This window comes from Humulus lupulus, chromosome 2 (assembly GCF_963169125.1).
Source record: "Humulus lupulus chromosome 2, drHumLupu1.1, whole genome shotgun sequence".
NCBI classification, from domain to species: domain Eukaryota; kingdom Viridiplantae; phylum Streptophyta; class Magnoliopsida; order Rosales; family Cannabaceae; genus Humulus; species Humulus lupulus.
Genome location: NC_084794.1, coordinates 11,676,940 through 11,821,118, shown reverse-complemented (window position 1 = coordinate 11,821,118; position 144,179 = coordinate 11,676,940). Strand labels below are relative to the sequence as shown.

The 144,179-nt window shown below is 38.3% G+C and overlaps 2 protein-coding genes across 2 annotated transcripts; both read right to left on the bottom strand.

Moving 5' to 3' along the window:
* Positions 1-55,309: 55,309 nt before the first annotated feature.
* On the bottom strand, positions 55,310-131,518 carry LOC133817285 (callose synthase 7-like). The gene is made up of 42 exons (XM_062249757.1): positions 131,082-131,518; positions 130,870-130,970; positions 129,195-129,310; positions 128,129-128,216; positions 106,741-106,854; positions 106,452-106,613; positions 90,903-90,992; positions 89,849-89,943; positions 89,504-89,627; positions 88,673-88,807; positions 88,448-88,524; positions 88,239-88,326; positions 87,788-87,901; positions 86,933-87,056; positions 86,403-86,668; positions 86,254-86,306; positions 86,114-86,174; positions 85,784-85,865; positions 85,627-85,676; positions 85,440-85,526; positions 85,014-85,124; positions 84,786-84,880; positions 84,582-84,669; positions 84,331-84,494; positions 84,093-84,216; positions 83,913-84,016; positions 83,720-83,825; positions 83,493-83,644; positions 82,944-83,053; positions 82,736-82,843; positions 82,579-82,647; positions 81,950-82,124; positions 81,762-81,873; positions 79,200-79,322; positions 64,397-64,515; positions 64,062-64,145; positions 57,691-57,803; positions 57,388-57,617; positions 56,484-57,287; positions 56,345-56,395; positions 56,004-56,237; positions 55,310-55,859 (listed from the first exon to the last, which is right to left on the bottom strand). Exons 2-42 carry the CDS (start codon positions 130,936-130,938, stop codon positions 55,629-55,631), a joined length of 5,502 nt encoding a protein of 1,833 aa, XP_062105741.1. The 5' UTR covers positions 130,939-130,970; positions 131,082-131,518; the 3' UTR covers positions 55,310-55,628.
* Positions 131,519-138,328: 6,810 nt separating this feature from the next.
* Positions 138,329-140,371, bottom strand: LOC133813914 (uncharacterized). Its single transcript, XM_062246944.1, has 3 exons — positions 139,361-140,371; positions 138,773-139,129; positions 138,329-138,721 (listed from the first exon to the last, which is right to left on the bottom strand). Exons 1-3 carry the CDS (start codon positions 140,369-140,371, stop codon positions 138,329-138,331), a joined length of 1,761 nt encoding a protein of 586 aa, XP_062102928.1.
* Positions 140,372-144,179: the final 3,808 nt, after the last annotated feature.

Here is a 144,179-nt window from a genome sequence, read left to right as displayed (position 1 = left end):
TTAGCTTATGGTAGTCTATGTACATTCGCATGCTTCCATCCTTCTTCTTCACAAATAGAACCGGTGCTCCCCATGGAGAATGGCTTGGCCTAATAAAACTCAAGTCTAGGAGTTCTTGTAGCTGCATCTTTAACTCCTTGAGTTCCGTAGGTGCCATTCGGTATGGTGCCTTGAAGATAGGCTCGGTGCATGGTACTAATTATATTGTGAAGTCAATTTCCTGAGTCGGTGGCAACCCTGGAAAGTCATTGGGAAATACTTCTGGGAATTCTCGTACAATGCGGACGTCTCCAACCTTAAGCGGTACTTCCTTTACTACATCTGTGATGCTGGCTAAGAATGCTTGACACCCTTTTTCTATCATTCTTTGGGCTTTGAGAGATGATATTAGCGGGGTACGTAGTCTGGAAACTTGTCCTATGAAGCATAATTTCTGGCCGTCAAGAGTCTCGAACATCTCCTTCTTGCGTTTGCAGACGATGGTTGCGCAATGCCGTGCTAGCCAGTCCATACCTAGTATCACGTCGAAGTCCTTGATCTCTAGTTCTATCAGGTCTCCTTCTAGTTCTACGTCCTCAATCTTGATCGGTACGCCTCGTACTATCCGTGATGATAGAACTACTTTACCCGAAGGCAACTCGGTTACAAACCTAGTTTTAAATCTTTCACAAGGTTTGTCTAATTTTTCTATCATTCCGAACGAGATATACCAATGAGTGGCTCCCGAATCAAATAATACAGAACATATATTATTGAGGATAGAAACCTGACCTGTGACCACCTTATTGCTAGCATCAGCCTCTCCTTGGGTCAGGGCAAAAGCCCTAGCAGGAACCATCTTATCTTCCTTTTTCCCTTCTGTCTTGAGCTGAGGACATTCTTTCTTTTGGTGTCCCTCTTGACCACAGTTGTAACATCCTTTGGTGTTTGCCCGACATTCCCCAGGATGTTTCCTTTGGCACTTAGCAGATGGCGGGTATTCTACATAACCCGACCTACTACCTCCATTATTTGTTCGTGCCCTTTCATCGCTGTCGGACTGCTTATTGTCAGGATGCCTTCTTTTCTGACCGTTGTTGTTGTTGTTGCTGGACTGATTGTTGTTGTTGTGGTTGTTCCGACTAGTCTGAGATGGACCCTGCTGACTAGGCTCAGGCTTACTGGCTTCTTCTTTACTAACGTTAGCCTGCAGCTTTTCTACTTCTATTGCTGTCTCTAGAACGTCGTCATAAGTAGTATTTCTTGGGTTTGCTAACTTAACCCCTAGCTTGATCTTCAGTAAAATTCCTCTAACGAACTTAGACACCCTCAAATAGTCAGTTGGAACCATTTCTGGTGCGATCTTAGCCAAACGGTCGAACTGCCGAGCATGCTCTGCCACTGATAAACTTCCTTGCTTCAGGCTAGCGAACTCCTCAACTCTTGAAGTGAGTAAAACCGAATTATAGTAATTTTTATGGAACAACTCCACAAATCGAGTCCAGGTCATGGTGGCAACATCATGCGTCTGCTGGACTAAGTCCCACCATATCCTGGAATCTTTCTTGAGCAAGGATGAAACGTAGGATATGTGGTCCTCGTTGCTGAGGTTCATGTGCGTCAGGATTGGCTCCACGTTTATTATCCACTCTTCTGCCTCGAAGGGGTCTGTAGTCCCTTCAAAGTTCAGAGTGTGTTGCTTATGGAATCACTCATAAACTAGCTCCACGTGCTGTATTGGATACGGCGCATAATTCGCCACTGGCCATCCCCCATATGGACCAACTTGTTGGGGTGGTGAGGTCATTTGCTGTGGCTGCGGCTGTGGCTGCGGCGGAGGCGGAGGCTGAGTCTTGGGCTGAGCCTGTTGTCGCTGTTGCTGCAATAGTTCCTCAACTTGCTGTCGTAGTCTGGCAATCTCCGTAGTGTTGTCAGCTGGTGGCGGCGGCGCGTTGCGGCTGGCAGTAGCATGCACTCCCCTTCTGCGAACTGGAGGGGATTCATTGGTCACCAGAGCAGCGTTGGCGGCATTTTCATTGGTGCGAGCAAATCTTCGGAGCGACATCGCAATAGAGTTCTAACAGTTGAGAGAAGCATGTCAGAAATTTTAACCTAATAGGCTCTAAGGCAAAATCTTAATCTAAACAAACATAACTTGGACCTATTGATTATGACTTCTTATGAAAATTATATAAGTCTTCTAAATCTGTTTCTAATCATCCTATATGACTTAATTCTCAGGCTCGAAACTCATCTTTGTTCCAAAGTTAACCATATTGAGGGAGGGCTGGGATCAGTAAAATCGTTCCCACTACTATGGCCCCCTAACTCTCAATATAGAAACTTGGTTCATTGATTTGTATCCACCCTCACCAAACTTAGTCATTATTTATTATGATTGCAAAAAGAAAATCAAACTCATACATGATAACAAAATAACCATGATATTAATTTGGAAAAGAAAGTTTTCACTATTTACAACCATAAAAGAAAACAAATAATAAATTAAAACAAACAATGAAACTAATTATTCTAAAAATTGGGATCTTCTATATCTGATCCTTCATCTAGCATATCATCATTTAACTCATCATAGTCCTCATTATCATGTGCCTCAAAATGCCCTCGAGGAAGGTTCGTAAAAGTTCTATGCTTTTGCTCATTTGTAAACTGAAATTCTATTTTTGAAGTGAACTTAATTAAGAGAAAATAACATTGCTACCGGCAATTCATCTTCATCATCCATTGTTTCCCATATTTCCTCTAAGGCTGCAATTACAGTATGATAATCTCTAAATAGTCTAATTACTAAAACGTATTGCTCCGTTGCTCTCATCATGATCTGCTTAGATTCTTGGAGGTGACCTATTTCTCTGTGGAACAATAGTAGCCTCCGAGTGATTCTCTCTAGCACTCCTATAGTGTTTCTCGGTTCTCTAATTCTTTTTAAAACCTTAACAGCTCGGATATCTTCATAAGTTAATGCTCCGTTCATTCTTAACTGAAAACATAAAGACTAAAATCGTTAGCTATACATATAAACATAATAACTATAACTTAAATACTTACTTGGCGGTCAGATTTAGAGCTTTGAGTGTGTGTATCGAGGAGAACTTCATGCAAATGAACCGTTGCTCTGATACTAACTATAACGACCCTACTATTCTAGACCTTGGACCATTAAAAACTACTACTATACACATACACTAATTTGAAGAAAACGTACATATGAAATAACCATAACTTTATTTAAATACTGTAAAGTAAAGGTTAAATACATGAAAATTCATTTAGGATATGTGATCCCATTGTTTTGAAAATATTAAAATAGAACATAACTTAAATCTTCAATAAAATGGTTACAATATTAAGTGCGGAAAAACATAGAAATCATAATTAAAAGACTTAAACAACTTCATCCTCGAATCGTTCGCGCAGTCTGCCGATTCCATTCTCCCTCAATACACATTCCCAAGCTGCCAAGAACCTTCCCGCCACCATAACAATTTTCCTGCACATATTAAACATAAAGGAATGAGCCTAATGCCCAGCAAGGAAAATCTACTACAAGCATGAAACATAATCATACACATAAACTATGAACATATATCATATACTATAACACATATATCATAATTCTAACCCATGTACATGGTAACTATTGGGGTTTGCTAACTAAGCAACTATAAGCCTCAAACTACAATGAGGTTTGCTAGTTAAGCAACTATAAGCCCCAAAAACATAAAAACGTTGGGGTTTGCTATATAACAACTAGAAGCCCAAAACATGAAAGTGTTAGGGTTTGCTATATAACAACTATAAGCCCCAAAACATGCATATATCATAACACATAAAATCATACTATAACACTTTTATAAAATATAACATATATCACATAAGAACTATCCTATTTTCCTTACCAAAATACCGGGATGATGAGAACAAGGTCGGGATTTTGGAACACTCCTAAAAACCATTAATAGAGAGGTGAGTATTCTAAAAGAAAAGGGATGAAAAGAATAAACTAAACCATCGAGAAAATACTTACCAACGAGAACCTCAAGTTCAAAGAACTTAGATGCCTAACCAGAAATAAAGAATACTGAGTTAGGAATTGAGTAGAGAAAAACTATAAGAACTTAATGAAACAATACAGAAAGGAACTAAGAATAGGGATACCTTTGAAATCGCTTTACCCGAACTACACCTCGAAACCAAAATACACTATAAACCTTACTTCCCAAGTGTTTGATAAGCTTAAGAAGATAAAGCTTATAACCCCAACCCAAGTGTTTAACACTCTAAAGTAATCCTAACAACTTGTAGGCTCTGAACTCAGCTTGATGAATGAAGAAATAGCTGGGTACTAGGTCCTATTTATAGAGTTCAAGAATGAAAAGATCTTCATTTAGCTTGAATAAAATAATGGCTTTTTAATTGAAAAACATTTGAATAATCGTTCAACAGAGGCTGAAGACTCGGTCAAAAAGATTCTGGACTTATTAAGAGGTTAAAGATTAAAATTAGCTCGGTTTCAAAATTATTTAAAAATCATGCACTGCAGCCGATATATTGCCTGGACTGATATTCCTGAGGCTCGTCGAAGTTGTCGTGCGAAGTTACGTGTTTTTTGTATCCTCGTGTGGCGATATATCGCCGCCTAGAGCTGCGATATATCGGCATACGCTGAAATATTATACACATAATTACACATTTTCAGCCTAATTTGAATTGAGTAAACAGCCTTGACTAAGTCCTTTAACGATTTCAAAGCTGCTGGCAGACTCTAGGATTTTCAAATATTACTCTTAATAAACTATTCCTAAAAAATACTTAATTCTCATTAAACATACATATGACAAGTGTTATTATTTTATTGGGTCTATCTAAACCTTATAGTATAATAAATATAATTTCCATAATCAGTCATATTAATCAATCCTTAGGTTATAATTAATATTCTTAAACTATAGGTTAAACTTATAAAATCTACAAGTGTTACTACGAGTGTCCAACTAAGTCCCGACTTGAACCAAAATCCACAGTAACAAACATACTAAAACTACTACTAGCTATTACTATTACTACTACTATCTAACTAGCTAAGTAAAGTGCTTGGACTCTACATTTGATTGGTGTAATGCTTAGGTTTTGATGGTTATATGGTGGATAAGTTGTGGTAATAATTGGTGGCATTGCTTAGTGATATTGGGAGTTTTTTTTATAAGGTTTTGAAATATGTTTGAAGGGGAAAAATAGAGGTTTTTGGCTGAGTTTTGGGTGGGGCCGCGGCTCTGTTCTAGAGCGCTGCAACCCAAGCTTTTTGAAGAAGAAGGTGGTGCTGAAGGGGCCTAAGGGCCTCGACGCTTGGGGAAAGGCAGCGGCGCTTGAGGTAGGTGCTTGAGGCAGGTTGCCTCTGTTTTTTGGCTAAGGGCCGCGACGCTTGAGGGCCATTTTGGCCAAAAGTATGTTTTTGACTTAGGGATTCAAACCTTAGGCCTCGGGATCGATCCTACTACCCGGTTTAGTGGGATTCGATGTCCCGGAGGCTAGGTCTTGGTCCGGGAACATTTTATTATTCATTTTATTGATGGAATCCCATATTTGGTTATGACCAAGTGACCGTCAAGGAATTAAAAGGTTGTTCGTTCTCAAGGGCCGTTCTTTTATTATTTCTCTCTCGAACCTGAGGTAAGAAAATTTCACCCTATATGTGACATGCGTGGTTATTGTTGAGGCATGTTGATTGTTATATGTGGACATTGATAGCATATTAAATGTTAGGAAAAAATAGATTGCCTCAATGGAAATAGGTAAGAATATTAAACCTCTAGGCAATATATTACAAATAAATATAGATTGATTAAATATGGTTACAACTCAATGACTGAAAATACAAATAAATATAGAGAAAGAAGACGAAGAGGATTGAAATAGAAAATACAACTTTTGACAAAATGATACAAATAAACTTGAGGTAGTAGAAAGAAAGATGTAGATGAGATTACAACTCTTAAACAAAGATACAAGTAAATAGAACAAGAATGATAAGAAGAAAAAAAATAGAAGAAAATAAGAACAAGAACAAAATAGTAAGATACTCTCACTCACACAACCAAAGTGAAGAGTGTTGGGGATCACCAACTTGAACAAGGTTTGAAACCTTTGTCCAAAAGATTATTTCCCCTAACTCAAGAACTAAGGGATCTCTCTCAGATTTTGAAAATGCTTTATGGAATTATCAAGCCTCAAGGTGTTTCTAGCCAAGTGCTCTAATGGATAGAAATGTTGTGTCTTTCAAGTGAGCTATAGGCTCCTATTTGTAGAGTTTAGAGACACCATTTGAATTTCAAATTCTACCAACCCCCATGGCTGTTACCAATGTTTAATTGGATTAATATGGAATTAAAAATGAGATTTGGGAGTTATTTGGGTTTTTGAGCCGTTCAACAAAGATTGAAAAAACTTAAAAAAATGGTCAGTTTTGGTCTGTGGTCGCAGCTAGAGACATTAGTGGCTGCGGCCACTACTCTCTGTCCCATTGGCCGTGGCCACCAACATTCAGTGGCCGCGGCCACTGACCATTTTCAGCACTTAAAAATGTGCTATTTTTCCAAACGGTTCCAAACCCTCCCAAATGATTTTGTAACTCCCAAAACACATTACTGGGGTTAAAATCATATCTCTAATAGCCATTTCACATATGGCTTTATGAAATTCATCTCAATATTGTGTAACACCAAATTTACACAATAAAGGGTAATATTTGGATATATCTCATATATCTAAATATTGTAACTCTCTATTATATGTTACAATATGTGACACTCTTTGTCACATTTATTTAATCTAAAACATTATATTATAATATAATATTACATTATATTATAAAATAATATAACATTAAATGTTTAGCAAATCTTGCTTACTTGTGTATGGCACTAACTATTCAGAATCGGCACTGGTCGCATAATACTGACCTAAGAGTCAGGAACGGCATAAGCGTCATGAACGTAAAGCTGATACAAGATTAGATCTAATCGATATCAGCATTGAATGACTCATATGGGGTATTAATGCTGGACCGACCCTAAGGTCGAAGAAAACTAAAGCGCTTGACTAGTTACTCAGAGCCAGGGCCAAAGGCCTAGGTGACTGTTTGTCACATGGCTAAGGGAACGGAATCCCACCGCTGTGACTCTATGGTCACTCGATAGGGTTGTGTTGGTGACTATTTCATCAGATACCTGTATTGTTTAAGCTAGTGAAATAATCACTTATCTGAAAAGGGAACGTAACCCACCTTAGTGACTTTACAACTGTCACTCCTTTATTTTTGGACTGAAAGTCCTGAATGATTATTATGATCATTGTTGATATTATATTCATGCAGTTTTGTGTTTTCTTGCTGGGATTTGGCTCATGGGTGCTATGTGGTGCAGGTAAAGGGAAAGAAAAGCTCACCCAACCTTGAGTGGAGAGCTTAGGTGGTGGTGATGTCTACATATGTGGCCGCTTGACCACCACGGCCAAGGAGTTCTTAGAGGAACTAGGGGGTTTACCCTATTTTTGCCGCTTAGGTCGGCAGGTTATAAATTTAAACTGTAATGACCATTTTGAGTTGTAAATAACTTGTAAACATTTTTATGGGCCCATGAACAGTTTTATGTTTTAAATAAAATATATCATTTCCTTTTGATTGGTTTTCCACCTTAACTTGTTAATAACACCTAGAAGCACATTTTTAACCAAAGAACTCGGGTAGCAAGTTAAATTCACGGTTCAACATTCACCGTAACGGTCTTGGGGTTACCAGGGCATTACAACTTAGTATCAGAGCGTGCCAAGGTTTAGAGTTCCTTTAGACTGGCTGGGCATGTACACTCACCACTGAAGGCAAGCTCGACTCATGGTTTGGTAACTATTTATGTAGTTATATGTTTAACTGCTTAAATATATTATAAATGCTTTACCTGTATACATGAGACACCATGTTAAACCTGTGCCCTGAATATTGCATCTTCAGCAACCGTGTGCTAAATAGTACTGAAATTGCTGGAACATACTTATTAGTAATATTGATTGTGAATTATTATGTGATACATATTAAGTGCTAAATGCTATAATCATGTATCTAATTGCATATTTGTATGGCTGTGGAATATGATAATTGTCTACGTGTTCTTGGACCGTAAGGCGGCAAGAGGTTTAGTTATCACTACCTGACTAGCCGTATTGACTATTGTTTCAGCAAGGTATAAGCTAATAAGAATGAATCTAGGGCAGACAGATACATCAGCTGGCCAGAGTGATCAAGGCCAGAATAATAATAATAATCAGGGTAAAGAGAATGACCAGGGACAGATTTCACAGCCAACTCATGGAAACTGGCAGCAGTTATTCAATGATTTGTAGGCCACAGTGTTGAGGCAGGGAGAAGAACTCCGCCTCCTGAGACAACAACAAGCTCCTGCAGTGGCCAGTTTATTGGAGGCACCTCCTGTATCGGTGCCAGCAGCTGAGTAGCTGCCTGAGGTTGGTAATAAATGGGAGCCTCTCTATGAAAGGTTCAGGAAGTAGCAACCTCTAGTTTTTGAAGGCAGTCCAGATCATGCTAAAGCTAAGCAGTGGATGAGCATGATTACCACCATCCTGGACTTCATGAGGGTGACTGGTAATGAGAGGGTGGCCTGTTCCACTTATATGTTTTGGGAAGATGCCCGAATTTGGTGGGAAGTTATAACCCAGACCAAAAATGTCAATGCCCTGAGTTGGGAAGAGTTTCAGACTCTATTCAACGAGAAATACTATAACAATGCCCTCAGGGCAGCAAAAGTTGAGGAGTTCATTAGGTTACTTTAGGGAGGTTTTTCAATGACTGAGTATGCCCTGAAGTTTGATCATTTGGCAAAGTTTGCCATGAAGTTGGTGCCCACTGATAGGACCAGAAGGGAGAGATTCCTCCAAGTGCTATAACCAAGATTAGCCGGTGATGTTTGTATTACCACTGTGGCTGGGGTTACTACCTATGCACAGGTGGTTGAGAAGGCACTCAAAGCTGAGAGTGTAAAGAACAAGATTTGGCGAGATAGTGCAACCAAAAAGGAGGTCAGGAGGATAGGTCCTTCATTTGTGGGTTCAAGTAGGGGTGGAGGCCCCAGTGATCAGAAGAGGAAGGTTTCTGATACCTTCCCAATTCCAGGTCCTGATAGGCGGCCCCGTGGTGTCTTAATGGGTTGTCCAGGTGGTAATGAAGCTTGGAAGTCTTATCCTGAATGCCCTAGGTGTAAGAGGCATCATTTGGGAGAGTGTAGGGCAAGGTCCTGCTTCTCATGTGGAGTAGTGGGTCATCTTAAGAAAGGCTACCCTAAGACCAAAAAAGAAGAACCCAAGAAAGCGGACAGCTCGGCCCTAGCTCGAGTGTTCGCGTTGACACAAGCAAAAGCTGAGGCTTCTCCCTCAGTAGTTATAGGTCAACTTCTTAGTGCTGGAACCCCTTATAATGTATTGATTGATTCTGGCACTACACATTCTTTTGTTGTTAGTAGAATTATTGATAGACTGTGTAGACCCTGTGATTTTTATGCTATGGGGTTTGGAACTTTATTGCCCACTGGAGAGTTAGTGGTATCCAGGAGATGGGTTAGATCTTTGCCAGTGACAGTGGAGGGCAGAGAGTTATCAGTGGATTTGATAGAGTTGGTTATGACTGACTTCGACATGATATTAGGTATGGACTGGTTGGTGAAGTATGGGGAGACCATTAATTGCAGAAGGAAGATGGTCACCTTTGAGCCTGAAGGTGAGGATCCTTTTGTGTTTGTTGGTACTGTGCATGGACCTCGCATAACTATGATTTCTGTATTAAGGACTAGAGATCTTATGCAAGGAGGTTGCATTGGGTTTTTAGCTAGTGTGGTTAACACCACTCAGGTCGTGCCAGTGAGACCAGAAGATACCATATTAGTTTGTGAATTCCTGGATGTGTTTCCAGAAGATTTTCCAGGGTTGCCACCACACAAAGAGATTGAGTTCGTGATAGAACTGGCACCAGGGTTGGAGCCAGTGTCTAGAGCACCTTACAGAATGGCCCCAGCTGAGTTGAAAGAATTAAAGGTACAGTTGCAAGAGCTGTTAGATTTGAATTTTATCAGACCTAGTTTCTCACCTTGGGGAGTGCCAGTGTTGTTTGTGAAAAAGAAAGATGGTTCTCTCAGGATGTGCATTGATTACAGAGAACTGAATAAGCTAACAATCAAGAATAAGTATCCTTTGCCAAGGATAGATGATCTGTTTGATCAGTTGCAAGGTAAAAAGGTATTCTCAAAGATCGACCTTCATTCTGGTTATCATCAGTTGATGGTCAAGGAGGGAGACATACCAAAGACTTATTTTTGCACCAGGTATGGGAATTATGAGTTCTTAGTCATGTCTTTTGGATTGAGTAATGCCCCTGCTGCTTTTATGGAACTGATGAACAGAGTGTTCAAGGATTATCTGGATCAATTTGTGATTGTCTTCATCGATGACATCCTAGTTTATTCTCAGTCTGAGTCAGAGCATGAGTAGCATTTGAGGTTGGTTCTACAGAGACTGAGGGAGCACAAATTGTTTGCAAAGTTCAAGAAATGTGAGTTCTGGTTATCTCAGCTATCCTTTCTTGAGCACATTGTCAGTAAGGAGGGGAAGTAGATCCACCGAAGATTGAGGCAGTCAAAGACTGGCCAAGGCCAAAGAATGCTTCTGAGGTTAGAAGTTTCCTTGGATTGGCAGGTTATTATAGACGTTTCGTGGAAGGGTTCTCAAAGATTGCTACTTCGTTGACTGAGCTGACACGCAAGAGCTAGAAATTTGTGGGGTCAGATAAGTGTGAGAACAGCTTCCAGGAACTGAAGCAGAGATTGATTACAGCTCCGGTTCTGAGTCTTCCAACAGATCAGGAGAAGTTTGTGATTTACTGTGATGCTTCTCATCAGGGTTTGGGCTGTGTTTTGATGTAGTTAGAGAAAGTAATTGCTTATGCTTCACGTTAGTTGACGGAGTATGAAAAGAGATATCCCACTCATGATTTAGAGTTGGCAGCTGTGGTTTTTTCTTTAAAGATATGGAGGCATTATCTTTATGGGGAGAAGTGTGAGATCTATACAAACCACAAGAGCCTGAAATACTTCTTCATGCAGGAGGACTTGAATATGAGACAAAGGCGATGGCTGAAGTTAGTGAAAGATTATGACTGTGAGATTTTGTATCATCCAGGAAAGGCCAACGTGGTAGCTGATGCTTTAAGCCAGAAGGGTCCGAGGAAGATTTTTAGTGCGAGGCTGAAAGCCAGAGAGTTAGCTGATGATATGAGCAGAGCTGGTATAGAGTTGCTGGTGGGCCAGTTGGCCAATATTACGCAACAATCTACACTATTGGAAAGAATAAAAGAGGGTCAGTTGGCTGATCCACCGCTGATCAAGATCAGAGAGGATGTTTTAGCTGGAGTGTTTAGAGATTATACAGTGTCTGATTTGGGCCTGTTGAGATACAAGGAGCATATATGTGTTCCGTTAGACACTGCTATGAGGCGAGAGATTCTCAATGAATCTCATACTACACCTTACTCTTTGCATCCAGGCACCACGAAGATGTATCAGGATGTGAGATCATTGTATTGGTGGCCGGGGATGAAGATGGATGTAGTGGAATATGTGGCTAAGTGCTTGACATGTCAATAGGTCAAGGCTGAGAATAAGAGGCTGGCATGATTATTGCAGCCTCTGGATATCCCAGAGTGGAAATGGGAGGACATCACAATGGATTTCATGGTGGGGTTAACCAGGACTGTTGGTCAACATGATTCCATTTGGGTGATAGTGGATCGCTACACCAACTCAGCTCCTTGCCAGTGAGGACTACTTATACAATTGACTAGTATGCAGATCTCTATGTGAGAGAGATCGCGTGTCTCCATGGAGCACCGAGGTCGATCGTGTCAGATCGTGACCCCACTTTCACTTCCAAGTTTTGGGGAAGCTTACAGAAGGCCATGGGAACACAGTTGAAATTCAGTACTGCTTATCATCCTCAGACAGATGGGCAATCTAAGAGGACGATCCAGATATTAGAAGACATGCTGCAAGCATGTGTGCTGGACTTTGGTGGATCTTGGAGTAAGTATCTACCTTTGATAGAGTTTTCCTACAACAACAGTTATCAGTCTACCATTAGGGTTGCACCTTATGAGTTGCTGTATGGTAAGAAGTGCAGATCTCCCATTCATTGGGATATGACAAGTGAAAGGAGATACTTGGGTCCTGAGGCAGTTCAGAGGACCAGTGAGGCCATTGAGAAGATTAGAACTCGGATGCTCGCTTCTCAGAGTAGAGAAAAGAGCTATACATATCCCAAGTGTAGGAACGTGGAGTTCTAAGTGGGAGACTACGTCTTCCTTATAGTCTCACCATGGAAAGGGGTGAGAAGGTTTGGGAACAAGGCCAAGCTGAGCCCTAGGTTTTTAGGTCCATTTGAGATCCTGGAGAGGATTGGTCAAGTGGCTTACAGGTTGGCCTTGCCTCCGGCGTTGTCAGTCATGCATAACGTGTTTCACATTTTAGCTCTTTGGAGGTATGTATCTGATGTGACTCATGTTGTGAGCTATGAAGATCTGGAGCTTGAGGCAGATCTCTCCTTTGAAGAGCAGCCAGTCCAAATACTTGTCTGAAAGGACAAGGTCCTCAGGAATAAGACAATACCTTTGGTTAAGGTATTGTGGAGGAACATCAAGGTCGAAGAAGCGACCTGGGAGCTGGAGTCAGATATGCAGAGTCAGTATCCTAAGCTGTTCATGTAAATTTCGAGGACGAAATTTATGTAAGGAGGGGATAGTTGTAATGCCTGAAATCCCTAATGTGGTTTAATGGTTGGATTAGTAGGCTGGGAGGGCCATAATTGTTTTATTATGCCATTAAATGATTATATGCATGTTTATGTGAATTATATTATAATATGACGTTAAACGCATGCATGTGGGTCCTCATTTCATCACAGGGATATTTTGGTAGTTTGGCCCGTTGAGGGAATATTTGTATATTTTTGTGCATGCTTGTGATTAATTGTTGAGGCCACATCATAATGTGGATTTTTTCGTGCCATTCGACATGAGACGATCTTTGAGTAACAAGTTAGCGGTTTGGTCATAACAGGTTTAAGTTCGGGGCCCTGGGTGAGTCTCGGGGTGATTTGATGACTAAAGCATTACCGGGAATAAAATGGTAATGGGATATGGTTTTATTGGTATTTGAGGATATCGGGAAATGGAGGGTGTTAATTATGATTAACGAGATACGTGGATATGGGCGGTTTTGCCCATGGGAGTCTTTAGAAACTTTTATTTGACCTAGGGGCATTTTAGTCTTTTCACCCCTAGGATTGATATAAGCCATTGAAGGTTGTGGAACTTGCAAGAAACAAAGCCTAGAAAACCTTCTCCCGTGCATCCTTTCTCCTTCATTCTTCTTTGGAGTTTTTTATCCCAATTTGAAGAACTAAGCTAAGGAATGAAAGTTTGGAGCTTAGGACTTTAGTTCAACCATTGAAGATGACTTAAATTCAAGCTTAAGGTATGATTCTAGTTCCATTTTATAGTGTTTTGCCCTATTTTTGTGCTGGTTTTAAAGTTTGGAGTTTTGATAATTGAATGGGGAATTTGAGGAAGTTTTGATTGGTGTAAAGCTTGGGTTTTGATGGTTATATGGTGGATAAATTGTGGTAATAATTGGTGGCATTGCTTAGTGATATTGGGAGAGTTTTTACAAGGTTTTGAAATATGTTCGAAGGGGAAAAACATAGGTTTTTGACTGAGTTTTGGGTGGGGCCGCGACTCTGTTCTAGAGTGCCATGACCCAAGCTTGTTGAAGAAGAAGGTGGTACTGAAGGGGCCTAAGGGCCGCGGCGCTTGAGGCAGGTTGCCTCTGTTTTTTGGCTGAGGGTCGCAGCGCTTGGGGAAGGGTCGCGGCGCTTGAGGGCCATTTTGGCCAAAAGTGTGTTTTTGACATAGGGATTCAAACCTTAGGCCTCAGGATCGATCCTACTACCCGGTTTAGTGGGATTCGATGTCCCAGAGGCTAGGACTTAGTCCAGGAACATTTTATTGATGGAATCCCATATTTGGTTATGACCAGGTGACTGTCAAGGAGTTAAAAGGTTGATCATTCTCAATGTTCGTTCTTTTATTATTTCTCGCTGGAACCCCAGGTAAGAAAACTGCACCCTATATGTGACATGCGGGGTTATTGTTGAGGCATGTTGATTGTTAATTGTGGACATTTATTGCATATTAAATGCTTAGCAAATCTTGCTTACTTGTGTATGGCACTAACTATTCAGAATCGGCACTAGTCGCGTATTACTGACCTAAGAGTCAGGAACGACATAAGCGTCATGAACACAGAGCCGATAAAAGATTAGATCTAATCGATATCAGTTGAATGACTCATATGCAGTATTAATGCTGGATCGACCCTAAGGTCGAAGAAAACTAAAGCGCTTGACTAGTTACTCAGAGCCAGGGCCAAAGGCCTAGGTGACTGTTTGTCACATGGCTAAGGGAACAGAATCCCACCGTTGTGACTCTATGGTCACTCGATAGGGTTATGTTGGTGACTATTTCATCAGTACCTATCTTGTTTAGGCTAGTGAAAGGGTCATTTATCTGAAAAGGGAACGGAACCCACCTTAGTGACTTTACAACTGTCACTCCTTTATTTTTGGACTGAAAGTCCTGAATGATTATTATGATCATTGTTGATATTATATTCATGCAATTTTGTGTTTTCTTGCTGGGCTTTGGCTCATGGGTGCTATGTGGTGCAGGTAAAGGGAAAGAAAAGCTCACCCAGCCTTGAGTGGAGAGCTTAGGTGGTGATGTGTACATATGCGGCCGCTTGACCACCACAGCGAAGGAGTTCTTAAAGGAACTAGAGGGTTTACCCTATTTTTGCCGCTTAGGTCGGCGGGTTATAAATTTAAACTGTAATGACCATTTTGAGTTGTAAATAACTTGTAAACGTTTTTATTTGCCCATGAATAGTTTTATGTTTTAAATAAAATATATGCTTTCCTTTTGATTGGTTTTCCACCTTAACTTGTTAATAACACCTAGAATCACGTTTTTAACCAAAGAACTCGGGTAACGAGTTAAATTCACTTTTCAACGTTCACTATAACGGTCTTGGGGTAACTAGGGCATTACAGCTGTGGAGCTCGTGATGAAATTTGATTGGGACTTTGATGAAATCACTAATCTGCAGCTCTTAATGAAAGCACCAAACTGTTGACGCAGTTTTTTGCCAACAGTGAATTATGAAATTAGCTAGGATGAATTAGTGCTTAATGATAAACCACAATAAGAAAATGATACTCAAGAGCACCAGAAAAGAACTCTCAAGAACACTCGTCTTTTTTACGTGGTTCGGGGGTTAAAATCCACCAAGTCCACGAGTCTATATTATTACTGTTTTTCTCTCTAAATTTTGACAAAGTTTTTACATTACAGAAAAAATAATCCTTTTTCCTATCCAAGACCTTAGTATTTATAGAGAAAATCCTTGGATAGGCCCTGGGGTCATCACGTGACTTAACCCCCAGTGTTACCTGTACCACACTAATTGTAAATATTACAATTTATCCTAAGGTATGGTCTGATCATTAGGTAAAACTAATATTGGATCCTCAGGGATAATCAGACATGCCATGCCTAACCATGCACAATTATATTACGTGTCCGGGTTTTCAAGGATCCGCGGACATGCCATGTTTGATCATGAACGTCTATATAACGTATCCGGGTTTCAAAGGATCTAAGGATACGTCAGGTCTTTAGCGTACCCCGAGCTGAATGCATCGTGAACTCGTGTCACAGATGTTATGCCTAATAAACATTACAAGCTCGTGCTTATTGCTGCCAATTCTACAGTTTACCACCTTTCATTCGAAAATTTTCTTCATTTTCTATCTTTTGTGTTTTCAAATCTCCTCCCTTCTCAGAGAAACGAAAAACCTCAAAGCCCTTTGTTCCAAAATCTTTTGGAGACCTAGCCGTTCAGCTGCTCAGGTGTAACGACCTAAATTTGCTAATAAGGCTTAAGGGCCTTGATTAGTGTGCTGGGAGGGCATAACTGGATTATATGTGATTTAATGATCAAAAGCATGTTATATGATTATTTGAATATCTGAGATGCATGACTATGTGTAGTAGTATGCATGTAGGCCCTAATTGGGTTAGAAGGGCATAATCGTAATTTTGGCCCGTTGATGGCATAACTGTATATATATGTGATAAATTGATAAGACCACATTATTATGTGGATATATTTGTAATCTGTGATTCGAGGCGATCCTGTGAGCGATTTAGCGAAAAAGTCACGACGGGGATTTATACCCGGCTCGGGGCGAGCCTAGGGGTGTTTATGGGAATTTAGAGAATATATTGGAGTTTATTTTGATATTGAGGAATATAACTGGTGATTAGTTAGGTGTCGGAAAGTAAGCGGTAGATATTTGAGACACTCGAGGAATTAGAGGGAATCGGGTGAAATGACCAAAATGCCCCTAGGTGGATTAAAAGGCTTAGAAATAAAGGGAGGGCAAATTGGTCATTTGGCTTATAAGGGATAAGAGTTAAATTGCTTTATGCCTCAGTGGAAAGTCTAGAGTCTGAAGGAAGTTAAAAGAAAAGAAGAAGAAAAAGAAATAAGGAAAGTAGAGGCCATATCTTCACCCATTCAGTTTAGGTTTCTACCTCAATTCCTAAAGGAATTTGAAGCTGAAACTCAAGGAGATTCCGGGCAGGAGCTTGGGGCTAGAGTCTTTGGTCTGGCTAGAGGAATTAGCAAGAGCAATCCATCCATTTGAGGTAATAGTTTGAGGTTAAATATTCAGTTTCTGGTAATGGTGTTGAGCTGGTTTTCTTTAAACAAAGTTCTGTGGGAATCCTAGGGAGTTGAGGCTGAGGATTTAAGGAGAAGAAGGCTAAGCAAGAGTGGGAGACAACCTAGGCTAAGCTCATCCAGCAAAGGTAAGGAATTATAGTTCAAGTTCTGTGGTTTCTGTTGTTGTTTTTATTGAGTTTCTGAGCTTTAGGTCCAGCCATGGTGATTTCTTTGATTTTGGGTGCATGTGATTGAGTTGTGTGTGGTTGGGATGTTTGGGATGAGTGGAGGATGTTGATAGGCTTGTTTTTATGTTTGGTTGAATTTTGGAAGAGTTTTGGTAAGGTTTGTCTCGGGGAAAATCGAAGGAGGAAAATGCAGGGTTTACTATGCTGTGACTAGCGCAGTAGTGCTAGTCACTGGGCGCTGTAGCGCTAGGCCATGTGTTCTGGGACCTTTTAGGCTATGTTTATAGCTCTGTAGCACTCTCCTTAGAGCGTTGTAGCGCTACCCTGTTTCCAGAAAGGGAAATTTGGGTTATTTTCAAGGGTTTTTGCCCAGGGGTTCGGGGTTTGATTCCACCACCCCGTTTGGTGGAATTAGGGCTTCCCGAGGGCTCGGGATTGGTCCCGAGGCTAGGTTTTGGACTTGAGTTTTGGTGATGAATTTGATATATGGCTGTGACTAGGTGTACGCTAGGGCTCGGACGGGATCGTGCTTGAGGATCAAATTGAACAAAGCTAGCGAATCTAAAGGTAAGAAAACTGCAACCGGTTATGTGTTTGTGATGGGACTAAGAGATCCCTATATCTGTATGATGTCATAGGTGGTATTATGACATGGGACATGTGATAAACAACCTAAGGGCGCGGCTCGGCCACTGGTACCCGAGGACAGCTTAATATTCACTGAGCTCGGTTTAAGCAGGCCGGAGTCAGTGGGATAAATAGAGGGGGCGGCCTAAGGGCGTTAATCCTAGTTATCATATGTGGATTGATTATTGACATGAAGTGATATACTTGGTATGCTGAACACTTGATTAACACGAATGCTTAGACTGTTGAGTACATGCTTATGCGATATGAGTTATCTAATTGTCTGTTGAATGATTGTGCTCTGTTATTGTGTTTTCTTGCTGGGCCTTGGCTCACGGGTGCTACGTGGTGTAGGTAAAGGCAAAGGCAAGTTGGACCAACCTTGAGGTGGAGAGCTGCGGGGCTGAATGTACATGGTCAGTTGATCGGCCACCACGGCCGAGGAATGGAATAGGACGAGAAATGCTTATCTAGCTGTTTTGCCTTAGAGTGGCTAATCACTATATTTAAATCTTGAATCTTTTGTAAACAGTCTTTAATTATTGCTTTTCAGATCCCATGTAAAAAGAAAATGTTCATTTAAAAGAAATGCAGCTTTTAAGACCAAAATATTTTAACCCTAGTTCAACTATAGTTTCAGTAACACGTTTCCAACTAAATGACTTGATTAGCAAGTCTTGCACCTTTATAAACACACAGTGTAACGATCTTGGCTATCCAGGGCTTTACATCTGGAGTGAGTCTTCCAGTCCTTACGAAATACACCTCCTCTATTGACTATCATAATGCAAGTCTTATCATTTCTCATGGGCTATTTCTTTATAGATTTATGCATTTTATTTTATCAGCTCCGTTTTTCTCTCGTCGGCAAGATTTTTCCCAATCTTAACGAATCTTGAAGCATCCTCGGGATCTATATTTACCTCCTCGAGCTCTTCCATAGCTTGGAGCTCGGACGTATCCTCGCCCATTCGTGGGTTAATATCATCACTTGGGGTGATGCCTCTATCCTTGGTTTCCTGAGGTTCTTCCGTTCCAAAAGAAACTTCTACTTCCTGGGACTCCTCGCCTCCATCATGTATGGCCATTGTTTGTTGCCCGAGTTCACAGTTTAGTGCTTTCAAATGTGCATCCTAAAATTCAGCACGAGTCTTTTATTCAGCTCGTGTACAGCTGGCGCGTAAAGGACAGTAATAGATGATCCATAGGTTCGTATTTTCTCCACAAAGGCAGCACAACTCCCCAGGTCAATAACACGAGTTGGGGAATGCAAAGCAATAAGAACGAGCTTGTAATGTTTATAAGGCATAGCATCCATGACATGAGCTCACGATGCATTTAGCTTGGGGTACGCTAGAGACCTGACGTATCCTTGGATCCTTAGAAACCCGGATACATTATATAGACGTGCATGGTTAGACATGGCATGTCCGCGGATCCCTGAAAACCCGGACACGTAATATGATCGTGCATTGTCAGGCATGGCATGTTCGATTATGCCTGAGGATCCAAGATCAGTTTTACCTAATGATCAGACCATACCTTAGGATAAATTGTAATATTTATAATTAATGTGGTGTAGGTAACACTGGGGGTTAAGTCACGTGATGACCCCAGGGCCTATGCAAGGATTTTCTCTATAAATACTAAGGCCTTGGATAGGAAAAAGGATGATTTTTTATGTAATGCAAAAACTTTGTCAAAATTTAGAGAGAAAAACAGTAATAATATAGACTCGTGGACCAGGTGGATTTTAACCCCCGAACCACGTAAAAAAGACGAGAGTTATTTAGAGTTCTTTTCTGGTGCTCTTGAGTATCATTTTCCTATTGCGGTTTATCATTAAGCACTAATTCATCCCAACTAATTTCATAATTCACTGTTGGCGAAAAACCGCGTCAACAGGCGGTTTTACCCTTGCTAGCCTTAAGAGGGGATTTAATGACCTAGGGGTATTTTTGTCTTTTGACCTAAGGTTATATGTATCAAGTAGAAGGCTGTGGATTAAACTTAACCAAAACAGAGCATCTTCTTCTTCTTCTTCTTCTTCTCCCGATCATCTTTTCCTTCTATTTTCTCTTTGAATTTTGAACTCCATTTGAAGAATCAAGCTAGGGAACCAAGCCTTGAGGGTCTAGGGTTGTGTTCTACCATTGAAGAGGGTGTAATTATGAGCTTGAGGTATGATTCTAACTATAGAAACTCTGGTTTTTACTCTATTTTCATTTGATTTTCAATTGGAATCTTGGAGTTGATAGTTGATAATTCAGGGGAGTTTTTGGCAAAGATTGATTGGGTTATGATTCCTAGGACTTGTATAATGGGTATTTGGGTTCATTTTTGAGTTTGAATGAGGTTTGGAATCAGGTTTTGAAGGTTGGAAAGTGGAGAAGCCGAAGGAGGAAAAACCAGGGCTGAATCACCCTGGTTCTAGCGCTACTGCGCCCAAGTATGGGCGCTATAGTGTCAAGGGCAATGCATCCCTGCTTGTAGCGCCTAGGCGCTAGGGGGGGGGGGGCAGCGCTACCCTATTTTTTTAGGGTTCTATTTTAGGAACTTTTGAGGGTTTTTGGCTCGGGGTTTTAATTCCTAAGGCTCGGGATTGAATCTATTAACCGTTTTGGTACGATTTGATGTCCCGGGGTGAGGTTTAGATCAAGAACATTTTATTGTTGATTTTCATTGATGGAAGTTATATTTGGTTATGACTAGGTGACCGCTAAGGAATCAAAGGATCGATCGTTCTCAAGGGTCGTTCTTTTATTATTTCACGCTCGAACCAGATGTAAAAAAACTACACCCAGTATGTGACATGCATGGTTATTAATGAAGGATGTTGAGTGCTCTATATGTGGACATTAATTGCACATTAAATGCTTAGCAATATTGCTTATCTGTGAATGGTACTGACTTATGATTTAGAATCGACAATGGTATCAATATTGACTGTGAAGCTATGACTTATTAGTCAATTTCAGCAGTAGTACTGAGCACTGGTCTATGGTATTGGCTTATGAGTCATGAACGATATTAATGTGTTTAACGCAAGCCGAAAAAGATTAGATCTAATCAACATATGCATTATCGTCATAAGCATGAAATGCTTGACCGACCTTATGTTTGATTAAAACAAAAGTGCTTGTCTAGTCTAATGGCTAGTTACTTAGAGTCAGGGCCAAAAGGCCCAGGTGACTGCATCGTCATATGGCTAAGGGTGCGGAGCCCAAGTTCGTGACTCACTCATTAGTCACTTATCTAATTCAAGTTTGTGACTCCACAGTCACTCATCTAGTTTAGGTTCGTGACTTACTCATCGGTCACTTATCTGATTAGAGTTCAGAGCCCTAGAGATAGACTTATTAGTCATCTATTCAGAGTATGACTTAATAGTCAATTATTTGATTGGGCTGTAAGCCCCATCATGATTATTAGAATCTCGATACCTTCTTGTTGACCCTCGTTTTGGTCAACTGACACAGAGTCAAATGCTTGATGTGATGGAAGGTGTTGAAATAAATCTAATGGAAAGAACAGTAAACGACACAACAAATTATAGTGGTTCGGCCCCACGAATTGGTAATGACCTACGTCCACTTAAGCTATTATTGATATTAATCCTCAGAGGAGTGATCAAAGAACTAGAGTTCTCTGAGTTTAACAAGCCTTAGAAGGATGAATAATACAATCGTAAGATAATAACTCTAATTATCTTGTAAAGCATAAACTTAAATCGGCCAAAAGTCCCTTCCTTGAGCTATTTTCCTCTATTTATTGGCTCAAAGAGGATTACATCAATTTACAGATATTCTTTCCTAAATAATCGGATCATCAGGGATCATGGGAGATAATCTAGGATATGATTACAATTGTACAAAATTATCTCAAAAAATACGGAGTATACGACCAAGCTGGTTGTATATAAAATCCAAATATTATGTCAGGGGATTCTCACTGGTCGATGGTCGAACAGAACTTCTGCCAGGTGTCAGCCACGTGTTAAAAATGTCTACCACGTCATCAACTGCTTTTTGGATAACATTTGCCCCCCAAGTTTATTTATTACGACCAGTAATAAGTAAACTTTTTAGGAAAATGACTCTTCGATTACCCCACCAAATCTGTCAGAGTAGTTCATGCCCCCTCGAAAAAAGTGACCTACTCACGTCTAATCATGCCCTTTCAGTTCCCAAGCAATCCTATGACGGCTATCACTCTTCCCAACGCCTTGAAAAAATGGAACTTATGATTACCTCTTTTTCCATATCTCAGACAAAATATATAGCTTCCAAAACTTTCTTTTTACTTTACGCAAGCTATTCTCTTGTCAAGAACTCCCAAGTCAGAACCCAGAATCTCCCTGAAGAACATTCTTCTATGTTCCAGAAATCGGCCGTTCGCACACCTACGCTCGGAAGCACTTCATAATCTCCGTATAGGTAAGCTTCAGAACTTTTGTGCCCTTCATTTTGACGTGCATGCCGATTTAGGCTAGTTTTTTAGGTTCTGATATTGCTCTGTGTTCTTAGATAAAGATGCATGAAAATAAGGTATTTGTCGAGTGAGGCTAGATATGGTGGCGTATATTAGCTATTTAGAAGTTATGAATTAGTTTGATAGTCGAGATCATAAATTTAGGACGTAAAATCGAAGTAAAATTTTGATTTTTATGCTAGTTGAAAAACTGAGTTTTTCCCGCCCTTACTGAAGTTGAAAAAGCTTTTTCAGAAAAAACTTTTTGCTTTCACTTTTTGATCTGTTTTTCAAATTGTTGGCATGAAAAATTTAGTTTTTTGTTAGAATGCTGCTGCATAAAAGTTGGACTTTTATACACGAGCAGCGTTATTCTAACTGACTTTTTAAGGCTCTTCTTCCTCACCTCCCCATTTTTCTGTCCACATATTTTAATGCTAGATTTGTGGGGAGGTGAGAGGTCGATCGACGACGACCTTCTTGTGCAGCTGCTCGAGGGCGAAGAATAGCCAGCTCAGTGCGTCCACGAGATTCCTTTCTCTAGAATTTCTCCTACCAGAACCCCACCAACTCCAATCAGAATGGGTCGTGTCAAGTCCACTGCCCAAAAGAAGACAAAACTTGAACACCCTTCAAACCCTCCAACCCGTCCTGATTCGCAGGCTGAGGTTCCCTCGACCAGTGGTCAAGAAAACATTGTTCCAGACCCCTACATACAAATTAGGGCCCGCCCTCAGCATTCAGTTCTTTCTGATGTTGAGTGGTATCTTTCCCCACTTAGCCAAGTAACCCCCAGGATGCTGGCCAACTACTTCAGAAAGTATGGCCTAACTGGGGAAACTCTCAAAATCCCTACTGCGGATCAGAGAGCAAATTTACCTGGAGGCGTTTACAGCACCTGGTCGAGGTACCACATAGAGGCTGGGGCTACCCTTCCTCTTCATCCATTCTTCCAGGGGGTGGCGAACTATTTTGGTGTCGCCCCTTTCCAAATTACACCCAACGGATATAGAATGCTTGCTGCACTCTATATCCTCTATAATCATAAAAAATGGCCAGAGCCTACCCCCCACGAGGTCAATTATCTCTTTGACCTTAAATCCAACCCCCAACAGTCTAGTACGGGGTTCTTTCATTTTTGTCACCAGGAAACCACCCGAACCTTCCCGAGTGACACCACCCACATCTCCAACGTGGGGAAATACAGTCGGGAGTATTTCCTCATGCCTGACATGGTCACGGATAACTTGGCCTTCGCTCGTGGAGGTAAATGCCTTTTTCCACTGATCGCTGTTTTTACTTAGCAAATTTCCTTGCACTTTTTTGAAACATCTTGTGTTTTTCAGGCCCATGGTTACAACCAGACCCAACACCAGACATGGTGTTGAGGTTTGCCATGTTGGCCAGCATGACAGACATTGAGAAGAGTGCCAAGTCTCTGGTCACCGAGGCCAACTTGAGGTTAGCTGGCCTCTTGGCCCCTCACCAGGATGTGAGGGAACCAGCGGCAGTAAGTGCCACTGCTGAGGAAAATCATCCCGAGCAGCAACCACCAGAATCTCCTCCTCGACGGAGACTGACTGGGTTACAATCAGGGAACCTACTGGCACTTCCCTAGCAGAAGGGTCGTCTGCCCCTCAAGGAAAGGGAAAACAAAAGGCAGTTGAGACTGTCGTAGATTTAGACGAATCCTCTGACGAAAATGGTATTGTTATTTCACTCTTAGATAACTTGCCAATTCCCTACCATTTATTCGATGGGGACGACAATTTTACATATGCTCCAAACCTAGGGCCAGACTTCTTCATGCCAGAGAGTGAGTGTATGACTAGTAGAGTCAATAGTGTAGCGACTAGTAGTAATAGCTCGGGTATTTGACTCTATAATTTTCTATATTTCTTTTCTGATGTAACATGACTTGTCATCTAATTTTGGCTTACTGTCTGCATGTTCTATCTCTTTTGTAGAAATGGCCTTTACAAACATTTTTGACTTATACAGCACTCAGGAGGAGGAAGAGGTTCCCTTGGTCCGAAGGAGGAAATCGGCTAGGAAACATGACGGTGAGTCCAGCCAGGCGCCTTTGGCCAAGAAGAATCGAGGTACTGATACCTCGAAGGATGGGCCCTCTGGCCAAGCTACTGCCCAGCCTCCTGCTCTTGCAGAGAAGGAAATTCCGCCTCCTCCTGCTCTTGCTGCCCCGACTCCTTCTCCTCCGGCCCCTACCAACCAGACCTAACAAACTGAGGGGGTTCCCCCAGGGGCCAAACTATCGGGTCGTGCCCTAAGGTTTTCCAAGGATCGCCTTGCTCACATCCTTAAGCATGATCGCTGCAAGGAGGCGATGGCGGGCCCCTGATTTTCCCTTTTGAAGTCAGTCTAACTCTTATCCTTTGATTGCAGGCAATGCTGACCATGACGGCTGCTCGTGCCCGCGTGGGTGCAAGCATCGAGCAGACCCGTGCCAGGGAGGTGAAGCTAACAGAGGAGCTTCAAGTCACGGAGGCCAGGCACGCGGGGGAGCTGGAGGTGGTAACCCAGCAGAAGGATTCCTTGGTTGTGGAGCTGGCGGAGAAGCAAGCCTCTCTAGAAAATGTCAGAAAATAGAGAGATGAATACCAAGAGGCCAACCGAACCCACTGGCGCGAAGTCAAGAGGCTTCAGGAGGAGAATCTCGTGAAGGACAGGAGAATCACTGTCCTCAAGAGCCAAGTGGAGCAGCTCAGGCTTACAAATGCCAAAGACCTGGAAAGGTACAAGAACGCGACACTTCAGTGTTTCTACGACTTCTGGAAACATAATTAAAGTGCCAACTTCGGCTACCTTCCAGAGGATGCCAGGACAGCTAAGTTGGCTCGCTGTGCTACTCGGCTGGCAGCTGAAGAAAGGGCAAGAGTTCCTGCCTCCCCAGAGATTTCGCTGTCCACGGGGATGGAAGGAGGGGAAGCTGCAGAAGACGCAGTCGACCAGAATGCTCCCTAGGATCCTCCTGCTGCTTCTTAATTTGTTATTATGTTATTTCTTTTTCTTTTCCTTACTTGACCCACAGGTCATGATATTAAGACAATTTTTACTTTTATATTGCTGCATGGGCAGCTTTACCTTTTAATTTAACATTTACATCCGAGCAATATTGCTCGCGGTGTAAAAGGATTCCTTTGACATTATAATATTTATGTTTTATTATAATATCTGTTCGCATGACCGAACGTAGCATAGTACTTTGACTTGATTTAACAAAACATAAATTTTGAAAAATACTATAAGTACCGTAGCATGCTTTCACTTATTTTGTTCATGTGTTTACATACCTCTTGGTATGCTTTGCTTTCTATGTGCCTTATATGCCCCCCAAGTGAGTGAGGAGATTTAGGTCCTTGGTCACTTTCCTTGACCACAACCTGTACGAACATTACTGCTTGGTATAAAATGCAAAACTTATAATACAGCAAAAAAACACACGTAATGAACAAATACTTGTAAAAAATTACAAAGTTTGGCAAGAATGACTGGCTGCGCACAACCCCTTGTAAATCTCGTATTTAAATGGACTAAACATGTCTTTATGAGTGATCTTTGAAAGATCTTACACTTATAAGCGATTAGCCGTATAACATGACTAACCCTTTTTCAAAACTTGTAAAAAGTAAAAATTAATACAAGCCAGTCCTTTAAGAAGGACTGTTTACTGATAATACTTGCGCAAGTGTTCTCCATTCCAATTACGCGGAATGAGATCTCCATTTAAGCGTTCAAGTTTGTATGTGCCTGGATGAAGGACTTCTTCAATCTGGTAAGGTCCTTCCTAGTTTGGTCCGAGTACTCCAGCAGCCGGGTCGCGGGTGTTTAAGAAAACTCTTTGAAGTATTGAATCTCCGACGTTGAAATTTCTCTTTTTTACTTTGGAGTTAAAATATCGAGCGACTTTTTACTGGTACGCAGCTACTCGGATTTGGGCTTTCTCTCATTTCTCCTCAATCAAGTCTAGGGACTCCATCAGCAATTGGCTATTCTGGTCTTGGTCGTATGTGATTCTTCTATGTGAGGGCGGATCTAACTCGACTGGCAACATAGCTTCATACCCGTATGCTAAGGAAAATGGGGTATGACCTGTTGCTGTTCGATGAGAAGTTCTATATGACCAGAGTACTTCAGGCAGCTGCTCTGGCCATGCTCCTTTAGCTTCCTCGAGCCTTTTCTTCAAGGTATCCTTCAATGTCTTATTTACTGCTTCGACTTGCCCATTTGCTCATGGATGAGCAACTGAAGAAAAGCTCTTGATGATCCCATGCCTCTCGCAGAAGTCTGTGAATAGGTCACTATCAAACTAGGTGCCATTGTCTGAGACAATCTTTCTGGGCAATCCATATCGACAAGCAATGTTCTTGATGACAAAGTCAAGCACTTTATTTGTCGTTATGGTAGCGAGTGGTTCAGCTTCAGCCCATTTGGTGAAGTAGTCGGCCGCCACCACTGCGTATTTCACTCCGCCTTTTCCTGTCGGCAATGACCCGATTAAATCTATACCCCATACTGCGAAGGGCCATGGACTTTGCATCTGCTTTAACTCATTAGGAGTTGCCCGTGGGATCTTGGAAAACCTTTGACACTTATCACATTCTCGCACAAACTCCATCGAGTCTTCGTTCATGGTCAGCAAGAAATAACTCTGCCTTAGAATCTTCTTTGATAAGCTCTGCCCCCCAGCGTGATCTCCACAGAAGCCTTCATGCACCTCCTTCATCAGCTCTTTAGCCTTTTCTGGTGTGACACACCTGAGCAGTGGCGTGGAGTATCCTCTTCGGTATAGAACACCATCGACCAGTATATACCTAGCAGCCTGTCTCTGAAGAGTCCTGGCTTTGTTTCTATCTGTTGGTAGTACACCACTCGTGAGATACTCCAAGTATGGTGCCATCCACGTATCTGCTAACTGGACCTCCATATTGGTTTCATCTGCTCGTATGCTCGTCTTGCGTAGCCGTTTAACTCGCACTATATTTAAAGTGTCAGCATCCTTCACACTCGCGAGTTTGGCTAAGGCATCTGCGTTTGAATTCTGATCTCGAGGTATTTGCTGGAGGGTATATTTCTCAAATTGTGCCAACATATCTTTGGTTTTGTTCAGATAGGCCGCCATTTTTAGCCCTCGTGCTTGATACTCCCCTATGACTTGATTCACTACAAGCTGTGAATCACTGTAAATATCCAGCACTTTTATGCTCATGTGTTTGGCCAACCTTAACCCAGCGAGTAGAGCTTCGTACTTGGCTTCGTTGTTTGAAGTGATGAAATCAAACCTAATTGCGCAGTGAAATTGATGCCCTTCTGGCGTTATCAACATAACCCCTGCTCCTGCGTGAGATTCATTGGACGATCCGTCAGTGAATAGCTTCCACGAAGGAGCTTTAACTTGAGTCTCAGGCGCACTAGGATTCTCACTCTGTTCACTGTCTGGGAGTTCAGTAAACTCGACAATGAAATCAGCCAAGACTTGTCCTTTTATTGCTGCTCGCGGTGAGTATGTTATATCGAACTGCCCGAGTTCGACTGCCCATTTCAACAAACGACCAGCAGCTTCCGGCTTTTGTAGAACTTGTCGAAGGGCCTGATCAGTCAGGATTGTGATTTGATGGGCTTGGAAAGGACGTAACTTCCGCGAGGCCAAATTAGGCAATAGGCTAATCTTTCAATGGGAGGATACCTTAATTCGGCCCTGATTAACCTCTTGCTCACATAATACACTGCCTTTTGTACACCTTCTTCTTCTCTTACTAGCACCACACTAGCAGCATATTCGATGATCGCCAGGTAAATGAACAAAGTTTCCCCATCTACAGGCTTTGATAAAACAGGAGGCTGCGCCATGTGGGCTTTTAAGGCTTGGAAAGCTTGTTCGCAGTCTTCAGTCCACTCGAACTTTTAGTTGCCCCTAAGTAGATTAAAGAAAGGGACGCATTTATCCATCGATTTTGAAATGAATCTATTGAGTGTGGCAATCCTTCCAGTCAAACTTTGCACATCTTTGATCTTTACTTGCGATTTCATATCGATCAGGGCTTTGATCTTCTCGGGATTAGCTTCGATTCCCCTCGAACTGACAATGAACCCCAAGAATTTCCCTGATCCTACTCCGAAGGAACACTTGAGAGGATTTAGCTTCATTTGATATTTATTCAAAACATTGAAACACTCTTGTAAATCCTTCACATGTCCTTCCACCTTTTTTTACTTTACCAGCATGTCATCAACGTATACCTCCATGTTTACTCTGATCAACTCCTTAAACATGTGGTTAACTAGTCGCTGGTAAGTTGCACCAGCGTTTTTCAATCCAAAGGGCATTACTTTGTAACAGTATATCCCTGTATCGTTCTGAAAGCTAGTGTGATCCTCGTCAGGGGGATGCATGCTGATCTGATTGTATCCTGAGTATGCATCCATGAAAGATAGGATCTCTTGTCCTGCAGTTGCATCGACCAGCTGTTCGATCCTTGGGAGTGGGAAGAAATCCTTGGGGCAGGCTTTATTAAGGTTTGTGAAATCCACACAGGTTCGCCATTTTCCATTAGGCTTGGGAACCAGTACGGGATTAGAGACCCATGATGGATAAAACGCCACCCTGATGAACCCATTCTCCTTTAGTTTTTCAACTTCTTCTTTTAAGGCTTTCGATCTGTCTTTATCGAGCAGCCTTCTTTTCTGCTGCACGGGTGGAAAGCTTTTGTCGATGTTCAGGGCATGGCTGATGACTGCAGGATCTATCCCAGCTATGTCTTTATGTGACCAAGCGAAAACTTCCTGGTTCTTCCTAAAAAATTCCACCAGTGCGTGCTTGGTTATTGCTTCCAAATTTTTGCCGACCTTTACGACTCTGGTCGGAAACTCTTCATCAAGCTAGACCTCCTCAAGGTCCTCGACAGGTCCAACATCTTCCTCAAAATCCCCAAAGCGAGGATCTAAGTCTCTATCCTCACTTTAGGCAACACCCTATTTGGTGACTTCATCACCTGATTGGACTTGTATATCAATGGCCATCTGCAACCTCTCTGGGGGAGCGCTCCTCGACATTCTCTTCTTGGCCTTAGTAATTGAGGCATTATAGCACTCTCTTGCTTCTCTCTGGTTTCCCAACACTCGTCCTACCCCTATGTCTGTTGGGAATTTCATGGCCAGGTGCCATATTGAGGTGACGACCCGAAGGTCAACCAGTATGGGTCTTCCAATTACAGCATTGTAAGCTGAAGGACAATCGACCACTATGAAAGTAGTGAGTAATGTCCTGGTAGCGAGCACTGTACTTGCTGTTACCGGAAGCTTGATTGACCCTGTTGGAGCAAGTCCCTCACCAGAGAAACAGTAAATTGTTTGATTGCAGGGCTCCAAGTCCTTGACGGACAACTTCATTCGTTTCAGCGAAGATTTATACAGGATGTTAACTAAAATTCCTGTATCGACTAGCACTCTCTTCACCATCATGTTGGCAATTTGAACATCCACGACCAGCGGATCAGAATGTGGGAACCGGACATGCTGGGCGTCACAATCAGAGAATGTTATTTCACCGTCCTCTGACCGAGCCTTCACTGATGCCCGGTCCTCCATAGTCATCATCTCGATGTCCTGGTCGTGGCGTAAGGGTCTGAGCATATCGTTCCCTTGCCTTTCCGTTGTTTCCTGCAAGGTGCGGGCCTCCGTAGATGGTGAGTAAAGTACCAACCACGGGGTCAGGCTGTAAAGGTGGCGAGCGTTGGCGTGCAGGTGCCTGCTTGTTGCCACCTGGAGCCTCTCGTTGGGAAGCCCCCGAGGCCCGTACGTATCTCCTCAAGTGTCCTTGTCTAATAAGGAACTCAATTTCATCTTTCAGCTGGTTGCACTCGTTCGTTTCGTGTCCATAGTCCTTATGAAAATGACAGAACTTGGTGGTATCCCTTTTCGAAATATCCTTTCAAATGGCAGCGGGTCTTTTGTAAGGCACACTGGAACTTGTGGCCTGATACACTTCTGCTTGAGACTCGACAAGGGCAGTGTAGTTAGTGAACCGTGGCTCATAATGGTTGCCCTTAGCCTGCTTATTCTCGAAGGTAGAAGGTTCGTTGTGGGGTCTCTTCCCCCCATTTTTGTCGTTGCCATTCCTGTTGCCTTTACCGTTGTCGTTGGGTTTTGACCTATTGGCGGCTTTGGCGGGGTCTTCAGTGCCCTTATCTTTGTTTGGGGTCTTTCCCTCGCTGGCAATGGCATCCTCGAGCTTGATGTATCGATTAGCTCAATCCAAGAATTCTTGGGTAGTTTTAACCCCAAGCTTCCTGAGGCTACTCTAAAGAGGCGTACGACGCCTAACTCCTGCAGTTACAGCCATCATCTTGCCTTCGTCTCCCACTGTTTTGGCTCCAGCAGCTGCTCGCATAAAACGCTGGACGTAGTCTTTCAGTGGTTCTCCTTCTTGCTAGCGTATCTCAACCAGCTGGTTTGCCTCAGTTGGGTGCACACGACCCGCATAGAATTGTCCGTAAAACTCCTTTACGAACATCTCCCAAGACACAACACTTGCAGGAGGGAATTTAAAAAACCACTCCTGTGTAGCATCTGAAAGTGTTGCAGGGAAGATCCTGCACCGAGCATCTTCGGACACCTTCTGAATGTCCATCTGTATCTCAAACTTGTTGACATGAGATACCGAGTCACCATACCCGTCAAAGTTTGGAAGTGTGGGCATTTTAAACTTGCTTGGAGTTTCTGCCACAGCAATCCTTTGGATGAAAGAAGTGCCCTTTCTCCTGTCGTACTCGATGTGAGACGTTCTTCCCCTGACCAGCTGTTGCACTACTTGGTTCAGGGCATCTATCTGGGCCTGCACGGCCTCAGGAATCACCGGGGCCTCTGGTGCCGGGGGAATGTGCTCATCGTGCCGTTCCCGGCGGTCATTGACTATATCCCTTAAGTCTTCGTCTCTTCGCCGTTGCTCGCTTGCTTAGAGCCGGTTAAAGACGTTGTTTTGTATGGGCTGCCCCCCAGTATTGCGTCTCGCTTGTTAGTCTTCTCTAGGTGGTGGGCTTCTGCCTCCACCTCTCTCTTCATTCCTCCGATCGGCATTCCCTCTGCCTGAGTCAGCCTCATTGTAGCCATGGCCATCTCTGAACCTCGATTGGATATGGTGGGACCGACTATCCCCTCGGTTGCCTCCTCAGGCTAGAACTTCTCGAGCGTTAGAGGGAGGCCTGCGCTGGTCGGTAGGTCCCCATGCATTATCATGCCGTGGGTGGCCCCTGACCGTAGAGCTTATCTCTAAGTTCCTTCTGTTGCCAGAAGGACGCTGTCCCCTACTTGGTGGGTGCGGCTATTCACCCCCTTAGAGTCTAGGACTGCGGGGCTGCTACTCGGCCCTATTCTGCCTTGGCCGTGGGGGATTACCTCGACCAGCCTAGGATGGGGGTTGCATCTCAGGATCCCTAGGTGGGACATCATTCTGAGGCATTGGTGGATGCTTCGACCTTTGAGGGCTCGTTGGCTAAATCGGAGGGCTAGGATTAGGACCCCTTTGAGGTGGCCCATTCGAGGGTTGATTAGGCTGCGAGGCAGGTGCAGCCTGATTCCTAGCCAATTGCAAGGCTACTTCGAGGGCTGCCATGGCCTCCCTCTGATGACGGTCCATCTCCGCCTGTCTTTCACTCAGCTCTTGGCGCTGACGCTCTATTTCTTGCTGCTGTCGCGCTATAGTCTCCGCATCACTTTCTTGACTGGCCCTCAGATTGGCCAATTCGTCCTACAATACTCCCAGGGTATTTCTCAGCATTTCAGAGTCCAGTTCTTCCTCATCAAATTCCAAGTGCGGCTCATTTTCAGCCATGTTCGGAGGAGGAGGTTGAGATGGTGCAGCGCCAGCCGTCTGCCCAGTCTTCTTTGTTGTTTTCGCCATTAGTGCTTCAACAACCTCGTCTCAAGCTCTCAATGAAAGCACCAGAATGTTGACCCTCGTTTTGGTCAACTGACATGGAGTCAAATGCTTGATGTGATGGAAGGTGTTGAAATAAATCTAATGGAAAGAACAGTAAACGACACAACAAATTATAGTGGTTCGGCCCCACGAATTGGTAATGACCTACGTCCACTTAAGCAATTATTGATATTAATCCTCAAAGGAGTGATCAAAGAACTAGGGTTCTCTGAGTTCCACAAACCTTAGAAGGATGAATAATACAATCGTAAGATAATAGCTCTAATTATCTTGTAAAGCATAAACTTAAATCAGCCAAAAGTCCCTTCCTTGAGTTATTTTCCTCTATTTATAGGCTCAAGGAGGATTACATCAATTAGTTACAGATATTATTTCCTAAATAATCGGATCATCACGGATCATGGGAGATAATCTCAGATATGATTACAATTGTACAAAATTATCTCAAAAAATACGGAGTATACGACCAAGCTGGTTGTATATAAAATCCAAATATCATGCCAGGGGATTCTCACTGGTCGATGGTCGAACAAAACTTCTGCCAGGTGTCAGCCACGTGTTAAAAATGTCTGCCACGTCATCAGCGTCTGCTTTTTGGATAACACATCTGATTAGGGCTACATGCCCCAACATGATTATTAGAATCTCAATATTATCTGATTAGGGTTATAAGCCCAGTATGATTATCATAATCATCAACTGATATTGTATACATGCAGTAATGAGTTTTCTTGCTGAGCCTTAGCTCATGGGTGCTATGTGGTGCAGGTAAAGGGAAAGAAAAGCTCACACAGCCTTGGCTGGAGAGCTTAGGTGGCGATGTGTACATATGCGGTCGCTTGACCACCACGGCCAATGTGTTTCTCAGAGGAACTAGGGGTTAACCCTATTTTTGCCGCTTAGGTCGGCAAGTTGTAATTTTTACATTGTAATGACCATTTTGAATTGTAAATAACTTGTAAACGCTTTTATGGGCCTATGTACAGTTTTATGTTTTAAACAAAATATATCCTTTCCTTTTGATCGATATTTTCACCTTAGCCTATTAATGACACCTAGATGTATGTTTATAACCAAATGACTCGTTTAGCGAGTTAAACATGATTTAACGTTCACAGTAACGGTCTTGGAGTAACCAGGGCGTTACACCTTTTAGAACACTATCAAAGTGATACTTTTACCTAAATGTACTAAATATAACAATGCACCACATTTTTCGCACTATATTGAAGATGCTCTAAAGTTTTGCCGAGAATTTATTGAACCTATATTGAATTCTAGTTCACCGCAATGGTTTATCAAGTCATGTCAAGAGCATAACTAATCATAGGGGTGTGTGTGTTTAGAAGCTTTTCAATAATCTTGAAATGATTAATCTAGATATTAAGAAAATGTAAATATGTAGTGTCAATAATGTAGATTTATTTTAATTTTTTTTTAAATTGATTTCTTTTATTTTTTATGTATATAATTGACAATGAGCGTCCAAAAACATGCCCCTCCCTACTTCCCATAATTAGGAAAAACCATAAAATCAGAGAAACAATACATCCCTTTTCCCATAACTAGGAGAAACAATGCATCGTGCACATTCTCCTTAAGCTTCAGCTAAAAAACGGGGTCGACCCAAACTAGTAGGTTAACTAGTAGAAGGTTAAAATTTAGGAAAATTTACACAAATATCTTAAAAATGTAAATTTATTTCAAAAATATCTTAAAACAACTTATTTACACATATATCATACCACATCAACATACCAGATTTTGAAAAAAATTGGAAAATCTTACTTCCCATTTTTTTGTTTTTTCTAGAATGTAAAAATTTACCTTTGGGTTGCTTATGATACAAATTTGTTGCCCTTTATTTTTAGATCATATTATTTTAGATACCTATTGGTTATCTCAAAAACTTATTTTTAGACATCATAATATACCACTTAGTTATTTTTAGGTTATATTATGGTATATTATTATTTAAGATACATTTTAGTAACATTTAAGTTTATTTCAAAAACTAATAAGTTGTTATATAGTATAACAAGTTACCATACATGTTATTAATAAAAATTAATTTAGTAGACTACACAATAACTTTTAAATGAAAACTTTTAATAGACTTTTTTAGTCACTCATGTAATTTACATGTCTTATTATTTAAGATATTTTTACATTACCTTTAAGTCTAATTTAGAAAATAATTAGTTATCATATAGTATAAAAAATTATTCTTATAATTCTAAGTTACCTAAATAACTTATTAGAAAAGAATACTATTTAGTGTACTGCATAATTACTTTTAAAAGTTACATTTTCGTTGCTTTCAAAATCATTTAAGATACCAATCGGTTACATTTTGATATATGACTAAATTTTTGATATGACAAAAATTTAAAGCAACTAACAAACTTATTTAGTTACCAGAACGAATTTTCTTATGTTCTATTTAAAAGTTATCAAACAATATCTTAAATAATCTATTTTAAAAAAATTATTTTAAATGTTTCTAAAATAATTTTTAAGTTGTTTAGAATATCATATAATATATTTTAAATGTAAAATAAGAATACACTTTTTGATATATTAAATTTTATTTAGGCTGAAAATTTAGTTACTTTATGGTTAACAAAATATAGAAAAGAAACTAATTAAAGATTTTTTATTTTATTTTGGTCATCTTTTATGGCGACAACGAAAAAATATATGCTTTTCACATATCAAAATGACCACCTTGAAGAGTAGGTCGTGATGGTACCACTCTTGAGTCCAACCAACCAGCGGTGTGGCCGATAAATATTTTCGAAGTTAGGGAAAAGAGAGAGAAAAAATATCAGCAAAAACATGAAAATGCATTACACAAAAAATGATAGTATTGTAAATTAAATGGGCCACAATATTTTTATAAAAAGTAATGATATGTGCACACAAAATATACACTCAAACATTATACATGTGACAGTTTAGTATAGTCAATCACATTTATTAAAACATGGACCCACTGTTTTAAAAAGCACTGACACGTCACTGTGTGTAATGTTTGGATGCATATTTTAAGTGCACATATCATTACTCTTTTATAAATAAGATGCAAAATATAGTGTTACATGTAAATTTTCCTATTATTTATGACATTTTGCCACAAATAAATGTCAACGGATAAAACTGCTCTTTATTCATTTATGTTTGATTCATGATAATGATTCTTTCCAAAATCACTAATTTGAACGATAAATCTATTTTCTGTCACTTTTGAACAAAAATTTCTTCAATTTGACTCATATAAGAGATTGATCCAGAAATAGTTTGTGAAAAAAAAAACCATTAAAAAAAAACGAATTTCACACTTGAACTGTTATAATAAAACCAAAAAAAAGACACAATCGTAAATAAGGTAAGTTTGATATCAATGACTAAATTAAATTCACAACAGTATAAAATATACAAATCAAGCAACAAAAACTCTTTTTTTAATTAAGAATTTGAAACTCAAGTTACTACCTATTAATATTAAAGTATATTAAGTGGAAGTTTTGAGAATACCCTCTAATGTTGGGTGTATTATCACATCTAATAATCTTGATGATTTTGACACTGACTACTATCCTCTGGACCATAATTTTCTATAAGTTAGAGTTGGAGAGCTAAATGTCTTAACCGAGAGGATTGGCCTAAAACTTTAGAGAATGCATATGAAAAACTTATAGTTCCATACAATTCTACATATATAAATAGATAATGGGTACCGCTATAGTAGTGATTATCTAATCATTACCTATAGGTATTTTTAGTATTTTTAGTATTTTTTATTCATTGTTTACCGAGTTTTTTGGAAATTAGAATTATGAGAAATAACAAAGCTTAAAAGAAAGGATTGAAGATAAACAAACAAAGTTTTTACGTGGTTGGGGCGTTAATGAGTCATAGTCCACTAGTCTATTGTATTAGAGCTTAGAAAGCTTTTACAATGGATTTTTCTGCAAGTCTGAGCAGAGTAATTGCTTACAAGAGAAAATTCGGGGATCCCTCCTACAGTGCACAATTGGTCCTATTTATAGGCAGTTGGATGCAATGGGCTTGGGTCGGACTAATCCGGGCCCAATAAGGATATAATCACGGTTTGCTCGCTAATGGAGGCTTAATACAAAGGACTTTGCTAAATAATACACATTAATCAGGGCCCATTGAGCTGACTTGGGCATAACAAGATTTACAGCTGACAGCGGTACGTAGCCTCAGACTGGTCCGCACGGGTTTCTAAGGAGATCCTGGGGACAGGATCCGCCAGAGTACTGGCAGTAATGTTCCCCAATAACAGCGTACATTCTGTATGTAACCTCTTCTGCAGGTTAGTTGAGGAGACCAAACTCCGTGTTTCTCGGGAATGTGTCAGCGTCAGGGAAGTTCAATCCGGCCCACCCGGATGTCAGGTCCGGGTTCATTTACTAAGGTCCCAGTCCGTTTACCAGGACCCTAGTTCGTTTACTAGAGCTTGGGTTTATTTACTAACGTCCCAGTCAATTCTCATACTATTGAGCCTGCCACCCTTACTCGCATCTCGGATAATGCCATTAGGTTGGAACCGGGAAGCTGAGTTGGGTCCGCATCTTGGTCTCGATTCCCTTGTTATTGTGGCACCCATCGTACAATGTTGGGCTTACTGACGATTGGACCATTAAGACTTTCTTCTTCCCTATCCATTATGCTTAGGCTGGGCCTTTGATCTCTTCGAGAGAGCCCACATACCCATTATGTTGTGCCACACGTCCGAGGGAAAAACGGGGATAACATTTACCGCCCAAGTCTTCGTCTGTGTTTGCACAGTGGAGACTTGCTTCATTCTCCCGGATCACATCCTGACATCCTGATTTGTTTCCCAGAAGACGGGTTCATTTTCATGGGGACCACTCGGTTAACCTTTCATGGAAGAGGCTTGCATCAGTGTCACTGATCAAATCCCAATAGCTTGGTTTGTTTCATCACCTTCTCTGACGACTTCTTCATCTTCGTTCTTGCTTATTTATGACCCAAAATTTTTCTGCGCAACCATCAGATGATCCAGTTCCGGTCCAACCAGTAGATGACCTTCTGCATCACCTTCGTCGATTCAAGGCTGGAATCTTGCCGGTCCTGTCCCTAGAGACTCTACGACTTTCAGACCTAGTACCTCATAGTAAGTTCTCTGGTCTTTTGCCTTTGTTTATTTCCCTTTTTTTGAGTATTGCTTATGCAACCATAGGACTGTCAGAGTCGGGACCACCATGTAGGGTGGTTCCAAATAGAACGATGTAGGTCTGTAGTATAGACTGTCTAGGTAATATCTCTCGTAGAGTCGTCTTGGATCACTTCGGACTTCCTGAGATTGATTCAGGAACATTAGAGAAAAACCTTTCACTCCTAGGCTCTTGGGATCTCCATTGATCCCGGATCTAGGTCCGGAGGGGATTTCTCCAAGCAATTTTAAGAGAAAACCCCCGTACCTTAACCAATTTTCTTGGGTTTTGGTGCTGACTGCTTGGTTTTTTGTTTCCTTTGTTGTCTCCAGATCCCTGATCATGAGCCGTGGCATCACTCTTCACTCGGAAGACTTCGTGCAATTGGGCCCCATCGTCCTAGAAGGGCGCCAGCCTCCCACGGGCAACACATGGGAGATGGATGGGGAGAAAAACGAGTTCTAGAACTACCGGATGCTGGCTACCTTGGAGAAGCATTTGGGTGTAGAATCGACTCCCGGACTCTTCTACAACTGGCTAGCCAGGAAGGAAGAGAAGTTCCACACCGACGTGGCCGAGTTTGGGGCCTGGAGTGTAGGGCACATAAGTGCAGGAGCCATACTCCCGCTTCATAACTAATTCGTGCGATTCCTAAAATTCATGGGAATCGTATTGTTCCAACTCCTGCCCCAGGCCTACAAGTTGCTCGCGGGGTGGCGCATCTTCTGTGCGTCTAAGGAGATCTCGACGCCCACCCCCGTGAAGGTATTGCATTTTTACAAGCTGGAGCCGCAACTTAATGTCAAAGATAAGACCCAGGATGAATTCTACAGATTGAAGTCGCGAGATAACTATTCGGCTCTCTACAACACCTGGAAGCACCCCGCGGATGTCAGACACTATTGGCTCATGACATTCGAGTTCCTCCTGGAGAAGAACCCCACGTTGGTGTTGGACCTTCATGTGGGTAAGTTGTCTTCGCCCTTGATTCTTTTGGTTTTCCTTTTGTTTTGTCTGTCTCCCACTCACATTCCTGGGAAACAGGACCTTACGCACATACTCTCCTCACCAAATCGATCCTGAACCGGAAGAAGTTCTACGCCACCCTTAGCGTCGAGGAGCTGGATGTGGGAGGCTTTGTGACCATGAACAATCTCCGGTTGGTTGGGATGCTTGCCGCCAACCAGCCTCCGGGGGTTGCAATGTGAGAGGGATCCCATCCTGAGGGAGGAGTTGGCCCTCGTGCATATCGAGGTTGTGGAGGCCGCGGCCAAGGTAGACGTGGAGAAGAGGAAGGAAGAGCTGGCCTGCCAAGCGGAGAGGGACGCGTCTGAAGAGCTGGACGCCCTTATCGAGAGGCTAATCCTAATAATGGGGCTCCCAGAGCCAGTATCTCGGAGCAAGGTAATTCGCCTCTGATTTTAACTTATGCTCCTCACTTTGAGGACTTAGTTAGGGATAGGAAAATGTACCGAAACTACCTGATCAGGGCCGTCAGAGAAGTGGGGCTTCAATGCCCCATTGTCTTGGATATGCTAACCCTTATGTACTCGTCCGGGTTCTTACAGTACGGTAATTTTCTGGACCTAGACGACATGGGGGATCACATTCATTCCTTCGCCCTATAGGAGTTGAGCCATGCCCATTCTTTAGACAAGGGTTCGTCCCGGAGGACTTTAGACCTTGCTATTTGCTTTATTTTTTACTCCCGTCCCCCTTCATATGGAAATGTCTGATTAATTTCTCCTTTTATTTCAGGTGATCCAGAAATGTCTAACCTTTTGGCAAAGATGAAAGAGATGATCGAGGCCAGGGCTGTCGCGGCCAAGGCATCAGTGAAGAAAACCGCCAAGGGCTCGACTGCGAAAAAGGTCATTGAGCTGGTGCTCGAGGGTTCTAGGCCATTCCCTAATGTTTCTGAGAGGGTTCCAACTGCGAGTTCATCCCCAGTAGCACCCGCTGAAACGATCCCACCCCAAGTTGGTCATCGCCAAGTTATTAACTTGGATCATGAGCCATCTGAGGGTGGAAGGGCAGAGAAAAGGGAAGTGGGCTCCTCCGCCGAAGGATCCTCAAAGCAGGCCAAGGATCTTGCATTGGCTGAGGAGCACTCCTCAGGGGAGAGCTTGATCATCACACAACAAATCCCAAATGCGCCCAAGCTCCCTGTCAACCCAACTCTCCCTTAGGAAGGGGATCTGGTCCTCCAGGAGGAGAGGACGAAGATGGTGTCCCGGGCTTGGGATGAAGGCCGGGAAAAACGAGATGAGGTGTACCGAGCTCTGACCATTTGGTGGAAGGTGGACTTTTCCAATCGTCCAGAGGCTTTCAATGCTCCCCAACCTATTGTGGACAGACTGGTAGCCAAGACTGGGTTTCGGCCTAAGCTGGGTCAGGACATGACTTTGTTGGCTACAGATTTGCTGGCCCAGGTGAGAAATACCATGTCTACCCTCTAGTTGAAGTGGTACACTACCTTAGCCAGCCAAGATGTCCTGTTTGTCTCCCAGACCATTCATCACCAGGCCACCACGGTAATTCACAGGCCCGCGTGAGCTTTTACTTTACCATACTTATTACTTATATATTTTCTAACATTGGTTTGTTCCAGGACGTCGTGTTGGCTCATAGGAACGCAGATCTAGTGGCCGAGATGGCGATGAAGCTGCAGGGGGCCGTGAACCAACGAGATGCCACTACGGAGGTCCTGGCCAAGGAAGTTGCTCGGATCAAGGATGACCGCGAGGAGGCTGTTCGGATTCAAACTCAGTGTAAGGAAGCTTTGTCTAGGAAGGACGCTGACCATAAGAACTTGGTGGATAGCCTGGAGGTGGAGCTTGTTCGTGTTCGAGGCTTAGAGACATCAACCAAGGCCATCCTGGAAGCAGCTGATGCCCAATCTTACCAGGACCGGGAGAAGGTTGCAACCCTCGAGTCCCGGGTTCAGGCCCTAGACAACCTTCTTCAGCTGGAGGTAAAGTGAAACGAGGAGGTTCACCAAGAGAAGGAGTAGGGCAATGCTTTGCTGGAGGCCACTTTCGACGAGGCCATTTACATGGCCTGGCTCCAGGACAAGGACATGAACCTCCGCGTTTATCCCGATCCAGCCACGAAGAGAGCTGAATTTGAGGATAAGGAGAAAGATGATGCAGAGCTTTTGGTTGGGGACAAGCAAGATGAGATGGTCCTAGATGTTCCAAATCAGGGCGAAGCCTAGGCTTGGGCCTTTAAGTAGTAATCATGGCTTTTTTTTGTTTATATTTGTATCACTTTTGTGGACGCAGATGCGTCCAAGACAATTTTTCTTGTTTGTTTTTTTTTTTATATATTGATTTTATTTCTTGCACAATGATTTCCCTTTTTTATTTGATCATTTTTCCTCTAAAATTCACTAAGTGTTTTACCACTTTTCATGAACATGAGTCAAATGTTTGGTCTCGGTTCCAACGGCCAGGACCACTAGGGAAAGGTTGTAGAAGGCATTTAGCCTGTCTGGGGACTCGTGTTCGGATCTTGATGGCCTGGACCGTTTCAGACTTATCAATATGACTTTAGATTTTTATCCCAATCTTGTAATTCGGGCTCCAACGACCTGGACCATTAGAGATTTCTTTTGGATACAACTTAATTAGTTAACTCGCTTTAATCCTGACGTTCAGGTTCCAATGGCTTGGACTGCTAGGGAGTTATTAATTATCGTCAGATTTATTTGTCCTAATTCTGATGTTTAGGTTCCAACGGTCTGGACCATCAGAGATTAGTTGATTAGCTTATTAAGAACCTAAGGGTCAGGTTCCAACGGCATGGGCCATTTATAAGTCTAATTTTAAACAACTTAGACCTAAGACTCACGTTCCAATTGTTCTGGGCCATTATAGAGGAGACATGAACAGGAATTTGGTTACTTGAGACCATGCTGGGTCAACTGTTTCTTAGGTATTTTGTACTCCCGGACTGTGTATGTCAGTGTGGTTGACACCACTCAGGTCGTGCCAGTGAGACCAGATTAGTCTGTGAATTCCTGGATGTATTTCCAGAAGATTTGTCAGGGTTGCCACCACACATAGAGATAGAGTTCATGATAGAACTGGCACCAGGGATGGAGCTAGTGCCTAGAGCACCTTATAGAATGGCCTTAGCTGAATTAAAAGAATTGAAAGTATAGTTGCAAGAGCTGTTAGATTTGGGTTTTATCAGACCTAGTTTCTCATCTTGGGGAGCGCCAGTTCTGTTTGTAAAGAAGAAAGATGGTTCTCTGAGGATGTACATTGATTACGGAGATCTGAATAAGTTAACAATTAAGAACAAGTATCCTTTGCCAAGGATAGATGATCTGTTTGATCAGTTGCAAGGTAAACAGGTATTCTCAAAGATCGACCTTCGTTTTGGTTATAATCAGTTGAGGGTCAAGGAGGGAGACATACCGAAGACTGATTTTCGCACCAGATATGGGGATTATGAGTTCTTAGTCATGTCTTTTGGATTGACTAATGACCCAGCTGTTTTTATGGATCTGATGAGTAGAGTGTTCAAGGATTATCTGGACCAGTTTGTGATCGTCTTCATCGATGATATCCTAGTTTATTCTCAGTCAGAGTCAGAGCATGAGCAACATCTGAGGTTGGTTCTACAAAGACTGAGGGAACACAGACTGTTTGCAAAGTTCAAGAATATGAATTCTGGTTATCTTAGGTATCTTTTCTTGGGCATATTGTCAGTAAGGAGGGGATTAAAGTAGATCCAGCAAAGATTGAGACAGTCAGAGACTAGCCAAGGCCAAAGAATGCTTATATGGTTAGAAGTTTCCTTGGATTGGCAGGTTATTATAGGCATTTCATGGAAGGGTTCTCAAAGATTTCTACTTCATTGACTGAGCTAACGCGCAAGAATCATAAATTTGTGTGGTCAGATAAGTGTGAGAACAACTTCAAGGAACTGAAGCATAGATTGATTACAGCTCTAGTTATGAGTCTTCCAACAGATCAGGAGAAGTTTGTGATTTATTGTGATGCTTCACATTAGGGTTTGGGATGTGTTTTGATGCAGTCAGGGAAGGTAATCACTTATGCCCCATGTTAGTTGAAAGAGTATGAAAAGAGATATCCCACTCATGATTTGGAGTTGGTGGCTGTGGTCTTTGATTTAAAGGTATGAAGGCGTTACCTTTATGGGGAGAAGTGTGAGATCTATATAGACCACAAGAGCCTGAAATAATTCTTCACGCAGAAAGCTTTGAATATGAGACAAAGGCGTTGGCTGGAGTTAGTAAAAGATTATGAGTGTGAGATTTTGTATCATCCAAGAAAAGCCAACGTGGTAGCTAATGCTTTAAGTCGGAAGGGTCCGGGACAGATTTATAGTGCGAGGCTGATAGCCAGAGAGTTAGCAGATGATATGACCAGAGCTGGTGTAGAGTTGCTGGTAGACCAGTTGGCCAATATTATGCTATAGTCTACACTGTTGGAGAGAATCAAGGAGGGTCAGTTAAGTGATCCACAGCTGATCAAGATTAGAGAGGATGTTTTGGCTGGAGCATCCAAAGATTATACAGTGTCTGATTTAGGCTTGCTGAGATACAAGGGTCGGATATTTGTTCAGTTAGACGCTGCTATGAGGCAAAAGATTCTGGATGAATCTCATACTACACCTTACTTTTTGCATCCAGGCACCTCAAAGATGTACCAGGATGTGAGATCGTTATGTTGGTGGCCGGGGATGAAGAGGGATGTAGTAGAATATGTGGCTAAGTGCTTGACATGTCAATAGGTCAATGCTGAGCATCAGAGGCTGGCAGGGTTATTGCAGCCTTTGGATATCCCATAATGGAAATGGGAGGACATCACGATGGATTTCGTGGTGGGGTTACCCAAGACTGTTGGTTAGCATGATTCTATCTGGGTTATAGTGGATCGCTATACCAAGTCAGTTCACTTCTTGCCGGTGAGGACTACTTATACAATTGACCAGTATGCAGATCTCTATGTGAGAGAGATCGTGCGCCTCCATGGAGCGCCGAGGTCGATCGTAACCCTACTTTTACTTCCAAGTTCTGGGGGAGTTTACAGAAGGCCATGGGAACACAGTTGAAGTTCAATATTGCTTATCGTCCTCAGATAGATGGGCAATCTGAGAGGACGATCCAGATATTGGAAGACATGCTGCGAGCATTTGTGCTGGACTTTGGTGGATCTTGGAGTAAGTATCTACCTTTGATAGAGTTTTCCTACAACAACAGTAATTAGTCTACCATTGGAGTTGCACTTTATGAGATGTTGTATGGTAGGAAATGCATATCTCCCGTTCATTGGGATGAGACAGGAGAAAGGAGATACTTGGGTCCTAAGGCAGTTCAGAGGACCAGTGAGGCCATTGAGAAGATTAGAGCTCGGATGCTTGCTTCTCAAAGTAGACATAAGAGCTATGCAGATCCCAAGCGTAGGAACGTGGAATTCCAAGTGGGAGACTACGTCTTCCTTAGAGTCTCGCCATGGAAAGGGGTGAGAAGGTTTGGGAAGAAGGGCAAGCTGAGCCATAGATATGTAGGTCCATTTGAGATCCTGGAGAGGATTGGTGAGGTGGCTTATAGATTGGCCTTGCCTCCAGCGCTGTCAGCAGTGCATAATGTGTTTCATGTTTCAGCTCTTCGGAAGTATGCATCTGATGTGACTCATGTTTTGTATTATGAGGATCTGCAGCTCGAGGAAGATCTCTCCTATGAGGAACAGTCAGTCCAGATACTTGACAGAAAGGACAAGGCCCTCAAGAATAAGACAATACCTTTGGTTAAGGTATTGTGGAGGAACAACAAGGTCGAGAAAGCGACCTGGGAGCTGGAGTCAGATATGCAGAATCAGTATCCCGAGATGTTCAGGTAAATTTTGAGGACAAAATTTCTGTGAGGAGGGGATAGTTGTAATGCCTCAAAATCCCTAATGTGGTTTAATGGTTGGATTAGTAGGCCGGGAGGGCCATAACTGTTTTATTGTGCCATTAAACTATTATATACATGTTTATGTGAATTATATTATAATATGATGTTAAATGCATGCATGTGGGTCCACATTTCATTACAGGGGTATTTTGGTAATTTGGCCCATTGAGGGCATGATTGTGTATTTTGGTGCATGTTCGTGATTAATTGTTAGGGCCACATCATAATGTGGATTTGTCGAGTCATTCGACATGAGATGATCTTGAGTGCAAATTAGCAGTTTAGTCATACGGGATTAAGTTCGGGGCTCGGGGTGATTTTAATGATTAGAACGTTGCTGGGAATTAGCGGGATATGAATTATTGGTGTTTGAGAATAACGGGAATTGGAGAGCGTTAATTATGATTAACGAAATAGGTGGAAATGTCGATTTTACCCATGGGAGTCTTTAGAAACCTTTATTCGACCTAGGGGTATTTTAGTCTTTTCACCCCTAGGATTGATTTAAGCTAGGGCTGTAAATGTGGCCCGGCCCACATTTTTGTGCCTCCGAATAATTCGGGCCGGGCCGGGCCCGTATTCTATTCGTACCGGTCTGGGCCGACCCATTTTTGAAAGAGTAGGCCCAGCACGACCCATGTCGTGCCGTGTCGAGCCCAAGTCGGGCCGGCCCACTTTACTTATTCAGGTCGGCCCACTTTCTATATTTGGACCCACTTTTAGGCCCATTTTATTATTGCAAAAAAATGTGAGGATGGGGAATTGAACCCACCACCTCCTCTTTAACAATCAATGGACTTACCACCAATCCAAATACATTTCTTTGTTTAAATTATAGTTTTAGATATTTTTATATACTTTTTAACAATACTTTACACAAAATTATATCAAAGATAATTATTAGAATTTGAATACCCACTAATAAATGTTAAAAAATTTAACTCAAAAATCTTAAAATAAAATAATATAATTATAAAAATATAAACATTGAGAAAAATAAGACTTCTATTATCATTTAATTTATAGATAATTGACAAATAAAAATTTATTATCATTATTAATGTCAAAATATTGGGTTTTTTATCGTGTCGTGCTTTCGGGCTTGTCATGCCGTGCCGTGCTCAGGCCCATGTCGTGTCGTGTTGTGCTCGTGCCTCCCGGGCTCGTGCTAGTTTCGTGCCATGCCAGAAAGCCCAGCTTGTATTTACAGCTCTAATTTAAGCCATTGAAGGTTGTGGAAGCTTGAAGAAAACAGAGCATAGAAAATACCTTTCCCGTACACCATTTCTCTTCATTTTCTCTTTGGATTTTTGAGCTTAACTTGAGGATTCAAGCTTGGGAAGTAAGTCTCGAGGGCTTGGGAGTGTGTTCCACCATTGAAGAGCATCCTAATCTGAACTTGAGGTAAGATTATAGCCATTAAATCTCTGGTTTGCTCTGTTTTTGCTTTGAATTTCAGCTGGGATTTCTAGGTTAGTTGAATGGAATTGTTGGGATTTTTTGGCTAGGGTTCTTGGGGTTGTGATGCCTAGGACATGTGGGGATGGTTTTTAGGTTCATTTGGGATTTAAAATGAGGTTTGGAAGCATTTGAATCAAGTTGGAAATGGAGCATTGGAAGGAGAAAGGTTCAAGGGCATTTCAAGCTGGGTGTAGCGCTATAGCGCCCATAAGGGGACGAGAGGTTTTGGGCGGTTTTGGGTCTGAGTAGAGCGCTGGGGCACTAGTGGGATAGCGCTGGGGTGGTACCCTATTCCATCAGATTCTCATTTTAGGCATTTTTAAGGGTTTTTGGCTCGGGGTTTCAATCCTTAAGGCTTGGGATCGAATCTACTCACCGTTTGGGCACAATTCGGGGTCCCGGGAGTGAGGTTTAGGTCAAGACCCTATTATTGTTGATTTTCATTAATGAAGGTTATAATTGGTTATGGCTAGGTAACCGCTAAGGAATCAAAAGGTCGATCGTTCTCAAGGGTCGTTCTGTTATTATCCCTCGCTCGATCCAGAGGTAAGAAAACTGCACCCCATATGTGACATGCATGGTTGTTCTTGAGGCATGTTGAATGTTTAAATGTGGACATTGATTTCATATCAAATACTTAGCAATTCTTGCTCACTTGTGCATGGCACTGACTAAATAGTCAGAATTGGCAATGATGTCAGTATCAACTGTGAAGCTGTGACTTACTAGTCAAGTTCGGCAGTAGTACTGAGCACTGGTCACATGGTATTGCCTCATAAGTCAAGAACGGTCTTAGCGTGTTTAACGCAAGTCGATAAAGATTAGATCTAATCGACATCTGCATTGAATGACTCAAATGAGCATTAATGCCAGACCACCCTCAAGTTCGATGAATATTAAAAGCGCTTGTCTAGCCTAAGGCAAGTCACTTAGAGCCAGGGCCAGAGATCCCTAGTAACGATTTAGTCACATGGCTATGGGTTCTGAGCCCTGTAGTGACTTACTCATCAGTCACTCATCTATTTAAGCTAGTGACTTACTCATCAGTCACTCATCTGTTTAAGCTAGTGACTTACTCATCAGTCACTCATCTGTTTAAGCTAGTGACTACCCATCAGTCACTCATATGGTTTACGTTAGTGACTTCCTTATCAGTCACCCATTTGATTAGGGCTATAAACCCCATTATGGTTAAACAGAACCTCAAAGTGATATTCACTCATCTGTTCAGGGCCATAAGCTCTGTATGATTACCATGATCATCATTTGATATTACTTACATGCAATAATGAGTTTTCTTGCTAGGCTTTGGCTCATGGGTGCTATGTGGTGCAGGTAAAAGGGAAAGAAAAGCTCACCCAACCTTGAGTGGAAAGCTTAGGTGGCGATGTGTACATATGCGGCCGCTTAACCACCACGACCAATGAGTTTCTCAGAGGAACTAGGGAGTTTGCCCTATTTTTGTCGCTTAGGTCGGCGGGTTGTAAATTTCAACTGTAATGACCATTTTGGATTGTAAATAACTTGTGAACGCTTTTATGGGCCCATGAACAATTTTATGTTTTAAATAAAATACATCATTTCCATTGGTTTTCACCTTAACCTATTAATAACACCTAGATGCACGTTTATAACCAAAGAACTTGATTAGCGAGTTAAGCACGGTTCAGAGTTCACAGTAACAGTCTTGGAGTAACCAGGGCATTACACCTGGTGACTGCGGAGAAGATTTTGATGATGCCATGTCTTTCATAGAAGTTAGGGAAGTGGACACTGTCAAATTGCTTCCCGTTGTCGGACACGATTTTGTGAGGGAGGCCTTATCAGCACACAATGTTATTGATGATGAAGTCCAGGGCCTTTTTGGAGGTGATGGTGTTCATTGGTTCTACCTCGACCCACTTGGTGTAATAGTCAACAGCCACGATGGCATACTTTACACCACCTTTCCCGGTCGGGAGTGATTCTACCAAATCGATTCCCCATACTGCAAAGGGCCAGAGATAGGTCATCAGGGTTATTTCCTTTGGAGGGGCTTGTGGGATCTTCGTGTACCTTTGGCATTGTTCGCACTTGCAGACGTAATCAACACAATTCTTCTTCATCGTTGGCCAAAAATATTCTTCTCTTAGGATTTTCTTGGACAAACTGAGTCTGGCTGTGTGATCTCCACAAGAACCTTCGTCCACTTCATGCATGATTGCACGCATTCTGTCCCGGACACGCATTAGAGATATGGTATGGATAACCCCCTATGATAGAGTTTTCCATCCATTATGATGTATCTGGGAGCCTGGTACTGAAGTTTCCTGGCGGCCGCCCTGTCCACGGGAAACCCCCCCCCCCCCCCCCCGTGGTTAAGTAGTGGATGAGAGGGCCCATCCAAGACGTTGAGTATTCTATGGAGTTGATTGCGAGGGCCTGATTACTAGGTGCGGGAAGATGGTTGATCAGGACAAGCTCTGAGAGTTTTCCTTCAACATCCGTGGCCAACTTTGCAAATGTGTCTGCAAACACATTTTGTTCCCTGGGGATTTGGCGGATGAGATATTTCTTGAAGGATTGGAGTAATTCCCGAGCTTGTGTCACGTAGGCGGCCATCCTTTCCCCCCTTTGTTTGGTATTCCCCCGAAATCTGCCTAACCACCAATTGGGAGTTGCTGTAGACTTCTATACTTACTGCCCCTACCTCCTGGGCCAGACGTAATCCGGCTAACATGGCTTCGTGCTCGGCCTCGTTGTTCGAAGGTTCAAATTGGAAGCGTAGGGCGCTCTGCAACTGATGTCCTTGGGGAGATATTAAGATGATCCCAACCCCATATTCATTTGAGGCTCTATCCACGAAGACCTTCCATAGAGGCATGATGGGGTCGACGAGTTCTTCATCTTCAGTGATCCCGGTACACTCCACGATGAAGTCGGCCAGGGTTTACCCCTTGATTGAAATCCTGGGGACATATGCAATGTCGAACTGACTAAGCTCCACACCCAATTTCAGGAGTCTTCATGATAATTCGAGTTTCTGTAATACTTGCCGCAGGGGATGGTTCATCAATACCTTTATGGCGTGGGCCTGAAAGTAAGGTCTCATCCTTCGGGACGGAATCAGTAAGCAAAATGTTAATTTCTCAATTAACGGGTATTTGGACTCCGCACCCAACAACCTTTTGCTCACGTAATAGACTGGGAGCTAAACCTTTCACTCTTATCGAACTAGTGTGGCGCTGATGGCTTGCTCGGACACGACCAGATATAGGAATAACGACTCCTCATCCACTAACTTCGACAAGATTGGCGCATGGGCCAGATGTTCCTTCAACTTCTATAAAGCCTCTTCACATTCGGACGTCCATTCGAACCTTTGGCTTCCGCGAAGGATATTGAAGAACAGGATGCACTTGTCAGTGGACTTCGAGACAAAATGGCTTAGGGCCGCTATTCTTCCCGTCAAGCTCTGAGCGCCTTTGTGCTTCCGTGGTAAGGGCATTTTGATCAGTACTTTGATCTTGTCCAGGTTGGCTTCTATTCCTCGTGAGCTTACTATGAAGCCCAGGAACTTGTTGGATGCCACACAAAATGTTCACTTCTTGGGGTTCAGCTTCATCCCATACTTCTGAATGATGGCGAACGCCTCTGCCAAATCATCAGCGTGTCCCTCAGAGCCCTTGGACTTGACCAGCATGTCATCTATGTAAACCTCCATGTTCCTTCCTAATTGGGTTCGGAACATCCTGTTGACTAACCTCTGATAAGTGGCTCCAATGTTTTTGTATCTGAAGGGCATGATGATGTAGCAATACACACCTTTGTCTGTCTGGAAGCTGGTGTGTTCCTGGCATGCTATGTGCATTGAGATTTGGTTATAGTCGGAGTAGGCATCCATGAAACTCAACACTTCATACCCGTATGTTACATCTACCATTTGATCGATCTAGGGCAGAGGGAAACAATCTTTGGGACAAGCCTTGTTAAGGTCAGTGAAGTCGATGCAAGTTTTCCACGTTCCGTTTGGATTTGGTACCAACACCGGATTGGCCCACCAAACGGGATACAAGGCCTCCCAAATGAAGTTTATTGAGGACAACTTCTCAACTTCCAATTTTAGGGCCTTGGCCCTCTCTGCCCCTAGAGGTCTCCACTTCTGCCGGACTAGAGTTGCATTTGTGTCATTGTTCAGGGCGTGACATATGACGTTGCGGTCGATTCTGGTCATGTCCAAGTGGGACCAGGCCAACACATCCTGGTTCTCTTTGACTTGGGTGACAATAGCAGCCCTGACTTCTGAGTTCAGGTTTCTCCTAACTCAGATTACTTTGATCGGGTCGCTGTTATTGACACATACCTCTTTTAACTCCTCCATGGGTTTGAGTGCCCTGTCTGCTCCTATTCGCAGATCCAATTCATCTTCCTCCCAGACCATCCTCCGCACCGGTTGTGAGGGCAGGATTGGATCAACATTCTTTTCCTTAAGAGGCTCTTCGCGGACTATGTAAATTAGTCAGGCAGAGATGTGATAACATTTTTGAGTGCTCTTCTAATCTCCCCGGACCGTTCCCACCTCTCCATTGTCGCAAGGAAATTTCATGCAGAGGTGGCTGGAGGTGATGGCGTCGAAATCGACCAGTGTGGGACGACCAAAAATAACGCTGTATGCAGTGGGGAAGTCCACCACCACCACGAACGTGCAAAACTTGAAAGAGCCCCGAATCTCGTTCCCCAACGTTACAGGCAGTTGGATATTCCCCATGAGGAGTAGTGAATCCCCATTGAAGTCGTAGATCTGCGTTGGAGATGAGGCCAGATCTGCTTCGGTCAAGCCAATTGCAATGAAGGCTGGCTTGAACAACACAATGACGGATATTCCGTCATCTACCAACACTTTGGACACCATTTTATTGGCGATTTGGGCATCGATGACAAAAGGATCATGATGTGGGAAGTGGACGTTCCAGGCGTCCTCTTTCGTGAACGTGATGGGTATGTTCATCAACTTAGGGCGCTGCGCCAGAGTTTGAACCAAGGCACATACCTCGTGGTCATGGTCGAGTTCACTAAGGTAGCGTTTCTGATCATTCTGAGACAGTCCCCCCAGATGCGGCCCTCCCGATATGGTGGCCACGTGACCATCTATCCATGGGGGCGCAGTTCTGGAAGAATATGGAATTCCAGGCTCGAGTGCTTGCACAATGAGCTGCCTCTGAGGGGCTTGTGCTTCCGAACTTGTGCCGTACCCTCCCTGGAGAGGTCGGTACGATCTAGGTACACCCGGGGCCGTAGGTTGTCCGGGAGCGGCTGGCCATTCCGGAGCTCTCATTGGCAGTCTGACCCTTTGGTGGAGATGCCCTAACTTGATCAGATTTTCAATTTCATCCTTCAGTTGACAACATTCCTCGGTCGTATGACCCACGTCCTTGTGATAGGCACACCTCTTGTTGGTGTCCCTTGAGTTCTTTTCACCTTTGAACATGGGGGTAGGTTTCCAGTAATGGATCGTACTCCCCGTCGCTAGGTATATGTTCTCCATGGTGTCCACCAGGTTGGTATATTTTGTATATTGGGGTTCGTAACCCCTTTTTCCCTTTTTGGAGGTCTCAGATCAATTCTGTCCTTTGCCCGATCTTTTCCCCCAGGAAGGGTTCACACTCGTTTCCGTTCTCCCAACTTGAGACTGTTGGGCTCTGCCGGAGACGACGCTGTATCCGATCGGTTCCATTCCATACCCGAAGAATGGGGCAGATTGTGCTGGTGCATCCCTGATGAAGTGAGACCATAGACCGTCGGGGTCATGAAGGTCATTCCATGAGTGTCAGTTGATCCTGGCGCCGCCGGGGGTGTCGGATAATGGTTTGTGGGATACTGCATCCCATAATTGGGAAAGGTTTGGGCACTTGATTAGGAGGTCGGCTGCCACCCGAAAGCTTTGATTCGAGCCTCCTCCCAGTTGATAAAGCCTTGTGCCCTCCTAATGAATTCCTCGAGGGTGGCTGCCTTGCTATGCTGCATATCGTCCCAGAATGGGGATCCGACCCTGATCTCGGCCTGGAGAGCGACCAGGCACTGCCCATCGTCCACTTTGATTTTTGACGCTTCTTTCGTGAAGCGCTAGATATAGGCCTTGAGGGTTTCTATGGGATGTTGCTTGACATTCACAAGGGCGCTGATCTGCTTATCCATCCTCATGGCGACCACAAATTGTTTGCGGAAAGCCGATTGCAATTCATACCAGGACTGAATTGATCCTAGTTTATGTCTTTTCCACCAATCCTCTGCGGGTTCGACTAGAGTGATCGAAAAGCACAAGCATTTGCCGTTGTTGCAGACGTGGGCTACAGTCATCAGGCGGTTGTAGCGGGACAAGTGATCCCTGGGGTCTGCATTCCCGGTGTAGGCAGGTAGTTTTGACATTTTGAACCCTTTTGGTAGCACCACAGCCATGATGTGTTTGGTGCATGACTCTTTTCCTCCTCTTTGGAATCAGAGCCTCCTCCCTCTTGTTTCTGAACCAAGCGGTCCGTGACCTTCTTTAATGCGGCCAACTATTCCATGAACTTTTTGGCCATTCCATCATCCAGGGGGGCTTTTTTGTTCCTCTTGTCGTTGAGGTTATTCCTCAGATCGCCCCCTCGGGGGAAAATATTCTCCTTGCGGGCCCATTCCTTTCGGGCATTTAGGCCATCGCACAAGTCTATCCGGGAAGTATCGTCTCCCGAACTGATGGCTTTTGGATCTTTCGCGCGCTGGTGTCCTTTGTGATCCTTGTTCATTGAGGCCCTAGGATGAAAACGTTGTTCTTGTCCCATCTGTCTAGGAATAGTCTGGGGTTTGGCACCCTTGCAGATCGATTGGATGATCCCGTCCTGAGACAGGACGCATCCGTTCTTTCCTAGGGAGCTGCCTTGGGTTCGCCCCAGTTTTTGGAACAGGATGAGTTTTCCTCTGTGGGTTTGCTTTTCCCGCAAGATCAGTCATCTTGGATTTTCCTTTTTCTTGAGCCGGATTCGACGGGCTGTCTCCAAGATGTGGTCCCAGAGGAGGGTTTGGGCTTGTGTTCTTAGGCGCACCGGTCCTAATCGGTGGACCCTATGGTTGTGTTCTTGGAATCAGAATGGTCTGAGAATTAGCTGCAAATCCTTGGGAATCAATGATGGCCTGAAGAGCCAGGAGGGACTCTTGAATCTGATGGGTGGCCTCTTTCTGTTCACCTATCCTGGTCTCTTGATCCAGGATTGTTGTCTTAGACGGACCACTTCTGAGTCCTCCTGTTCGGGATTCATCTTTTCTTCAGGGTAAGCAGAATCTTCGGCTTCGTGATCCTGATATTCCCCTTCATTTTCCTCATCTCCCTCATAGTAACCCTCCTTGTAGTCAGACCCGTCCTCAAAATTCTGGGAATCGTCGGGCAGGGGCGCTTGATAGGGTGTTCCCTCAGGTTGGTCCTGAGGGAATGGTTGGTTGGGAAATGGTTCTCCATTGCCTTGTTGTTGTTGGTGAGCAGGATCGAATACGACATTCCTGGTGTTCACCATTTTTGCAGACGTTCAAGATATTTTCAAGCTTTCTTCGGCTTTTAATGAACGCACCAAAATGTTTATCGACTTTTTTGGAAACTAGAATTATGAGAAATAAGAGAGCTAAAAAGAAAGGATTGAAGATAAAAAAAAAACCGAGTTTTTATGTGGTTGGGGCGTTAATGAGCCTTTGTCCATGAGTCTATTGTATTAGAGCTTAGAAAGCTTTTACAATGGTGTTTTCTGCAAAACTGAGCAGAGTAATTGCTTACAAGAGAAAATTCAGGGATCCTTCCTACAGTGCACAACTGGTCCTATTTAGAGGCAGTTGGATGCAATGGGCTTGGTCCGGACTAATCCGGGCCCAATAGGGATATAATCACAGTGTGCTCGCTAACGGAGGCTTAATACAAAGGACTTTGCTAAATAATACACATTAATCAGGGCCCATTGGGCCAGCTTGGGCATAACAAGCTTTACAACTGACAAAGGTACGTTGCCTCAGATTGGTCCGCGTAGGCTTTTAAGGAGATCTGGGGACAGGATCCGCCAGAGTAGTGGCAGTACTATTCCCTAATAACGGCGTACATTCCGTATGTAACCTCTTCTGCAGGTTAGTTGAGGAGACCAAACTCTGTCTTTCTCGAGAATGTATTAGCGACAGGGAAGTTCAATCCTGCCCACTCGGATGCCAGGTCCGGATTCATTTACTAAGGTCCCGGTCCGTTTACCAGCACCCTGGTTCGTTTACCAAAGTTTGGGTTTATTTACTAACGTCCCAGTCCATTCTCAGATTGTTGAGCCCGCCACCTTTACTCGCATCCCGGATGATGCCATTAGGTTAGAACCGGGAAGCTGAGTTGGGTTCGCATCTTGGTCCCGATTCCCTCGTTATGGTGGCGCCCATCGTACAATGTTGGGCTTACTGACGATTGGACCTCTAGGACTTTCTTCTTCCCTATTTATTGGGCTTAGCTGGGCCTTTGATCTCTTTGAGAGAGCCCACATACCAATTATGTCGTGCCACACGTCCGGGGGCAAAACGGGGATAGCGTTCCTAAATAAGCTGCAATTTTTTTTTTTTTTTACATGACGTTGTATAATGTAGTTATAGTGGACCTCCAATAAATTTTCAGAAAATTTTGAATAATTTAGGATGCCAAAATCAAGATTCAAACAACTTGTTGCATGCGTGCTTGTTTCAATATTTATACAAGCGTGCAATAGACTATTTAACTCTCGATTTCAGCATCCTAAATTATCCAGAATTTCCTGAAAATTGGTAAGAGGTCTCTTGTAACTACATTATACACCGTCATGTAAAAAAAAAAATAAAGTAACAACTTATTCATATACCGAAAATACTAAAAATACCTATCGGTAGTGAATAAAAACAATCACTACCCAAAACTTTTCCATACATAATTATTCGTATTTATATTATTAACTATGACAATAAAATAAATAGTTTTTCAGCTGTAATCCCCATTCTTTACACTTTGTAACACTTAAGTCCCAAAAATTGATTTTGTATTAGTTAGATCCCCAACCTTTTCAAATCATATTATTTAGGTCCTTAAATGTTATTTTTATTTTAAAATACATACAAAATTACAAAATAAATGGCGAATCAATCTTAAAAATTTGGACACTATATGACAATAGTAAACATGACATTGAAAAAAATATATATTTTCATGACATTTTTAAATATTTAATATTTTTATAAATTAAATTAATGTTTCATTAAACAAATATTCTTACATACGTTGTTGTTTTTTAACTAATACTAATAATTATATCATCTTGATTATCTCGATAATATTAACTTATTTTATATATATATATTTTTGTAAATAATACAACTTATAAGTGAATAGTTTATATAAAGTTATTTATGTATATATATATATATGATTATTTATAAGTTGTATTATAAAAAAATTACAAAATAAAAATAATTATGTGTATGATAAATATGGATAATCTCAAGGTAGTTCAGTTATTAATATTAAAAAGATGTGGGTAAAAGTGTAGGTATAGTATTCTCATTGGCCGTATTAATAAATTGTTTGATTATCTTTTCAATTCTTTAGTAGATTTTGTCTTTGCTAGTTCCCCTGGTTGCTAATCTCTAGCATCCACCAATCCGCTTGGCAAAAGTTTCCAGGTTTAACAGTAGCCAATAGAATCTATCCACATGTCTTTAGGACATGACAATGTCATCTCTTCAACTTGTGAGAATGTAGGATAAGGAAAGAGATATATCTCTCTAATATGATCATATCATAGAATACAACTAAAACAATCTAATAATAATTAATTTCTATATTTAAGGCAAGGATTAGCAGGGAAATCGTATTTATGGTCACATAATGTCAAATCATATTTAAGCTGATAGATTTCTTCCTGAGAGAATCATCGAAATTCGCAAGCCTCTACTGAAAGCTTGGCTGAAGAGCAAGCGTTTATGGAGCTCTGATACGTATGGCAACCATGAAAAAATGGCAATAGGCAGGAAGATTATTAGTCCCATTATGTAATCAGATACTCTTGCTAGCTCCTTTATAACATTCCAAGGTCCAATGGCCATAAACAATCCCCTCCAGGCTTGCGCAATCTATAGAACAAGAAAATGTCATAAATTCAGTGAGTAGAATTAATATAGTCACACAAAACCTTTTCCTTTGTTAAGGTTTATCATTAATTTAGTTTGTAATAAATAAAGGAAAAAGGCATATATGCCCATATATATGAAACTTACAAGAACAATGGCCCACCCTGTGGGAAATAAGGCAAGGATTGAAGCAAATAAATCTGATATAGTGAGGCCATATACTGCAAATAAGACAATCATGACTGACATAAAACCAAGAAACAAAAAGGCTTTGAGAATTCTGAACAAGAGCTGGGAACCCGTTCCAAATCTTTGTCGACCCGTTCCAATTAATATTTGTCGACCCGTTCCAATTAATCTTTGTCGACCCATGGATACTATCTGATAAAAAATGGTCATATATTAGCAGAAGTAGACCAAATAAACATGCATATAAATCATGTTACCTTTGTAAGGTTAAGATTAGTATGAACTACTCTTAATCTCACCTTTAAAACAAGAAGAGCAGCTAGCATGACGAGCCAAGAAAGTCCATAAACCTAGAACAAAAAATAAATATATACAGAAGCATGTAAGATATGGCCTTAAACATGAAATAGAAATTGATAGAGAAATTTTTTTTACTACCTTCAAACTCTTGCTCCTGTGGCGCCGAGTTATGTCAAGGTGATACACGATTCCATATTGGTAGAAAAAGAAGCGAAATGCAAGCAAAGTTTCCAACACTCTTCCTCGAATATCAGTGTGTCTGAGGTGTTGTTGTTCTTCATTCCACCATGATTCCCAACTTTGGTAAGATGAGATCCCAATACCACCACGATTTTCCAACCACCTCTCCCAATCAATCCAATCGTCCACTGTTTTTTGCCAGTCAAAACAACAAGGATTGAACACGAAAGGAGCAAACAACCAGGAAGCAACAAGAAACCACATGGAGAAATTGATGAACAGGTAGAGATTTGAGCTAGGGCAAGATTCTCCATAGACTTGGTATACTAATAGTAAGATAAAAAGCTCCAACCCTTTGACAAAGTGACTGCGTGAGTAGAGTCTATAATTTTCAGTAAACTTGGCATGAAAAACAACTGGGCCACGGCCAGTAGCTCGGAATCTAGAATCTGCATGCAAGATTGTTCTCCCATAGTGATGTGCTTTCGTTCCCAGTTGGAATGTGAAGAATACAGAGGCTAGCTGGACCTGCATGGCGATGAAATCACCTAATGCTGTCCGAAACCCTTTCTCCAAGCCAATTTCCATGACTATTGGCAACACTAGTATCAATCCTAATTGGAAGACAGATTGGATAGCCAAAACCTCTTCCAGGGCCTTGCTTTGATGTACGGTTGGAATCTGTTGCAACTCCTTTTTAACTCCACTCATAACCATGTACATTTCTCCGTATAAGAACAAGTACATAGCTATAATTATTACCTGAACCAATTCAAAAACAATGTACTAATTTAACTGACACATATAAATGCAAAAGAAGTAATATAAACACATATTAGATAATTTCAGTCAACATATATACCATACTACTGAAGTAAAAACCAACAGTTGTGAAGTAAAATGAGAGCATTCTGTAAAAGTCAAATCTCCGACCAAGACGATAAACATCGCGACTGAGTGTTTCTTCTCCATTTCCATTAGCAACCTTGGCCTCAAAGTTTGAAATCTGATTCATACCCACATCACGCCCTTTGCCCACTTGGATATACTCGTGATGTGTTATTAATCCCCCACGCAAAGTTGAATTGTAACCTGCAAATTTATAAAATAATCAATTTGGACCTTAATTATCTATTACGTACAGCTTTCTTATCACAAATATTACCTGCAAATATCTCTTCACTCATATTTATTCTTCTTGAAGCTTTGCTTATCCCACCTCTTGTTATGTGGAAGATTCTATCAAAAATACCAGAATGGCCATAATGAAAGCGTACCCTGTAAAGATAAACAATAATGTTATTAACTAAACTGTATAATAATAATATAAAATAAATTGTAACCAGAAAAAAAAGAAAGATTTTTTTTTATAATTAAATGCTATCCTTTCTAAAAATTGCAAGCATGGGTGATCGCACAGAGCCCTCAAAGATAAAGTTATACATTTTTCTAAAAGTTCTCAACATTTGTCTGAGAATTTCTACTCTCATGCGTTGTGTTGAGATAAAAAAAACTGAGAATTGTGTACAATATTTTTCTATTAGAAGTTGCTATACATTTTTTTGAATACTTTAGAATATGCTAGACATTTGTTAAATACTTTATTCTAAAATTTTCTAGATATTTGTAGAATAAGATTATTCTAGAATTTCTTATATGCATTTCTAGAAAACTTAAGTATAGAATTTTCTAGTTATGCTTGAAAAACAAGTAAATTTGTGTAGATTAATCTAGAAGTTGTATTTGTAAATCAAATACACTAGAAAAATCTAGAACAAATAATTCTAGCCACAAATGTAAAGTGGGCTAGCCACTATAAATATCCATCATGGGTAGCAAATGGTGTAACTAAAAACAACAAACCATCAATAAAACTCTACTACTTTCTAAAACATAAACCTTACTCCTCCAAACCTAAATTTCTTCACTTGTCCACTCATCACCATCAACTATAATATCATAACCCATCATTACTCTAGCCACTACTACTACTCATCAAATATTCTAAACTACAACAAATCATCACTATTTTATCTATCCCATATTCACAAACCATCAGTGGAATCAGAGCCAGGCCAATTCAAACACTATGCGTAATACTTTCCGCACATCATGACAACCGATTCCAACCGGTCTTCTCTACCTCTTCCAATTTTCCATGGAGAAAACTATGATTTTTGGTCCATCAAAATGATGACCTATTTTCGATCACAAAATCTATGGAAAATTGTTGAGGTCGGATTTGCTATTCTGGAAGACACTTCGTCTCTTTCGGAAAATCAAAAGAAGGCCATAGAGGATAATCAACAAAAAGATTCTCAAGCATTATTATGCTTGCAGCAAGCTATAGCAGATGATATATTTCCACGGATTATGGGCGCATCAACTGCGAAAGAAGCATGGGACACGTTACAGGAGGAATTCCAAGGAATAGTCAAAGTACGCACTGTTAAACTACATAAGCTCATAAGAGATTTTGAAAATATTAAAATGAAGGATAATGAGACTGGAAAAGATTACTATTCTATAATAAAAGGAATAGTAAATAAAATGGGAGCCTATGGAGATATAATTTATGATAAGAAAATAGTAAAAAAAATACCAATTTCTTGTATAGAAAAATATGATGCAATAATCTCTGTGATAGAAGAAACAAAAGATTTATGACATTAATTCAGTTGGTGATAGAGTATCTAAATCTTTTGTTTCTTCTATCATAGAGATTGTTGCATCATATTTTTCTATACAAGAAATTAGTATTTTTTCTACTATTTTCTTGTCAGAAATTATTTCTCCATAGGCTCCCATTTTATTTACTATTCCTTTTATTATAGAATAGTAAACTTTTGCAGTCTCATTATCCTTCATTTTAATATTTTCAAAATCTCTTGTGAGCTTCTGTAGTTTAACAGTACGTACCTTGACTGTTCCTTGGAATTCCTCCTGCAACGTGTCCTGTAACGCCCCAAATTCCCTAATGTGGCTTATAGCCTGTATTAGGGGGGCGGGAGGGCCATAATTGATTTATTATGAAATTAAATGATTATATGCATGTTTAAGTGAATTATATTATTATATGATGATAAATGCATGCATGTGGGTCCAATTTTCATTATAAGGGTATTTTAGTAATTTGACCTGTTGGGGGCATATTTGTATATTTTCATGCATGTTGGTGAATTATGGATGAGGCCACATTATTATGTGGATATGTTCGAGCTATTCGGCATGAGACGATATTTGAATGCAAGTTAGCGGTTTGGTCATAACGAGGTTAATTTCGGGGCTCAGGGTGAATCTCGAGGTAATTTGATGATTAGTACATTACTGGGAATTAAAAGGTAATGAGATATGATTTATTTATTATTTGAGAATATTGAGAATAACGGGAATTGGAGGACGTTAATTATGATTAACGGGACTAGAGGAGAAATGACACTTTTGCCCTTGGTGGCTGTTAAGGAAATAATTAGGCATGGGGGGCATTTTGGTCATTTGACCTTAGGTTATATTTAAACTTAAAGGAAGGTTGTAGAAGAATAAAGCAAAAACAGAATACTTCCTTCTTCCTCTTCCCCGATCGTTTTTTCCTTCCTTTTCCGTTGAATTTTGAAGCTAAGATTGGGGGTTCAAGCTAGGAGATTAAGGCTGGAGGTTCTAGGCTTTTGTTCAGCCATTGATGGGGATGCAAACCTGAGTTTAAGGTGAGAATTCAGCCATGATTTTCTGGTTTTGCTATGCTTTGAAGTTAGTTTTTGAGCTAGAACTTTTGATTATAGAAGTGGTTATTTGAGGTGATTTTAATTGGTTTAAAGCTTGGATTTTATGGTTAAACTAGTGGATATGATGTGTTGATGGTTGGTTTTTTATTTTGGGTTGGTTTAATGGAGGTTTGATTGAGGTTCTTGGCTGGTTTTAATGGAGAAAATGGCAAGGGGGCTATGTTCGTGGGGGCAGGTCACGACTTGGCCAGGCAAGTCGCGACCCGCCCTAGTGCCCAGGCTGAGCATACTCTCTGACTTGGGGCACGCCACGACTTACCCCTTCCTTTTGTGCCAGGGAGGAACTTTCAAGGGCTTAAGCTTAGGGGTTCAATTCCTAAGGCTCGGGATCGAATATACTAACCATTTTAGTACGGTTCGAGGTCCTGGAAGCGAGGTTTTAGAGCATGAACCTTGTATTGAGTTATTTTATTAATGGAATTCCATATTTGGTTATGACTAGGTGACCGCTAAGGGACTAAAGGATCGATCGTTCTTTTATTATTTCACGCTCGAACCAGAGGTAAGAAAACTGCACCCAGTATGTGACATGCATGGTTATTGATGAGGGATGTTGAGTGCTTTATCTATATATATGGAATGCATATTAAATGCTTAGAAGTTTGCTTATCTGTGTATGACACTAACCTATGAGTCAGGAAACGACAATGGTGTCAGTATTGATTGTGAAGCTGTGACTTATTAGTCAAGTTCGACAGTAGTATTGAGCACTGGTCGTCTGGAATTGACTTATGAGTTAAGAATGGTATTAGCGTGTTTAACGCAAGCCGAAAAGATTAGATCTAATCAACATAAACAATATCATCATAAGCATGAAATGCTTGACCGACCTTAAGTTCGATGAAAACAAAAGCGCTTGTCTAGTCTAAGGGCTAGTTAATATGAGCTAGAGCCAAAAGGGCTAAGGTGACCGATACGTCACATGGCTTGGGAGCGGGTCCCCAGAGATGAACTTATTAGCCATCTATTTAAGGAGTAGAACCCTAGAGATGGACTTATTAGTCATCTATACAGAAAACAAATCCTTAGAGGTTGGCTTATTAGTCACCTGCACAGTGTGTGACTCCATAGTCACTTATCTGATTGGGTTGGAAGCCCAGAATGATTACCATAATCATTTATTGATATTGTATACATGCAGTAATAAGTTTTCTTGCTGAGACTTGGCTCACGGGTGCTATGTGGTGCAGGTAAAGGGAAATAAAAGCTCACCCAACCTTGAGTGGAGAGCTTAGGTGGCGATGTGTACATATGCGGCCACTTGACCACCACGGCCAATGTGTTTCTCAAAGGAACTACGGGTTAACCCATTTTTGTCGCTTAGGTCGGCGGGTTGTAATTTTTACATTGTAATGATCATTTTGGATTGTAAATAACTTTGTAAATGTTTTTTGTGGGCCCATGTACAGTTTTATGTTTTAAATAAAATATATCCATTCCTTTTGATCAAGATTTTTCACCTTAGCCTATTAATAACAACAGATGCACGTTTATAACCAAATGACTCGTTTAGCGAGTTAAGCACTGTTTAAAGTCCACAGTAACGGTCTTGGAGTAACCAGGGCGTTACATGTCCCATGCTTCTTTTGCAGTTGATGCACCCATTATCCGTGGAAATATATCATCTGCCATAGCTTGCTGCAAGCAGAATAACGCTTGAGAATCTTTTGGTTGATTCTCCTCCAGGGCCTTCTTTTGATTTTCCGAGAGAGACGAAGTGTCTTCTGGAATAGTAAATCCTACCTCAACAATTTTCCATAAATTTTGTGATCGAAAATAGGTCCTCATTTTGATGGACCAAAAATCATATTTTTCTCCATGGAAAATTGGAAGAGGTAGAGAAGAGTGGTTGGAATCGGTTGTCATGATGTGCAGAAAGTATTACGTCCAGTATTTGAATCGACCTAGCTCTGGTACCACTAATGGTTTGTGAATTTGGGATAGAGAAAATAGTGATGATTTGTTGTAGTTTAGAATATTTAATGAGTAGTAGTAGTAGCGGGTAGAGTAATGATGCGTTATGATATTATAGTTGATGTTGTTGAGTGGACAAGTGAAGAAATTTGGGTTTGGAGGAGTAAGGTTTATGTTTTAGAGAGTATAAGATAGTAGAAAATAGTAGAGTTTTATTGATGGTTTGTTGTTTTTAGTTGCACCATTTGCTACTTTACATTTGTGGCTAGAATTATTTGTTCTAGATTTTTCTAGTGTATTTGATTTACAAATACAACTTCTAGACTAATCTACACAATAAAGAGTCTAGACTATTTAAGCATATAGTTTCTAGGAAGTTCTAGACTATAGAGTATTCTAGAAAATGTTTCTAAAGTTCTTCTATTATTCAAATATCTAGAAAATTCTTAAGTAAAGTATTCTACAAATGTCTAAAATATTCTAGAGTATTCAAGAAATGTATAGTAACTTCTAAGAAAACTTAGACTGTTTGGCTTACTCCCACAGAATGGTGAGGAAGAAGATAAGAATATTAAGAAACATAGAGAGACTAGAGAGAGAAACAATTCTGATATTTTCATTCCATGACGAGGGAGGAGGTAATAGCTCTATTTAACAAAACATTCACCACTTAGATTGTGGCGAGTGTCATACACTAAACAAACTAGTCTCCATATATCTTTTAAACATAACAAACTACTAAGCCAAATATTAATATGCATTATGTAATATATAGAGCTAATAGTAGGGTGTATCACGTTTTCACTCAAACAATGCACTATAACTATAAAGAGAAATTCTTAATCCATTTTCAAAGAAAGACTTTTTTTAAGATTATAGTGATACTTGATGCTCATTTTGATTAAGAGCTATATTGAATTAACTAGATGTAATTGAGTACTACATTTCTCATTGAGAACATTAAGAAAACTATATATGGTGCAACGAGAAAATTGTATGTTAGCCTAGGTGAGCCAAAGTCCATTATTTTACAGACCAAATAATAAATTCATCTATGTTCTCAAGAAGCAAGCTTCTTATCTATGTGATATCCATCAAGACATTATCTAATACAATTTCATAGTAAATGCTGCTAGTGATTATTTTTATTATCTAATACAATTTCATATATAGTAAATGCAGCTAGTGATTATTTTTAACACAAAATTAGCGTAACTACATTATTGCATGAAACTAAGAGATTTCTAATGAAAAGAATTAAAACTTTTTAACCAAATGAGTACCCAATGGCCCCCCAACTCCATTTAAATAGGTTGGGGGAAACAACATGGAAGGATTTGGGAGGTGGGGGAGTAGCCCTTAACCCCACCTCACCTTGTTTAAATCTTTTTGATAAACATTGAAATGAAAGATCTTGTAAATTCTTTTTTTTTTTTTTTGAAGTATCCTTGAGTTATAACATAAAAATGACCTATACTGGTAAGATTCTTGCTGTATATTTAGCTTGAAGAAATATTGCACTAAGAAAATCTTTCCATAGTCAAGAGTGACAAGTTTAGTCGCACTCAATGCCCTAAGAATGAGATGGAAATTTATGTATGATTATTAGTTTGTGTAAGAGAAAATAGAGTGAAGTACATTATGGTATCTATATTTATTTCATCCTATATGTTAGAGTACAGAAAAATCTTAGGCTAATACGAATTGGTAAAGGCACTTATACTGCATTCAAGGCTGAAAATAGTATCAATTATGAATAGGTAAAGTCATTTATCATATGAAGGTACGCACATCAAAATTGTCACCAAGACCATTAGTTACATGCAAATATAAGGGTTACCTGAGAAGATTGGCTGAAATTCGTTGGGCAATGGTTACAAAACTAGTCTCTTGATTGGATTTGAACCATGCAAGCGAAGAAACACTGTTTTACAAATAAGCAATTATAAATTTTTTATCATCATCAATATTCAATGTGTATTACAAGTACATTGATTTGATACTAAACCAGGACACTATATTATTTGATGTGACATATAATTATTGATGTAAATCAATATTGACTCTTATATATTTTATTTTAAATTTAAAATACGAGAAGCTGATATTAATTTGCACCAATAGGTATAATATCAAATAGGAATGCTTATGAAATAAAGATAAGAAAAAGATAACCTTCCACAGAATTGATTCTCTCTTATACCCAATAGTGTGGGTTTCCGATTCCCATGACAAGGCATAATAAATTCTTCCAATAGATTTCTCATTTTGAAAGCTTCTTCAAAGTAATTTTCCTGAAAAAAGTATGTTAGAAATAAAGGGTGCTTTCGGTAATAATTTTTTTTGTAAGGCATTTAGTAATAACAAAATAAGCAGTTTTTCTTAAATAAAAAATATTAAAATAAAATGACAATTGGTGTTTGGTAAGTATGATTTTACTTTCAGAAATACCAGGAGGCAAATTCTAGTTTGGAAATTGTATCCCATTGCTATAGTAAACCTACTCCCAAATGGTATGCCCACCTTCACCGTGCACAAAACTCAATACATATGTGGCAGTGAGCAAGAGCAATGAAAAGATTGGGCTGGGTGTTGTGTTTCGGAATGTTAGTGACCCTTACTGTATGTCAGTTACTTAGCTTTTCAGTTAGTTAGTTTGTTTACTCTGTTATGTATTCTGTAACTACTTCTTGTTACATTACCACACACACATATATATATATATGAAAAGCTAAGCTCAGCTAAGTTCAAGCTGAGCCCATTTCATTCACTTCTTCAATTTCCATTTTTCCTTTCTCAGCTATTTTTTTTCTCTCTGAGTTTCCTTTCCTAGAAACCAAACATGGTATCAGATGCCAGTGTGTCGAGTTCCTCCGCTTCCGAATCATCTCCGATTCCAGCTACAATTGCTGCTCAGGCGAATCCCTTGCCTTTCACCACCACCCTTACTCCTTTGAATATCCGATTGGATCGCACAAATTACTCATACTGGATATCCTTGATTCTTCTTGCGACTCATGCACATAATCTCCTTGGCATTCTCCTCAGAACTACTCCACGGCCACCGCAACTTCTTGAAGGTAATACTAAACCTAACCCTGCCTTCGAACATTGGATGCAATGTGATCAATTTCTCATGAGTTGGCTTCGGAATTCCCTCTCTAAACCAATGATTGGCCATGTTCTTTGTTATGAATCTGCTCATGAGATCTGGACTATGTTTGAACGAATGTTTGCTGTTCGATCAAAGACTCAAGATCTTCAACTTCGATTCCTTCTTCAGACACTCAAGAAAGGTTCTATGACTGTTGATGAGTACGTCCTCAAAATGAAGAACACTGCCGATGCTCTTGTTGCTACAGGCCAAGTCATCTTCGATGAAGAGCTGCCTTTCTACATTCTTGGCGGACTAAGTCATGAGTATGAGCCCGTTGTTGTGTATCTCACGTCAAAATCGAGGAAGCTCACACTACAAGATGTTCAAGTCATGCTACAAAATCAAGAAATGTGACTCGAACACAACTCCACTCCACCACCAACTCTAGATTTGGTTCAAGCTAACCTTGCAACTTTGAATCTTCGGAATCATCCACCTACTCGTGGTGGCTACTGTGGCAACACCAACAATCATAGTCGCGGCGGTGCACGAAACTACTCCTATGGTAGTGGTCGAGGGAACATAATTATCTGTCAAGTTTGCTAAAAGCAAGGACACACAACACTTCGTTGCTATCATCGCTGTGACATGAGCATTCAAGATTCTGACTCCAAGAACTTCAATAATCAGTCATAGCTCCCACAAGCTTATGTTTCTGACTCAACCTTTACTGATGATGGTAGCTGGTATGTTGACAGCGGGGCTACTCATCACATCTCCAATGATTCTCATTAGTTCACCACTCCTTTAGACTACAAGGGAAAAGCCAAAATAATAGTTGGTAATGGCTCTTCAATCCCAATATCTAATATTGGCTCTAGCTTCATTTCAACCAATATTCCTAATAAAACATTGGTTATGAATGATATACTACATGCACCTGCTATCACTAAAAACTTACTCAACATCTCTAAGTTCACACAAGATAACAATGTTATCTTAGAATTTGATTCTTTGTCTTGTGTTGTCAAGGACAAGATCACGGGACATCCACTTCTACAAGGATATCTTAAAGATGGACTGTATCATGTGGATCTTTCACCAGTAAAGCTGCGAGTTGCTCCAGAAAGTCACTCCACTCTCCCTGCCCACCATGCTCAAGTTTACAACTGCAACGTGAATAAAGCCATGGATAGTCCTAAAAACAAAGCTGCTTTTCTTTGGCATTGCCGCCTAGGTCACCCATCAAAGTTTGTTTTGAACAAAGTTGTATCTTCCTTTACCCCCAAGTCTACTTGTACTGAGATTCTTTTTGCAAAGCATGTCAATATGGCAAGTTACATAGTTTTTCTTTTCTGAGTTCACCACCAAAAACTACAGCCTGTTTTGACCTTGTGCACTCTAATGTTTGGGGCCCTTCCTTTTGTAATTCTTTGGATGGATATCGATATTATGTGAGCTTTATTGATGATTTTTCCAAGTTCACTTGGCTCTTTCCAACGAAACAAAAATCTGAAGTCTTTGACATTTTTAAGACATTTAATATGTATATTGAAAGGCAGTTCACCACCAAGATTAAAGCCATACAAATGGAATAGGGAGGTGAGTATCGACCTCTGCCACGTCACTTACAGCAGCTTGGGTTCAATGTTCGCCATTCATGCCCACACACACATCAACAACTAGTGAGAGCTGAACGAAAGCACAGACATGTTGTGGATATGGGCTTAACATTTCTGGCACAAGCTGAAATGCCACTACAATTCTGGTGGGAGGCCTTTGTGTCTGCTGCCTACACTATCAATAGATTACCTGCTGCTACCATGAAGTTCCAGTCTCCCTTTGAAGCTCTTTTCAAACAGGTACCCGATTACAACTTCTTCAAAATATTTGGCTGTGCATGCTATCCTCTCTTGAGACCATACCAACAACACAAACTCTCATTTCAGTCTTCTCAGTGTGTTTTTCTTGGGTACAGCCCATCTCACAAGGGATATCGTTGCATGCATCCTAGTGGCAAAATTTACGTGGCACGTAGTGTAACCACTACTACAAAAATGGGCAATTGTGTCAGTCAAACGCGTCAGTCAACGCAGTTGACTGACGCTGTTGACCAAGAATTAGCATTTGTGGCAGTTGGACACTGCCACAAATGAGGGCCCAATTGCGCCATAACGTACACTGACGCTGTTTAATGGGAGTGTTTGCGTCAGTGGGGCACTGACGGTAACAGAGCGTTTGCGTCAGTGGGGCACTAACGCAAACGCTCCGTTACCGTCAGTGGGCCACTGACGCAACTGGGCCTCCATTATAAAACCCCTCTTCGTCCCCAGCTGAGCCCCATTTCACTCAAATCGTTTCAGGGAGCGTTTTCTTCCCAAACCAGGGGCGCCCAACCGAAGTTCTCCACATTTAGGTACGTTTTTAGCCATTTTTTTCAATTTTAATGTTAAAATAATGATTTATATATGTTTATGAAACTTATATATAGTTTTTTTGGATTTTTTTGTATAGATTTTGTTTTTTTTGAAGATTATAGTTTGAAAACCCATAATCTTTATTGGTTTTTTGGGGTTTTCTACATCAAGAACCCAAATTGCTCAATTACCACAAGTAAGTGTAATTTTATTAATTTTTACGATTTAAATATAATTTTTGTCAATTTTTTTTAATAAATTGACTATATTTCGGATTTTTAATTTTTAGATAGTTTTATTAACTTTTTTTTTTTAAATTTCGAATTTACTATGTAAATGAGTATATATATAGATTAATGTATATATTTTGTATAAGTTTCATTTTATTAATTGTTTAGTTTGATTATTATTAGTAAATTTTTGTTTATATTTTGTTAGCTTTTTAAAATTATTTTTAAATTTTGGGTTTAATTGGTTAAATAGGTATATATTAAAATTGTTTGTTTTTTTAAGTTATATTTTATTATTGATTTAGTTAGGATCATTATAGTCAATTTTTATTCATGTGAGTTGTAAACTTTTTTTAAAAAAATATATATATTTCGGGTTTAAGTAAACAAATGAGTACATATAACAAATTATTTGTTTTCTTTAAGCATTTTATTGTTTATTTAGATACAATATAGCTTTATGATATTTTTCTTTATATTTTGTTAACTTTTTTATTATTTTTTTGTATATTGTTATATTTGAGTAGGTATTTTGTTGACAACTTTATTGGTGAGATCAAGCTTTGGAGGATTTTATATTAGAGGTAATATTTTAAACCTTAATGTATAATTAATATATTGAACTTAGTAGCATGTACGAATTATAAAATAGTGGAGATAGGATCTGGGACTGTGTGCTGCAGTAATATAATGCTGTAATTGTGCATGTTTGATTGATTACTTGATTTGTTGTATATATGTGATGAATATAAGTTTATTTAAATTTTGGGAAATATGATAGAAATAGAGGAAATGCTGCCTAATTTTTTGTAAGATTTAGTAATTTGAGAATTATGCATGTTTGATTGATTAATTGGTTTGTTGTGTTCATGTGATGAATATATATTTATTTAAATTTTGGGAAATATGATAGAAATGCTGGTCAATTTTTTTTAGGATTTAGTAATTTGAGAATTATGCATGTTTGATTGATTAGTTGGATATTTTTGTGTATACCATGTGCTATATAAATGCACATTTTAAATTTGGGAAATGTGATAGAAATAGGGGAAATGCTGCCCAATTTTTTTTGGACATGTTGTTTCATTTAGTTACTTGTCAATTAAGTAATCCACGAACTTAATTGTTAATGTTTGTTGCTTTGTTTTTTTTTTTTTTTTTTGTGTGAAGTTTGACAATGGATAGAGATTGGATGTCAGCGGATAGGTTATCCATGAAATATAGGAATGGAGTTGAGTTTTTCTTGGAATTTTGTGCAAGAAATACTTAATCTCCTAATAGTATTCCTTGTCCATGTGTTAAGTGTGGTAACGTTGTGAGGATGCCAATTTTTAAAATAAAAGACCACTTATTTAGGAATGGAATTGACAAAAGTTATAAAGTATGGTTTTTGCACGGTGAAAGAATGAAAGGGACTGATGAGGGTCCATCTAAGAATAATAAGTATTTTGATGTTGATTATGAAGTTGATGATGTTGCAGAGATGACTGATGATGCACAATATGAACCACATGTGGATCCAATTAAATTTCAGTCAATCTTAGAAGATGCTGAGAAACCTATTTTCCCTAATTGTACAAGGTTCACTAACTTATCAGCACTGCTTAGGTTGTATAACTTAAAAGCCAAACATGGGTGGAGTGATAAGGGAATGACAGAGTTGTTAACATTTTTAGGAGAATTATTACCTGAAGGTAATGAAATGCCTTCTTCATTTTATGAAGCGAAGAAGACATTGCGTTCGTTAGGCATGCAATATGAAAAAAATACATGCTTGTCCTAACGATTGCATCTTATATCGAAATAGATTTGTTGATGCAATTGCATGTCCGACATGTGGCGAGTCTAGATGGCAAATGAAAAAAAAATTAGATGCAATTAGAAAAGGTGTCCCTGCAAAGGTTTTATGGTATCTACCACCGATACCTTGTTTGGTTAGGTTGTACCGAAATGATGATCATGCTAAAAATTTAATTTGGCATGCTAAAGATAGAGTAAAGGATGGCAAGATAAGACATCCAGCTGACTCGCCAGCTTGGAAAACAGTAGATGTTAAATGGCCAGAATTTGGGAATGAACCAAGGAATATTCGTTTGGGTCTTTCTGCTGACATAATTAATCCACACAATTCCCTTAGTAGTAAATATAGTTGTTGGCCTGTAATGCTAGTAATCTATAATCTACCGCCATGGTTGTGTATGAAGAGGAATTTTACCATGTTGACCTTGTTGATATCTGGTCCTAAACAACCTGGAAATGATATTGATGTATACCTAGCTCCTTTAATTGATGATTTGAGCACATTGTGGTATGAGGGGGTTAATGCTTACGATGCTTATAAGAAAGAAAATTTTAATCTTAAAGCAGTGTTGTTGTGGACTATTAATGATTTTCCAGCCTTAGGTAATCTTTCTTGAATTAGTGTGAAAGGGTATAAGGAATGTCCCATTTGTGAAGAAGGGACTCATTCTGAATATTTAAAACATTCTAGAAAGATTTGTTATATAGGACACTGAAAGTTCTTATCTGAAAAACATAAATTTCGAAGCTTGACATATGCCTTTAATGGTAAACCTGAATTTGGAAAGGCTCCACCACCTTTACTTGGAGGACAATTGTTAACAAAGTTGAACAAAGTCCAATGCAAGTTTAGAAAACCTAGAAATTTTACAAATAAGAGAAAAAATGTTAGACGTGAAAAAACAAAGGAGGTTGTAGATGGTGCGACAAGTTGTTGGAAGAAGAAATCTATTTTTTTTTAGCTTGAGTATTGGGAGCATTTGGTTTTGCAGCACAACTTGGATGTAATGCACATTGAGAAAAACGTGTCGAATAGCTTAATTAGTACATTGCTGAATATTCCTGGTCGGAGTAAGGATGGAATCAAAGCTCGGTTGGATTTAAAAGTAATGGGTATACGCAGTAAGTTACAACCAGAGGTTGGTGAGAGACGAACATATTTACCACCTGCGTGTTATACCCTGTCTAAAGAAGAAAAACAAATTGTATGTCATTCTTTGTCGAATGTGAAAGTACCGGAAGGTTATTCTTCAAATATTTCTTCTCTGGTAGATATGAAAATTTTGAATTTAGTTGGAATGAAGTCTCATGATCATCATACACTACTTGAACATCTTCTACCGGTAGTTATCCTTTCTGTGTAACCCAAAAAAGTTCGATATGCAATTACCAAACTATGTTTTTTCTTTAAATCCATTTATTGTAAAGTGGTAGATGTGTTGGACAATCTTCAAACAAATATCGTGGTAACTATGTGTGAGTTGGAGCAGTATTTCCCACCTTCATTTTTTGACATAATGGTTCATTTAATAGTTCATTTGGTGAGAGAAGTAAAATTGTGTGGACCAGTATACTTGAGATGGATGTACCCATTTGAACGGTATATGAAGGTTTTAAAAGGTTATGTTAGAAATAGAAGTAGACCTGAGGGTTGCATAGTTGAATCCTACATCATTGAAGAAGCAATGGAGTTCTGCTCAGAATACTTATCAGGTGTTGCGAGCATTGGACTATGTTTTTCTCAAATTGAGTTTGAAATAAGTAAAGGTGGTAGAGGTGGTGTTGTTTCTGAAGTAAATAAATCTGATAGAGATGAAGCACATCGCCTAGTCTTACAAAATATTGATGATGTTCAACCATACATAGAGTAAGTTCCCATACATATGCATGGTCGATCTTATTTTTCTCTTTCATTATATTGACAATGATATAAATAATTTTTCTTGAAGAGAACATTTCAATTGGATCAAGACTACTTATCCCAATAAGTCTCGGAATAAAAAATGGGTACAAGATGAACATTATCGAAATTTCAGCACTTGGTTCGAGAATGAGGTAAAATACTTGTGTTGTTCTTGTTTGAGTGTTATTTATGTATGTTAGCTTGTTAGAATTTAATATACTTTGTTTAATTTTTATTGTATTCTAGGTTCTGAATAACACCACAAACAAAGTGTCTGAAACACTAAAATGGATAGCACGAGATCCTTCAATGAGTGTAATTAAGTATCAATCCTATTATATTCACAGTATTCAATTCAACACCATGGAACGTGATAATATTAGAAAGACACAAAATAGGGGTGTTACTTTTATCGCCCAGACTTTTCAAATATCTAGTTCCAAAGATAAAAATCCCATAAATTGTGATATGACATTTTATGGGGTGATCAAAGAAATTTGGGAACTAGATTATGTGACTATTCGAATTCCTGTCTTCTTGTGTGATTTGGTGAAAAGTGATAATGGGGTCAAAACAGATGACTTAGGATTCACACTGGTGGACTTAAACCGAATAGGACATAAATTTGACTGCTTTATAATGGCGTCACAAGCCAAGCAAGTGTTTTATGTGAGTGATCCACTAGATACTCGATGGTCAATTGTTCTAACAAGTCAACTGAAAGATTATCTTATCAAAGAGTCTGGGAGCGATGACATTATACTTGAACAAGAAACATTTACCATTGCTTCACCGCCTATTGATGTCACCATTGATAATGATGATGACTATATACGCGAGAATGGTAAAGGGTTGTGGGTAGATAATTAAAGGTGTATATATATTAATTTTGTGATTTTGTTTTTATGTATTTTATGAAGTTTATACTAGATAATATTTTTGTTTACTTAATTGCAGATTTATTGATTATGGATCCATCACATGCTGATGAGGGCGATCCGTTTATTGATGATGATGGTATTGGTCCTGAGGGGATTAATGCTACCACACCAACAAATACACAAGATAAGAAGTATAGGGGCAAATCGACTTGCAGTGATGTATTCAAAGCAAGAAGTGAGGGGCGTAATTATGAGGTCGAGTACAATTGTTTTGGTCGAGCGATGGGAAAAGGGGGGATCAAGATGAATAGCACCATCGGCCTTCTATCACGCACAACCCTTCCTTTAGATATCGACAATTGGAAACAAATGACGCAGGATAAAAATGAGACTTTATGGGGTCAAATACAGGTAAGTTATGGTGTTAACTATTAAATTTATCCTAACAAATTAATATATTGAAATTTTTTTAATATTTTTTGGTTCGTTTGTGCAGACTACGTTCAAATTTCCAAATTATGCTAAAACAGACGTACTAAAAGAGGCAGGAAAAACATGGAAAAATTGGAAAACAAGACTAACAAAAGATCTTATTTACGTATATAAGAATGTAGCTCCTGAGCTTCTTGCCAATCCGCCACTAGAGTACATCGAATATTACGACCCTGAAGATTGGAAAAAATTTGTTGCAAAAAGACTAACTCCTGATTGGGAAAAGATGAGAAAACAAAAACAAGATGCTCGGTCTCAGAACAAGTATCCACATCACTCAGGGTGTGGCGGTTATGCACTGGTAGAGCAACAAATGGAAGATGAATTAGGTCATGAGTTGATCGAATATGACAGAGCTGAGATGTGGATATGGGCACGAATGAATAAGAAAGGAGAAGTCATTAGTGAAGAAGCTCGAGTGGTGGTGAAGAAGATTGTAAGTGTTCTTCGATTTTTTGAAATAATTTTAATGATTAATGTGTGTGTTAAATTCTAATTGATTTATTTACTATGTATATAGGCGGAATACAGGCAAAAAGTAGCAGAAGGTGAGTTGGTGGAGGAAGGTTCAAACGATATACTAACAATGGCATTAGGCACTCCGGAGCATGGGGGACGTGTTAGGGGGGTCGGTGCACATGTCGCTCCCCGTCAATTTTTTCATGTCCCACCGCCAAGAAGAAAAAGTCACAAACAAAAAGATGTGGAAGATGCTCGTTATAAAAACCTTGAAGAGAAATGGCGTCAATCTGAAGAAAGGTCACGTCAACAAGAGGAAAAGTTAAACCAGTTGATGGCGTATATTGCATCTCAACAGAGCGGTGTGCTTGGATCATCAAATGCATCTGGTTCGGGTGTAGGAGGAGACTCAAACACGCCACACGCACCATATGCCCCTCCACCACCGATGATGCAGGCACAATATGCTCCGCCACAACCGACATGGGCATCAAATGCTCACCGAACACCCTCATAGCCACCATATGCTTATCCACCACAGACACAGGCACCATGTGCTCCCCCACCACCGCAGTCAAATTTTCTTGATGAGGTAGTAGTTTCTTATAAATTCATTATTTCATATATTTGACCTAGTAAAAATAAACTAGTTTATCGAAAAATCTAACAGATTAATTGGAATGCAATAGATTAATTGTAAGTTGTGTCTTGGTTCGACACAAAATATAGTTGCAGAGGGGAAACTTATAAGTACCTGTTGCACAGAAATACATAGCGTTCAACTGCCTCCTGGAAATTATCGTGTGAGAATTGAGGTAGCCATTCAAGAGAACTCTAGTTTACCATATCCGGTTACAATGGAAGGTTATACATTGGTTGGACAAGCAGTCGGGTACGATGTTGGATGGCCACAACATTGGGTCCTTACTAATCAACAAACGAAAGAGCCCCTTGTGCCCTCTACTCAACAGCCAAAACAATCAAAGAAAAGAATAGAGGCATTGGCATAGGAGCCTACAGAAGTGCCTATGCCAAGAATTGCTAAGTGTTTGGTGAAGTTTACTGATAAATGGAACATTGACCACGTGGTAGAAATTCCAATTGTAGAAAGGGTATTTGGATTCCAAACTACTGCTATGTTAGGGAAAGATGAGATCTTCCACTTTTGCAACTATGAGATGATCAGGCAGACTGAACTAGCATTATATATGAGGTACAATGGTGTTTATAAACTTTTAGTTTATTTAGTGTAACTTGAAATTTAATAGTTTATTGACTTTTTTAATTATATGTAGCGTGCTCGATGATTTAGTGCAATCGAAGGGGTTGAACCACATGTACACTTTCATGCATCCTGCTTTAGTGTCCACTAATGCAGGAACCAATGAAATACGTGCTAAAAATCTTTTCGATCGGTTTCTACAGATGGAGCTAGAGACACAGTTTCTAATTTTTCCTTGGAACAACAAGTAAGTCAATTTAATTTTATATTTATACATTTTGTTTATTGATATATATCTTACGCGAGTTTTTTTATTGTAGCTATCATTGGATGTTAATATTAATTCAGCCACATAGTCATTCGGTAGCTTTTTTGGATCCTGTAAACTCACATTTTCGAACAGAAATCAAGGAGATAATTATCATGTAAGTTATACATATTACTTAATTAATTTATAATTTCATTTCAAACTCATAATTGGGTAAATATTAATATTTTGTGCAGGGCATTGGATCTATATGATACTCACCGAAGACAAAAAGAGTCAATCAATCTTAAAGTTTGTGTTCCTAAGGTAAGTAAACTATATTACTTATCGTATTAAAGTTTTTGGCATATTTTTATTATAATCACTTGCTAAATATAATACTTAAATTTGTATAACTATGTTGTAATAGTGTCGAAACCAAATTGGGCCAACCGAGTGTGGCTTTTACATTATGAAGTTTGCTAGAGAGTTGATTTCACAACCTAGACCAAAGGCCTACTTGAAAAATGAGGTATTGTTTTACCTTTTAATTTTAATTTAATCTATCGTTCATGATTTTATTTGGATGATTTCTAACTTATTATTTTTAATATTTTCTAATTAGTTTACGAGTACGGCACCATATTCGGTTAACGAAATCAACGAGGTACGGGATGAGTGGGCCGAATTAGTTTTGGCGTGTCTTGCTTAGCAAATGAGCAAGTTGGTGAGGAAATTTTAGTTAAATGAGGTTTAATACTTAGAGATTTAGAACACAAGTCTCACTATATACATAGATTAACATTGAAATCTGAATTACTTTTGTAGATTTGAACATAAAAGTTAACTTTAGATAAATGTTTAAAAAATTTATACAGTTGTTTTTCTGTTTCTGCTGCTGTTTTTTTAATCAGAATAGGCCAGGGAAATTGGCATAAACATTTGCAATTTCCCTGATTAATACTTTATGTGACAGTTCCCAACTGACGCAAAAAATACCCGTTTTTAACATTTGTGGCCGTGGGCAACTGACGCAAAACGCCAGGCATTTGCGTCAGTTAGGGGAGAAGAAAAAAATAAAGAAAAAAAGAAGACGATTTTTTTTTATGAAAGTGTGGTTTATAGAGCAATCTTGAGACCACAGGAATCACCTTCTGCGACCGCAGGACCAGAGAGTTGGGCAAAATGGGTGAAATCCTGCGACCGCAGGAAGAGCATGTTGCGGCCGCAGGATCAGAGATCTGGGCGAAAGTAGAGCAATCCTGCGACCGCAGGAAGAGTGTTCTGCGGCCGCAGGTCCAGAGGTATATTGAGGACAAACGCCTGGCATTTGCGTCAGTGGGGCATTGCCACAAACACCAGATTTGTGACAGTGCCCCGCTGACGCAAATGCCTGGCGTTTGCGTCAGTGGGGCACTGCCACAAATACCAGATTTGTGACAGTGCCCAATTGACGCAAATGCTACTCTGGTTTGCGTCATGGGAAATTGCGTCACATATTAAACTGACGCGAAAACTCAATTGTGGCAGTTATAAACTTACGCAAATTGCCTTTTTTGTTGTAGTGAACCTTTGATGAGCACTTGTTTCTCTACAATGCTCTATTTCCCACGCCATCCTCTAAACCAAACACTACACCTAAGGTACCACAAACCTCATCGCCCCATACACTACATATAGCCTCTCCTATTTCATTACATACTCTGGAACCCCCACCCACTTCTCCTTCAATTTCCTCTGTTTCCTCACCCGAAAATAACTCATCAGACCCAACACATGAAGAACCACCTCTAGTAAATCAAATACCTATTCAAGACCTACCTATTGACATGCCAGAACCCCAAGACCACAAAACAATCATCCCATGACCACTAGAGCCAAAGCTGGTGTACACAAACCCAAAGCCTTACTAGTCACTACTGCTAATTTGATGGAACCTTCTACCTTCAAAGAAGCCATCACTTAACCTCATTGGCACGTGCAATGCAAGAAGAATATGATGCATTAATTCGAACTTGGTAGCTGGTTCCTTATGTCTCTAGTATGAATGTTATCACCAACAAGTGGGTATTTCGGACTAAGTTCAACTCTGATGGGACTATTGCTCGTCACAAAGCAAGGTTACTGGCGAAGGGTTTTCAACAAACCCCTAGTTTAAACTATGGTGAAACTTACAGTCCAGTCATTAAACCATCTACCATTTGGGTGATGTTCACTATAGCCGCTTCCAATAATTGGGAAATTCAACAAATATATGTTAACAACACTTTTCTCAATGGGGAGCTTCAAGAAACATTTTTCATGACACAACCAGAAAGGTTTCAACATCCCAATTATCCACATCATGTCTGTCAATTAAAGAAGGTGCTTTATGGCCTTAAGTAAGTGCCTAGAGCTTGGTTTGATAAGTTCAAACACTCGTTACTGCAGTGGGGTTTCAAGAATTCTAAGGCTGATACATCGTTTTTTTTTGCGAGGCGAAATGGCAAGTTGCTCATCCTCTTACTTTATGTTGATGATATTCTGATTACTGGTGAGGATTCTGCTCAAATACACAGGTTAATCTCTGATCTTTATCTCCAATTTGCACTCAAATTCCTTGGTCCTGTCAAGTACTTCCTTGGCTTTGAGGTGTTTTGCGATGCCACTGGAATTTACCTTACTCAGTCAAAATATGTTCGAAATATTCTCTGCAAAACTCGAATGGACACAGCCACACCAACGCCTACACCCATGTGTCAAGGAATTAAACTTACAGCAGTTGGCGGTACACCTTTAGCTGACCTGAAAAACTATCGTAGCGTCATTGGTGCACTGCAGTATCTAACGATGACTAGGCCTGATCTCTCCTTTGCTGTTAACAAGCTAGCACAGTTCCTCAAAGCCCCAACCACAGAACATTGTTCTGTCTGCAAATGTCTTCTTTGATATCTTGATGGCTCCATCAGCCTTGGCCTGCACTTTCAGTCTTCTATGCACTTAACTTTGGAGGCCTTCCCAAATGCCGATTGGTCAGGGTCCCTTGATGATAGAAGATCTACATCCGACTACTGTGTATTTTTAGGTGGCAACTTGCTAACTTGGTGCTCTCGCAAACAAAATGTAGTGGCTCGCTCAAGCACCGATTCTGAATATCGTTCGCTTGCTCTCACCACAACTGAGTTGATTTGGCTTCAGTCTCTCTTTGCTGAACTTGGTCTTCAACTATTTCACAAACCATATCTCTGGTGTGACAACCTTGGTGCTGCCTCCTTAGCATCCAATCTGGTCTATCATGCTCGAACAAAGCATATAGAGATCGATTTACATTTTGTTAGAGATCGGGTCCTTGCTAATCAGTTAGATATTCGACATGTTCCCACTGAGTATCAAACTGCTGATCTCTTCACTAAGCCTATTTCCATCCACCAATTCTCTCTTTTCCGTGACAAGTTATCACTTGGTGTAACATCGTGTAACTTGAGGGGGGCTGTTAGTGACCCTTACTCTATGTCTGTTACTTAGCTTTTCAGTTAGTTTGTTTGTTTACTCTGTTATGTATTCTGTAACTACTTCTTGTTACATTACCACACACATATATATATATATATATATATATGAAAAGCTAAGCTCAGCTAAGTTCAAGCTGAACCCATTTCATTCACTTCTTCAATTTCCATTTTTCCTTTCTCAGCTATTTTTTCTCTATGAGTTTCCTTTCCTAGAAACCAATCATGGAACAATGGGGAGGTGGTGTACTAGCTTCTTCTTCTTCAGCTCCTATCACTGCTATCTTTGAGTTGTTAGTAGCTGAACTTCAAGTAATCCTGTATGGTCTCAACCTTGCTCTTAAAATAAGTTGATTGTTAGAATGCAATTTCTAGTCTTAATATTGATAAATATGTTAGTGCTTCATCTACAGTGGGGTGGTGGCCCAAGACTACATATCCTTAATAATGTTTGTAATAGATTTCTAAAGATTAGCTTTAACCATTGTCCAAGATAAGCTAATGGGGTAAGCTCATACCCTTACCAAACTAGCCCTCTATTTGGAAGATGCTCATGTGTGGTGGCTGGATTATCCTAGCTATATAGCTCTATTGTAAGTGTAGGCTTGGCTCATTTATAGACTGTCTACTGAAGTATTTTTCATAAAAAAAAAAATAAGTATGATCGATTTTACTTTTTTAAATTTTAATTAAAAGTTATTAAATTTTGAAAACAAATAATCTAACAGGGAAGAAATGCTACTTGATTCATGTCGATCGTCTGCAAGGCTTCTCCGCGAGTAAAAATTATTGCATGATTTTGATTTTCAGCTTTTCCTTCACCAATTGTTGTGGGAGGTCCCGGAAGCTTGATGCGGTATATTTCCTAGCAATTCAAGAAAGTATATATTATTAAATAATATAAAATAGAGAGAGGAAAAACTCTAGCTATATTTCATGTATAAAAGTTGAAGGAGAACCTAATTAATTATAAAAGCATTTCAATAATCCTGTCACTAAATCTCCTAAATTCTGTGAAGAAAAAAAAAATTTCTTTAGATGAAGGGAACGACATGCATACAACCTCAAGAAAAGATATATTTATATATATTAGATTTGGTAATGGTTGTAGGTTGAGTCTTTCTACATACCACATCTCTTTTATATAAAAAGTGTGTAGATAATAACGATCTTGATTTTAACAGTTTTTTTTTGTAACTTTAATATAATATTTTAAATATTTAACAGAATATACATTTACAACTTATTAAAACTAAATATTTATTAATTATATTGGTATAAATTCAAATATTATAAAATATTATAATTATAATAATATTTAATATAAGATTACATATTTAATAATTATATTAATATAAATTCAAATTCAAATTTTATAAAAAATTATTATTATAATAATATATAATACAAAACTAAATATTTAATAATTATATTAATATAAATTCAAATGTTATAAGATATTATTTTGATAATAATATATAATATATAACCCTACTTTTTAACCAATTATATTAATATGAATTTAAATATTATAACAATATTTAAAACAAAATTAGATATTTAATACTTATTTTAATATAAATTTAAATATTATAAAATATCGTTGTAACAATAATATTAAAACATAATCTTAATTGATTATAAAAAATGTCATTTATATTTAAAAAGGTCATCATATTATATATATATATTTAAAATCATAAATAATATTTTGGTTCAATTTTTCTTTTAATATGTTTATGTCATTTTTATATATAATATTGTTTGTTTATTTGACAATGATACAAATTTAATAAAATAATTAATAAATTTTATAAATAAAATTAAACAAACATGCATGGCACATTATTTGTGTCTGGTATATATATAATAGTCTCTTTTTTCTTTATATGGATAATAATATATTATTTCCAGACACGAATAGAATGATTTTATAAGGGACCACAATAAAAAAAATTAGTAATTTCTAATTTTTTTGCTTATTATAGAATAAAAAATTTACTAAAAAAATTTGTGACTAAAGAAAAACCATCTTACCTTTGTCATCACTAAAAAGTCAGTATCTAAAAGTTAGTTACAAAAATCACAATTTATTGTCACTAAATATATTTTTAATCACAACAAAATTTACCACTAAAAGTAATAGGTTGTGACTAAAACTATATTAATGACAACTTGTGATTAAGTATGACTTTCTAGTATCATAAAATTTTTTGTTGTGACTATGAAAATCTGATCAATACAAAGACCAAGATTGGACACAATTCTGAAATGTATCTCAAAGACTTTGCAAAAGTTAGCAAAGTTTAGAGACTTAGGTTTTATTTATAGAGAAGGAAGAGTACTGCTTACAACATATGTAACAAATCAAGAATAAAGAAATACAGCTGATAAAATTGTTTAGCAGTCAAAATGTTGTTAGCTAATCAACAACCTAAAAGTAATATTTAATCACACAAAATATATGTTGTCATCAGTAAAATTAGCTTAAGTAATATTTTGCTTATCACTAAAAGTAACATTTAATCACACAAAATATATGTTGTCATTAAATAGTACATTTATTTGTTTTGTAGTGGGTTTCTACACATATTTTAACCCATTATTTAGCTTTAGATCACTTTAAATTGAGTTAAACTAAAAAAATAAAAGGTTGTTCAAGTCGAAACTTGATAAAGATTCCCTTACGTCGGACCCACTATAGATCACTCTTTTTGTAGATTTCATGATGATTATGGTCACAACATAAATGGGGTCATTTTACTACATTAAAAAAAAACTGGAGTACACATTACTAGCTTATTAATTAGTCATTAATTGAATAGATTATGCCTTTGTTTTTTTTACCCTAGATATAGGCCTTATAACCTAGAGTATTTGACATTATAGAGTATTTTTATATGTTTATTATAGAGTATTTGACATTCTTCGTAAAAAAATTATATGTAAATTGACAGCTAATGTCCATGTTCTTTTAAAATTGTAGTATTTAAGTCTCTAATTTTTTATTTTTTTAGCGATAATAATCTCTAACATTCATATTTAATCTCCATTTTAACAGAAGGATAACGGTTTGAGGAAAATATGCAATAATTATGTAACGTTATAGATTTTTACCAGCAAAAAAAATAAGAAACTTGAATGATTCACTTGTAAAATAACAGAGATTTTAGCTGCTAATAATTTTTTTTTTCAATATGGAAAATGTTTTGGTTTAGTGTAGATTAAAGTAATCACTTCTAACACATTCTGGAATTTAGGAAGAAAAATAAATATTGCAGAGAAGCTTTAGATTTTACCAAACCTCATCTAATGTGTCCCCTCCCTTGACCAAAACAGAGTAATAAACCATTTGTGAACTTCCATTCTCCATTTCTTCTCTTGTATCTATGTACGCCACCCGTAATGACGGATATCTGCACATTTTACATATTTAAAAGGCCATCAACACTTCAAAAATAAAATAAAATGAAGAAACTATAAATGACTCACGTTAACATCAGCTTCAGGATATTCATGTAACAACTTTGATCTCTAGAAAGATCATTACTCTTCTTCTGGAAACCATAAAGTTGGCATGACAAAACATATGTAAACTTCAAATCGACCAATGCCTGTGCTTGGTCAACGAAAGCCTTCTCAACTTTTTCACCTAAGTTGACGAAGCCTGCACAATTTTAATAGAGTGGTTGTAATTTTATTTTTTTGATTACGAGTTTTGTCTAATTATTTGTTCGGACTCTGTATTTTGACAAATTATTTTTTAGACCATATATTTTATAAAATAAATTCTAAACTCGATTTTGGTCAAAGTTTTTTGAGCTAAAATTATAAATAATTTACCAAAGTGTCAGTTTAAAACAAAAACAAAATCATTTGTCTAACGACTGTGTTGTTATATTCAAATTTTTTTTTATCAAAATTAAGTTTAGGGGATCTATTTGAACCATTTTGCAAAATATATGACCCAAAAAAAATTTGTCAAAACACAGATCTAACCAGATGATGGGACAAAACACATGTTAGAAAAAGTATAAACACTTTAATAAATTATGAATCAAAATATGGTTAACTTGTAACGAGAAATTGTATGAAATAAATTGTCACATAACATCACTGACCACTATCTTCTGCCAATTCAAGGTAGCATTGAAGCTCAAGAGCCTGCCTATAGTACATCATCCCTCTAACTGGAAGAAACATTAGCATTAATTAACTTTAAAAGATTCTGTAAGTAATTGGTATTAAAGAGATTCCAAATCAAGCTATTACTGAGACCTGTTCTATAAAGTGTTTGCTCTCTGTAAGACACCCACTGACGAGTTAAGTCTAACTTATCCTTTTCAGCAAATTGTTTTATCCGATCCATGAAATTAAGCCATTCATCTAATGACAACACAAATGATTGAAATGTGTTGGAACTTTTCCCCATAAAAAAAACAAAAAAAAAAACAATAGTGCAACATGCAATCAGACTAAAACTCACCAGGGTATATTTTTTGCAAGTAGAACAAAATTGATATCCCATCCTCATTCTCCATGGTAATATTTTCATTGGTATATTGGACATCTTCCTGGTAATATGGAGTCTGAACACTAATTCGAAAATCATAGAAAAGATGTTTAATTTGAGAAAAATGAACAGAATATGAGCAATCATCTAACTAGATAGAATAACTATAGTTTGAACACATGACAAAATTTAACTACAATACCATATGTGTATATATATACGCATGCAATCATTTCCACAATATGATTTACATGAACCCAATAAGCGATAAAGAATAGAAAAGACGTACTCAATTAGTTAAGTATTGTAGGATTTATTTGAATGTTATTTTTTGAAGAAGACTTGGGATCTGTATCTATAGTAGTAACTTTATATTATAAGCTAATAATCCTAAGAAAGATATAAGCCATACAGGAACTGTTCTTAATTAAAAAATTATATATATAATCTTTGGCACCTGCTTTTTTGACATAACATTATTATCAAACTTTTATTTGTTATCCAAATCAGTTTATTACTGACCTAAAGGAAACAATGTCACGAACTTTAGGAGCCTTTGGCATATTCATAAAAAGAGAGTTTGCAAAGAAAATAATACGCCGTCGAGCTTCCAAGTTCCGAGGCACATCTATGGCAAATTCATCGGCGGTGAGAAGCAAATGAAGCCTGACAATCTATCATGGAACACAAGTCAGACAATTATAAGACCAAAATTAATAATATCAATAAAAGTACACTTATGATTATACCTTTTCCTTCCAAACTTTATTGGATGTCCAGAATAAGTTAATCTTCTCAAACCTCAGCAGAGTTTTAACATTTAAACTGTGATCATAATCAGCTGTCTCGAAAATTCTACAAAACAAGAACATTTAGGAGAAAAAGAGAGTTATTAAATAATCGATTTGCTTTTGTAGGTCTCTATATATTTTTACTTCTTACTTATGTCCATTGATCATAACATCTAGCGTGATAACTTCCATAATATCTTGAAGCACTATTGTTAACCGAGGTAGAAAAGTTTCAACTTCTTCACTATCAGATAGCTGTTCACGTCACATACAAATCAGTTCACTGATCGCATTCGTAGGATTAAAATCATTGAGAAGTTAAGTATGTTACCAATAATTGTAAGAGTTTTTCTACTTTCTTAAGGAGGGAATGCAGCTCACCCATCCGGAAAGTATTCAAAAAAACCCCATGCATTAGACTTTCCTCTACTTTCTTACATATATGCTCTACAATGCTGAGTCAAAAGAACCAAAAGTCAACTCAGATGACACCTTTAACCAATAACAGTCCTATATAAATATTTGAAAATTTTAGATAATATAGGTTAAAGGAATTTTATCTGACATACATCTTATCACCGTTATCTTCCATAAGACCAGAAATTACTTCCTTAAGCGACTGGTAGCATTCGATTACTGTTGAATACATATAGGCATCCCTCTTAATTTTCTTAAGTAATTTACCTTCATTCTTTCCCTTGAACTCTATCGCCAGTTTTAGTGCCATAGGAATCTATCTCATGAAAAAATTGAAGATATGATATGGAGTTTGTGGTCAAAACAATAAAGAAAAGAAAACAAAGCCATGCTTATCAAATACCTTATTAGCGAGCAAGAAAGGCGGGCAGCACTGGACAACAACCCTATCATTGGAACCATAATAAGGAACCAAAAGCAAATCTCTTTCACTGAAAAATTTCCATTAATAGAATATGTCATTAAAAATTTAAACTATATGTATATATATGTACAATTTTCATATATAACATAGATTAATGATTTATTATAGAAGCAATATCAGAACTGATTGCTGATAAGATCTTCTTCCCGCATAGAACGTATGAACTCATTCCACATTTGAGAGAAATTGGCAATGTTCTTTCGCACTTGTGATGGTTCCTGTCATTGTAAAGTGTTGATCTTTAGCTAAATACACAAAATATAAGAACATAAAGGATAGATATATAGATATGAAATTCAAAATAAATATTTGTTTTTATTTGAGGGAACAATTGAAATCGAGAGGCATTACCAAATTTGTCTGTTCAGGGGAACCCTTCTTCTCTATTGATGGCATGAGACAACGATTGAAAGCTACAGACATAGCTTCAAATTTGGACCGCAGCATATCAAGCGTTGCTTCCTAGAAAAATTGATCATCAGAAACAGAATTATTGAGTACAATCAACACAGTCAATAAGCATATATATATTTATATATATATATAACTACGAAATAAACATGAGATCATGATACGCTGACGGTGAGTGTTAGAATGTGGAAAGTGGTTTGGATATAGAATTTAGTACACAGTAAAAAGCATACGATCCATCTCAAAATCATGAGTAGAGTATTATTAAATGTACCCGCACACCTTTCGTATGAGATATTTTTCACTGACATTGAGTATTCAAGGCACCAATCACGTCAAATTTTCTTGAAAACTTTAATCACTAACCTCACCCAGATAGCTGAAAGCTCCATATATACCACCAAATAGAGTAGAAAATATGGCATACCATATTTGTGCATCCATGAAGTAAACCTGCACTCCAATAACGTAGGATAATAAAGTGTCAAAGCTCATAAGAATAGAATAAAAATACTCAACAAACTCAAGGTCTCTACGTCTCCATTTAACTCACCAAGACAATTGGTGCCCATATTGAAATGATGACACAAATATTATGTGTTCCTACAGCAGAAAGAGATAAAAAAAGAAAAGTACTTTAAAAAGTTACTGGTTAAAAATATTGTAGGAAGAATAGTATTAAAAAGAAAAGAAGGTTTAAGTAGTATTACCATGTGGAAAGACTTCATGCCATGGATTATTATCAACAGACATCTCCATGATAAGTTTTGTTGGTTCAACTAGAGGCGCTATCTGTCAACAAAACACATTAATCAAATCTTGCAGAGTTCGAAAGATGTTTTTACAAGAAAATGTTAAAACTGAAATTTGGTAGTAGAAAGTTAATAGGAAAAAAAGAAAACAGAGGGGTGATTACTCTGTTTTCAACATTTATTTCAATTAAGCAAGGACAATGCGTAATTGATAATAGCAACCCATGAATACATGCATAAGTTTTGCTTGTGAAATTAGAGAGATAATAGGGAAATGAATATATTCACCTCCACATAGTAGCTGAATGCTAACTTGGTGCTCAACAGCATTATCCAAAAAAATGTATATCTGAAGACATCACACCATTATATACACCAAATATTGCATCAACCCAATTCCCACTAAATGAAAAAAAAAACTTTCTTACTTCATCTTTGAAATAATGTCCTCGTGCATGTCTGTTCCAACGAACAATCTCGGCTGAAGAATTGTCCAGAATTTTAATTAATAACTCTAATTGGTCATATGAAAATAAATCATGATCAGCATATATGGTTGAGGAAATGAACTTCTTGCCTCACGAATCCACCACGTAAGTATATTGACCATCCACAAGTTAGAAGTGTCCATGGCTCTTTGTAAATCAGAAGGTAATATGAATAGAATAGCATCCAAAATGTTTGGTAGCAAGTAAATTGCCACTGTTATTAGATTGTGGTAGTAACCCATTGCCATAACCACAACCCATGAAGCTGCCACTAAAAATTTCGACAGGTACCGCACTATCTCGGCTATTCCCAAGCTTCTCCATGCTTTCAAATTTAGAACTATATCCAGAGTAGCTGCATTATTACCAAGAAATAACCTTATTATTAACAACTACTAGCAATCACATTTAAGTTATTTGGATATATAGTGCAATCTACAACACTCAAGATGTAGTGCAATTTATAAAAATACATTTTTTATACTATATTTGGCACTATTGCCTTGTTTGACCTAAGTAACTATTGGTATACGTAATTGTTGAGTACTAAATTATATATAATGTATATATATATAAAGATGTAGATTGATAAATTTGTATAGATCATTAATGATTTTACCTTGTAGAAACTTGAGTGAAGCAAAAGTAATGAAGATGCTTAAAACACTTCTCACAACATCTGCATTGAAAAAGGCATGAAGAAAAGATCCGGATGGACTATTCCATGCAACAATGACCATAGCCTGTACATTTTATTTTTATCATATTTTGAATAAGGAATCATTAGTATTCCAAATCAAGATATATTCAATAAACTTTCTCTAAGGATTGTGTTTGTCTCATAAATGTGTAGAATATGGAAAATAGTATATAGATAAGAAGAAAAAAAATACATGACATAAGTTTTGATACATTGTGAAAAGTAACAAATTCGAAGTCTGATATATAAAGGGTTAATAGCAATCTCACAACTATGTATCAGTTTGGATTTGGATCGGATACATACTAGTTAGAATTTTTTTAGCCTGTAATACCATGTTAGAATGTGCAAAGATAATTTAGAAAGTAAAATTGCGTGCATGATAAGAAGCATGAGATTTTATTTCAAAACTAATTAGTGATGAGTATATAGTAATCTATGTTCTTATAAATAGTCTGATGATTCCACTTACTTTCCATATAGAATTCTCTATCAGTCACCCTTATATGTTGTTTCTTTTATTACTAGCTTTGAAAGAAGGATCCCTCTTTGAATTTTAGCATTGCATATGGATGATTAGATCTATGTGGGTTTATTTGTTTTGTCGATTATTATTATTGGTTGGGTTATTTATTTTTAAGGTGAAAACATCACTCTTCAAAATAATGACCATTAACAGTCTTGAAACATCATTAATCATATCAGTGCACAAATTTACCATTTAAGATTAGATTAAGACAACTTATTATTGAAATATGCATTTAGGTAGGTTACCTGGAAAGCTAATGCAAAGAAGATCCACATTCGATCAAAATTTCTGTACAGGTGCCAAAATGTACGGACTTCCACAAAATTTATTTTAGGTTGCCTCGTTTTTTGGCTTAGTCTCTGTCCAAATTAACAAGCACAGCATCACTATTTTATTTAAAGAAAAAGATAAACAAGAAACCATCTATTAGAATGTATATTAACACATATGTACTAATTAAATCATATGTGTTTAGGAATAGTAATTATACCACCAATGCTGATAACTTTTTAATCCTTTAATTTCTAAGATTATTGTATATAGGTAGTTTGATTCACACTCTTTTTTTTTTATTCTTCTCACTCATTTCTAATTAATTATTTAGGGACATTATATTGATATTCTAAAGTTTTATAAAGATACCTTACTTATTATTAAAAATTGTAATAATAATAAAAATAAAAATCGTGTACGGACCTCTTTTGGTTGTATCAAATATGAATGCGCAAAAAAATCTGATTTAATATCCATTGGCCATCCTAGACATCTAAAACATTTGTCAGACCTGTAGAAATATAAGAAGACATTTTGTCCCATTTAGTTTCCAATTAATCTATATAAATATATATTTATATAAAAGAAAGAATTAAACAAAACAATATTTGTTGTTAATTAAATATACTCACCAAAAGTACTCATTTAAATCATCGTAATTTCTCCAGTTCGAATTACTTGCTTGGCCACCTCTACTTCTTCTTGATTCCTTAATTAATTAATTTGTAGCCAACACATAACTCAAAATATTGTTGGACCAAGTAAAGGTAATTAATAATGATAGAGTTTCAATTTTTTTTAATCTGATTGATAATTGCAAATTACTAAAATAATAATAATAATGTATGATTAATTACCTGTAGCAATAGCCTGTAAATAGGGGTAATGATATTCCTCAAAAAGTACTCTTGGTCGCGTATTTCAGTTTCATACGTTTCTCCACTAACAGGATGAATATTTGTATGGATAATCACATATACCTCTTTGGCCATCTTCCACAATTATACAAAATAAAAAATAAAAAAATCAACTTATTTAAAAAAATATATATAAAAAAAATAAGTACGTATCACGTAAAAATAAAAATATTGAAATGACATGTGTCATATATACATAGGTATTAATCACATTCAAAAAAAGACTTATTATATAATTATTATGTGGTTTAAAAAAACTTAAATCAAAATTACTTTTATTAGGGAAGAAATAATGAATTTTCGTCGAGAATTTTTTTTACATTTATAATTAATAATTTTAGTAATAATTATTGAGACACACTTAAATTGTACACTATTTACACAAATGATGTATAATTAATCTTAATAACAAAATTAAAAATAATTTGGTCCCCACTTAAAAATATCAAAGACTAAATTTAAATACACACTATTGTTGTGTTTAAAATTGTACAATTCAAATGTGTGTCTAGCTTAGTTATATTTAATTATATGAGTCTTTTGGCATAATAGTCTATTTTTTTAAATCATTTTATACTTTAATTTAATTTTGATAATTTTTTACAAAATGACATCTGACATGTCTATAAACTATATTAATGATGATAAATTACAATAAAATAATAAGTTAGGACATGTCTCTATAGAGTAAACACAATCAATATTATAAATATATATATATATATATATGCATGTATAATGACCAGCTAGCTAGAAGAACACAAAACATACATGATGAAAAATATAGCATAAGCATTCAGGCATGAATCGAATATTGGAAGCTTCGCCCCAAATAAGTAGATGAAGTGAAATATAAATAAGTGTCAACTGTAGTTCATCAGAATCCTGTGGGAACCTGGAAGGCATAGAGATTATAATTAAACCATAAAGAACCAAAGTAATCAAATCGTTGTTAAGTATTATTCAAGTTTATGAAACATATTGTATAATTATCTATATACATACTATATGTAATTATTTAATAGTGAATTAGGTTATTATTAGCTATAAATATGAAAATTCACCTTAAGCTTAATTTGTATTAATTTGGAAAGAAGCCAGAAACGAGCTGCTCACCTTTTACAATTTGACTGAATACGTAAAAATTTGCACCAAGAATTGTAATTCTCAAAAATTTTACCCTCCAAATGCTCTATAGTTGCACGTTCCAACTACAATAAGTTTAGAATAATTGACTTTCAAGGATGCAAATTTTATTATGACTTCAAAAATAGTCATCAATAAATTAGATATAAAGGAAAATAAATTAATTAAAATAGGAAAATCCAATACTTTGATCTTGTATTTTCATAAGGTAAAATTGGTCTATTTTTAAAAGTCATTTTGCACTCTAGTCTAGTTTTAATAATTATTTGCAAAATGACCTCTCATAATTTGGACAGCTAGTAAAAAATTTAGGCCAGTGGTCGAAAAATTCAAACAGTCGGTCGAAAATTTTAAACAGCAGCTCGAAAAATTTAAACAATTGGTCGAATTTTAGACAGAGATTATTTTGCAAAAAATTATCAAAAGTAGGTCAGAGTACAAAATCACTTAAAAAAAATAAATTATTTTCACAAATTTCTCTTTTTTATTTAGTATATGAAATGTATACTATTTTATTACCCCTAGTGTTCTTGTCATTTATTTCCCTAAACATATAATAATATAAATAAATGAATGCACGTCAATATAAATAATTCTGAATAATATATAAGGAGCGACTACAACGCATCCTTTTTTTTGCAACACTGGTGCATCCTTTTTCTATCTCGGCACCTGAATAGTTATAATCCCAATTTTTTTTATATAGCTATCTAGAACATCTTACAAATTTTCAAGAAATTCTGAATAAATTATGGTACCGAAACAAGGTCTAAACTGTGTGTTACACGCGTGCCTGTTTTTTTGTGTACGCGTGTAAAATTTGACAGTTTGAACTCTGTTTTTCGGTTTCGTAAACTATTCAGAATTTCTTGAAAATTTGCAGGATATTCTAAATACCTACAATGTACACCATCGTATAAAAAAAAATTGGAAAGATATCTATCCAGGTGCCGAAATAGAAAAAAAATGCACCAGTATTACAAAAAAAAAATGATATTAGAGTCGTTCCTGTATATATACTTACTTGTGTGTAATCTTCGGGATTCCTACCCCTTATACCAACATTTGCAAGAAGTAGTATCAGGTGTTCTCTCTGATTTGCTACATTTGCTTTCTTCATATCCATTAATTAGTTATTGAATTAGTATAACGATAATAATGTTAACCGTAAAACAATTAATGGTATACATACTATTCTATAATACACACATCATAAGATAAATATATATATATATATATATATATTAAGATAAGATAAGAAGCAAGTTACGATGAAGAATAAAATATTGGGAGTACACCAATTGAATCAGTGTGGCACTACTAAAATATTACATTTTAGTTGACAAATCAATATATATAAAACATACCTTCAGAATAATAATAATAATAATATAAATTCAATTCAATATTATAAGTTATATTAGTTTTTTTTTTTTTAATTGAGGTCTCATTTTTTTTATTTTTTTATTTTGGGGATCTACCGTGGAGTTGGTTAGTGCACATTCATTTAGTCTAAACTTTTATGAAGGGCGATGACTCTTGTATGTAGATATCTACTACGGACAAACTAATTCATCTAAGCATATTTTGTAGCCTAAGTATAGTCCGGCTAGATGGACTTCAAATTTTAGAAAAATATCAATTTTTACATTAAAAAAAACTCCCTAATTTTAAAAGAGTATCATTTTATGTATAAAAATTAGAAAAATAACTTTTTTTTTCTTTATTTGTATTGGGTCCCACCCATGTCAGGCACACTCCTGTTTTGATGTCATCGAGGATGAAAACATTACCTGTGATGTTTGCCGAGTGTTTAAATTAGTGCATTTTACTCGCTTTCTCTTTATATATTCATTAAAAAAAAGTAACGTAATTAGATGTGATTATTGGTTTTAAGATTAACAAGTCCATCCTTTTGATTTAAAATATATATATTTATTTATTATAAATATGAATTTAGCAAAAATTGTTGGTTTTTGTTAAATTTAACAATTTTTTTTATTAGTTTATAACACCTATAGTTTTAAATTTATTTATTTTTCTTTCTTTTCTTAATTATTTATTTTGTCACTTAATATATTTTGTTTATCCAAACATATATGTAATAGTGACATAAAACATAAATATATAAATTTCTTATTTTGTCATTTAGTTTTTTAATGAGAAATTACTTTTTTTAATTATTCTAGTCATTAATTGAATAATATATATTTATATATAAATTTTTGTATGCTTTAAATTTTCTTTAATTAAATAGTTAAAATTTGATCAAATTAACTTTTTAAATTCATACTTTTAATTTAGAATTTCTTAATATTTTATTATATTGAATGTTTTTTCTAAAAGAAAATTGGAAAAAAAGTATTTAATTTTAAAATTAAAATTACCTTATATAATATATAAATTAAACCTAAAAAATACAAAAAATTAAATTATTATGAACACTAAATTTAAAATTAATAAACAACATCAAATAATTTACTTTAAAACTAGAATGCATCATAGTTAATATGTAAAAAATGTGTGTCTAACAGATTCTTGGTTTAACGATATTTTTAAATAAAAATTATGATATTATTTATTTCTTTTAAGACTATATGTAGATAATGTTTTGACTTAATTTTTTAAATATGTTTGTGTTTTTTTTTTATAGTATATGCCATTGTTTATTTATTTAAATTTAAATGATAATTAAAAAATATAATAATTTTTAAATAAAACTAAGCAAACCTGCAATGTATGTTGCTTATATCTAGTATATATATCTCTCTTCTATATAATAAGTGTGTAGATATGTAACTCTCATTTCTTTTTACAAATACATTACAACATTTATGAAAAATAAGAGAAGATATTTTTTATTCATACTTTTGAGTGCATTACAATGCTAACCGAATGCTAGAGCTATTAAGTAAAGTGGAAGAATAACTAATGAATATGCAACTATAACATTCATGGGCATTTCATTAGTATAATCCACATAGAATGATGCTAAATACAAGCAAACAATCACTAAAGTTATGAAAAATAAAGAGAAATTCATGTTTAGATGATGAATTTTATTTAGAAGGGGTAAGAGATGAAGAAGTTTGCAAGTAAATGGTTGAAAGAACAAGTATTTATAAGACAAAAACTAGCCGTTTATAACCGTTGGTGAATAGTGATCTTGACTGTTGGGGATATAGGTGTATTCTATTATGGGATTTTAACAATTCTAAGTTGTTGAAGTAACCAACATGTGAGAATAATTAATTTATGGATATTAGAGAAACTTTTTCAGAAAAGTTTGTGAGTCAAAAATGTTGGACTAAGTAATATAGGAAGATTGGGAAGTTTTCATTTTTTTTACTATTCACTTGGTACTATTCATAGTGGGTCCCACGGTGGGGTCCACAAGGGTCCCACAGTAGGGTCCACATGGGTTCCACAGCGGGGTCCACGCCATGGTTCTCACATGATGATGCAGTAGTGATATAATGATGACTTTAGCAAACCACCATGTTTATATTTTGAATATTTTATTATTCCACTATGCTTGATATTTTTAATATTTTATTAGCATAGTAACCTAAAATTTTCCTATAAATAGTCCTTCCAAAACTCATCTTGAATCACAAAATCATCATTTTCTTTCTCTTACTCTACCCAAAAATCTTCTTAACACCCTTCTAAAGTTCTAAACCTTGAAGATATAGGCGAAGTTCTGTCCGAAATGCTAGCCTACGAAAACCTTTTAGGTAAGCTCTTTCCCGAGCCTTTCATTTCAGTTATTTAGTTATTATATATGTATAGATTATTTTACTATGCCGTTATAATGCCAAAAGTTATATATAGATTATTTTATTATGCCGTTATAATTCCAAAATTTATATATAGATTAATTTACTATGTCGTTATAATGCCAAAAGTTATATATAGATTATTTTACTATGCCGTTATAATGCCAAAATTTATATATAGATTAATTTACTATGTTGTTATAATGCCAAAAGTTATATATAGATTATTTTACTATGCCGTTATAATGCCAAAATTTATATATAGATTATTTTACTATAATGCCAAAATTTATATATGGATTATGTTACCATGCCATTATAATGACAAAGTTATATATAGATTACTTTACTATGCCATTAAAATGCTAAAATTTATATTTGGATTATTTTACCATGTCGTCATATTTTACAAATGCCAAAATTGAAATATAAACTATTTTTTTATGTATCTTTATAATACTAAACTTATATAGGCTATGGTCACACTTTGGACTATTTGGACTTTTATTATATGACGTTATTCCTTATTATTATGGACTGATACTATGACCTGGACATTTCCGTATGACCATGACCATGACTTTTAGACCGGGATCTTGCCATGGACATTTATAGTATGACCATATGCCTGGACATAAAATAAACAATAAATTAAGAAAAAAAGAATAACAACAACTATAAACTAAAATTACTTCATGTAGATTTTATGTAAGTTAATAGTTTGTGTTTTTATCAGGAAGCTAACAATTTCGGTTGTTTTATCAAGACGCAAGGTAAGTAGAATCCTCGTCTACAATACAAGTATTTTATGTGTCTTATGTGCATTTATATGCTTTATATGTTATTCTGACATGTTGTTATGCATAAGTTATTTTTAAGAACGTTATATTTCTTATGCATAGCTTAATGTTCACAAACAAGTTATTGAAAGCGTTAAAGTAGAGGTGCTGCTTGGGAGACCTACGTCCCAAAAATGTAAGGAGGGAGATGTACGTCCCTATATAATGAATGTTTATGAGGGAGAAATTCCCTATTATCATGTTTATGTTCAGGTGGGAATGTGATTCCCTATGTAATGCCGGCAGCAGCATCCTTTAGGGCCCAAAAGAAAGGAAAGTGAAAGAAAGAAAATACATAACATGTTGCACGTTTATTTTAATGCATATGAGGTAGTTATTCTACTTACTGAGCCTTAGTTCATCAGATAATGTTTTGTATTGTAGGTAAGAGGCCCCAAATATAAATTATTGATGAGTATACGTGGAGCCAACATGACTGTACATATGGGGCTAACCTGAAGGGAGTGGAGTTCTGCTATGCTATTTTATAAATAAACGAGAAACTTGATTTTATAATTATATTTCATTAAAAGTATTTTGTGAACTTTATAATTTACTTAAAGTTTTAAAAGTATTTCATGAACGTTGTAATTTACAGAAAGCTTTTCAATTTATCGGTTGGATACATCTTCATTTCTACGTTAAGGTATAGTAACGCCACGGAAATTATTTATAAAAGTATTAAGATTTGTATGTAAGATAAATTTTTTATTTAGTTGTGAGTATTGTACGGTTTGAAGTTATGAACATTAATTTATGCATTATTTAATAAAGTTTTTGTAAATTCAGAATTTCGGTATTGTTATATTCAGGTAAAACTTTGTTTTTACACTATATATATGTATGTTAAGAAAGGAGGTCGTTACAAGATAACAGAAATTCTTAGTTTCAACGATTTTTTATTATTTTCCTTTACTTTAACAGAATATTATTATATTTAACGATAGATTGTAAACATAATTTAAGCTTAAACAAATTAAAATATGATATTTTTGAGATATTTTACAATAAAAATTATTTAAAAATAATAAAAACCATATGTTTTATATATAACTTAAATAAAATTTAATTAAACTTAAACTTCACGTATTAGAATAATATCATATTAAACATATAACATAATATAATCTACTATCAACTATAAACAAACTTAAAAAAAAAAAAAAAAATAGCAACAAACTCAAATTTAAAATCCATGTATAATATATAATATCTTATTATTACTATCAAATTCAAAAACTAGAACAAACATAAACTTAAACAAAAATTATTTAATTAAAATAAGATATTTTATTTATATTTTATGATAATTTAAATAATTAAATCATATTCATTTAAAAATAATAAAGTCATACATATCATTTTTTTTATCTTATTAATTTATGTGATAGTTTATATTTTATCAAGTGATGAGAGTTTTTTTTCTTTATCAAATTCACAAAGGACATTGCGAGTTACATTATAAACTAAAAATAGTGGATGCATGTATACTATTCTATACTATGACTTTTTATATTATTATTTTATTCTATTATTAATTTCTTTTTAAATATTGTTGTAATTATTTATATGTCATTGTTTACCGAGTTTTTCGGAAACTTCAATAATAATAGATAAGAGAAATTAAAGAGAAAGGGTTTAGAAGTAATAAGCAAGATTTTTACGTGGTTTGGGCGTTAATGAGCCTTAGTCCACGAGTCAGTTGTATTAGAGCTTAGAGAATCTATAACAATGGAGTTTTCTCTCAGTTTCCGCAGAGTAACTGTATACACGCTAAAGAGAGGTCCCTTCTTTAGTGCTCTGTTACATGTATTTATAGGTTCACAGGCGCATATGGCGTGGGCCGGGCTGACCCGGGCCCAATAAAGGTATAAATACCATTGACTTCTCTATCGGAAGCCCAATATAGAGGATTTAAAACATAAAAGAAAAAGATTAACCTGAGCCCATTGGGCTTGCCCAAACTATATCTATCACTCGAAAAATTGGAGCTTTGGTCTTGGAATCTCAAGTTACGAGGCAGATTCAGGAGACAAAATTGGTTCAGAGCAGTGGCGGCACAGGTCTGACCCAGCGGCGTACAATCCTGAGGTGGCCTTTTCTACTGGTGAAACATAGGGACAACCCCCACACTTCATGGGGCGAAGTCAGGGTCACGGATGCTTTATCTTGCCAACCTGGAGGACCCCACTCGGGTTCGTTTACCCAAGTCCCTCTCCGTTCGTCGAGGTCCCGTACCGTTTACCATGGGCCCGGACCATCCACAGGAGCCCGGATCGTTTACCTGACTTCGGGACCATTCGCGTCGATCCCGACTGTTACCCCCAGCCAGTCGTACCGTCTCCCGGATGACCGTCTCGGACAATACTCATTGGACGCCTTCTGGACCTCGCCTAGAATTGGGTTGTCGATACCCTTTATACTCCTTGCCAAACGGGCCTGGGCTGGGCCCGCCCTCAATTGGCCGGCTCGTGGGCCTAGAACGCGGTCCTGGGCCCACGGCAAGAAACAGGGATAACATTTACCCCCCAAGTCTTCATCTGGGCCTGCATAGTGGAGGCTTGCTTTGGTCCCGAATATTCCCGGCTATCTCCCCGATTCCTTCTCAGAATAGTTGGTATGTGGCAAGGGGCATCGCGTGTCAAACGACTGCGGAGCCTGGACCGTTTACCAAGGCCCGGGTTTGTTTGCCGATGTCCCGGTTCATGACGAGGGGTACACGTGTCGCCTAGCAACTGTTGCATCGACGACACTTGACCCTGAAAGGTCAATAACCACCTCAAGGCTCGCTAGGCTTAGGCTATTGCATCAGCTCGGATCTCAAAGCGTCCCATCCGCATGGGCGCTTTCCATTAATACTTCTGCGCTAAGGTGGACTGTAGGATGGGGTGACCTTTGAAGGGCCTTTTCCTCTGGGTCGTTGGATCGGAGTGGCGTGGATCCAGCACTTGAGTGGATTCATGAATGCCCCTACACGACCTTGGACCGTCCGATGGGGGGTCGATCCCATCTGCTGGATCAAAAAATCAGCATGTGGGTTCTTATAAATACCTATCAGGCTTTCATTTGAAACATTTACACTATTAAGCCAGTCAAAGGACTCGAAGGATTTTTTTATGTCCGAGCTTGCCGACGATATCTTCCACCGTCTGCTCATCCTGCGCCGTCGCCTTTTTCCAACGGTTCCGGCATCTACACCCTTGCCCGAGCATACGCCATCAGCTTGCCCTATTGACGAGTTGCTGAATTGTCTTCATCAGTTCAAGACTGAGATTCTACCGCCCTTACCACTGGACAACCACCATTTTTCGCGACCAGCAACTTACTGTAAGTTTCTCTACCTTCGGCCTTTATATATATATAAACGCAGATTTCCTATCATTTTTCTTATGTACTTAGGCTGCTAGAACTTGTCTGTGCTTAGAATTAGTGCTAGGGAAAGACTGCCTGGTTCTGGTCGCTCTGGGTCCTTCCGGGTCCGGAGGCTTCCCGGACAAGTGGTGATGGACCGACTTAGGAGTAGCCTATTTTTCGTTCCCGATCAGGGTCTTGTGGATCTTTGGTGATCCCGGATCTGATCCAGAGGGGACTCCTCCAAGCAGTTCCTAAGAGAGCCCCCGTACCTTAACCAACTTTCTTGGGTTTTGGTACTGACTGCTCGGTTTGTTTCTGTTTTTCTCCCAGATCACCAGCTGTGACATCGAGCGTCACTCTTCATTCAGAGGAGGAAGTTAACAAGGCCCCTGTCCTTCTTCCCGAGTCCAGGACCCCTAAAGGCAACATATGGGAAATGGATGTGATACCAAACTTGTTCCGGAACTATCGGATGTTGTATGCCCTGGAGAAGCGCTTGGGCATAGAGTCAACTCCTGGACTCTTCCATAATCGCCTGCCCAGGAAGGAGGAGAGGGTCCACACCTCCGTGAACGGGTTTGGGGCTTGGAGCGTAGGCCATATCAGTGCGGGGGCTACACTCCCGCTCCATGATTATTTCGTGCGGTTCCTGACGTTCGTGGGGATCGTGCCTTTCCAGCTTCTTCCCCAAGCTTACCGATTGCTTGCAGGATGGCGCATCTTCTGCACCGCGAGGGAGATCCCAGAGCTGACCCCCATAGAGGTCTTGTACTTTTACAAGATGGAGCCGCAGGTCAGTGCCAAGGACAAGACCCTGGCGGCTTCTACAGGCTCAAACTGTACAGAAACTACCCTGCTCTTACCAGCGCCTGGAAGCATCCCTTGGATGTCCGACACTACTGGTTCATGACGTCTGGGTTCCTCATAGAGAAGAACCCTACACCGATGCTGGACTTCCAGCGAGTGGGTAAGTGGCTTCCCGATCCTTTATATTGTCTATCCTATTTTTCTTTTATTCTCACAACATCATCTCGGGTGACAGGACCCTTCGCCCAAACTCCCCTCACCCATTTCATCTTGGATCGGAAGAAGCTCTACTCCGAGCTAAGCGCGGAGGATCTAGACATGGGGGGTTATGTCAACACTGACAACCTCTAATTGATCAAACTGCTCGCGACCTACCAAACTATCCATGCCCCAAGCCTCTGGGGGATACAATGCGAGAAAGATCCTGCTTTGAGGGAGCAACTAGTTCTGGATCACATCAGGGACGTAGAGGCTGCGGCGCTCGCGGACACGGCCAAGCGAAAGAGGGACCTAGCTCAGTCGAGGGAGGCAACCACCTCCGAGGAGCTGGGAGCCCTCTTCGACGAGGCATTACCGAACACGGGGACCCTTGGAGCTAGCGTATCAAGGCGAGGTAACTCACCTATGATTTCGACTTATGCTCCCCAAGTTGGGGACTTAGCTAAGGATAGGCTAGCACACCGAGGCCCCGCTTTCGGGGCCGACGGGGAAACGAGACCTTCGTCTCCCATTCCCGTAGGCTCGGAAATTCTCATGTACTTGTCCGGGTTCCTCCAATATAGGAATTTTCTACACCCGAACGACATGGGGGACCGAGTCTACTCTTTCTCATTAGATGAATTGAGTCATGTCCAGGGCTTAGATAAGGGTTCGTCTTGGGTCATTCTTAGTCTTGACTTCCTTGTTTGCTTGCTAATTGTACTGACTCTTTATTTGTATCTGTTTCAGAAAATTCCGATATGTCCGACCCCGTGGACGAGAAGAAGCAGCTCCTCGAGAACCAGGCTGCTAGGGCGAGGGTCGCAGCTAGGATGGCTGCCAAGAAAGCGTCCAAGGAGGCGCTAGGGCCGGAGCTCCACCATGGAAAAGAGACGCTAGGGTCGGAGTCTTGACCCAGCTGGGCTGCCCTGGCTGCGATTCTAATCACGGCCGTTGACCCGGCCACTGTCCCCGACCTTCCCGTTCACCCCCCGGTGATTGATCTGGAGTTGGACCCAGTGGTAAGCCAGAGCTCCAGGAAAAGAGCCGCGGAGTTAGGCGCTATGGAAGCAGAACTCGGAAATAAAAGGGCCCGATGAGGCGGGCTGGTTCGGCTGGGGAGTCGTCCGGGGAGAGTCGCCTCGCTGCTAAGGCCCTTTCGGCAGCACCGACTCTTCCTGTCCACCCGGCCTTACCTGAGGAGGGGGAGGCCGTCTTGCGGGACAAGCAATCCAAGCTTATTTCCCGAACCTGGGAGAATGGCCAGGAAAGGAGGGGCGAGGTCTACAAGGCCCTGACGATTCATCGTCAGGTTGAATTCGCTGATCGCCCTGCGGCTTTCAGTGCCCCTCAGCCGATCGTGGATTAGCCAGCTGCCCAGACGAGTTTTCGCCCCAAGCTGGGGCAGGACACGGCCCCGTTCCCTGTGGATCTGTTGGATCAAGTGGGGAACACCATGCCCAATCTCCAATTGAAGCGATATGCGACCATTGCCAACCCGGACATGCTGTTCATTTCCCAAGCTCTACGCCACCAAGCCATCGCTGTAAGTTTGCTTTGCATCCTCTCTTTCTCCTTTTCCTTGTTTAGTAAGGACTCTTCTAACTTTGCTTTGTTCCAGGATGCTCTATTATCCCATCGGAATGCCGACCTGGTGGCCGAGGTGGCCATGAAGATGGAGACGCTCCAGTTGGAGATGGAGATGCTCCAGTTGGAGCTGGAGGCGCCTGTGAATCAAAGAGAAGCTGCTAAGGAGGCCTTGGCCAGGGAGACAGCCCAGGCCCAGGAGTCCCTGGCCAAAGCGGTTGCTCAGGCCGAAGCAAACCGGGCGGAGTTCGATCGGGTCACTTTCCAGCTTGAAGAGGCTATGTCCCGGAAAGAAGTCGAGGCTGGTGAGAAGACAGCCCTTCTGGACGCGAAGCTTCTCCGAGTAAAGGCCGCACAGGAGGCGGCCGCGACTCAATCCATCCAGGACCGGGAGAGTGTCAAAGGCTTAGAGGCCCGTATTAATGAGCTAGATGGCTTGCTTCACAAGGAAGTGAAAGCGCACGAGGAAACCTACCGCAAAAAAGAGCAGGCAGATGATTTGGTGCGCATCACCTTCGAAGAGGCCATTTACATGGCTTGGCTCCAGGACAAGAACATGAACCTCCTGGTTTATCCTGACCCTGATTCAAAGAGAGCCGAATTTGAGGCCAAGGAGAAGGCTGACGCAAAGCCCTTGGATGATGAGGAGGCGGACGGAGACGTCCTGGGAGGACCAGGACCTGGCGAAGCCTAGACCCGGATCTTCACTTTTTTTCTTATTTTGTAACAATATTTTTACGGATGCGTATGCGTCCAAGACAATTTTTTGTGTTTTATCCACTTTATTTTTTGCTTATTGCTCTCTCATTTTCACCCGCTAATCTTTCACTAAGTGCTTCACCACCATGCATGAATGAGCTGAGTGTTTGGTCCCGGTTCCAACGGCCTGGACTAGATTATTCCTGACTTTAATTTATCAATTCACTTTAATCCAGTTACTCAAGATCCAACGGCCTGGGCCACTAGGGAGTTGATAATCATCACTGAATCTACTCGTCCAGTCCCCAACTTCAAAAATCTGACGGTCTGGGCCATCAAGGCTTTTCAATTAGCTTATTTTAAAACCTAGACTAGGTTCCCACGGCCTGAGCCATTAAACACTATTGCACACACCTGGGACCCGCACTACAACAGTCGAGAGATATCGCGGGAGCGACGCGGATGGGTACCCGGTTTCTTTTTATTATACCCCCGGACATCAGTCGTCTGGGTAGGACCAAACTGAGGCTTGGTCCTTTTTATTATACCCACGGACATCGTTCGTTCGATTGGGACCAGCTTGAGGCCTGGTCCTCTTTATTATACCCCCGAACATCGTTCGTCCGTGGCGGGATAAGCCTGAGGCTTGGTCCTCTTTATTATACCCCCGAACATCGTTCGTCCGGGTGGGACCAGCCTGAGGCTTAGTCCTCTTTATTATACCCCAGGACATCGTTCATCCGGGGCGGGACCAGCCTGAGGCTTAGTCCTCTTTATTATACCCCCAGACATCGTTCGTCCGAGGCAGAACCAGCTTGAGGCTTGGTCCAACGGGGTTTGTACCCCCAGACCTTGTCAGTCTAGGTCGGGACTAGGCCTGAGCCTTGCGCCCCGCCTGGTATTTGTTCATACCAGAGATACCCCCCAAGTGAACGGAGACTGGTCTGGGGTCACTTGAGTAAAATTTTCATTGTCTGATAATATTTCTTTATGGCGTTTTGTACACACCATTTTTATTATTCAAGGGATCGCCCTGAGGCGTACATTATTTACAACGAAAACATAAAAATCGAACATGTTCTCCTGACTACTGATAGTATTTATGGAGATGCTCCACGTTCCAGGCTCTTGGGACTTCTGTGCCATCGAGCCGTTTTAAATGGTATGTTCTGGGGTCCACTTCGTGCTGGGTTTCGTACGGCCCTTCCCAATTCGGGCCCAGAACCCCTACTTTTGAGTCTTGGGTAGCAGGGAAGACTCTTCGTAGGACCAGATCGTCGGTTTCAAACCTTTGGCTTTTTACTTTTGAGTTGAAATACCGAGCGATCTTGCCTTGGTACATCTTCAGCTACACTTATGACTCTTCCTGGATCTCCTCGATGAGATTTAGGGATTCCTGGAGTAAGGTGTGGTTCTGGACGGGATCATACGTGTCTCTTCGGTGGGACGGGATGGTCGTTTCAACGACGATGACGGCTTCGCATCCGTAGGCCATGGAGTAAGGAGTGTGCCTGGTAGATGTCCTTTTGGCGGTCCGGTAAGCCTATAGCACGCGGGGCAACTCCTCGGGCCACTTGCTCTTGAATGCTTGGAGATTTTTCATCAATGTCCCTTTCAAGATTTTATTGACGGCCTTTGCCTGCCCGTTTGCTTGACGCCTGGCGACTGCGGAGAAGCTTTGACAATACCATGTCTATCACAGAAATCCGTGAAGTGGATGCTGTCGAACTGCTTTTTGTTGTCGGATAAAATCTTGTAAGGGAGCTCGTACCGACACACGATATTGTTGATGATGAAATCCAGGGCCTTCTTCGGTGAAATGTTGGATGTAGGCCCTCAAAGTCTCCGTAGGGAGCTGTTTAAGGTTGGCAAGGGCACTGATCCGCATGTCCATCCTTATGGCTGCAACAAACTGTTTGCGAAACGCCAACTGTAGCCTTGACCAGGATTGGATGGATCTTGGCTTAAGTCTTTTCCTCCACTCCTCTACGGGGCTGCCTAGAGTGATCGAAAAACAGAGGCGCTTGCCGTCATCACTAACATGGGCCACGGTCATAAGTCGGTTGTACCGGGAGAGATGATCCCTGGGGTTGATGCTCCCGGTGTCGGCAGTGAGACTCGACATCTTGACTCCCTTGGGGAGCACAGCGTCCAGAATGTGCCTCGCACAGGGCTCTTTGTCCTCCTCGTTGGAGTCGGTGTCCGCTCTTTCTTGTTTGCAAACCAAGTGGTCCCTGACTTTTTCAAGGTGGCCAGCTGCTCCATGAGCTGCCTGGCCAGGCCATCCTCTAGGGGAACCTTCTCGTTCCTCCTGTCGTTGATGTTGTTCCTAAGGTCGCCACCTCGGGGGCAGATCTTTTTCTTACGGGCCCGCTCCTTCCGAGGGTTCAACCCATCGCGCAAGTACACCCGGGACGTGTCATCCCCAGAACTGAGGGCGTGATGCTCCTCGCTATGCAGGCGCTCCCAGCGATTTTTGTTCATTGAAGCATTGGGATGAAAAAACATTTCCCGTCCGGCTTGCCCTGGGGCATATCGGGGCCTAGTACTCTGCGGCCGCATCCCCTCGGATTGGTCTGGCGGCCTTGTCCTGGGACGGGGCACACCTTCTCTTTCGTAGGGAGCGGCCGGGGACGGGTCCCAACTCTCTGGACCGGGGCGGGGGGGGGGGGGGGGGGGATTTCCCTTGAGTGTTTGCCCCGGCCTTCTTTTTCTCTCGGTCCGGGTTTCCTGGGCCTTGCTCAGGAGCCTGTCCCAAAGAAAGGATCGGCCTCGCATCTTCAAGGGCTCCGATTCTGGCCTACGGAGCGGGCTGTTGAGCTCCTGGAGGCGGGCTAGGTGGAGGATTGGTCACCGGACCCTGCGTGGCTATGAAAGCCTGCAAGGCTTGGAGGGACTCTTGTATCCGCCGAGATGCCTCTGCCTGCTCACCAAACCTGGCTTCTTGGTCCAGGACTTGCTGCCTTAGTCTAGTCACTTCTAGATCCTCCTGGTTGGAGTCCACTCCTCCTGGGATCTCGGGATCCCCAGCTTCGTTGTGGTACTCCCCCTCATTCCCTTCCTCTTCCTCGTAATAGTCCTCCTCATACTTCGTCCCACCTTAGTAATTTTGCGACTCGTCAGGCTGGGACATCCAATGAGGAATGTCTTCAGGTGGACTTTGAGGAAGAGGTTGGGTGGGCAGTGGCTCTCCATTGCCCTGTTTTGGGTTAGTAAGGTCGAAAGTGGTATGTCTTGTATTCACCATAGTTGTAGAGGTTTGATGTCAACGCTAGCTTTCTCAGGCTTTCAATGAAAGCACCAAAATGTTTACCGAGTTTTTTGGAAACTACAATAATAATAGATCAAAGAGATTAAAGAGAAAGGGTTTAGAAGTTATAAGCACGATTTTTACGTGGTTAGGGCGTTAATGAGCCTTAGTCCATGAGACAATTGTATTAGAGCTTAGAGAATCTATAACAATGGAGTTTTCTCTCAGTTTCTGCAGAGTAACTGTATACACGCTAAAGAGAGGTCCTTTTTTTAGTGCTCTGTTACATGTATTTATAGGTTCACAGGCGCACAGGGCGTGGGACGGGCTAATCCGGGCCCAATAAAGGTAGAAATACCACTAGCTTCTCTATCGGAAGCCCAATATCGAGGATTTAAAACATAAAAGAAAAATATTAACTTGAGCCCATTAGGCCAGCCCAAACCATATCTATCACCCGACAAATTAGAGCTTTGGTCTGGGCATCTCGAGTTACGAGGCAGATTCAGGGGACAAGATCAGTTCAGAGCAGTGGCGGCACAGGTCTGACCCAGCGGCGTACAAACTTGAGGTGGGCTTTCCTGTTGGTGAAACATGGGGACAACCCCCACGCTTCATGGGGCGAAGTCAGGGTCACGGATGCTTTATCCTGCCAACCTAGAGGACCCGACTCGGGTTCGTTTACCCAAGTCCCTCTCTGTTTGTCGAGGTCCCGTACCGTTTACCGTGGGCCCAGACCATCTACCAAGAGCCCGGATCGTTTACCAGGCTTTCAGGACCATTCGCGTCGATCCCGACTGTTACCCCGAGCCAGTCATACCGTCTCTCGGATGACCGTCCCGAACAATACTCCTCGGACGCCTTCCTGGTCTCGCCCAGAATTGAGCTGTCGATACCCTTTATACTCCTTGCCAAACGGGCCTGGGCTGGGCCCACCCTCAATTGGCCGGCTCGTGGGCCTGGATCGTGGTCCTGGGCCCACGAAAGGAAACGGGGATAACCGTCATATATCCATGTAAATTTATATCTATGTCAATGTTGTGTTTACATGTCATATAAGTAGAGATTATTAATATAAATATTTATATATATTATAGAACTCTAATTCATTCTATTATGTATTGAAAAAAATGAATCGGTTTTTATTAAAATTACAGGCAATTTTTTCTCTAATTTTTTAATACATTTATGTCATACATTATATTAAGCATATTTTATTTATTTTTGTGATATTGTTTAACTATTTAAATTTATACGATAATTAAAAAATAATAAAAATAAATACATGTTTGAATAAACATGTATGTAACTTTAAAACTAAGCAACCGTGCATTGCACGTTATTTTTACCTAATATATATATATTTGAGATAAAGGTTAATAAAAAAAACAAATTATGAATTTAAAGAACAACTAAAATTTTAATATTATTTTTTAAAAAAATTAATAAGAATAAAAAATATTTAGATAAATTAATAAACAATTTGAAATTATAATCATTAATGAAAAAATCTCTTATTATTATTTCATTGATTGAAATTAGAAGAAGAAAAAAATAAATAAAAGTATTGAATTATTTTTAGTTATATAGTTAGTTAAAATTATTTAACTATTTTTTATTTTTAAAGTTGGGTTTTAGCTTTTACAAAATTATTCTTAAAATTTGATTTTTTTAATATATTAAATATTTTATGTGATTAAAATAAGAATAATTTGGTAATTAATATTAAAAATAAATTTATTGAAATTATATTCAAGAGTGTATGCTTTTATACTGATTTTTTTTAGTAAATGTTTTTATATTGATTTGCCAAATAAAATGTAGTATTTTGGTATCTATTAAACTAGAGGGTTGTAATAAATTAGTATTAAAGCAAACAAGAGTGGTATAATATTACATTAACTTTTTTCCATATATATATATATATATATATATATATTCGTGGGTAATACCAAATCCAAATACAAGACAAGACCTTGTGATTGTGATGATAAGTATAAAGAAAGAAATAAAAAGTAAATTAAGTATAGATGGATGAAGAGTTAATTATTATTAATTACCTGAAAACCAAAGATAGAGGAAACCCAATCAAATATGTCGCTGACATCTTTTGTCTCTGTAAGCAGAGTCGCATCGTCCTCGGCCTCACTGGTTCGAAATTGTTTTCTGGGCATTGGAAGGTTTTCCAAATTGTAGTGCAGAGCAGCAATGGCTGCTTTGATCTTCATTTATTTTAATTTTTTAAAAAGTCAAAATAAAAAATATTTAAAGAGTAAATGAAAACCGGAGTCTATATTATTAGCAGAAATCAATATTATTAGATGTACATAAAAGAAGACATGTACAAACCTCTGGGAGTTCCATAATTGCTGGTTTAGCCCCAAAAGGATGCAATGGAAGAATGTTATAACTTTCATGATAATTTTCTATTGTCTTCTGGACATATTCCGCATATTTTCTTGTCTACAATCAAAAGATAATTATAATTAAAAAATTATTGAAGTTATTATTATTATTTTGTACAGTAAGCAAACTATGAATTCTGATGAGTATTTCTTTTACTCTTTGACCAATTTCTAGATAATTAACAAATTGCTCTACTATTTTGTATATGGGAAATTAGATCGGTTACTTTCTCGGTCTTACAAAACTAGTTTACATTTGGAATTGTTAAGCAGATCAGTGAAAGGTTGGTTAAGTTTAGTTTGCATTTTCAGTTGTCACATGTCCGAGTAGTCGAAGATCAATTTCTAGTTTTTATATCTTTCTGTAAAGGAAAGTGAAAAGTAATGAAAAGAAGCTCTTGGTCACTTAATGACCAGAGAAGCCGAATGACTTTATTTATAGAGGAAAATGTTAGAAGAGAATAAACATAACATAGTCTTAGAAAAAGATTACGACTCTAACTCAAGTAGTTAAGATCTAACAGCCAAAGCAACTAACTAAACATCTATTCTAACATCCCCTCAAATTGATGGGTCTAAAAAGGACAATCAATTTGCTGCAAAAAATCAAAAAAGGAGCTGCTAGAAGGTGTTTAGTAAGGATGTCAGCCACTTATTCTTCAGATGAGACACATTGCAATGAGAGTTCCTTCCATGTATTCTACATTTGACGAAATGAAAATCAATTTCAATATGTTTGGTACAAGTATGAAAAATTGGATTGGAAGTCAAGTGAGTGGAAGAGATGTTGCCACACCAAATTATGGGAGTGAAAGGAATGACAAGCTGCAATTCAGAGAAGAGTTGTTTGTACCAAGATAATTCTGCAGCAGTATTTGCAAGGAATTGATACTCAGACTCGGTGCTGCTGCGTGAGACAACATGTTGTTTTGTAGAGGACCAAGAGAAAAGGCTGTCACCAAGATAAACACATCCTTCAGTGTTGCAACTATCATTGGGACTAGATGCCCATTCTGTATTAGTAAATGCAGAAAGATGAAGAGTGGGAGCAGCAGTAAGAGTAATAAAACCATGAAGGCCTTTTAAGTATTGAAGAATGCATTTGACGACAAGTCAATGAGTGGAGGCAGGCTGATGCATAAATTGACAGGCTTTATTGACCGCAAATGCAATACTGAGTTCGGTCATGGTGACATATTAAAGAGAGCCAATCACACGACGATTTTATGTGGGATCATCAAGAAGACCATCAAATTTGGACAGTGATTTGGCAATTGAATTAGAAGTAGGAGTTGATTTTGAAGCAATCATATCTGTCATGGAAATGATGTATTTAATATATTTTTGCTAACATAAGTGAATATGGCCAGAATTGTGGGTAACCTCAATTCCAAGGAACTAGTGTAAATGGCCAAGGTTTCGAAGAGCAAACATGTGATTGGGAGTCTTAATGAAGGCTTCAATTTTTCTGTTGTTGCCTGTAATAATTAAGCCATCGACATAGACTAGAATGTAGATAACAAGCTTTTCTTGATGAAGAACAAATGAAGAATTGTCAGCCTTTGAACAATAAAAACCCCAATGAAAAAGAACTTCACTTAGCTTTGAGACCAAGCCTGGGGGGCTTGGTTGGGGCCATAAAGGGCTTTGTTAAGTTTGCAGACATAAGAGGGGTTGTTGGAGTCCAAGAACCTACCGGTTGACTCATATAAATATGTTTTTCAAGGTCGCCATTAAGGAACGCATTGTGCACATCAATTTTCCTAAGAAACCAGTCTCTTAACAAGGCAATGGCAAGGACAACAAAAATGGTGTCTGGTTTAACAATAGGAGAGAAAGTATCAAAGTAGTTTACCCCTTGTGTTTGAGTGAAGCCACGAGCAACAAGTCTTGCTTTTGCTTTGTGCCTATTAATTATGCCATCTCGTTTATACTTCAATTTGAACAATAATTTACAATCTATAATATTGTGATCAAGCGAGGCCAGGTGGAATGAAAGTCCATGTAGAGTTGAGCTGAAGTGCTTTTAGCTCAAATTCCATAGCAAGTTTCCAATGAGGAATGGTCAAGTCCTGCTTGTATGACTTCAGAGGCAGGTTGATGTCTATATGATGGTGAACAACATAGGCGTTAACCTTGTAAATGCCACAGTTCTCCTGAGTCATCATTGGATGAATATTACCATAAGAAATAACCAGCAGAGGTTGTTGATTAGTAACATTAGTATGCTCAACATTAGAGATTGAAGGTGGAGAGTGGGTTAGAGAGTTTAAAGGGATAGAAAAGGTAAAAGGAGAGGGAGAAGGTGATGGTGTTGAGATTGGTTAAATACATAGTGAAATTGGTTAAGTACGAAGAGGTGCTAAAACAATATCAATTTCACAAACATCAACATGTGAAAGTTGACTTTCAGTAAAAATTTTGTAGGAAGTCGATTTATGGTGTAGACAGATGCACGAAAGGCATATGGCCAATATTTCAGGGGAATGGACGCATGAGCTAAGAGAGCTAAATCAGTTTAAAAAATGTGGCTAATATTTATGCTCGACATGCCCATTTTGGGCAGATGGTAAGGGCAGAAGAACCTGTGGGATATACCACAGGAATTGAGAAAAGGAATAAAGGATTTGAACTCACCACCATTGTCAGATTGAACTTCTTTGATGATGGTGTCAAATTTGTTTTTAGCGAGCAATTTGAATTTCTTGAATGCATTGAAAGCTTAATCTTTTAAACTAACAAAATCTAGAAAATTCATCCAAGAACAAAATAAAATAATGTGAACTATCTGTGGTAGGAATAGGTGAGGGACCCCAAAGGTCCGTGTGAATAAGCTACAAAGGTTGTGTAGCATGAAATGCAGAGAATGAAAAGGGCAGCCTATGTCTTTTTGCTCATTGACAAGGAAATATGATATTTTTATTTTTATTATAGGAAAGAGAAGAATTACATTGTTGTAGCACATTATTGACAATATTAAAGTGTACATGACCCCAACCGTGCATGCTAAATAGCTGCACGCGGGTGAGTTATAATATAAAACTAAACATAAAAAGTGAAAAATGGACCAGGCTTGAGAACAATGGTGTGAAAAGCTTGCTTGGAGGTAGAAGAAGTTGAGGACGCTTTCAGAGATTTGACTGCTTGAATAGTCTAAAGATCCTGATCACACGTACTTGGTACAACACCTTTCTTTGATTTGAAGTCTTTAATTTTGTAGACATTGGAATAAAATTCAATGTAAACATTGTTGTCAAGACAGAATTTTGAAATAGAGAGCAAGTTAGTAGACAGTTGAGGAACATGGTAAACATTGTTTAAATGAAAATTATGGGAAAAAGTAGGCAAGGAAGAATGACCAAAAAAGAGTAAAGGAAGAGTAGTACCACTGCTGACAATGACAAAATCAGAACCATTATAGGAAGAATGAGAATCAAGATTGTTGGGATAAAGGGTGAGGTGGTGAGAATTACCAGAGTCGAGTAACCAAGCATCCTTAGCGATTGTAGTAAAGTTAGCAATCATGAAAAAAATAGATAATGATCAGGTTCGAACTAAAGTGTTCGAATTAGAAAGATTGGGGTCAAAGTGCCTATAACAGTTGTATGCATTGTGACCTGGCCGAAGGTAGACTTGGCAAACAATTCTTGAACAAGAGGTGGTGTTCCTACCAGAAAATGAACCACAAGAAGAATGGGTGATGGAGGCATTGGATGAGTAATTTCCTCAAATATATGATGGGTGATTCAAGGAATGTTTTTGATGATAGATGTAATGACCAAGATTTCCTAATAAGGTTTAAGACCTTTATTAGGAGGCCGGGAGGGCCATAATTGATTTATTATGTTATTAAATGATTATATGCATAATTATGTGAATTATATTATAATATGATGATAAATGCATGCATATGGGTCCACATTTTATGGTAAGGGAATTTTGGTAATTTGGTCGTTGAGGGCATAATTGTGTATTTTGGTGCATGTTTGTAATTAATACATAATACCGCATTATATGTGGGTTGGTTCGAGCCATTCGGTGTGAGACAATCATGGAATGCAAGTTTTCAGTCGGGTCATAATGGGATTAGTTTCGGGGCTCGGGGTTAGTCTCGGGGTGATTTAAGGATTAGAACATTACCGGGAATTAAAGAGTAATGAGATATAGTTTATAAACATTTGGGAATATTGAGAATAACGGGAATTGGAGGGCGTTAATTATGATTAACGAGATAGATGCGAAAGGACGATTTTGCCCTTGGTGGTTGTTAAGGTTTATTTTAGACTTAAGGGCATTTCGGTCTTTTCACCCTAAGGATTTATATCAGCCATTAAGGCAGTAGAAAGTTGTAGAAAACAGAGCATCACTTCTTTCCTTCTCCCGTGCATCAATTCTCTCCATTTCTCTTTGAATTTTTAAGCTCTTTTTGAGGAATCAAGTTCCAGAATCAAGCTTTGCCAAGCTAGGGTTATGCTCTACCATTGAAGAGGGTGTGTTGCGGAGATTGAGGTGAGTTTTTGGCCATTAAAACCATAATTCTTGCTTTGTTTTTCTAGTTGAGTTTCAACTGGTTTTTGAGTTGGAAAGTTGGGAATTGATGACAGTTTTGGCAAGGGATACTTGGGTTATGATGCCTAGGTTATGTGTAGAAAATATTTGGGTTCAAATGGGGGTTTAAATTTTGTTTGGAAGCTTTTGAATCAAGTTGGAAATGGTGGAAACGAAGGAGGGAAGAACCAGGGCGGTTCTGGCTGGTGCTAGCGTTATGGCACCCACCTTTGGGCGCTACAGAGCTAGCTAGGCCAGAATTGGCTCTGGTTGTAGCTCATAGGCACTAGGGGACAGCGCTACTCTGTTTTTCAAGGTTCCCGTTTTAGGCAATTTTAAGGGATTTTGGCTCGGGGTTTCAATTCCTAAGGCTCAAGATCGAATCTACTCACCGTTTGGGTATAATTCAGGGTTTCGGGAGTGAGGTTAGGTCAAGACCCTTTTATTATGGATTTCATTAATTGGAGCTTTTATTTTATTATGACTAGGTGACCACTAAGGGATTAAAGGATTGATCGCTCTCAAGGGTCGTTCAATTGTCATTTCTCGCTCGAACCAAAGGTAAGAAAACTGCACCCAGTATGTGATGCATGAGAAATATGTGGTCAGGGCATGCCATGAATGTTGAATATGAGATTGATCAAAGCTTGAGTCTTTGTGTTTGTGCATGATCTTAATGATGCTAGCAATTGTTAAGTAAGCATGCTGAATGCCCTACTTTTGGATGTTTGACATATGGTATATGCCTGGTAGCATTGCTTACTTGTGTGTGGCACTGACTTACTAGTCAAGTTCATCAATGGTACTGAGCACTGGTCGTGTGTTACTCACCTAAGAGTTAGGAGCGGCATAAACGTCATGAACGCAGAACCGATAAAAGATTAGATCTAATCGACATCTGCATTGAATGTCTCATTATGAGCATTAATGCCGGACCGACCCTAAGTTCGATAAAAACTAAAAGCACTTGCCTAGTTCTATGACTAGTTATGCAGAGCCAAAGCCAGAAGGCCCAAGTGACCCTATCGTCACATGGCTAAGGGTACGGAACCCACAGTTGTGACTCTATGGTCCCTACCTTGGTTTACATTGGTGACTTGCTTATAAGTCACATGGTTAAGGGTGCAGATCCCACAGTTGTGACTCTATGGTCACTCCCTTGGTTTACATTGGTGGCTTGTTTATCAGTCACTTATCTTGTTTAAGCTAGTGATTTGATCACTTATTATTAAAGGGAACTGAACCCACCTTAGTGACTTTTACAATTGTCACTCTTCTATTTAGGACTAAAAGTCCTGGATGATCATTATGATCATTGTTTGATATTATATTCTTGCTGGGCTTCGGCTCACGAGTCTATGTGGTGCAGGTAAAGGCAAAGAAAGTTGGATCATCCTTGAGTTGGAGAGCGTAGGTGATGATGTGTACATATGCGGTTGCTCGACCACCACAGGCCTGAGGGTTGAAAGAAGAACTAAGGTTAAACCCTATTTTTCCGCTTAGATCAGCTGGTTGTAAATATTTTCTCGTACTTAACCTTTAAATTATATTTTTGAGATCCCAATGTATAACGTAAACGTTTCAGTGAGACGTTATATCTTGAGCAAAAATTTTAATCCTAAACCACTAATCATACTTAGATACACGATTATGGCCAAATGATTCGATTAGGGGGGTTTATCACTGTTTAAATGCTCACCGTAACGTTCCTTGGAGTTTAGGGCGTTACAAACTTGGTATCAGAGCGAGACAAGATTAAGGGTTCCTGAAGAGAAGCTGGGCATGTACACTCGTCACTGATGACAGCTTCACTCAGGGAATGGTAACTATTTCTGTAGTTATATGTTTAACTGCTTAAATATAATGTAAATGCTTTACCTGCACATTGTATTAGGGAGTATGAGATTCTGATAGAGCCTGGCTCTTGACTATCTGATTACATGCTCCGTGGATATATATATATGTGTGTGTGTGTGTGTGAATATATATATATATATATGATTACCTGCTCTGTGATTATATAAATGTATTAATTTCATGCTGGAGTTGGAAGCATGAGGTGAATGTTGGAAGATCAGGAATTATGATTGATGTATGAATGCCATGGGCATGTTTCTACCATTGTAGTGAATTTGTAAATGTAAAGTTGTTTGTGATTATAGTGTGGTAAGATTATTCTCGTGGGGAAAGCTCTTGATATACTCAACATATTTAATGGGTCAAGTTATTGACTGCAGATTCAATCAGCAGGTTTGTATCCAAGGCAGATAATGAGGACTGGTGGTGGTTATACTGAGGCTTGGAGTTACAGCCAGGGGTTGAATACTTCATCTGCCCCTCAGAATTTCTAGTAAATGTTTACAGATTTGCAATCAAGATTGCAGAGGCATGAGGAGGAGATTAGGTGTTTGAAGCAACAGCAAAATATGTCGAGAAACACATCTTCCTTTATTTTGCCAGGAGTGGCACCAGTTTTGGCTCAGCCTAGGGTTGAGAGCAGATGGGAATTTCTTTGTGGAAGGTTCTAGGAGTATTACCCTCCAGTCTTTGAGGGAGGCCTAGATCCATTCAGAGCTGAGTAATGGATGGGCATGATCAGTTCCATTCTTGACAGTATGGGGCTGGTGGGTCACGATAGGGTGATCTGTACGACATATGTATTGCGGGACGATGCTCGAACGTGGTGAGAAGTAGTATCCTAGACACGGGACACAACTGTGATGGACTAGAAAGAATTTAGGCAGCTGTTTAATGAAGGGTATTACTGTGATGCAGCCAAGACTGCTAAGATGAATGAGTTTATGAATCTCATTCAGCGAAAGACATCAGTAACTGAGTATGTTAATAGATTTGATGGGTTGTCTAAGTTTGCTTTTGACATGGTACCCACAGATGTAGCTCGGAAGGAATGGTTTATTCAGGGGTTGAATTCCAAAGTAGCTCAGGGCATTAGAGTTACCCCAGTGCATGAAACCTCCACCTAGGCTCAGGTGGTAGGGAAGTCTCTTGCTATTGAGAGCATAAGAAATGAAAATAAGAGTGCTAGAGAGCATTGAGCTCAGGTAGTGGTACCTCCATTTATTGGAGCAAGCAAGAATGAAAGCTGGAAGACTCGTCCAGTATGTGCTCGGTGCACGAGGCGTCATCTGGGAGAATATCGAGCAAAGACATGTTTTTCATGTGGAATGGTTGGGAATCGTAAGAAGAATTTCCCAAGGCTAAGAGAGGATGAGCAAAAAGGGGTGGACAGCTCGACTCCAGCTCGAGTGTTCGCTCCGATGCAGTCAGAGTTTGAGACTGAGACTGAGCCTGAGACTAGTTCATCAGGGGTGGCAGGTCAGCTTTCTAGTTCTGATTTTGTATTATGCTGCTAATTTTGGTACCATGTTGTTCTTTGCTTGTGGCATATATAGAGATATAGAGATGATATGTAGATTGTATGATTATATTATGTTGAGTTAGGTTATATGGTGGAAATAACTCATAAGTTATTGAAATAAAGTTGGTTATGACTGACTTCAGTATGATCCTGGATATGGATTGGTGAACCAAGTATGGGGCAGTGCTAAATCGCAAGGAAATGATAGTAACTTGTGGGTTTGAGAGTGGGAAGCTGTAATGCCCCGAAATCCTTATTGCGGTTTAATGACTGGATTAGTAGGCCGGGAGGGCCATAATTGTTTCATTATGCCATTAAATGAATATATGCATGTTTATGTGAAAGATATTATAATATGATGTTAAATGCATGCATGTGGATCCACATTTAAATATTAGGGTATTTTGGTAATGTGGTCGTTGAGGGCATATGTGTATATTTTGGTGCATATTGTGATTTATGGATGAGATCCCATTATTATAGGGATATATTCGAGCTATTCGGCATGAGACTGTCTTATATTGTAAATTAGCGTTTTTGTCATAACGGGGTCAATTATTGGGATATTGGGTAATGAGAATGGTTATTTGATGATAAATTGGGAGTTATTGAGATTAGGAGGAAATTCTGGGAGCTTTGACTATCATGTCCCCGGGGGTGTTTTCGGGACCCCAAGCACTAGGTTTTATTTGAGGTTACTTAAGCTTGAAGTAGCTCGTCAGATAGAACCTTACGTTAGAAAACACTTTTCTTTCTCCCTGTTAGTTCTTTTTACCGTTCGAGGCAATTTCTAAGAAATCTTGAGTTCTAGGAGTTGGAATCAAGCGAGGATCGAGGCATAGCGATCCTAGGAAAGATCAGAAGCTTCTTGACCAAAGGATTTAATGGAAAACAACCCAATCGAAGGTAATCTAAGTTCTAAGTTTTGAGTTTTTAGAGTTTCTAAGCTTAGAATTGGATTTTGTGAATAGTTTAGTTTTTTGTTCGTTTAAGCCTCGGGTTTTGATGATTTTGGATCATTGAGAAGCTTGGGAACTTTGATTTTTTGATTTGGAAGTGTTTAGGTGTGTTTTTGGAAGGTTTAGGATGAAGAAGATCGAGTTCTTGGCTGGTTCTGGGTGGAGGGTCGCGGCCCTCTTCTTTGGTGCCACGGCCCAAACTCGAAAAAGCAGCTGGAGGGATTTGGGTGTGCTGGGCGCCACGACCCTGCTCCTGGTGTGGCTGGGGGCTGCAGCTCATGGTTCCAGGGCCGCAGCTCAGGCAGGGTTTTGAGGCCGTTTGAGTGTTTTGACCTCAAGAACTTGGTTTTAGGCCGCGGGATTGTTCCTACTACTCGGATTAGTGGGGATTGATGTTTCAGAGGCTAGATCTTGGTTCGGGAACCTGTGTTGTTCATTTTATTGATGGTGTCCCGTATTTTATTATGGCTAGGTGACCGCTAAAGGACTTAAAGGTTTATCGTTCTCAAGGGTCGTTCTTATATTAACTCTTGCTCGAATCAGAGGTAAGAAAATTGCACCCTATATATATGACATGCGTGGTTATTATTAAGGCGTGTTGAGTGTGTAAATGTGGACATGGATTGCATATTAAATTCTTAGCAGATTCTGCTTACTTGTGAATGGCACTGACTTATTAGTGGCAATGGTGTTAGTACCGTCTGTGAAGCTGTGACTTACTAGTCAAGTTCATGAACGGTACTAAGCACTGGTCGTGTATTACTGACCTAAGATTCAGGAGCAGCATAAGCATCATGAACGCAAAGCCGATGAAAGATTGGGTCTAATCGATATCTGCATTGAATGACTCATCATGAGCATTAATGCCGGACCGACCCCAAGTTCAATGAAATACTAAAAACGCTTGTCTAGTTCTATGACTAGTTATTTAGAGCTAGGGCCAGAAGGCCCAGGTGACCTTATCGTCACATAGCTAAAAGGTACAGAACCCACAGTTGTGACTCTGTGGTCACTTCCTTGGTTTACATTAGTGACTCGCTCATCGGTCACATATCTTGTTAAACCTAGTGACTCGATCACTCATTTGATAGGGTGTGGATCCCAAGTTAGTGACATTTCAACTATCACTCATCTGTATGGACTGAAAGTCCTGAATGATTATTATGATCATTGTTGATATTATATTCATGCTATATTATGTTTTCTTGCTGAGCTTTGGCTCATGGGTGCTATGTGGTGCAGGTAAAGGGAAAGAAAAGTTCACCCAGCTTTGAGTGGAGAGCTTAGGTGGCGATGTGTACATATGCGACCGCTTGACCACGACGGCCAATGAGTTCTCTGAGGAACTAGGGGGTTTACCCTATTTTTGCCGCTTAGGTCGGCGGGTTGTAAATTTCAAACTGTAATGACCATTTTAAGTTGTACATCACTTGTAAATGTTTTTATGGGCCCATGAACAGTTTTAGGTTTTAAATATATCATTTCCTTTTCATTGGTTTTCCACCTTAACCTGTTAATGACACTTAGAAGCATGTTTTAACTAAAAGACTCAGGTAACGAGTTAAATTCACGGTTCACCGATCACAGTAACTGTCCTAGCGTAACCAGGGCGTTACAGAATCCTTTGTGGTAGTTGGCACTGTGCATGGATTTTGTATGCGTATGACATCTGTATTTAGAGCTAGAGATCTATTGCAGGAGGATGCATAAAACTCCTAGCTAGTGTGGTGGATACCACTAGGTTTGTGCCAATGAGACCAAGACAGACTGAATTAGTCTGCGTGTTTCTGGATATGATTCCAAGGAATTTGTTAGGATTACTTTTACATGAAGAAATAGAATGGTGATTGGATTAATGCCAGAGATGAAATCAAGTCTAGAGCACTGTATTGAGCAGTTTCAACAAAGTTGTAAGAACTTAAGGCTCAGTTATTGGATAAGATGGTATTCTCCAAGGTGGATATCTGATCTGATGAACAAAGTATTCAAAGATTATCTGAATTAGTTTGTGACCATTTTGAACGATGTTATCGTGGTATATTCTCGGTTGGAGAATTGTCAGGGTTAAGGAATGCCTTAGAGGGCAGGAGTGTCCTTGGACAGGCATGATATTATATGTATTTTGTGGAAGAGTTTTGAGTCTTTTTACAGATCAGAATTAGTTTGCAGGTTGTTATGACACCCCAGTGACAAGGAATAGAGGTTGCATATGCATCATATTGATTAAAGGATCTTACCCCAGTGACAAGGAATAGAGGTTGTTATGACACCCCAGTAACAAGGAATAGAGGTTGCATATGCATCATATTGATTAAAGGATCTTACCAGAACTGGAGTAGAGTTTCTGGTGGGTCAGGTGGCCAGTTTTATGCTGGAGATTACTATTTCAGAGAGGCTCAAAAGAAAAACAATTAAATGAACCACTGATAGGAATATTGAGTGGAAAGTCTTAGCTGGATTAGCTAAGGATTATACAGTGTCAGGTATGAATTTATTGAGGTATAGAGATCGAATCTGGAATCCTATGGACACTGGGACTAAATGGGAGAATCTGGATAAATCTTATACTACTCTCTTATTCTCTTCATTCAGGCATCATAATAGTGTACCAGAGTTTGAAAGTTTTATGTTGATGGCATGTGATGGTGAGGGACATAGTGGCATATGTGGCAAAGTTCTTAACATGTTAGCAGGTCAAGAAAGAGTATCAGGAATCAGTAAGACTATTGCAGCCTTTGAGTATTCTATAGTGGAAATAAGAAAGCATCGCGATGGGTTTCACGGTGGGGCTGCCCAGAATAGTGGGTCAACGTGATTTGATTTAGGTCATTGTGGACCAGTGTTTAAAGTGAGTTCATTTTTATCAGTATGGACAAATAACACAATGATCAGTATTCAGATCTCTATGTGAGAGAGATAGTGCACCTTCATGAAATTCAAGGGTATCTTATCAGATGAAGACTCTATTATTATTTCCAAATTATAGAAGGACTGCAGAAAGTGGTGAATACACATTTTATTACTCTCAGACTGATGGTAAATCAGAGAGAGAGTTATCCAATTATTATTGGAAGAACATCCTATAAGATGAATGAGATATTATATCTGGATCCTGAGGTAGTTTAGGGATTATTGAAGCTATTGAAAAGGTTAGAGCCTGGATGCTTACTTCTCAAATTAAATGGAAAAGTTATATTGACTTGAGATATAGGAACATGAAGTTCCAAGAAGAAGATGGTATCTCCCTTAAAGTATCACCATGGAAATGGGTGAGGAGTTAAGCACAAGTTGAGCCCTAGATTAGTATGACAGTTTGAGTCCTGGATAGGACTGGTCAGGTTACCTTTGGTTGGGCCATAGTTTCGACTTTGACAGCTGTACACAGTGTATTTTATATTTTTATTTTGAGGGCATGGATTGAAAGGAAACTCATGAGTTGAGTTATGAGAATCTGGGGATTAAGGCTAAGTTATTCGGTTAGGAATAGCCAGTTCAGATTGTAACAGATTGAATAAGGTTCTGAGGAACAAAACTATACCTTGAGTCAAGGTAATGTTATAGAGACAGTGAGGTCGAGGGAGCGACCTGGGAACTGGAATCAGATGTGCGGAATTTATATTCCGGGCGGTTCAAATAAATTTGGAGAACGAAATTTTTGTAAGGATGGGATAATTGTAATGACCTAAATTTCCTAATAAGGTTTAAGACCTTGATTAGGAGGCTGGGAGGGCCATGAATGATTTATTATGTTATTAATGATTATATGCATGTTTATGTGAATTATATTATAATATGATGATAAATGCATGCATATGGGTCCACATTTTATGGTAAGGGCATTTTGGTAATTTGGTCGTTGAGGGCATAATTGTGTATTTCGGTGCATGTTTGTAATTAATAAATAATACCACATTATATGTGGTTTGGTTTGAGCCATTCGGCATAAGACGATCATGGAATGCAAGTTTTTGGTCGGGTCATAATGGGATTAGTTTTGGGGCTCGAGGTGAGTTTCGGGGTGATTTAAGGATTAGAACATTACCGGGAATTAAAGGGTAATGAGATATGGTTTATTAACATTTGGGAATATTGAGAATAACAGAAATTGGAGGGCGTTAATTATGATTAACGAGATAGGTGCGAAAGGTTGATTTTTCCCTTGGTGGTTGTTAAGGTTTATTTTAGACTTAAGGGCCTTTAGGTCTTTTCACCCTAAGGATTTATATCAGCCATTAAGGTTGTACAAAGTTGTAGAAAACAGAGCATCACTTTTTTCCTTCTCCCGTGCACCAGATCTCTCCATTTCTCTTTGAATTTTCAAGCTCTTTTTTAGGAATCAAATTAGGGAATCAAGCTTTTCCAAGCTAGGGTTATGCTCTACCATTGAAGAGGGTGTGTTGTGGAGATTGAGGTGAGTTTTTGGCCATTAGAACCTTAATTCTTGCTCTGTTTTTGTAGTTGAGTTTCAGCTGGTTTTTGAGTTGGAAAGTTGGGAATTTATGAGAGTTTTGGCAAGGGATGCTTGGGTTATGATGCCTAGGTTATGTGTAGATGATATTTGGGTTCAAATGGGGGTTTAAATGGTATTTGGAAGCTTTTGAATCAAGTTGGAAATGGTGGAAACGAAGGAGGGAAGAACTAGGGAGGTTCTAGCTGGTGCTAGCGCTATGGCGCCCACCTTTGGGCGCTACAGCGCTAGCCAGGCTAGAGTTGGCTCTGGTTGTAGCACCTAGGCGCTAGGGGACAGCGCTACAGCACTACTCTATTTTTCAGGGTTCCCGTTTTAGGAATTTTTAAGGGTTTTTGGCTCGGGGTTTCAATTCCTAAGGCTTAGGATCGAATCTACTCACCGTTTGGGTATAATTCGGGGTCCCAAGAGTGAGGTTAGGTCAAGACCCTTTTATTGTGGATTTCATTAATTGGAAATTGTATTTGATTATGACTAGGTGACCGCTAAGGGATTAAATGATGGATCGCTCTCAAGGGTCGTTCAATTGTCATTTCTCGCTTAAACCAAAGGTAAGAAAACTGCACCCAGTATGTGATGCATGTGATGCATGAGAAATATGTGGTTAGGGCATGCCATGAATGTTGAATATGAGATTGATCAGAGCTTGAGTCTCTGTGTTTGTGCATGATCCTAATGATGCTAGCAATTGTTAAGTAAGCATGCTGAATGCCCTACTTTTGGATGTTTGACATATGGTATACGCCTGGTAGCATTGCTTACTTGTGCGTGGCACCGACTTACTAGTCAAGTTCATCAATGGTACTGAGCACTGGTCGTGTGTTACTGACCTAAGAGTCAGGAGCGGCATAAGCGTCATGAACGCAGACCCGATAAAAGATTAGATCTAATCGACATCTGCATTGAATGTCTTATTATGAGCATTAATTCTGGACCGACCCTAAGTTCGATGAAAACTAAAAGCGCTTGCCTAGTTCTATGACTAGTTACGCAGAGCCAGGGCCAGAAGGCCAAGTCACGTGGCTAAGGGTGCGGAACCCACAGTTGTGACTCTATGGTCACTCCCTTGGTTTACATTGGTGACTTTCTTATAAGTCACATGGTTAAGGGTGTAGATCCCACAGTTGTGACTCTATGGTCACTCCCTTGGTTTACGTTGGTGGCTTGTTTATCAGTCACTTATCTTGTTTAAGCTAGTGGTTTGGTCACTTATTTGTTAAGGGAACGGAACCCACCTTAGTGACTTTTACAATTGTCACTCTTCTATTTAGGACTAAAAGTCCTGGATGATCATTGATTGATATTATATTCTTGCTAGATTGAGTTTTCTTGCTGGGCTTCGGTTCACGAGTCTATGTGGTGCAGGTAAAGGCAAAAGAAAGCTGGATCATCCTTGAGTTGGAGAGCTTAGGTGATGATGTGCATATGCGACTGCTCGACCACCACAGGCCCGAGGGTTGAAAGAGGAAATAGGGTTAAACCCTATTTTGCCGCTTAGATCGACTAGTTGTAAATATTTTCTTGTACTTAACCTTTAAATTATATTTTTGGGATCCCAATTGTTGACCACGATTTTGCCCAACGACGAGTAGACGTCAAAACTACAATGAACCTTCAAGAGAAAATACAACACAAATAATTTTGTAGTGGTTCAGCCCCAATTTATTGGTAATAGCCCAATCCACTTGGAGTTGTGATATATATATCCTACACTTAAGATCAGATGAACTTGAATCAACTTAGTTTCTTAAGTGCAAGTAGAAAAATACAGAGTTTCTCTCTCTAAATTCTCTCAGAAAATGCCCCAAGAGTGCCCCAAGTCACAGTCCCAAAGTCTCCAATCTTGAGAGTTTTTCTTAGTCTCAAAAGATCCGCCCCCAAAATAATGCCATGAGCCATTTATTTATAGGCTCATGGATCGTACAAATGCAGTCCCCTATATTCCCGATCTTTCTGTTATTCTTTCAATATTTAATTAATAAAATATAAATAAATCTAATATTACAACAATATGGCTATTATTCCGGGATATCTGAGAGATTCTCGCAGCAGTTGAGAATTATTCAGGTTGAAGTTGTTACTGAGGACATAGGCAAACACCTCTCGTCGGCAAAGCACACCTCTAGCACACTTCTGGTTTAACATGACACATCTCTGGTCTAGTATAACACATTTCTGGTCTAGCAAAACAAACTCACTGGTCGGCCAAAGCAGATGACCAGTCGGCCAAAATGATTGACTGGTCGGCCAAACACCTGACTGGTCGGACAAACACCTGACTGATCGGACAGGTACCTCACTGGTCGGTCATGACACCTGACTGGTCGGTCATGACACTTGACTAGTCAGTCAAAAATCCTTATCAGTCTGACAGAAACTCTACCAGGTCAGTCAGATCACTTTATCACAACTTAGATTCACGATTATGGCCAAATGACTCGATTAGCGGGTTTAACACTGTTTAAATGCTCACCGTAACGGTCCCTGGAGTTTAGGGCGTTACAATAGATAACATTAGTAGCAGTGGGAGTAGTTCTTCAATGGTGATTTGTTGCTCAAGGCAGGACTTATGATTAAGAAGCAAACTTGTGACATGTTCAAAAGTGATACCTTTGGATTTTACAGTTACGTTGACAACGAAGGAGTTGTAATCGACACTTAGGCCAACATGAAGATACAATACTTGGTCTCGATTAGAGACACATTCTGCAACAACAACAAGTTGGTCAGTGAGGCTTTTAACTTTGAGGATGTAGTCCATCATATGAAGGTCTCCTTTATGGATTGTTTGTAGTTGTAGGTGAAGTTGCATAATCCTAGCATTGGAGATGGACAAGTAAATTCGTAAGAGCGCAATCTAGGCAACGACACTTACGGTATGACCGAAAATCTGAGGCATTAGTTTTGGAGTGAAAGACGAGTAAAATCAACTGATAATCAAACGATCTTTCCGGCGCCAAGTGATGTATTGAGGATTGAGACCCGTAGATTATGGGTGCTATTTTTGAGATTGGCTAAATATAATGGTTAAGTGGTTTACACAATGTGGTGCAAAATACTTAACAATTTCACTCAAGTTGAAATTAAATTATGAGTTTTTGTTGTAGGCATTTATAATTGTTTTTTATGGTTCTAAAGTGATACAATGAGGTATGTAAGTATGTCCAAAAAGTTTGGAGGCATTTGGAGATGTTTTGGAGCGATGTCTAGGACAACATTTTAAAGGAATATGTGTTGCATCACCTGTTGGAGGCGATGCATCGCTCAGTGATAACTCTACAAAATAGAGTTATTTTATCACTTTTTATGTGCTAATTGTTGCTTAATTCTTGAGTTTTTAATTATTTTATTAAGTTTTAAAGTAATTTTGAATTTATTAGTCTTATCATGATTTTGTATATTTTTTTGTGTTTTTATAGTTATTTTGTTGTAGTTTAATTATTTAAATTATTGTTATTTAGTTTGAGGTAAAAAATGTTGTATTATTGAACTTAAAATGTTAAATATAAATTAAGTTATAATTAATATTTTCAAAGAATTAAATTGATTTATTTTATAGTTGAAAATATTTTATTTTATATTTTGTAGGGAATTTATGGGCTTTGAAAAGCAAAGAAAGAAAGAAAAAAATGGCATTTTTAAAAATGCCATAACCAAGCCCATGCATCAGCCTCTGCCCAGGCCCGTGCCTTCCTTCAGCAGCTGCCTTCTCCACTTGGGCCGAACCAACAGCCAGGCCCGTGCCATCTGTCTCCCAGCTGCATCACCAAGTGCCCTCCAACGCCTCCTCCCAACAAGCAACTCCCAGACCCAGCAGCTCCACATGCCAGCGAGACCCCAGCCGTTTGCCTCCACCAAAGCTCCCAGCCATCCCTTCCTCACTCAGCCAACATGCCCAGGCCCACACCCAGCTTTCCCTCAGCCCAGCCGAACCACTTCAGCAGCCATTTGGGCCAAATGCTCTAGGCCCAATTTCAATCCAAAGCTCCCCAGCCAACAGAAAGCTCATTTGCTGCCTTTTCCCCAGCCAACTGAAACACCTTCAGTCCCAATCCCAGCTGCCACCAGCCAACTTTTCCCCATTTTTGAGCCCAACAAAAACATATATTGTCCCCTTCTCCCCATTGTCCAAAAATACCAACTTTTTACCCAAACTTTTTTACACATTTTACCCCAAAACATTATCATTATACCCTATAATTTACCCTTATTTGTCATATTATTATTAATTTAATTAATTTAAATTGATTGTTTTAATATTCTCATTTTGGCTATAAATAGAGAGTTTTGAAGACCATTTGGGTGTCAATTTTGGGAAAAGGTTACCATACCACAAGTTCTACACTTTCAAAATCTCTTAATTCTCTTCATCTTTTTCTTCTTTTTGGTCATTTTTCCTATGAGTTTTTAGAGGAAAAATTTGGGGGTTCATCCTCCAAATTGTCCTATTTATGTTTGTAATTTTTTTGTTTGTAATTTCTATTCTAGTTATGAGTTTCTAATCTTTTTAAGATTATTAGGGTGATGATGAAATAATATGTAACTAGATAGTATTTATTTTGTATGTTGATTTCCCAAAGTTTATGGAATTTTCTTTTTCAAATATCTTCTTTCATCTTAAATATCATGTATTTTAGATTGTTAGCACATATTTACACTTTGCTCTTCATTAGTGCAAAAAACATAATATTCTTTGTGTAAGATGTGTCATTAAATTGTACACATCCATGCTTAGAACAAAAATATTATGTTTTGCCTTATAAATAATGTTCATTGATTTATTTGTTATTTCATTAGGTTGATTTACATTAAATACTTTGAAATTATAACTTTTGGAAAAGTGAAGAAAAATATTATCTTTTTAGAAGTAATTTGGACTTAAAATTATAAATCTATTTGGAAAATGATAGTTTGATTTATTTTAATTATCACTAAAACTTGGGAATCAATGTACTTATAAATATTATTGAACTTATATTTTGTGGATTCTAATCCTTAATAATCTTATTATACCATTTTGATTTCTAATATTAATTTATTTTTATATATTGTCTTAAATTTCTTTATTATTGTCTCTTACTAGATTTTATTGTCACAAATTCTCATCAATCTTTGGAACTAGGTTATAATTCATTAATTTTGGTTTAAAATAGTTTTCTTTTCGATTTTAGACAACTCAATTGGGTTCGACATCCTTGCTTACACGATCACTATTCTATTTGAACGATTCGTGCGCTTGCAATTTATAAATATTTAAAACATACCCGTTTTGGGTCCATCACTTAGCCTATCGAAACACGACATGCGATGCATCGCCAACACGAAAGGCGATGCAACGCCTACATAAAGGTGATGCAACGCCTACCTGCTGGCAACGCATCGCTTGTGTGTTCCGTATGTGACCGTACAATTATGTGATTTTGACTCCAAAACTTATTTTAACATGTTCTAATCTCATTGGTTAACACTAATGACATTGCCTACACTATAAATAAGGTTTATTAGAGTTGTAAAGTCTTGATCACACTTTTCAACTCTTTCTCTCTCTAGCTCTAAAATAACATTCAGTTTCTTCAAGAAACTCATCAAGCATTTCTTGACTTGTATGAGTTTCAAGGCTTGTTTAATCTCACTTCTTATTCTATGTGATGAAACTTCAAGCAACTAAGGGAAGACTTAGAATAGAGATTTTTGACAACAATATACTTATTGTGGCAAGCCTTGGTTTCCAAAACAAAGGTTGCATCTCTCTAAAACCCTAACTTTGTAAGTTTGTTATTCTATTGTGATTTACTTACTTAAATGTGATATTGTTATTATTTCATCCTTTAGTTGTGTTCATTATTGTTATTATTGATGATTAAATGTTCCTAAATTTAAATTATAATAATTTAATCATTTGTTCTTTGATTTTCAAGATTTGCATTTATACTTTGAATATGGTTATTGATTAGCATCTAGGGTTTATAATATTGCATCATTCCCATTATTTATTGTTGATTTAAGAAAGTGCAAGCCATAAATTCTCAACACTGTAGAGCAGGAGCAATGTTTGTACAATCAAGAAAATATTCTATGCCATTGGCCAGTATAACATTCTCCATCTAAGCATGCCATAAAAGAGAATTGGAGCGATCAAGTTTTACGGGAAGAGTGTGATTTAAGGCTTAAGATAGAGCCATAAATTGATGTTGTTGAAAAGTAAGAGCATAAAAATAAAGAAAAGGGAGCTGAGGATGGCAGATAAGTGGACTAAACGGGTTGAGAAAAATATTGAGAAGTGATATTATTGTCCGCCATTAGAGGAGCTCAAAGAAAGTGAGAGCATAAAGAAATTAAGGAAGAAAGACGAGGAACAAGACATAATCTTGGAGGTATGATACCATGTAAAGGAAAGTGAAAAGTAATGAAAAGAAGCTCTTGCTCACTTAATGACTAGAGAAGGTGAATGAATTTATTTGTAGAGGAAAATTTTAGAAGAGAATAAACATAATAATGTATAAGAAAAAGATTACAACTAAATGAAGGAGCAACTAACTCAAGTAGTTAATGTTTATCCCAAAAACAGACATGGTGTTATGACATATCAAAATGACACGTGGCAACAAGATTCGTTAATTTTACTAGCCTTAGTCGATTTTACTCGACCAAGAGATAAACAGTTACCCTCTCGGGATCAACTAATGAAGTTAAGGATTTATTGCTCGAAAGGTTGTTGATCAAAGACAAGCTGACTACATGAAAGCTGCTCAAAGAATATCTGGTCGAGAATTACCAAGAGCAATTCAAATGACCAGGTCAACCCGAATTTTACGAGATATTTACCTAGCTGTAATTTGAATGCATTTTTTATATTCTTTTATTACATATTCAGTTGTAAAAGACCCACATTATGCATGTAGAGCTCATTTCATACTTGTATGACCCATGGGCCACTAAACACTATAAATAGAGTCATCTCACAGTCATTATTTGGTCATGCGCACTTTACATACATAATTTTTATCAAATTGTATTCTCTCTCAGGCTGAAGAAACTTAGTTGAATCTTGTTTTTCTGATCTTGAGTATATGATTAATAAAAGTGTAAGTGAACGTAGGTTATTACAAATTCTTAGGGTCGAACCACTATAAAATTTATATGTTATTTACTTAAGTTTAGCTCTTTTATCATTTATTATCGTTTATTTGACTCAGTGTTGTTGACCAAATCAGCAGTCAACAGTTAAGATCTAATAGCCAAAGCAACTAACTAAACATTTATTTTAACATTTCATTGGTGATTCATTGATGTCTTGGAAGTACAAGAAGCAACATACAGTTTCTACATTTACAGCTGATGTAAAGTATAAGTTTATGTCAAACACCATATATGAAATTATGTGGTTAATGGCTTTGTTAAAGGAGCTGAAAATTGAACATAACTACCAATCAATCAATTTTTACTGTGACAACCAAACTGCTTTACACATAACTGCCAATCTAACATTACATGAGAGGACCAAGCAAATAAAAATTGATTGCCGTGAAGGAATAGCAACAAGGCTTGATGAAAACTATCCACATTTAATTTCAACTCAACAAAGTTTTACTACCGACTCAATTTCAGTACTTAGTGAGCAAGATTGATCAACATCCATGGTCCATATTAAGAGGGATTGCCAAGCTAAGGGAAAATGCTAGTTAAGCTAAGTTAGTAGTTAACTGTTTTCTGCAATGCTATCATTATGTTCTGGTTGTAGTTGTTTGTTACTATCTGTTACTTAATTATCAGCCTATATAATTTGTATCATCTAAGAATAAGATTCATTTTCTTGATATTTATGTGTTTGTAACAGAAATTTTATCATAATTAAAATCGTTTAAATATATATATATATTCTCAACCTATTTTATTTAACAATTCATTTTAGTGTTATTAAATTTGATTTAGAAATTTTGTATTTAAGCAAGCAAATAATACAAGATTATAATCAAACCTTCAAATCTATCAGTCGTGGGGGCACCACTGCCTTTAACACCTCATATAATATTGCTGCCGTGCGAAGATTATTACCCAACTCTCCCCTTCAATTCAACCGTTGAAGTCAACACCACAATGATTATCATAATTATCATTATTTAACAACGAAATGCATATTATATTTATACTAAAGTTCATGATTCTACAGAGTATAAAAATTTAAAAATAAAATGAATTTAATTGGAAAAACGATTAGAAAATAATTCAAATCCAACCCCTCCATCCAAACTTCCAAAGGGATGAAAAGTGTTAAAGTAAATTTTATTTTATTGTTTTATAAGGCTAGTTTAGTCTTTTTATTATAAGGGTTATTTTGGTATTTCTAATGTCATAACTCTAGTATAATAACTTTTTTTTCCGACAATGTATTAACTCTAATTTTAGAATAAAGAGCAGTAAAAAAGAACCCCAAAATATTATTATTATTATTTTCTTTTTTGAGATAAAAAAAAGAAATAATATACTTTATATTTAGGACAGTGCTAGTGTGGAGCATGGGTTTTTCCCCTATTTACAGGGACATTACTCTTTTTTTATCACGTGGAGAATTTATATTTTAAATTATTTTATATGGTGGTATGTATGGTAATTATAATAGATATTTTGTTAATTTTTAAAAAAATTTAAATAATTTATGGTGTCAAAATTGAAGATTAAAAAAATATAATTTGTACTTGTATAAAAGCAAAGATGCATCCATATAATTTATTTTTTAAACTTTAATATTGAGATAATAAATATTTAGAATTTTCTAAAAATTAATAAAATATCTATTATAACTACAATATATATTATCATATAATTCTTTTTTGTTAAAGATTCTCCATGTGAAAAATAGCGACACCCTTAATTGTGGAGACAAAACCCATATTACTGCTTTGAAATTTTCCTCTATATTATTATGGAATTGCTTTTGACTAAGAAAAAGAAGAAAATTTTCAAAATATACTGAAATTAATTGCAAAGTGAGCGAAATTAACTTAAATAATAACTTCTAAAAAAGAAATTAAATCAAGACTCACACTGTTTTCCCCTTGACTACTTGATTTCCCAAATTCACTTCAAAGAACTTGTTGTAAAATAGTAACATTTCTCTCACATCGTTTTTAGCAAGAATATTTACTGTTTCACGGTCTTCCTGCCCAGAGAGAAAAGAAGAAGAAGACAATGTTAATACATGATTAATCCTAAATTTTATATATTCATATTTACATTATTTTGAGTTCCTCCGTTTAAGTTAAATTCTATGTTGAACTCTCTATTAAAAATATGTATATATATTATTTTTTGAACCCCTTATTTTCTCAAATAGAAATAATAAAAAAAAAACACCTAAACTAGTTTTAGTAAAAATATTTTTAAATATTAATAAAATACTCTTAAACTAAAAATAAACAATTTATTTCAGAAAAATAATAAATTAAAATTCTTAATATCAAAATGCAAATTCATTAAAAAAACTTCAGAAAAAGTGAAAATTTTATTAAACTTTCTGAAAACTACATTTTAAAAAAGGTATTGTTATTCACATACTATTGTTTTCTCTTCTCACCCCCTTTTTCTAATTGCACACTCCATAAAATTTTAAATTATAATTTTTTTTCATACCTCTCTTAAATTTTCAATAAGTAACCAAATTAATTCGTTAAGTAAAAATATTAAAAAAATACATCTTTCTCCACCCCTCTACATTATTGTTTATTAATTTTCTTATCTAATATATAATTATCTATATAATCTCAACTAAAATTATAATAATACTGTAGAGAATAATAAAACATTAATTATAATTAGCTAGGTAAAAATAGTCCAACTTTACAATAAACTCAAATATTAAAAATTATTTTAAAAAAATATATACCAATCGAAAAAGCCTTAAAGATCACAATTTTCTACATTTATATTTCGTTCACCTATTTATATTTTGTACAATTTTAATTTTTTTTTAATGTTTATACTAAAGGTGTTGAAAGAGGGTGTATTAAGAAATGAAGTTTATGGTTTAAAATTATATAAGGATTTCTATGTCAATTTACACAAGGGATTATACTATTTTGAACATTATATTTTATCTTATTACTTATTTGAACTCTATATTTTGATAAATTACTTTTTAGACTTTATATTTTATAAAATAATTCAAATAAAACTATCTAAGAGATATTAAAATATTTAAAAAAAATAGGGGCACCCTAGCTTTCAAATAAGACCTCATTTGGTAATTATTAAATATAGATGGGTATCCTTATAAAAAATAGTATTTTGATAAGTAAAATAAGGTAAACTTAGTAGTGGGGGTATAGTAATAAAATTTTGGGTGCAAATATAATGCCCCTTAAACTATTTTGGACATTCTCTTTATTTTTAATACTAGATTGAACCTTCAGTTTTACACAATCACAAACAATACTATTTGTTTTGTAAATTGGTAAAAAAAAATTAGATTCTGAACTCAAATTTGATTAGAATAAAACTAAAAGTTAGTTTGGATTTTCGTCACCGATTCTATGTTGGACTCAATTTGTGGGAGGAAAAAAAAAATAAAAGGTGAAAAGTAAAAGTCGTCTAAACTGTTGAAATGGTTGTAGTGCGAGTATCATTATTTTTATTCCCTAAATTGTATAAATTTTTATTTATTTTACATAAAATTAATTAGCAGACAATAATTGAAAGGTGCAATAATTAATATGTTCTCACCCATTCCAATCTGTGAAAAAGATACACCTTAAACTGAGAAACACCACGTCCACTTGAAGATGGATCCATCTTGTGAGCCTTCTAAAATGCGTAAAAACGACCTAATAATTATTTTAAAAAGCATACACAAAATCCTCATATAAATTTAATCAATTGTTCAAATGAAAAGTTAAAAATGAAATATGTAGATATATTGTAAGAAAAGAAGATACAGATGTAAGCGACTCTGGGATTGACACGTTGGATTTGATTGGCGACGCGGAGAATGGGTGCAATTGCAGCGTCTAGTGAGGAGGGAACGAGCTCACTGTCAACAGCAGCCGACTCTATTCCATCGTCCAATTCCACATATGATCGCCTGGTTATCCTCCTCGACATAGACCTCCTCGACATAGACATTATATATTGTGGAATTAATTGCTTATGATGATTCTGTTATTTCTATTCATTGTAATCACTTTTCTCGATCGAGATCGCCATTATATATATTCTGTTGTGATCATAAACCAAGATTTCGATCTGTCATTATATACATTTATCTTCCATGCATATGTAGTAAGTCATGGAACTCTCTTGATTTCTTTTTCTTTTTCTTTTACTTTTACTTTTTCTTTCCCTTTTTCTTTTTCCTTTTTTTATAATATTGTGTCATATGAGGCAATATATTTCTCTATAACAAGTAAATAATAATATTTTTAACTTTAAGATTGGGATTCTAACAAATATTTTAAATAATTAACTTCATCTTTATTCGAACCTTGTCAACAAAACAAAACTTCATCTTTAATTATTATTTTTTAAATGGAACTTCATCTTTATTCGGATACATAATTTGGAACTATTATTATTCTATTGTAGAACATCGGCTCTCACTTTGGCACACGACACTTCAAATTGGTGATGCCCCATAGTGTAGTGTTGTTGTTAAGATTTATTTATTTCAAAATTAGAGTGAAGGAACACTCTTATAAATATACTTGTATTTCCTTTTTTTTTTTTTTGCAGAATTACATCATTTAATTTTAAGTATTATTTGCTACCGTACTAACTTAAACATATTTAGTTTAATTATTACTAAAATATTATCATTTATTTTACAAATTATTATATAAAATACATTAAATACAATTTTGATCAAATTTATTTTTAATATTATATTAAGATATTTTAATTTTGATTACATAATATATATTTTATTAAACCTCTCCTTATATTAATTTTTTTTTTTAATTTTTTGCAATATATAAGGAGAGTTATAATAAAGTATAGGGTTTTTTTTTCTTACATATACTAATACTTACTAAAATTTACAATTATACTGCTACTCAAATATTTTAACTAACGCGGAGTGAGTGAAAGAAGAAAAATGTTTTCATTGATCTGAATTGACTAATATACAATCTAATAACTAAGGCTTATATATAACAAAGTAATAAGCTAAAAGAAAATAAAGATCCTAACTAACTAGTGAAGGTCGGCATAAAACCAATAATATCGTAACAAACTAATAAATAAAAATAACAAAAGGGAAATACAGTGAGATACAAGAGACCTGTGTTAGATTAAATATTAATTTAGATGCATAACAATTTTAATGTGGAATAAACAGATTGTTATAAAATTTAAATAATCGAATATATGTACCTCCAGTCATTGCTATTGATAATCTCGATTTACAACTCTAGATATACAAAAGAAAAGAAGAAAAATTAGAACGAGTATTCGGGCTTCCAAGCTCTCACTAACTCTTTTAGATGGAGTTATTAAAAGACAGAATATTGAGTAGTGAGTTTGTGGACCTGTACTCTATATTTATAGAGTGAGTTATTCCATAAGAGTAACAAATAATATTGACTATTAATTAACATATTTGTCAATATATAAATTATTGACTTTGATATATTAAATAAATTAGTTGTAACAAATTAATTTTATATACCATATAAATAAATATTTTAACATTCTCCTACTTGGTCAACATTTAAATTAATGTATTAGTTAAGCTCAACGATTATCCCTGTTAAATAATAAACACATGAATCATGGCGATAGGTCCTCTTTTTATGGCGAGTATTATATTCCATGTATTACAATATATTTATTATATAACAATGTAATTTATGTGGCTATGTACTTAAATGAATAAACCCTGTATTTATTCAGGTCCTATGAAGATAAAATTTTATTAAATAAAATTAAAATGTGCATAAAGAAAACATCAAAATAAGAATTTCATTGATAATAACTTCAGTTTGTACAATAAATTTACATAAGGGAACCAAGTCCCATGTTCACTACATGATCCTTGAATTTATGAGGTGGTAAGCCTTTCGTCATAGGATCAACAATGATCAATTCACACTACTACAAAAAAGGATTTTTAGGACTCGCGGGGCGCGAGTCCTCTATTTGAGAGCCTTAAAAACTAAGGTTTTTTAGGACTCGCGTTGCAAGTCCTAAAAGAGTTGCGAGTCCTAAAAAATCTAGTGCGAGTCCTAAAAAATCTGGTTGAGTGCCTTTAATTAAGTTTTTAGGATTCGCATTGCGAGTCCTAAAAAATCTGATTGAGTGCTTTAAGTAATTTTTTAGGACACGTTTTTGTTGCGAATTTTTACTATTGCGCAAGTATACGCAATCGAATAAACAAGTAATAGTAGTGGAAATATAGTATCGTTCCGTCAGGGAATTGATCTAATAATTACCAATAGCAAACTTTTATTTCTATTTGACTAATGAAAATTTAGTGACAATTAACAATAAACTAGCAAAGCAAGATTTAATTAACAAAATTTAATATAAGCGAAATATTAGAGTATTCTAATTTCATCAACCTTCAATTATATTCAATCAATAATACAACTAATATGTTTCTTTGATCTATGGTTATAGCAAGTTTACTATTGACAATTCTATTCTTTCTCAAGATATAAAATATTCAGTTTATCTGTGAATTTTCTACATGTCTGTGATAAATTCTACACATAAACCGCATTAAGGACAAAAACGTAATTGCTACACAAACCAATTTGATACTTTCGTTCTAAATTGAAATCTATGTCTATTGTCTAAAGCTATTCCAATTCTCACTTTTCAGATATTGAATTAAAACCAATAATCATGCAACAGATGGCCAATCAATTACATGCATTAAATATAAGAACAATAGATAACCATAAATTCAAAGATTCATAGAAATTGCATTAAAGATGAATAGAATATCCAGTGACTACATTAAAATACTCTAAAATAAAAATTTAGTTCATAATATTAAACTTCATCACACAATCTAAAATTCAAAAGCATAAATAAACACAAAAAAAATAAATGTGGATTCTTCGCTGTTTCTTTCTCTCTGCCGTCAGAATGCTTCCTCCTTTCTGTCCTTTTCGATCTTCTTTTTATTCTTTTTATCAAAAATCCAAAAACCTACGAATTTACATAATAATTTCCAAAAATGCCCTTATGCCGATATATCGCCTAAGGTGCTGCGATATATCGCCTGGTGTATGTTCTCGATAAAAACGCAAGTTTCTGATGTCGTTTCTGCAAAGCCAAAAATTGAAACTGCTCCTTGTGCCGATATATCGCCCAAGGCAGGCGATATATCTCCTGTACCGAATTTCCCAAATGTTCACCAATTCTGACTACTCAAACAAATATTTATCAACATTCTCGAACAAATCATAATTATTACGACACACTGTACAGGTTCACCAAACAGATTAAATAGAAACTTTCTCTTGAGAAAAACAACCAAATCAATCTGAAAATGTTATAAATAAGCGTATATTTTGTACGCTTATCACACCCCCAAACTTGACTGGTTGCTTGTCCTCAAGCAAACAAAAGAAAGAACAAAGAAACAATCCAAAACTAAAAAAACTATTGGATGACTTAACTTCACAGAAAAATTTAAACTTAGACTAGGGGCATAAATTTTCTCAAAAATTCCAATTCTTCTTCAATCGCTCAACCAATGCTTCAGATCATGTGACTAGAATTTCAACATATCAATAATTTCTCCAAATGTTGTCATTCATGCAAATACATACTTCATTTAACAACTGTCGTACAAAACATAATTTTACAAGTATCAACATTCATTCATACCACAAACCCATCAAAATTCACCATAAGCTTACTCAATTAACTTGTCTCCACTAATATAAAATCTGTATCAAGTAGATCAAAAGGACTTTGATAGGCTCATAACATTAGGCTTAGGTAAAGGTAGATAAATAGTCATTTAGGCTCAAAATTACCATAAGCATATAAACCTTGAAACCAGCCAAATTTCTCTTCACACACCAAAAATCACCCTTTTATACAATTAGAGAGAGAGATTACATACTTTCATCATTTTCTTCTTTCTCTTTTTTTTTATATCATTTTTTTCTAGACTTATCACTTTTTTTTTTCAAATCACACTCCCCCAAACTTAATATTTTCTATATGTATATAATCAAGGAGTGTGACAAAGTGATTTTTTTTTTCATAATCTCAAAAACTTCTCTCTCTATTCTTTTTGTACAATCATACTACATTCAAATCATACCAATACCTCACTATTTTCCATTATTCTTTCCCACAAATTATATGCTTATGATAACAAAGGAAAAGGAAAAAAATAATGAAGTTAAGAAATTTAGGCTCAAATAGTATAATCAATAACAAAAACCAAAGTTTAAGGCTCAAAAAGGGTAACTAAGGATAAATTTTCATGGGTTAGTTGGAAAGGCTCAAACGTTTACCAAAGAAAATTGCCTAAATCATCTCTACTGAATACTTCATTTAGCATTTCTTCTGAACAAATTAACTGAGCAAGTTCTAGCTTATTTCAACATCCACCATACATACCAATTCCCACAATACTTATACACTTATATAATGTAAAGCATAAATTAAATAAAACACATATAATACACAAATGACAATACTCAGATCAATTATCAACAGATTAAGCACACAGTCTACATATCCAAAGCATCAGTCTAACAACATCAAAGAATTAGTATAATTCATCATTGAAGCCCCACCTGTCTTAGTCAATAATAGTTTCGTACAGTCATCCAACATTAAAAATAGAAATAAAATTAAAAAAAAAATCAAAAGGAAAGTAAATAGTCCCCCAAACTTAAAATAAACAGTGCCCTCATTGTTTCACAAAATCCAAAGGACCTGAACTAAAAGAAAAAAAATAAAATAATAAAATAAAATAAACTAAAAAAAAAAAACCTGACAACCGAACAGTTACTCTTCATCGTTAGAATCTGGAGGCGACTGATATGGCTGGCGCAATTCTGGAGGACATTGTGAAATATCATTGAATCCTGTATAGCGCGCAAATGCCCCACAAAAATCAGCCATGTAATTCGTCATGTGGAATTAACGATCTTGAATATCCGCCTGACCATGCAACAACAGCTATTGTTGTCTCTTCAACTCTTCAATATCTTGTTGCATGGTGCTATACTGCCGAGAACTAGAGCCTTCAGTAGCTCTAGACGTGGATGGTTTTCGCCCCTTTCTCTTCGGCCGAGTGGACTCAGGTTGTTCATCGGTCGGTGGCAAGGACAGCAGACTCGGGTCGACAGGCTCGTATCCCAAACCAGTGGGTCGAGGAACACCTCCATAATTCTCATCTTGATGCAACACTGACTGATGACTAATTATTGGAGACTGTTCACAGACTTCATTAACATTCGTTGGCACTCCCTGATCCTTACATAAACTGGTAATTAATGAAGCATGTCCATGACCACCAGATGTGGCCCCTCGCGCAATATAACTTATACTCTCTGCGATAAGCCGCCCAACATTGATCGACTTGTCCGAACAAATACAATATAGCAAGTAGAGACGTTCAGTAGTCACTTCCATTTGTTGAGTGGAAGGCATGAGAGTACTAATAACGAACCTGTTCCAAAGCCTCCCATACGGACTCAAACAGGTGGCCCTGATAGATCGCGGAGTAACCATGTCACTCCCCATTTTGTAAGTAGAGTCGGGCTTCGTCATTTCCTTTAAGAGCAAATCATAATCCTTTTCAGCTGCTCCTGCGCGATAATCGTCATCCCATGGATCATTGAGGCCGTAGAACCTGTTTATTACTTGCGGAGAGTAGCAAACCTTTTTACCCCGAACTAACATTGTGTGATCATCCCTCTCCACAAAAGCATTAGCGTAAAATTCTCTTACCAAACTGATATTAGCCAAAAGTTTTGGCTCACACAACTGCTACCAATTTCTATTTATAATCATCTGTGGGAGTATGCCATCCAATTCACTCGGCCTAAAGTGAGACTCCACAATCACTGTTTTATTTTTAACTATCCATTCCTCGAATTTATTTTGAGCAGTGGGGTTAACAAAGGTATGAGGAATGGTTACATTGGCTCGTTGGACTGTGGACATGGTCTTCGCTTTCTTGGGAGCCATAGAGTAGTTGAATCACAAAAACACAATTAAGAATCGCTGAACACACTAACAACCCCAAATCAACTCAGAAACACACAAGAATGTCCAAAATATTCCAAAACCGTTCACTGAGTACTTTTATCGAACACCTAGTGTGCAATCGTGAAAAAGTGGGCAACAATACTCAATGAACCCCACAATCTATCCCAACTGTGTAGAATATGCTCCCAAGATAATAACAACAGTACACACAAGCCAATCTTGCAATAGATTCTAAAATTTCGTCTAATGCCCAACACAAAATCTAAGTTCTCAAACTCCTCAATATATCTTTAAGCACATAAAAACTCAGCAAAGTACCTTGAAAACTTGAAGATGATGATGATAGTGGTGGTGAATCACAGCAATAGTCGGCCCCTTATGCTTGATGATGGTAGGATACTTGAGAGAGAAAGTTGTTTCAGAGGAAAAATGAGTGAAATTTGGGAAGGATTTGAAAGAGGGTTCGGTTCTGGAAGATGGGGATGATCGAATTTGGGGTATATTTGAGGGAAAATAACTGAGATGAAGTGATCATGTGCTCCCCACGTGCCTTTTTTTTTTCAAAAATTTCGACCAGGCGATATATCGCCTATATGTGGCGATATATCGCCACATGTTGTATACGAAATCGGCGTCTCTGACTTGTATGGCAATATTTCGCCACTTGCACTGTCGATATGTCGCCTCCCCATTCACTAGTGCTGATATATCGCCATTGGTAGGCGATATATCTCCTGGGCACGTGAAAAAATTCCAACTGAAAACAAAAAATCCCATCATTCTGTTGTCCAGGCGATATATCGCCTAAACACTGTTCAAAATTATCAACTTTTTTTAACATTTTTTTTTCACGTTTTTTACGGCTTTACTTTACTAAAAGAAATAAAAAGAAAAATATAATGTTCAACAGAAACAGACAAAAATAAAATACAAAATAATGAGGTGCCTCTCAAAAGCGATGTCGTTAACGTCATTTAGCCAGACACTGCTTTTCTTGCCTTCAAGAATCCACCAGTGTAATATTGACCTTCTTTTCAATTTCGCCTCCATAGTAATGCTTCACCCGCTGTCCATTAACTTTAAACGGCGAAGAATCACCTTGTTGAATCTCCAAAGCCCCGTATGGAAACACTTTTGTAACATTGAATGGCCCCAACCATCGAGACTTTAATTTTCCTGGAAATAACTTGAGACGGGAATTGAATAACAGCACCTTATCGCCCACTTGAAAAGTCCGATTGACAATATTATTGTCATGCCATTTCTTTGTCTTCTCTTTGTAGATTCTTGCATTCTCGTAGGAATCATGACACAATTCATCTAGCTCATTCAGTTGAGCTAACCTTAATGCTTTTGAAGCGGCCGGATTGAAATTCAACTTCTTTAACGCCCACTATGCCCTATGCTCCAATTCAAATGGCAAGTGACAAGCTTTACCATATACAAGACGGTAGGGAGAAGTACCAATTGGCGTTTTAAAAGCCGTCCGATAAGCCCACAACGCATCATCAAGCTTATTCGACCAATCCTTTCTATTAACTTGCACCGTCTTTTCTAAAATCAGCTTAATCTCATGATTTGACACTTCCGCTTGCCCATTTGACTGCGGATGATATCCCAATGCCTTCTTATGTTTAATTCCGTACTTCTCCATTATGGAATCAAAAGTCTTATTGGCAAAATAAGTCCCTTCATCACTTATAATCGCTCGAGGTGTGCCAAAACGAGAGAAAATATTCTTTTTCAGAAACTTGACTACCACCTGAGCATCATTAGTTGAAGTAGCAACTGCTTCAACCCACTTACTTACATAATCCACCGCCAATAAAATATACAAATTATCGAACGACGGTGGGTAGGGTCCCATAAAGTCAATACCCCAAACATCGAATAATTCAACCTCCAATATATTAGTGAGAGGCATTTCATGACGTCTTGAGATATTACCTACCCTTTGACAACGATCACACCGTTTCACATAGTCATAGCTGTCTTTATACAGAGTAGGTCAATAAAATCCACATTCAAGGACCTTTGCAGCAGTCCTTGCTCCCCCAAAATGTCCACTAGTAGGCGATGCATGGCAATGAAACAAGATGTCCTTCATTTCTCTTTCAGGCACACATCTTCTGATAATCAAATCCGGACATTGTTTAAATAAGAAAGGATCATCCCAGTAGTAGTTCTTCACATCATGATGAAACTTTTTCAATCTCTGCCCTACAAATTCTGATGGCACTACGTTGGCTGCCAAATAATTCACATAATCCGCAAACCATGGCACCCACTCATCCTCCACTGCAAATAATTGTTCATCTGGGAAACTCTCATTAATCTCTCCTGCAGCAAGTTCTGACTTATCCCCCAACTCAAGTCTTGATAAGTGATCCGCCACCAAATTCTCTGTACCCTTCTTATCCCGAACCTCCATATCAAACTCTTGTAAAAGAAGTAACCAACGAATAAGTCTGGGTTTAGCATATTTCTTAGCAATAAGATGCCTGATTGCTGAGTGATCAGTATACACAATAACTTTGTTCCCCATCAAATACGGCCTGAATTTATCGAATGCATATACAATGGCAAGAAGCTCTTTCTCAGTGGTGGCATAATTCAACTGAGCGCCATTTAGTGTTCTGCTGGCATAATAAATAGTCTGAAATACTTTGTCAACACGCTGCCCCAGAACCACACCCACTGCAAAATCACTTGCGTCGCACATTAACTCAAATGGCTGGTCCCAATCCGGTGAAATTACTATAGGTGCCGACACCAATTTCTGCTTCAGTATCCTGAAAGCTTCAAGACACTTCTCATCAAACTCAAATGGCACCCCATTCATCAACAATGCCGAGAGTGGCTTAGAAATCCTGGAGAAGTCCTTTATAAATCTTCTGTAAAACCTCGCATGACTAAGGAAACTTCTCACTCCCTTAACTGAAACTGGAGGCGGCAAATTCTCGATAGTAGTAATCTTAGCCCTATCAACCTCAATACCATTCTTAGACACCTTATGCCCAAGTACTATGCCTTCATTTACCATGAAATGTCATTTTTCCCAATTCAAGACTAGATTCGCCTCTTCACATCTTCTCAGCACAGCCTCCAAATTCATTAAACAATTGTCAAAAGAAGACCCCATCACAGAGAAATCATCCATAAAGATCTCAATGCTCCATTCCACCATATCAGAGAAAATAGCCATCATACACCGTTGAAAAGTGGCAGGGGCATTGCACAGACCAAACGGCATACGACGAAATGCAAAAGTACCATATGGGTAGGTGAAAGTCGTCTTTTCTTGATCCTCAGGCGCGATGGCTATTTGATGGTACCCTGAATAGCCATCCAGAAAACATCAATACTGATGTCCAGCCAATCTATCTAACATCTGATCAAGGAAAGGCAGTGGAAAGTGATCTTTTCTGGTTGCTTTGTTCAGTTTACGATAATCTATACAAATCCTCCAACCAGTTACGGTACGTGTTGGGATAAGTTCGTTATTGTCATTCTTCACCACCTTTCTTAGGGACTACCTGAACTGGACTCACCCAACTACTGTCTGAAATAGGATAGATCACCCCAGCATCTAACCACTTCAAGATCTCCTTCCTTACCACCTCTTTCATTGCTGGATTCAATCGACGTTGTGCTTCAATAGAGGGCTTACTGTCATCTTCCATCAAGATCTTGTGCATAACTGTGGATGGACTTATTCCTTGAATATCTGCCAACGTCCATCCAATTGCCAACTTATGAGTTCTCAACACCCTTAATAATTTTTCCATCTCCTCATTAGAAAGAGAAGAAGACACAATGACTGGTAAAGTCTCCTTCTCACCCAGGAAAGCATATCGAAGATGTGCAGGCAATGATTTCAATTCCAATTCTGGAGGTTTCTGAACTGATGGTAATGGTCTTTCAGGTCCTTGGCCCAAATCTTCATATTTTCGATTATAAATTGGCCCTTTAGAATTCAACCACTGTACACACTCTTGGACCTCACTGTCTAACTCAGCATCTATATCCCCAATTGTCAAGCTCTTCTGAAGTGAATCCTCTGTAAGATGAATTTATGCCACCGCTTTCTCTACCATGTCAACTTTGAAACAGCTGTCATTGACATTTGCAAACTTTAAGGCCTTAAACACGTTGAATACCACTTCTTCGCCCTGAACTCGCAGTGTCAGCTCACCTTTCTGAACATCAATCAAAGCCTGCCCAGTAGCTAAAAATGGCCTGCCCAGAATGATAGGTACATCCATATCCAAAACTATGAAATCTTTCGGAAAAATGAACTTGTCCACTTTAACAAGGACATCCTCTATGATTCCTCTGGGGTGTTTCACTGAGCGATCTGCTAACTGTAATGTGACTGTTGTAGGACTAGCCTCGCCCAAACCAAGTCTTCTGAATACAGACAAAGGCATCAGATTTATACTCGCCCCCAAATCACACAAAGCATGCTTACATTCAAACTTCCCAATTGTACACGGTATAGTAAAGCTCCCCGGATCTCTCAACTTTTGGGGCAACTTCCTCTGCAATATCGCACTGCACTCTTCAGTGAGCGCCACCATCTCATAATCTTCCATCTTTCTTTTCTTTGACAGAATCTCTTTCATAAATTTGACATAACTAGGCATCTGCTCTAATGCCTCAGCAAATGGAATATTGATGTGCAGCTTTTTGAATACCTCTAAAAACTTAGAAAACTGTTTATCCAGTGTAGTTTTTCTAAGCCTCTGAGGATATGGAACTTGAACTGGCTGACTATCAACAACGGGAGAACACTTGTTTGAACCCTGGTGGTCTTCAGTAACCCCATTCGCTTTTGTATCTGATTTCTCACCCAACTCTTCATTCTGAACCACTGACTTTTGTACACTGGGCTGCTCCACTTGCTTACCATTCCTCAATGAAATTGCTTGACAGTTCTCTTTAGGATTTACCACGGTATTACTAGGCAAATTCCCTTGCGGTCTGTTATTAAGCATGTTGGCCAACTGACCCACTTGTGTCTCAAGGTTTCGAATAGAGGATCTGGTCTCAGTCATGAATTGAGTCTGAGTATTAGTGAGGGTCAACAAGGCTGCTTGCAATTCATTAGGCTTTTCTGGTGGATCTTGCGGTCTAGGCTGGTGTGATGAAGAGGCTTGATTCATAGGCTGTTGTGACATGTTTTGCTGATATGGCCCTTGAAACTGTGACTGTTGGCCCTGATTGTTTCTCCAAAAGAAATTTGGGTGATTTCTCCACCCAGGATTGTAAGTATTGGAAAACAGATTCTGATAAGGCCTCTGAAAATTACTAACTGCCTGTACCTGAGCCTGATTAACTGGCATATTACCATACATGTTGGCCGCTGTACACTGTTCATACAAATGAGGCCCTCCACATAATTCACACCCTGATTGCATCTGTATAGCCTGGACTTGAGCTGAGATCTTGTTTTGTTGCAACTGCTTTGTCAATGAAGCAACCTGAGCAGTTATAGCAGTGATAGCATCTAATTCATGTACCCCAGCTACTTTTCTCTGTGAAGTGTCTCGTTCGGCAGGGCACTGATAATTGTTCATAGTCATCTCCTCTAACAATTCATATGCCTCATCAGCCCCTTTACTCATGAAAGCACCACCTGCTGCTGCATCTATTATAGTGCGAGTAGTACCGCAAAGCCCATTATAAAAATTGTGGACTAACATCCACTTCTCTATACCGTGATGAGGGCATTTCCTGAGTAGGTCTTTGAATCTTTCCCGTGCATCGTACAATGGCTCTCCCTCATTCTGATACAAGTTATTGATTTCTCCCCTCAACTTAGCAGCTTTTGCAGGAGGAAAGAACTTTGAGAGAAACTTCTGAGCTAGTTCCTCCCATGTATTGATTGAGTTGGCCTGTAGAGAAATAAGCCAACATTTTGCCTTGTCCCTTAGTGAAAAAGGGAACAATCTCAGCCTTATTGCATCATCGCTCACCCCATTAAACTTAAACGTTGCACATAGCTCAAGGAAGTTCACTATGTGCAAGTTAGGATCCTCATTGGGGAGACCACCAAACTGGACAGAAGTCTAGACCATTTGTATCATCGCCGGCTTAATCTCAAAGTTATTGGCAGTAACAGTCGGCGGCCTAATGCACGAGTGCACTCCTGTGACAGCAGGGAGCACATAATCTCTTAATGCTCGCACATTTTGGTCCTGAGCGATGTGATTTTGACCATCATTATTGTTAACCCCGTCTCTTTGGTTGGCAGCCATTGATGCTTCCAACCTCTTTTTCCTTCTGTTTTGTCTGCAGGATCTTTCGATTTCAGGATTAACAGGCACAAGATTTGCAGATCCTTCACGTTCCATACAAAAGATTCACCTATTAAAGCAAAATGCGACAACTTGGATTAGTTCAAATAATAAAAACAGCCAAATTAGAATAAAAATTAACTATTTTGATAATAATAGAATATCAATTCCCCGGCAACGGCGCCAAAAACTTGTTGCGAATTTGTACTACTGCGCAAGTATACGCAATCGAATAAACAAGTAATAGTAGTGGAAATATAGTATCGTTCCGTCAGGGAATTGATCTAATAATTACCAATAGCAAACTTTTATTTCTATTTGACTAATGAAAATTTAGTGACAATTAACAATAAACTAGCAAAGCAAGATTTAATTAACAAAATTTAATATAAGCGAAATATTAGAGTATTCTAATTTCATCAACCTTCAATTCTATTCAATCAATAATACAACTAATATGTTTCTTTGATCTATGGTTATAGCAAGTTTACTATTGACAATTCTATTCTTTCTCAAGATATAAAATATTCAGTTTACCTGTGAATTTTCTAC

Bases quoted from the DNA above. Each gene is read 5' to 3' on its own strand.
- LOC133813914 (XM_062246944.1), bottom strand. From the start codon at position 140,371: ATGGTAAATGAAGGCATAGTACTTGGGCATAAGGTGTCTAAGAATGGT. The intron at 139,130-139,360 runs GTCCTTGAATGT...TATGTAAGTAAG, and splicing joins GAGCAAGGACTGCTGCAAAG to TGGGTTGAAGCAGTTGCTAC. The intron at 138,722-138,772 runs GTATATGGTAAA...CATAGGGCATAG, and splicing joins GTACTTCTCCCTACCGTCTT to TGGGCGTTAAAGAAGTTGAA.
- LOC133817285 (XM_062249757.1), bottom strand. From the start codon at position 130,938: ATGGATCCATCTTCAAGTGGACGTGGTGTTTCTCAGTTTAAGGTGTAT. The intron at 87,902-88,238 runs GTCCGTACACGA...TAATTTGGACAG, and splicing joins ATTTGATACAACCAAAAGAG to AGACTAAGCCAAAAAACGAG. The intron at 86,175-86,253 runs GTAAGAAAGTTT...TGATGTCTTCAG, and splicing joins GACATTATTTCAAAGATGAA to ATATACATTTTTTTGGATAA.